We start from the raw sequence: 144179 nt of genomic DNA, 5'->3' as shown, positions 1-144179 counted from the left end.
ATAATACCTTGCACAACAGTCAGTGCTTCCTAAACTTTAATGTGCCTAAAAGTCGCCTGGGGATTAGGTAAAGGGTAGCTCTGAAGTGTAGGCCTGGAGCAGGGCCTGAGATGCTGCATGTAACAAGGTCCCACGTGATGATCAAGCTGCAGGGCCGTGGACAGCACTTAGCGAGTACAAGGTTATATATAATGGCAGCATCAGAGATCAGACCCTTCAAACGTGAAGGAGCCAGGACACCTCCACAAAACCTGACCACCCGCAACCTTACTCCAAGCGATGTCTGCTTCAGTCGTGCCGGGTTGGCCTCTGAGTATCCTTTGCAGGATCCGCGAGAACCCGCCCCTGTCCCTTCTTTCACCGCCCCAGCGCCCACTGGCCTCAGAGTTAGAGGCAGAGCGCAGACACCGCTGAGGTGGGACGTCCCCGGTGTTCCCCCTGCAGACCGGGAAGACCGGTTTTACCTGTCCTGGTCCGGAGGAGACTAGGGACCCAACTCCAGACGGTCGGAGGCGGCAGGTGCCCTTGGGTCTCTTCCCTCCCACTATTCTAGCTCCTCTCTTTAATTTTTCTACCTGACATTCTCGAAGCCGCAGAAACAAGTACCCGGCACAGCAGCTGGTGGAGCACCGTCTCCAGCGACGTGTGTGAAACTGTTCAGCTCAAAACACAAACACCAGCCACTGACATGTTTTAAGAAACGCTACAGTTGGATGACTGCAGAACCAAAACAGACCAAATGGGAGGCAAGAAGGGAAAGCAATTGGCCCAATTCGGTTGGAGCAGCGGCTCGTGTTACACTCCCTTTGCCAGTTAGCGTCGTGGGCGTTTGTTGCTGTGTTAATTACAGTTCTTCCCCGAGTCGGAGGCGAGAACAGCCCTTGTGGAACCGTTTCAAGTGGAACGTTCCACCAGGAAGAAAACAACTGCCTTCCTCCCCAGCTGGGGAGGGATTCCACCAGGCAGCGCTCGGGCTGCAGGCGACCGCGGGGAGACCGCCTTCCGGGGCGTGCACTGCGCCACAGCACACCTGGCTTCTGCAGCAGCTGGAAAGCGACACCCGCTGAGGTCCGAGCCTGACCAAGCGCAGATCTGTTGTCCTTTTCTCCCTAGGGCATGCTGGCGCGGGAGGAAGCGGGCTCTTTTCAGTTTTCCTGTTTGTTTTGAGTTCCTGGGAGTTCCCGGAGTGGAGGTGGGGCGCGGGAGATAACCTCTTTTATCTTTGGATGGGCCGGATGAAAACAAGTGCCTGAGGTTCAGCAGGAATCAGGGATGAACGTGAGATAGCGCAGCGCAGTGGGGGAAGTACATGGCTTTACAGACCCAATGACTTGACTCCAAACCTTGTCTCTGCCCCTCATCCAGCATATGACTTTGGACAAAGTTGTTCCACTTTTCTGAGCTCCAGGGGTCTCATGTACTTACATGACAAGAGGCAACACAGTTTGTGGTATTGACTATATTGTATTCTAAGTCTCAGTTTATAAAGAAGTACATTTCGCAGATAAGAAAGCTGAGTTCTAGAACTGTTAGGAGGGCTCGAGGTCTCAGAGCTGATGAGTGGTGGAACCGGGATTGGAAACAAGGTAGCCTAGCTCCAAAGTCCATGGTGTCAAGACAGCCCTAAGCTGCATGTTCAATGGTAATGTGTGTGTGTATGAAGCACTTTGGAAAGAGAAGGCTGGTTGGTAGCTATTTTTGTTTCCATTTTTGAAAGGATATAAACATCAAACTGATCTTAGCCAAGAAGAGGCTAAGATTTGAGAGGAAAGTGACAGAGCTGTGAGGGTCTAGGTGACAGTTAGACAGGGAAAATAAGAATGTGGGTCCCAGCACCAAGGCCATCTCCTTGCAAGCTGTGTCCAAGGTGTATACATAGTTAAAGAGCCTAAAAAATCACTTAAGCAAAGCTACAGGGTGAGGATGGCTCAGCAAGAGGCAGGACGGGAGTTGGGGGGGTGGGGGTGGGGGTGGGGGTGGTGGCTGTGAATCTATATTAGAATCTCCTGTCACCTACCTGCTCCGTGTCACTTACTTACTACAAAAATACTGAGCTGTTGGTTTTCTTACCATTCCAAGAATACGTTTTTCTCTGGTGCTATTTGGGCTTCTTGAGAATAAAATTCTTGGAATTGACTCAAATACTGCAATCCAAAAACCACCGTGTGCACTTGCAACTGCATAAGTATGCACACTTAAGGCTGGCACCAATGCCTAAAATAATATATGGGAAGTGCTTTGAAATAAAAACACTAGGTAATGATATTTTAAAAGGATACGGTACATGTTTTGATTGTAATAACAATCTTCCTGACTGAATTCTGTCACTAAAACATGTGACTTTCACGTCCTTCTTGGTAAAGCCACTCTTAGAATAGTGCAGAGACAGGGTGGGACAGGGTCAGCCCAGGAAACAGGTGTTACTGGGGGCGGTGTGATCTTGCCCATGAAGAATTGTCATGGAGGTGGGAGGTAGATATTTGGGGTCCAAAGAACAGCCTACTTATTTTCCACTGGGGCAATGCCCATTCCTCAGGATAATTCAGGAGAAGCTGGGAATCTATGCACTCTGAATAAGTTTCCTATGGTTGCTGTAACAGATTAACACAAGTTGGGTGCCTTAAAATAACCAAATTTACCATTTTACAATTCTGCAGGGTTAGAACTCTGACTCAAGTTTGTCTTATTGGGTGAAAATCAACGTGTCCGCAGGATTGTGCCCTTCCTGGAGGCAATCAGGGCAAACTCCTTGCCTTTTCTTTCCAGCTTCCAGAGGCTGCCATCCTCAAAGCCAGCAGCACTGGCAGGTCAGATTCCTCTTACATGCTGATTCTCTCCTGACTTCCCTCATCCACTTGGAAGGACCCCTGTGATGACACTGGGCCTCCCCAGTGTGTCCAGGATAATCTCCCTATTTTAAAGTCATCTGATTAACAGATTTAACCATTTGCATACTTAATCACCCTTTGCAATATAATGTAACATATTCACAGGTGCCTAGGATTAGGGTGGGTATATCTTTGGGGGTCCCTATTCTGTCTGCCACATACCCCATTGCATTTGTAGCAGGAGTAGCTATAATTAATTCCTAAACATAGGCTTAGCTCTGACTCTGTGAAAAGCACTATTAGCAGGGACTTCTGGGCTACACAGATCTTGGAATCTCAGCTCTGCCACTTACTAGTTATGTTAATTTGGGCCAGTTACTTAACCTTTCTAATCCTCCATCATCTGTAAAACCGAGGATAATAATAGTTCTTACCTTACTTGATGGCTATTTTAATTAAATGAGATAATGTTGGAAAACACTTAGCATTAGTGCCCTGCACATGGTAAACACTCAATGAATGCTCTTGGTGGTTATAATAATAATAACATTATTATTATTATTAATTAGTATTATAATAATAATTTATCATTAATTATTATTATGTGTCATGGGGATTGTATGGTGTCTGCCTTGTGGAGTTTGGGGAGGAAGGCATACACGAAAATATGTTTGGTTGGGGAGTAAGACAACACAGTGAAAGCAGTGTTTACAAGGATTAATCCAAGAGGCACATGCGTCGTAGATGGATTGGTGGAAGGAGAGCCTGGAGGCAGGAGAACTACTGGAAATATTTTCAGTGGTCCAGATAATACCAACCAGAGGAGATGTAACAGCAATCGGCCTGAGAAATGGGACTATATGCTGAGACACAAGCAATCAAGAACAAAGGGACTGGATGATAGTTTAGATTTGGAGGGAGTGGGAAAGGATCAAAAACTCCTGGAAGGTTGATGATGGCAATAATAGAATTCAGAAGCGAGTTCAGTGTGTATTTTTCTGTTCTGCAAGGTGCTGGCAGGTCATCAAGTGGCAGATGTCCAGCATGCCATTGGGAATGTGGAACTAGAACGTCAGAGAGAGGTCATCGCTGGACAATTAGGTTTGAAAGTCATCAGCAGAAAGATGGTGGCCAAAACCCTTCACCCTTTGGTGCCTACCACACAGACTCACAGCTTCACTCCCTTCCTGTCCCCTCCCGCTGCTTTCCTTATCTCATGGTTTCCTTTTCTCTCCTTGTTCTGGGCTGGATTGGGTCCTCCTCAATGCCTCTGTGAGGCTTATCCCCCACACCTCAGAATGTGACTACATTCAAAGACAGCAGTATTTAAGTTCAAGTGAGATAATCAGGGCAAGCTCTCATCCAAAACCATTGGTGTCCTTACAAAAAGAGGAGAAGAGGGCTGGGGTTGTGGATGAGCAGTAGAGCACTTGCCTAGCACACGTGAGGCGCTGGGATCGATCCTCAGAGCCACATAAAAATAAATAAATAAAATAAAGGTATTGTGTCCAACTACAAATAAAAAATAAATAAAAATAAATAAATAAATAAAAAATTTAAAAAAAAGAAGAGGAGAAGAGGACAAAGACACACCCAGAGGTGCCCATGTGAACACACAGAGGACAGACATTCACCTGCCTACACCTACCTGTTGCAGAAGACACCCAGTCTATGGCACTTTGTTGTAACAGCCCTAGCAAACCAATTCATCCTCCAGGGACCAGGCCTTTGGGCCACCTCCCATCAGAGCTAAAGTCACTCTGTATTGCCAACTTCTTCCTCTGTGTACATTTTACCAGGTCTGCTTCCCAGCCCTAATGCCTGGATATGTTCTGGGTGGTATTCAGTAGCTTTCAGAAATGTCATCCCTGTGATGAACTCGGTGCTCTGCATGTGAGGAGGCTCCACGTGGGGGACTCTGGTGTCCGGAGCTGAGCTCGTGGGAGAAGGAGTTGGTTAGAGATGCCTTTTTAAGCACAGGGCTCACAGCTGTTAGAGGACTGCTGTGCCACCTGTTCTCAGGGCTGTCTCTGGCAGTGGATTCCTCCATGTGCCTATCTCTGAAAGCACACTCAGAACAGAAAGAAATGGGTTCCTACTCAGTAGTAAGCAGAAAAATGGTATTTTATTGCACTTATAATTCATACAATTTCTTCTTCCATTAAATAATGATTTTGAATATTAGCTGGGCTCTGTTTTTCAAGAAACAAAGTATCTTAAGAGTTGAAAACCAAGTCGGTGCTTACAGTAGCCTCCTAGAAACCAAATGGAGTGATGTATTCTCACAACCACCCACAAGGGTAGAATAGCTAGTACTTAGAAATCCTTTGTTAGTTCAACTGGGCAGATTCCAAGTCCCTATCTCAAAGACTTCTGTGACAGTGAGATATTCAGACAAGGACTGTGTCCTTGGTGACTTCTGTATTCATTAGAGCCTGGTCTTTATGACGGATCGAGGCAGCGATTAAGAGGAAGATGCTTTTGAACTGTTCTCCATCTTCCCAGAGGACAGAACGAGAGCAACTGGGCAAGAAGTCTTGTTCAAAACTGCCTGCTTGCAAGGGCCATTGGAAGGTCTTGTTCTCCTAGCTCCCTCTTCTGGGAGGCTATGGTATTACCCTGAATTTTCACTTATCTATATTGTGAAATGATTTGTTAGTGTGCCTGTTCCTACCAAAAGCTGGGAACTCCTAAAGTACTTGGCTCATGCCTCATCTATCTTTGTTTCTCTGGGTGAGCCTCTTGCTGGCACCCGGTGAGTCCTCAGTAGATGGCAACTTAATGATTAGCCAACTCTTTGTCCCGTGAAAACTTTTTGGTGTCTTATAGACACTGGTGTGTGTGTGTGTGTGTGTGTGTGTGTGTGTATTTGTGTGTATCTGTCTGTTGGTCAAAGAGAACAGAGAGAGCTAGAGAAAGAGACAGGAAGGGAGGGAGAGAAAACCATGAATATGTGTAAAATTTTGTTATTGTTATTTTGGATATCAAAAGAAGTATATAAATAGTGTATTTGAATAGTGTATTTGAATGTATTTAGTATATGTTTATGATGGAGACATAATTATCAACTAATTGACTAATAAGGGCTGGGAAAAACAGATATTTGCCAGAGGGAGAGGTGTGACTTCCTCTCTGAAGATTTTTAAGGAAATAGACAGTTATTTCTTAAATGGGGTGTAGGTAACCTGCTGAATGCAGGGTCGTTAGGACTTAAGGGGTGATTGGAACCATGGACATATGCTGAATGGACAGTGTAGTTGCCAATCATTGGTTTCTACTCTGTGTCAGGTGCTCTGTAATGCTCTCTCATTTAATTCCCACAGATATTTATTTTTTACTAGTGCATTACAGTTACACATAATATTAGGGTTCTTATTGATATAATTATACAAGCATGGAATATAATTTGCTCCAATTCAGTCCCCAGCACTTTCTCTTTCTCTCCCCTCCTCCTTGTCCCTGTTCCTTTCCTCTACTCTACTGATCTTTATTTATTTATAAGTTTGAAAATTAGTGCATTATGGATATACATAAAGTTGAATATATGTACATAGGAAAGTTTTGTCAGATTCATATTCCACTGTTCCTCCCTTTTCCTGTCCCTCCTCCCACCCCCACAATCCTTTTCCTCTACTCCACTGATCTGTCTTCTATTTCCATCACATATATATTTATTTAAATTAATATTGTTTGCCCAATTTTATAGAAGGGGCAACTGAGGTGCAGAGAGGCTTATTCATTTGGCCAACCTAAAGTTCATGTTATGTGCTAGGCTCTGTGATACAACAGTGGCAAGATATATGGAGCCCTTGCTTTCATGGAACTTGTAATCTAGTAGGAATGAGAAACCTAAGAGGTAAGAGAGATGGTGTAATGGGGTGCTGGTGAAGTTAGGGCAGGGAAGTGGGCCTCTTCCCATTAGGAGCTCACAGTTCTGTGATACACTGAGGAACAAACAGCCCATCACAACGGGCTGGTTTTAAGTGCTGCTTTGCAGCCAGGTTAAATGCAGGGTTATAAATGCTCTATGGGAGTAACCACTGGGTGCTGTAGGAGCATGCAGAAGATAACCAGGGGGGCTTCTTGGAGGAAGTGACATCCTTTAAGATCTGAAAGGTGAGTAAGAGTTGGCTAGGTTAAAAATAAAGGGAGGAAGAAGGAAAGTGTTTCCGGCAGAGGGAATAGAATGTGCAAAGGCCCAGAGGTGAGAACTAGTTTGATCCCTAAAAGTTAGTACTGGCTGGTAGAGAGAGTGTGAGTGTGAAATCAGGCTGGAGAGGTAAGCAGGGGCTGGATCCCATGATTGTCATAAAAAGCTCAAACTTGATCTCAAGGCAATCAGGAAAAGGACAGAGGTAGTGTAGGGAGGTTCAGTCTCATGTCTCATGCTGAAAGAAGAAAAGCTGGAGACTCACTTCTGTTTTCCTACCACTCCCTCCTCACCATGGGACTTTCCATTTTCTATTTCCCCAGCAGCCGCAGAAGAGGGTGTTCCCCAGCTGCTCCTTCCTCCCCAGGAGGAGATGCTGGTGCCAAAGAGCAGTTCTGCGGGAGCACTCTTGCCTCCTGACCACTCCCCACCCTTTTTCTGTCTATTGCAGATCTCCACCACACCTCCTGGGGGTGGAGAAAATGCAGGCTCCACCTGCACCTGGGAACCCTTTCCTGCCTTCCTCTAGCAAAAGCACCAGGCTCCCACCTGGGGAGAGGAGCAGGTGTTGGGTGGGGAGGAGAAGAGCTCTGTTCTCTTCCCTACCATTTGTGTTCTTGCTGGGTGGATTCGAGGTGCATATGCCTGGGTTTTGTTTTGCATTGTTTTCCCTTATACCTCCTGGCTGGAGAATCACCATAGTGCCAATATTTAACTAAATCTATACACCATTATTTCGTATTTTGGAACCCCAAAATGTTAAAACGCCTTCGTGGTAAACAAAACATTTCCAATAATTGCTCAAGAGAATTTGGAAAAACATGCTTGTTCCCTCCATCTTGGTATTTTCAGGGAGATGCTGTCTTTTGCTCATCCTATTCTTTTCATAGTATGTGGTGGCTCAGGGTAGAGACTATCCCAGACTTCTGAGTTTAAATCTTGACCCTAATGCTTCCCAATCATGTGACATTGGGCAGATTATTTGACATTTTGTACCTTTATTCCCTTATCTGTAAGAAAGATAATAGCGATATGACCTATCTCATAGTTAGAGGATTAAATGAGTTAATTCAGGTAATGCACTCAGGGTGTTGGCTTGTCTGTAATAGGTTCTTCGTAAGTATCAAGCTACTGAAGGTTCTCATGAATTAGCACCAGTAACTTTTTATTTTTATTTTTTGAGATCCTGGTTGTCAGCTCCAAATAGATGTTTAGGAAAGGCTTTGGATGGATAAGGAGCTGCCCTTCATCCTGAGCATTCCCTCCAGAGAAAATTTGTCACCATACAAAGAGATGGCAATAGGGCCCAGACTCTCCTGAGGATCAAAGAAGGAAGGTACAACTCTGCTTTGCTAAAGTTTTGGGGTTTTCAGAAGCATTTGCAAAGAACAGAATAATCTTCTACATGCTAGCACATGTCACATCAATCATCCACAACACCTTCTGGGCAGCACAATAGCATACAGCCAGTGATAAATTGCAGAACCACATATGATTTTTTAAAATGTAGATAATGTACATTACATGATTAAAATTCCAGTTTTTTTTTCCCTAAGTCACAGGGGAATGTATACCGTTGGTGAGCATTTTATTGCCATGTGCCTGGCTTTCTTTTAAATCCAGGTGAACTTCTAGTGTTTTGAAGTAAGTTTTCCCTTCAGGTCAGTTCACTCTTTAGTTCTGAATATGTAGGTGACTTTTATTTTCTTCTGAAACAACTTTAACCATGAAGTTCATGTGCAGGTGGAAGGAAAAGGCTGCTTTTTTGATTCTTCTAGACAGAGGCTGTCATAAGCAAGGTCTCAACAATCTGCACTGCCTGGGAATGTGCAGGTGACTATGGAGACAGCCGTGGAGGGACAAGAATGGGCATATGGTCTGCATTGGCACAGCATAACAAAGTAATTAAAAATGTCTTAAAATGCAGAAACCCCCCAAACTGTAAAGTATATCATGGTAGATGTCAAATTAGCATTTTCTGCCTCTTTTTAACAATGCCATAATCTCATTAATCTACAGAAGGAACTAAATGCATGGACTCAAACCAGTTGGCTGGACATATGTTGTGCATTGGACTGGCCATTTGGCTGGATCAGATTAAAGTAGAGAAATTGCATATTTTTTTGGGCACTGAACACAAAGCTGGGCCTGCTTATTACTTTTTGAGCTCCCTTTTTAAAGTGATAGATTTCTAAGTGCCAAAAATTCAGTACCAACTTGAGTTTAAAAAAAAAAGGCCTATAAAGAAACTCCATAGAGGAAAAGGACAAAGGACTGGAGATGGAGACTCTAGAGAAGGCTGTGGGCTTCAGCATTCTCATGCACATTCTCAGCTTTGCACGCGAGAATCATCAAATCTGCAGGATCCGGCTCTGGCTCACTTATGGGCAGGGTGGCTCAGCTGATTGTTTTATTTTGAATGGTGTCATGTACTATTGAGCCTTTTAGCACATTGCATTGTCTTAAAATCTTTTATTAACAAGTATGAAAATTTAAAAATCTTCCAAATTATCTTGATAGCAGAACAAATGTATATTGTTTGCCTGCAAGGATACACCTACAAACGTTTCTTGAGCACATGACACTGTCCTAAATGTTGTAAGAATACAACTTTGAGTATACTCCTGTAAGTGGCTTGTGGTTAGGGCGAGTTCACAACTAGCTCTCCTACTGGGCAAGGGGGGCATCTTCAGTGAATGCAAATGTGCAGTGTGGATTCAGGGGAGGGTCTGTCTCTTCATATCTGGTATATTATTTGTTGGGAGCCAATGGGTTTGGGTCAGGCAAACCTTGAGGAAGGAGGTAGAATTTGAAAAGATGGGACTAGGATTCTGATAGATAGAGACGGGAAGGGAGGTGATTTGACATTGCTGGAATTAAGAGTGGAAGGTAGAAAAATCACAGAAAGATGTAAAGAGGGGAGTTGGAGGATGAGTTTGGAAAGACAGACGTTGGGCACCGTTTGGTACACAGTATTCAGTGGCAGATCAAGGGGTGATTTGCTAGCTTCTGGTGAATTTAACAAACACGTTTAATTCACATTTACCTACCTCAGATTCACAGTATCAAGCAAGTGCAGAGCAGTGAGGGGCTACTGAAATCTCTTAAGCACAGGAATGACAGAAACTGGACCTGTTCTTTTTTTTTTTTTAATTTTTTTCTTTTTGTAGTTGTAGATGGACAGAATGCCTTTATTTTTTTAGTTTATTTTCATATGGTGCTGAGGATCGAACCCAGTGTCTCACGCATGCTAGGCAAGCGCTCTGCCCTTGAGCCCTAGCCCCAGCCCTGGACCTGTTCTTTAGAGCAAGTAACAGCGGCATGTGAGGCACAGGATGTATTGTCAAGGGCATCGGTGAGGAGAGAGGAAGGCAGAACAGGAGAGGGATGAAGTCCTCACCTGAGGGAGGGCAGTGAAAACCAGAGGGGAGGTACAACTAGAGTTACTGTGAAAACAAGCCTCAAGAAGCCGAGTGGCTGCTGGGTGAGGCAACAGGATCACAGGACCTCAACAATGATCATTTAAAACAATAACCATCAGGCATTTGTAGGCAGGCCAGTTACCATAAAAAACAGTGATCAATAGAACTCTCAGTAAACAAAACTTTGCTCTATAATTTAAGATGACTTTTCAAAACCTAAGTCTTTCAGTTCCTCAGACTAAGGCAAAATATGTTGGAGGCAGTACGGGTGAGGCAAGAGGAGGATGGGGGCCCATGTTCTGTTCTAAACTGTCCAACACTGCACCCCAGAGGTTACAAAATCTTCTGAACTCCTTTGAAAGATGCAGAAACCTGACATGAGGACCAGAGCTGGAAATGTCCCCTAGAGTTGATGCCACACCTATTTCTCCACGAGGAGCCCCAAGAATTTCTTCCAAATCTTGAAATCAATGTTTTCCATTAGTTTTATAAGAATCTTTACCAAGGTGGTAGATGGGATGGAGAAATGTGTTCATAAGGGTTTCAAGCATTGCAGTTCTAATAGCTCTGTAATATCTCTGTACAGAATTTAAACCTTAAAGAATGTTGCTGGTGGTGTGTGCTTAAGGGAGTGGAGGAAGGGGGTTTCCCCGTACACAGGGTGTACTCTTGACCTATGCCCCAAATCTACAGTTCAGGTATGAGCCAGCAGGTCTGATTCTTAAGAAAGAGTAGTCATTTAATTTCATTAATCTCTCTTTTTGTGGCAGTAAAATTTTCTGAACGGAAACGAGACCTCTGAGACTCTTGACATAGAAACGGTAAATTAGAAATCTATCCATGAAGACTTCTCTGCCTTTAATTAAATGACACTCTCCAGGGGTTTAGCAGTGTATGGAGTAATAAACCCATCGTACAGGATGGCTAAATATCTGGGCTTTAGTCCACATTTTTTTATATTCTTAGCAAGATTCTGGTGGTTTGTGAAAATATTCAGAACTGATTGTTTTAGAAGAAATACCTACTAGCATTTTTGCTTGATGTTGTGACTCTGAGGTAGGCAAATGTGAATTAAATGTGTTTCTTAAATTCAATTGAATCTTTTAAGGAGTCCCTGGGAGCTCCCTGATAGTTCAGGGCAAAAAAGCCTGTAGGGGCAGAGGAGTTGCAATGCATATCCTGGAATTTTACTTGACACTATTCAGTCCACACCTGCCCACTTCTTTGCAGGGAGGAATCCCCATTAATTATAGGATAGTGAAAGTGTGTGTGTATGTGTGTGTGTGTGTGTGTGTGTGTGTGTGCGCGTGCGCGTGCACTCTCGTGTATATCTAGCATATTTTCATGCAATGTGATACAATTCCATTTCAGGTTTTGTGGGTTCTACTGATTACAATAAACAACAGAGAAGTATCTTTTTGATGTTGTGACTGCCTTCTTTAAAGGTGTTGCTCCTTTCCTGTGATAGGAGTATTATGAATTTATTGACAGCTTGGAAAACTTTGAAGTCTTTGATATATACTTTTAAGAAATGCCTTAATACATTCCATCTCTATCGCAGAAGAAAGGGACTTATGCACTCACTTTGCAGTTAAAGAAACCTAATTAACTGAGGCATTAAATGGGCTCACTCCTGGTGATGTTAGTGGCAGAAAGAGCCCAGTTTGGGGGCGTTAGATTGAGACATAGTTCCTGGTGCTGTGTTTGACCTTCCTGCTTGAGTCACCTTGGGCAGGTCTTCCAGGCTTCTAAGCCTCTGTTGTCTTGTATGTAAAAAATATAATAGATGAGAGAAGACACGTAGGAGCCTAGAACAGGGTCTCATACATACTTGATGCTCAGTAAATACCAAAAGTCATAGCACCATTATTATTATTAATAAATGAGGGCTTCCCATGTTGGACGGAAACTCACTGCCTCTGTCAGGACGGGATGCTTGGCTGCTAATCTGGGTAATGTGCTTTAACAGTCCTTCCCTTCTCATTCCAGTCTCCTTCCAGTTCCCTGTGATTCCATTCCTTTGAAACCTTGCTTTGACTCCTCTTGGATCAGAGAGACCTATGTGGATATATTTGGACTTAAAGGACCATTGTGGCCTGTTAGTGAAGATCCCAGTTGGGAGAATTGAATAATCTTGAGCTGGAAAGCAGCACAGACTTTAAGACCAGATAGATGGGTTTGAATCTTAGTTTCACACTTTATAATCTCATGAAATACAGCCCAGGCAGCGAGAGTAGCCTAGTGATTTCAGGTTTGAGTCCTGGGATAAGACGGTGAGTCTCAAAATCTTTAATCCTTAGATAAATTACTTAACCTCCTTCAGCCTCAGTTTACTCACAGGGAAAATGGGGTTAAAAATATTTACCTCACAGGATTAGCATGAGGACTAACTTGTATTATATTAAATGCTCAGCTAAAAATTATAGTAGATAGCCCCAAATATTTGCTACAGTTACAGATTCAGTTATTCCTTATCAAAAATGCTTGGGACCGGAAGTATTTCAGATTCTTTTTTAAAAAATTTTTTTAGTTGTAGATGGACACAATACCTTTATTTTATTTATTTATTTTGATGTGGTGCTGAGGATTGAAACCAGTGCCTCACATGTGCTAGGCAAGTGCTCTACCACTGAACTACAACCCCAGGCCTTCAGATTCTTTTTTGAATTTTGAAATATTTGTATATATGTAATGAGGTATTTTGGGGATGGGACCCAAATGTAAACGCAAAATTCATTTATGTTTTATATACACCTATACTTATAGTCTGAAGATAATTTTGTACGATATTTTTACTGTGTCCCGGTAGGAATCTCTTCCACTGAGCTATATCTCCCGTCCTTTTTATTTTTATTTTGAGACAGGGTCTTGCTGAATTGTCCAGGTTGGCCTCAATCTTGCTATCCTCCTGCCTCAGCCTCCCTAGTTGTTGGGATTATAGGTGTATGCTGTCTTGCCTGATAGTGTACCTGTGTTTTCACTGTGACTTGTTATATGAGGAAAGGTATGGAATTTTCCACTTCTGATGTCATGTCAGGGCTCAAAAAATTTCAAAATATAGTGCATTTGGAATTTCAGATTTTGGAATTAGGGATGTTTAACCTGCATTACTATGACAATATAATATGATCAGGGGAAAATTATTTAACCTTGGAGACTTAATTTTTTTTAAATTTGTATAATCGAAACAATTTGTCTCATAAGCATGGGCAGAATAGATGCAATAATGTGCATCAAGGACATGGTACAAAGTAGGTTCTTGGTGAAGGGAGTTGTCATTATTCCTGCAAATTACCTTCTTGCTGGAGAGCCCTCATTGGCCAAGGACATTCCCGTGGCCAGCTTCACGCCTTTCATTCTGTGCCCAAGTTGAACCACATTCCCCACAGAATTGACATCTTTCCAGAGTGGATTCCATCCAGGTATCACCATGCAACCCAACCCCTGCCAGATTCAGGCCTGTGTAATTGCTCTGCACACAGACATTGCTCCCAGGGTTCCGGTGGAGGCTCGGCCTGTGAGACCGCTATATTTTCTGATTTCTGTAGGTCAACAAACAAACATTTGAAATTAAATAAGCATGTCAGTCATGGCAGGTTCAGATTGCTGCAATTAGCTTCTGTCTGGCCTGCTGTAGCAGCAGCAGGTCTGTGCTTCTTATTGCCTGTGTAGCAAGAAAACACAGGTCCTGGAGCTCTGAGGGTGCTGCCGCTGAAAGCACTTGACATTGATGCGTCAGGACAGATGCTGGCAGAGCCTTTTCCCGTGCTGCTGGCGGGGAGTGTGGGGCTTTTTATTTTTCAGGCTGCATAGGGTTTCAGAGCAAGCTATTAGGTGCAGCACTATGGATACGAAGATGGGCTAGGCAGTCCCTGATTGCAAGGAACTCTGATGGGGACAGGGGCATGGATGGCAGCCTGAGGCCAGGCAAACAATGATTACATCTTTCAGAATTGAGGCCACTTCAAGTTCAGACTTTTCACGGGGGCTTGCTAGGGTAATGCGTTGCCCTTTGGAAATGGTACATTGTTAGCAGAATCTGCTTCCAGTGCCCCGTGTCACTCTGCCTGCCCTTCTTCATCCAGGTTGGCTACCTGCTTGATCCTCCACCAGCTGCTCTGTGAATGTGTCCCAGGGCCATCTTTGGTCTTTCTCCCTGCACAGTCTCAGCTCTCCTCCCAGTTCAGAAACTGAGCTACCTGGGCCCCTGCTCAGCTCCCCTTTCTTTCTGTTTCCTGGAAGTTTATCACCTTTTAGACTGAATTACAGTCTCTGTGTGTCATTACCCTGCAATCTGCCAAAACGGTGCTGCATTTAATCATAGTGATAATGATAATAATAATAATAATGATAATAATACCTTGCTTTGGCCAAACCCTTTTCATCTTTCAGAGTAAATTGTATTTATCTCACTTTTCCCCCCAGAAACTGCTACATTGCATATTCATCAACCCCACCATGCATTTCTTGAGAATCTACCATGTTTGTCAGTCTTGGAGGTGCAAAGCAGCTTAATATATCCTATCCTTCTGCCCTCCAGGGGGACACAGTATAGGAGATAAAAATAACTGGAACTTTGTACCCCTCCCTGCTATTTGATAATTCTGTGACTTTTGATATTTATTTAACCTCAGTTTTCATTTTGTGATATTTCTATATCACAACATGAAAAACATAATTCAGGAAATATAGAAAATAAAATATAGAAATATTTTAAACCTGCGATTACATATAGCACTTATTTGCATCTTTATGTACATGAATTGCCACATGTAATCCCCATAAATGTCACTATTGAATGACAACCACACCAGAATGTGCTGTGGTTGTCATCCGCATAACCTCCTACACCTTACCACAGCTCTGCAAGCTCTTCCTGTTTCTATTTTACAGGTGAGGAAACTGAAGCCTTAGAGTCTTTCTGGAGAACACAAAACTATTATTTAGAGAAGCTGGGGTTCAAATCCAGCTTCTGCTGTCCAGATACCCTGCTCTTTGCAGTACAGCCTCATTGGAGCATATTGAACACTAAACCCAGAGGAGCGGTTCAAACAGAAAAAAAACAGAGGATGCAGAGAAGTGAACCCAAGAGATAAGTCATGGTTGTTTGAACATGTTCTTGGTTCCACTCTATTTAAAATTTTATGCTAATTTTAATGAGACAACATGTATGCTAATCTGGAATAAGATGCTTTTAAACCTGCGATTACATATAGTAAGATATTTTGCTGCTTTCAGCCAATGCTAGAGTGAGATATTTGTATTCAAAGTTTTGCTGGAGAAAAAGGGGAACATTTTATTTAAGGAGGAGTATTTTGATGCCAGTAAGGTTAAATATCTCATTTTGTGACTCAGTTTGCATTAGGGCCCTCTGGTGGTCGATCTTGGAATGATTATTCACTTAGTTAAGTAGAATTGAAGAGGAAAAAAAAATCTGAATTTACCCATAATCTTTCTGACATCTGTTGCTAAAATTTTAACTTTTCAACCCTCAAATCCCCCCCGTGAGATATCTTTATAAATATCCAAAAGTTTAAAAAGAGGTGACTCTTACATAAACATTGGTTCCATTTTCCTCTAATGGTTTGGGTGAACAGTATTTTAAAATCAAGTGTTTTATGTTATGCAAAATTGATGTCAAGGAAGAGAAATGGTGCCTAAAGATTTTCCTTTGTGTCTTTTCCACAGAGTAATTTTAGAGAACGGGAATGGGAATCTAAGGGTGGTATTGAAAGTAAATCGTGTTTCTGAGGTGAGTGTCATTGAATTTTTCATATTTCCCTTTATTTTCCCAAGTGTGTCATCTAATTCTGCAGCCCAGGGGATTATCATGAATTATGTTTTTCTGAAAGAGTTTATATGAGCAGGTGTCTCAGGACAGCCCTTCTGTCAGATGCTTTTCAGCCTGTTTAAATTTCATGACAAACCTTTGAGGAATGATTTTAACCACATTTTCTACCAGAAAAGACTCTAAGAACTTAACTTGCCACACAGCTGTTGAGTGGCAGTACTGGGATTCAACCACAGGCTCTGACTTCACGGTCAATGACTCTGTTCATGTTCAGCTCAAATCTCAAGCAGAAACAAGTGAATTTGGCTCTGCATTATGTTCCCCCAGGTAAGAGTAGCCGTGGGGGTTGATGTGCTTGTGTAAATAGAGCCGCCATAAACCCATGGGGATGTCACCTCTACAAAACCATAGAAACAGCAAGCTCTGCTTTGCCCCCTACCAATAAATTAAGATTAAAAATTCTGGAGATCTGTACTCATGGCAGTGAGATTTACATAGTGTTATACCCGTCCAGCCTGGCACAGCCTCTTTCAACAACAGGAGCCATTGCTTATGGCACAGGTTGGAATTCCTAAGGAGAGATTGCCCTCAAGCTACTAGATACAGACCAGCAACCGACTCGCTATCACTCTTGGGTCCTGACTTTGTTACTCATTTGCTTATCATATGATAACCAGTCCTGGAGACTTGATACATTTCAGGGCTTTCTGATGAATAATGTTGGCTCCCTAAGGCAATTCTGCCTCCCTTTCTTGCAAAAAGTACTTTGTAGGAAGATTTGCAAAACTAATCTTTTTCCTCACTGATACATTGTTGATCCGAGGGCAATTAGACTCTTTGGAGGGCAATTTTGCAGTGGCTCTCCTGCAATCTCACCTCCTGGAATTTAGTCTATATAATTATTCATGCATATGTTCAAAGATATATGTACAAGAGTGATCATTGCAGCACTGTTTGCAATAGTACAAAAATGGAAAAAAACCCTCCTACTACTCATCAATAGCATACTGATTAAACAAATTAGAGCTTCTTTATGTGCTTGTGTAAACAGATGTTTATATTATAGAATCAAGCAGTTATTTTAAAAAATGAGATAGTGCTATGGCTTGGACATGGCATGTCCCGCTCAGGTGTTGAAGGTTTGATTCCCAGGGCAACAGTGTTCAGAAGAGAGGCTTTTGGGAATTGACTGGCTCATGAGGGCTCTAACCTCCTAGGGGGATTAAACCATTGATGGACTCACAACTGATGGATTCACACCTTCCCAGGTGATGGAAACTATAGAAAGTAGGGAGCTAATTGAAGGGAGTGGGGTCCTTAAGGGCATGCCCTTGGGGAATACCTTGACTTTAGCCCCTTCCTCTCTCTTTGTTTCCTGGATGCCTTGAGGTGAGCAGCTCTGCTCTGCTGTCACACCCTCTCCATCTTTGGGCTCCACCTTGCCCCAGTGCTATAGGCAATGGAGCAAGCCAACCATGGACTGAGATCTCTGAACCCATAAGCCAAAATAAACCTTTTCTTCTTTGAGTTGGTTTTCTCAGGTATTTGGTCACAGTGATGGAAAGCTAACACACATATATGTATATATACATATATATTTGTTTCATAAATATATATGCATATATATGTTAATGTTCCCAGAGGATAGGCTACAATAGACTGTTCAATTAAAAAACAAGTTGCAGGGCTGTAGTTGTAGCTCTGCAGTAGAGTGCTTGCCTTGGACATGTGAGGCACTGGGTTTGATTCTCAGCACCACATATAAATAAGCAAATAGAATAAAGGTCCATCAACAACTTATATATATACAAGCTGCCGAGAAGTCTACACAGTAAAAAATATATAAGTTTGTATATTCATAGGGAAAATATCTGAAATGATAAACACCCACCTAGTAACTGTTTGGGGAGTGGGATTGGGCAGGAGAAAGGAGTAGGATAGGGTGACAGGAGCTTCACCTATTTTTTACTTATGAAATTCAGGATTATTTGGATTTTAAAAAAAGAATAAGTGTGTGTGAATTTTGGAATTAGAAATAATGTTATGTATGTATGCTTTGTAAAAATATTTGAAACAGAGTCTGCCAATAATGCAGATGGCATGTGGCATTTCAGATCCATTTTATCAACTCCTCCCAGGACTCTCTGTCCCAGACGTAAGTCCCACATCTGCCTTGGCTCATGCCTTTCAAGCTTCCCTCGGATGGATCTGAACACCAAAGCGTGTGAAAGTTGGACAGCCATCAGTATTGGCATATAGCCTCTTTCGCTGCAATACTTCATTTTCCCATCCCAAGTTTTGCATAGGTCTTAACGGATATCATGAATAGAAATTCATGGTGGAGAAGAAAAGTGATACGACCAGTGAAGTATGGCAATAAATTAGGAAGCATAGTGGAAGAAAGTCCAGTTCAACAAATCAGAAGGGGCCCTTGGAATGTTTTCAAGTGGGAATCCCAGTCCTAGAGAAAGACTGGTCCTCAGAGGTGGACAGAGGGCTGTCATTTCTAAGACTGGCAGGGGGCGTCAGGGACATGTTGAGTAGAGTCTGGGGTACCAGGTTAATAGACGAACTTCAGATAGAAGGAATAAAATTACACAGGTGAGGCTTCAGGGAGGGGATGTAGAAGCTCTCCAAAGGTCTTTCTGCAGAAGGTCAGAAATGGAAAGGCCCAGGCTTGGTGCTGGTCCTGATCAGATAGGGGAAGCATGAGGGGCTTAGGCTCTGCAGGAGAACAACTCACGCAGAGGCCGCAGCTGTAGATGACTCGAGAGGTGGGGAATTTTGCTGATTCTGGTTTCTAATCACCCAAGTTTCTTGAAGAACTGAGTGTGGGTGTTGGGTGGGGTGGTATGGTACAGGAATAGCTTCATAAGCTGCCCAACGGCTGCCATCAGGACTGCCTTAGTTAAGGGTATGGGTTTGGAGTGAGACCCAGGTTCAAATCTATACCTTTCCACTTACTAGCTATGAGACTTTGGGGAAATTATCCTCTTTAAGCCTAAGGATGAAATGTATGAGGGAAGCCTGCTTATTAATGACACATAGTGCCATTAATAAGCACTAGTGCATATTATCATTGGTGGAGATGAAGGAAAGAAATGCAGCAATGAATGAATTTTCAAAAGGCAGATTACCTTTGGTAGTCATTTAAGATGTTAGATGAAGATATTGAGGGAATACTCCAAAATTTCTAGTTAATTAAAAAATAAGGGGCTGGGGATGTGGCTCAAGTGGTAGAGTGCTTGCCTGCCATGCGTGAGGCACTGGGTTCGATTCTCAGCACCACATAAAAATAAAGATATTGTGTCCACCTAAAAAACTAAAAAATAAAAATATTTAAAAAAAGAATAAGGAGGTTTTTGTAACTTCCAGATTTTTCCTTCATTGAGATGAGTTATTAAATAAAAAGTCCAAATAAACATAGATTTGGACTGGACAATGCCTCTGAGCCTCTGATCTTCCTCCCAACCAGGCACCCTGTGTCAGGGAAGGGGCTAAGTGGTGTTTCTGCGGTCTGTATGAACTGGAATGTCTGCAATTGCTGCCCCAACATCTGGAGCCAGGTTACCCAGTACAAATGGAAAATAGCAAAATGCAAATTCTGTGGGTCCAGCTGAGGAAAACCAAGGCAGAAAATCTGAGAAGGTAGATGGAAAGTGAGCTAGAACTAAACCCTGGACAGGGGGCTGCAGCGGCTTTTTATCTAGAGTTCCTGGTCACAGGTAGAGACAAGGAGATGGGAGAAGGCACTTTTGGGACTTATGGGCCAGTCTTCATGTTGATCAGCCTAACCCTTCCTTTTTTTTAAAAAATTTTTTTTTAGTTGTTGATGGACCTTTATTTTATTTCTTTATATGCAGTGCTGAGATTGAACCCAGGGTCTCACATATGCCAGGCAAGCACTCTACCATTGAGCCACAACCCCAGCCCGAACACTTTCTTTTCAAGAACCCAGAAGGGTGCCTGCTGCGACCATGGAGCCTCCTTATGCCTCTGCTGGATCCCATGCCCACTTCACTGGCTTCTTCCCTGTTCGGCTTGGGTCTCTCCCTCACTGATTCCTTCTCAGAACCTTCAATTAAGCACTTGCACCTGAATCGTTGACTCAGGACCTTTTTTTTTTTTTTTTTTTTGAGAGAACCAACCCCAGACAGAAAGCTTCACACAGCCTCAGTTAGCTGCAACTCAGGAGAAGATTGGCAGCTGTGTTTCACTCCTACTTCCTCTCACACACCCTTGAGCTTCTGATTAGATAGTACCACCTGGCACTCGGGATGTCCTGGTGAGCATGGGGCAAGGGAAGAGAGCCATTAGTCAAAATTCCACACAGATATGTACAAACTGTGGACAGTGCTAAGGAAAAGCTCAGGGCACAGTAATGAAAGGGGACCCGGAAAGGGAAGTGCCATCCTTCTGGCTGCTGTGTGCAGAGCAGGCTAAAAGGAGGGCAAGAGAGAGCCACAGCACGGGAGCTGGGCAGAGGTGAGGGTGGCCTGATGGGAGGGGTGGTCCTGGAGTTGGAGAGAGGTGGAAAAATTCAAGAATCCTGTTAAGGACCGTGCCTGTACTTGCTGAACATGGTCTTCATCCTTGTTAGGTTCCTGTCACTGCTGTAGGCTTAACAACCCCCCCAGAACAAAACCACAGTGCAATTGCATTGCTATGCTTGGAAAGTTCAGAGGAGCAAAAGAAACCTGAGCAGGGCTCTCTGGTCTAAAGACACGTGCCATCATTCACCAACCTCCTCCTCCCCCTTTTTAACTAATGCATCCATCTCCATCCATCCATCCATTTCAAATTCATGCCTATTTAAAAGTTTCAAACTTCCTCAGCTTTTGAAAAATATTGCTTAAAATAAATGTGCACTTGGTTGTTTCCCCTGTCTCCAAGGTTTTCTGTTCCTCCTGTGGGGTTACCTCAAGGATAATCTGACCAGTGAACCTGATCCTTATTCTTGACTCTGTAGGTGAAAAAGAAAGCTATTTGCACGTGTGTATTTCATGACGTTATTCACAAATGAGGAAAAGACGAAGTGTATCAGATGCTGCCGCGGCCTCTGTGCAGGCAAAAAATTGGGAGTTGCTGGGCCTCTGCCCTTTTCTGCTAACCTTGGGCCCAACCAGCACTGATTCGCACTTCCTCTGAATAACACCACGGATTTGTCTGGGCTGCCAAGCATATTGAACAAGTTTGTGTTTCCAAGTAGTAGAAGGAACTAGAGCATTGGGGGAAGTCCCAGGTAACTCTAGCCTCAAGACACCTGCCATGGCTAAAGAATCCAACGGACTGGTAGACGTTGTTCTAATCTGCCAGATCATTCTTCCCTTTAGCAGTTCACTGAACTTATTAACAACAAGTATTTACAAATGACATTGCTTAGAATACAGAGGGGTGTCCTTGTGGCCTGTTGTAAGTCTTTCTTATTTGTCTTGCCTATTGAAGTCTTTGGGATCCGTGTAGCTCGCAGGCCTTTTGGCTGTTTTAGTTCTTTCCTCCAGACGTGCATGCCTCTGTCCTCCAGTACTCAGTCCTTTTTATTTCTACTCTTTGTTTTTCTTTCTCCCTCCCTCCTTCCCTCCCACCCTGCCTGCCTTCTTCCTTCCTTTCTCATCTTCCCCACTCCTTTATTCCTATTCCACCTGTATGATTGTTTTTCCTTTACTATGCTGTTCTTTTGCCCTTCTTTTTTCTCTTCTCCCTTTCATTTTTCCCATGTCGTAGTTTGCTGCTCCAGCAGATTTGCCCTCCAAATACCATGCATATGACCATCTATTCAGTGGCAAAGGCGGCTCCTGTTCTGGCTTGGAAGATGACAGTACCCAGGGTATTCCCCGTGGAGGCTGAACCGTCTGACCCAGATAGCACTCCCAGTTAAAATAATCCTGGCTTGGGCCCTCGAGACTCACCAATCATTATGTTGTATTGGAAAGTAAAACTGATTTGGCAACCTCATTAGATTATAATCAGCTCAAATCTTCCCTTCTGGCTGCTTAGAGCATACCATGTGTCCCCAGGAGCAGCAGAGGGAAGAAAACCACCTCCCTTCCCTAGCTTTCTATATTTCTTCTAGGCTTTTGGCTCAAATTAAATCTTTACTCTGTTAGAGCAGAGAATGACTCACTGGCCACCATGCCTATTACTTTAAATGGGGTTCTAATTAGTTTCAGAAGCTACTAGGGAGCCCCAGGATGGCATCTGCAGTCCCTAGAGTGCAGTTCCAGGCTAAACACAGTACAGGCACGTACAGGCGAGTGTAGGCTGGGGGAAGTTTGGACCACAGTCAGTAATAGTAATAATAGCTACCACTTACCAGGTGCTTGGTAAGTGCCCGACTGTTCTGTATTAACTCATTGAATTCTCAGATCAATCCTATGGGGTGTGTTCTATATTATCTGATTTTAGGATCAGGACACTGAGGCACAGAGAGTTTCAGTAACTTGCCTAAAATAATAGGTTGATGAGGGTCAGAGTCTGGTTTGAGCTCGGACAGACTGACTCTAGAGTCTGTGCTCTGATCCTTGGCTATAGCACAGGCTGTTGGCTCTGCGGAAATGCAGGAATTTGGTAAAGAAGCCTGACCAAGATGATGAAGCTTAGGAGGAGTCATTTTGAAACAGAGAGAGCAGCTGATGGGTAAATTAAGGAATCCAGTAACAATCTCTTGGACTAATGTATGTGAATATGAAAGTCCAAATCAGGGTGGAAAACATGGAAACATGTAACATGGAAAGCTATCTGTAGATGTGAGAGTTGGTGTGAAGCACATATTTGAAGTAATTTGGGACACTGGAGTACTCCTCCTGAGAGCATGGTGGGACCATTGTCAGAAGTAGGGATAGCAGAGGTATCTTTGATTTGGTTGTAACCCTGAGATGTTGGCCTGATAAAGTTTCAAAGACACAAAGTAGATGACTCCTTGACCCCCAAATGCTCTATCTACAAAAAAAGAGATGCTGCTATAACTTACACTAGATGGGGCAGCATGCTGGAGGTTGGGGCTCTTGCTAGGAGAAGTGAAGAGACGGTAAAGAAACCACCCTGCCTCTCTTTCCTTCCAGAGGTGCACTCCTTCAGTGTCTACCTTCCCATGTACTAATGATGGGAAGTCTGGCACATGGCCCCTTGGGGCCTGAGAATCCCACAGTTCCCTTGGAAGTCCTTGTGGGTGGGGCCAGAAAATAGAAGCATGGAAAGATGTGCTCACATTTTCACACATCTGTATATTTCCTCCTCTAGAGGGAAAATAGCAAAGTATGCATCAGGGATGAGGTGAAGGTAAGTAACAGGACTTTCCACCTGCCTTTACTCTAGGTCTGGTGCTGGAGGGCATCGGGCCTCAGAGCTCAGCTTCCTGGGGTAAGGCTGGGAGTTTGGGACTGAAACTCAGGCCTTGGGACTCTGCATTTTCCCTTGAGCAGCGTCCTCCTCTGTACCACAGCAGAAGTCACTGGTGAGGTGGGATTCAAGGATTCAGGAACTACCTTTATCAACTATGACTATGAAGTTTCTTTTGTCTACCCAGACTTCAATTTCTTTCTCTAGTTTTGTAGAGTTCTAATCTGCCTCTTTTCCCATCTCAATAAGAGAACGGTGATAAATACCTTTTAGGTATTTGATGCGAAGAATCAATAGGAGCTAGAAAAACAAAGGCACTCTCCTTTGCCCTTCCAAGTATTCAGCACCTGATAAAATGATGATGCCTGATGTCCTGTTCATAAAAAGCTTTCACCGTCAACATGCATATAAAAACCAAGGGCCATGTGAATATTAATAGTTTGGAGATGTAGGTGGAGGTATCTATATTCTTGAATAACATATGTTACCACTTCATCATCTTAATTAACAAAGTTCTTGTAATTTTAGCAGGAGGTATTGCAGGGTATGAGAACAAGACCTGGGTTTATGTGACTAGGATTTTTTATTTCATCACTGAATCCAAATAGCATTTTCCCAGCGTGAAAACAGATGGTAGAGACTTCATTTGTGGTCAAAGGCATTATGTCTGAAAGTGAACCTTTCTTTGGCAGGCTGATTTGAATACATTCAGGAAGTGATTCAAGATATGATATATCTCCTAGAACCTAATCTATGGCAGGTACTTTTATTAACAAAATTTATGTACTCAAACATACTGACTCAGAGGAGCTAATTTTCATTCTGGCAAATCATGATTTTTTTTCTTTTTTTAGCCATTGGCAATATATGTGAAGATTAGGATTGTTTTGGACACTCAGTCTGTGAGTCAGAGTTAGCCTGTTTCTCACATCCTAGCAATCAGAAGTTTGTCTTCTGATCTGGTTTTCGAGACTTTGGTGTATTGAAAATAAATTATTTGAGGGAAAGAAGCAAATTCTGGCTTCCTGCTTAACTTATTAGTCTAAAAACTATAATTTTAGTATTTCCAACAACGCAAAGTTTCAATAAGATATTGTCCTTAAAGAATGTCTGGAACCGTAAATTACGTTGCAAACATAAGGAAGTATTATTATCTCCTATATTTTCAATGGAAATTAGATGGTGAGGTTAACTCTTCCATGTTTCCAAAGTTAAATTGGATAACTATAGTTTTGGAACCCAAATGAGGTATTCACAGGGGAGTTTCTGAGGGCTATACACAGATGTGGGAAATAACTGAAAGGCATAATATATTTATCGTGACTTCTACTGTAGTCTACTTTTGGGTCAATTTTCTTCTCTTAGTTCATTGGTGAACTTCTTCTTTTCTCAGTTTCTTTTTCACCTTCACCAATGTATTGACTCAAAAATTCATATAATAAAGGAGGACTGGGTGACCCATGCCAACACTGGGCTGAGAGCTCTGAACTGGACATGGCAGAGGTGATGTGTACCGGTGACATCTTTGCTTAGTTATTTAAGGTCTTGCAGGTCTCCATAGGTCTAGGGGGCCTCAAACTCTATTGCAATGAGACTCTCCTAGTTAACGTCCAATGGCCTTGTAAAAAACCAACACAGAAACCAGGTTCTGATCCAGCATTCTAGGAATGGACCTCAGGAATCTATTATCTTACCAACCTTCCAGGGAATTCTGATGCAGCTGGTTGAAAGATCACAATTTGAGAAACACTGTGTAGAGTCCAAATTCCAGGTACCTGAGGGTTCAAGAAAATCAATTACAGTTGTTAAAGCAACTACTTTTCTTTGTGTTGAAATAAAGCAGTTCTGTTTCAATAAATATGAACAAATGAATGAAGGTAGCGTGTCTTCTCTTCAAGGCTTTAGTAACTTCTGATTCCTCCTTCACCAGGGTTGGGGGATGTTAGGTGAGAGTAGCTCTGAGAGGGACATAGTTCATAGTGACCAAAGAAAACAATTAAGTGTGGATCCAAGCTTTCAGTAGCCTGCACTTGAACCCCTTTAGTTGTGTTGACTTGTCAATCCAGAAGAAACAACTAAAGTCAGTCAATCAGCAAATAAACACAAAATCAGTATCCCCCCAGAGGATATAAATGATGACTTAAAGCAGTAGGGATCTAGGAACGAGACAGAGTGACAACTTTGAGAGCTGTGGGTTATCATGCCCCAGGAGCTATATGAACACAAGGAATTGTCCATCTCATAATGTTATTGTGTGACTTTAATAATCATTTTAGATCCTTATTATTCTGAGGCTTCACTTGTAAAAGGTACAAGTGGGACACAATATAGATAACAGAACTGTGTTGTGGAGCCTATAGTGGTTTGCCTTTGGCAAGCATTTAGAGGAACGTGGAGCTCCACAGAGGTTCTAAGTGATTTGGCCAACATTTCTTGTGCACCTACTGTGTGCTCAGTCTAGGGCTGCTGTGGGCCTGACTCATGTACTGTGTTGACTACCAGCCAGACAGCTGCCTTGTATTTCTCAGAGCCAGACCGAGGCTGGCTTTGATTTGGGTGTAGCAGACAGATACAAGTGACTTTCTAGTGTCTGGGATTTCATTCTTTTAAGGGGCCAGCTCAATCTCTCAACCTGGAGAGATTAACACACCAACTAATTTTGTAGATCACTGATTTATAGTTCAACATCTGAAAAACATTAACTAAAGTTCTATTGACACACTTGAGAGAATCACCTAATTCCATGAGTTAGATGGTGGGAGAGAGCATCTGTAAATGAGCAAGATATGGGTTCTGGGAGCCCTAGGTTTGATATCAAGTCCCAGTTCTGTTATTTTTGCTCTCTCTGAGCCAAGTCTTGTTATCTCCAAAAAAGGGATAATTCTAACTATCTCCTCAGGTTAATGTAACAATCAAGAATCTACAAACACATAGCACAGTGCTGGCCCCTAGGAAACAGAAAGTGTTTTCTTCTGCTACTTGTCCTCACATCCGGGGCCTTCATGAAAGATAATCTCCATTTTGACAAACCTCCACATCAAGCAGATAGATAGTACATTTTGTTTTTCACTTTCCTGAGATGACAAACTGCTTAGGGAAAACTCTATATCTGAGTTTACTGTAAACTAAGCACAAAATATTCAATTTTTAAAAAACAGGGCCTTGCTGAGTTGCCCAGGCTGACCTTGACCTCATGGACTCGAGTGATCCTCCTGCCTTAGATTCTCAAGTAGCTGGGACTATAAGTTGGTCCCACTGCATCTGGCTCTCAAGTTCTAAAAAACAGGAATCACCACCTTTCTGAGAGCTTGTCTTAGCTTCTGCGTTTCTTCTGAAAGCAGAGCTTGAGACAAGGGTCTGTGTGCAAGTAGATTATTGTAGGAAGTAATCTCAGGGAACTGGAGGACAGAGAAAGAAGGGAAGTTAACACTTACAAAATTGTATTATCAGGTTTGGTCACAGTTGTAGGAAACTGAGGCCTGAGCCTTCTGGGAATCCTGGAGGGCCACCAAAAAAATATCTCATAATTGTGCACTCAGGGTCACAATGGGGACAGGCATGCACAGCTCCCACTCTTGAGTGGTCAAGGATCACCCTAAGATGTTAGCTCCCTCACACTGACAGGTTTGAACAAGTTTGGGGTGGTTCCCACAGGTGTCTCAGGCCAGGTATCTGAGAAGCCCCAGGCAACATGTAGCAGAAGTGAGATTTTGCTTGGGGGGTGGGGGGAAGGAGTAAAATGTTAGGTTCAGAGAATGCGAAGTGGACACAAGCCAAGGCTAGCACAACACAATTGGCAGAAAACTGAGCAAACCCTTCAGACCTTTTGTGAAAGTAGCCTTTGGGAATATTCTTGAATTTCCTCCACATGGTGTCAGGCAGCCACACTGTTCTCTGGGGTTTCTGAACTCTAATTACATATAACTTAGAACCTGGTGCCATACTCTCTTCTCTGTCCTTTAATGTCTTTACATGTTTCAGTGGTGTCCTCCTTTTCCATGAGAGATACCAGTCTCCTTGGGTAGCTTGAGATTGACTCTTCCAATTGCCTTTCGTCTAATCAGCATCTAACTATGCTCAGCAAAAAAACCTGTTGACTTGAGCTTGCTTGGCAGATGATAAATCCTTTCTCTGTAAGCAACATTGTGTTTTCAGGGGTCTGTGGAGTCCTCCTACTCCCTAACTATTGAGACCTTCATCAATTATTGGAGCTGGGAAAACAGCATTTTTAAAGAGGGGTAGGGAGCTAGGAGCATAATGCCGGAGCCTCAGGGCCTTGTGAAGCAATTTCATCAACAACTAATTCCAACTCTGTATTTGCTTCCATTCTGATTGCTTCATAGCCAGTAGCACTCAGAAGGGACACATTTAGACTAAACTCCCAGCCCTTCATTGAACCTTTCTGTATATAATGAAACACGAATGGTCTAGTTCTTTCTCTGGCTAACCTTTTCCATCTCTGTGGCAGCCCTGTAGACATCATTAAGGTATGTGTAGTGACTAGGATGTGTATTGGGTCAGGAAGAAATTGGCATTTTCTGGATTCTTTTTTAGATGGCAAAATATCCGAGTTATTTTCAGTGTTTAATAGTATAAACCTTGAGCCTCTTATGTGAGAATTACTCAAGGCTGCCACATTCGGTTGGGTGGCTTGTGTCCTGCACAACTTTAAGGAGGTATTCACATCCTGGTCAATATGAATGTACCCTTGGAAGATGGCAGTCAACATTATTGTGGTCCTGTCTGAGGACTCACTCCAATTCCACTGGATCGGAATCTCTTTGGAGGGAACCTAAGAATCTACATTTTAACAAATTTCATGGATCCCTACTAAATTTTGAAAAATCAGTGCTTAGGAGATAGGTTTTAAGAGAAAGATATACCAGAAGGAAAGAAATGTGGGAAATTATGTCAGCATTGATGCCATCCCCTCTGTTTCCCAGGCTTAAGGCTGCTTCATGGGTAACTCGGTGAATCATTGTCATTTAGAATATATTGCCCCAATGGTAGTCTACTCTTCTTTTCACTGCCCCAAGCAGGCCTCTCTTCCTTTCTTTTTGTGGGCTTTTATATTCAGATTTTCCAAGGTGAAGTTCTGAGGTTGGGGTGTCCCCATCCAGTGTGGAGTTCTCCAATTGCATAGCATCTTGGCAGGTCTTCTCCTTGGCGTGTGCTTACTTACAGACGGCTGCCTTTGTCTAGGGCTTTTTCCATCTTAGATTCAGTGACCATCAGCTATGGCATCTAAAAAAAAAAAAAAACTACCTATGACCTTTTTCCTCCAAGGGCATCCTGGGCATGGACAGTACTCAGTATTTTATTCCTTGATAGGACAGGTAAAGGATGTAGTTGCTCAATACACCATCTAGATGTCACATCCTGTAATTATAACAGCTCACATGCACTGGATATTGCCTTGTGCCAGACATTTTTTTCTAAGTAATTCATTAGCATTTGTACATTTAATACTCACAAACAACTATTTAAACTAGATGTGTCATTATCCTCATTTTACAGGTTAAGAAACTGGGGCATAGAACTTGCCCAGAGGTTTGCAAGTGTCTTCACAACTGGAACCCACATAACTTGGCTCCAAAATGAAACTGTTATTCTTTATGACTATTGGGGTCATGGCAGAAGATCAAAGTGAGTTTATGTATGTGTGTATGGTTATTGTTGTTATAGAACAATAACAAGAGGGATAATGCAAGACACAAACTGGATCAGAAAGGCAAGAAGAATTCACAGAAATCCCCAATAGTGTGTACTGGGGGAAGGAGTTGGAAGATAAGGACAGATGCCACAAAGCAGCAGGATAAGCAGGATTCTAGCAGGAAATCATGGGGGACTTCTCTTATCCCTTCATTGACTTCTTTTTTAAAATTAATTTTTAATTATAGGTGGACACAATATCTTTATTTTATTTTCATGTGGTGCCTCATGTATGCTAGGCAAGCACTCTACCTCTGAGCCACAACCCCAGCCCTCACAGACTTCTTATAAAGCAGTAGAAATGGAATGTAATTTTCTATGGGTCCTTTTTAAAACAATGCCACAGTAAAAGCCTTCCTTTGGAGCCATAAACCTCCATCCTAGCCAATACCCTTGGGGGCCTGGCTCTACTTGATAGACAAGGCTTGAGAATTTAGGATTAGAGAAGAAAGCTGGGATTTGAGTGTGTTTAAGGAAAGAAGAAAAAGGGGTTACATATACATTACTAAAGAGCATGAAATTTTCACTAGGAATATAGGAATAGAAGACTACTGTACCCTTAAGATAACTCTTAGGGTCCAAGCCCAGAACAGCTACTAAGTCTGTAATCCAGGCTCCACTAAGGACTGAGGCAGTTATTGCACTAATTCAGGAGGAGAGGGGCTCTCGAATTACTAGAATGATTATCTCCATTTCCTTTTTTTTTTTTTTTTTTTTTGCTGAGAGTGATCTGGTTTGCTCATGTCAATGTATGCTACACTGCTGGGCTGGTGCTGCCTCCTGAATCCTTAACTTTTTGAGTAAATATAATTTATTCGGAGCCAACTGGGCCTTGGCAAGATCTCCTTGATGCTCCTGAAACTCAACCTTTTCACCCTCATTAGCTACTTTTCTCTTTCAATCGATGTCTTGGGAATTAACAAGGGAAACTTGATTTGGAAAGAGAATGGTACTTAGTGTCTCATGTTATTTGCAAATCACAATCAGTTTCTTACAGATTGAGAGTGATTTTGCAAAGTCCTGACTGAAGACAGGGGAATGAGTAGGATGACCTTTGATCTCCCAAACTCTGAGCTGACAGGTGGACTGTCCAGGGGTGGGTTCTGCCCAATACTTGGCACCCTGTGTGAATTGGATATTTATACACCCCCATAGGTCTTGGTGCTGAGAGCAGACTTTGAAGGAGGGGGCTGTAGAGACACAAAGATGTTCTCTGTTTCAGGCAGAATGATTACTCTAGAGATCTTAGGCATTTCAAGACAACTGAAAGGAAGACAAGAAAGGGGATATCTTGAAGAAGACAGACTGGTCATCCCAATGGAATTCTTCTGTGTGGCATATTATTGACTTCAAGGCAAAAGGCCACAAAACTGCTTTTTCTTAAGACAGTAAACTCTCTGTTTTTGGAAGTGAATGGAAAGAAAGGGTGTTTTGGTTCCCCATATCAGTTTCCAGAAATGAGTATATTGTACAATGTGCTTCAAACTACAATACTACTGAGTGTCATTTACTGTTACTTGGATGATTCAGAAGCCCCTCTGGGATATCATCAAGATAAACAGCAAATATCTTGTGCTGCAGCTGGGTGGAGGATCCATTTCTAGTGAATTCTAGTAAAGCATCAGAAAAACTTCTTCCTCTGTTATAATATATTTTAAATCAATCAATCAATCAATGAGAACCTATCATTTACCGGTAACTGTCAAGCGATTATACTAGGTGTGTGGGGAATATAAAAAAATGTAAGTTGTGGTCTCATTGGTTGTGAACAGAGATAGACTGACATAGGTTCTTTGTCAGAACTGAAGACTAGAACTCAGTATTTGGGGTTTTTATAGGTTTAGTAGATCTGCCCCAGATGTCCACTCCCTCTACCTTGTAATACACCTTTCTGTATCTGCACAGCCTGGAGAACTAAACACCACATTTCACTGATTCCCTGCCCTCGGGTTCTGGATGTGGTTTAAACATCAGTCATTATGTTGCCCTGGTGCAAGGTTGGGAAGGCAGAAATGAGATGGAAGCCATGCTTTTTCTCTTTCTGTTTTGTTTTTTGTTTGCATGGCTGGGGCTGGAGCCCAGGGCCTCACATACACAAAGCAAACACCACTGAGCTTCAACTGGCCCTGGCTTTTGTTTCTACTGCAGCACTAGGGTAAGTGTGTGGTATCCACAGGTGGGTCATGGGGACCTCATTCTGCTGATAAGAGTCGAGGCACATCTGGTCTGGTGGAGCCAGCTCCCTCTCCATGACAGCTCCCACATTGTAGTGGCTTTCTGACTTTGGTAGCCATATTGTGGTTTAGGAGGTGGCCATTTCTTAATCTTGGGTGAGCCAAGAGCTCACTTGGTGACCCAAATCTCCATGTGGCTTTGGAAGCCATTTCTGAAACCTCCACCTTAGTCTATATAGCCTTGGCTGTACCAATGATTCAGTGAGCTGTTTAGTACCTGATAATAAACCTCTTTACGCTCAAACTTGCTAGACCAGCTTATGCTCTCTTCAGCCAAACCCCGACTTTGACTGTTATTGGCGCCAGAAGGGTTACACGCAACAGACTTTAAAGAAGTTGGAAATCTGGATTTGTTTTTTTCTGACTTGATTGGGTTTGAAGGGAGAATTGATTAGGTCAGTGTTAGAATATGGAATACTGGCAGCTGCATGACAGGCAGTGGCAAAATAGTTACTTACGATATCATCCACAGGTTGTGTGGAATGAAGTGCCCAGTGAAGGCCAGGCTTGCCTGAGTGCCTGTTGACCACAGTGGCGAGAATAAGGAGTATCAGCCTTGTGGAGTTGGAGGGCTGTTTCTATCTCTGTTGGGGAATTTAAGAAAAAAAAAAAGTTGTGCTAAGGATTTTGGATTTGTTGTTATGAGACCCAGTCAGAGGACCAGAGAGTGTCTATAACTTTCTAGACGAATCATTTCTTTCATGTACTGTAATACTGATGCATTCTAATTTCAAAGGCAATTTGATCCTGTGGGTTGATGCTTAACATTAATGGCCTGAACTCAAAGAATGTAAATGTTTGGATATTAATTGGGAAAGAGTGGGACTCTGATAAATGAAATGGGGCCATTTGGGTGAGTTCAATTAAACTCCAATACACAAAACCCCTAAGTCCCCATTGTAACTCCCTGGCCAGGAGAAGTATCTTCTCTTCCCCAGTTGGAGGAAGCTGGTTCATCAGTAACTTAGAGACTTTGTAATGATCTTGTCAAGAAGATCCTTGCAAGGGGATGCCAGTTGCCTTCCTGCTCCTCTCTCCCACCGTTCATCATTCTAGACCTATAACTACAGTCCATCCCCAGCATGCTCCAGAAGGGTAAGCTTCAGGCAAAAGTTGAAGAACAGAGTTTGCTCATTTAAATCAACAAAAAGCTAGAGAGTAGGTGTGGGGATGGATTGTTAAAATCTAGGCCATAGAGGAAGAAGCAAAAATTTAAATCTATGTTGATTTATTGGTGTGGAATGTATTTCCTAAAGACACTGGACTCATTTTTCAAGTTGGTGTAGCTGGGAATGGTTGTAACTCAGCCTGATTGACTGAAACAGACCAAATGATGGCATACTTGGAAGGAACTTGAGGTGTCAAAAATTATTTTGTATGACATAGCGAGAGGAATCCAGATACCTAGGAAAAATAACTATTTGAACAGATATTTCAGTATGATTCAGTTACCCACCAAAAACGAACTTTTCATTAGGGCGGGAGAACACAGCTGTGAGCATCACATTCTTAAACAGTGTTGCTATGGAACCCTCTGTAGGTTGGCGGTGGGGGAGGTAGGAGATGCTAGAGTGGTAGAAGACAAGCAGCAATTCTTAAATTTCAGAAGCAAGGTAGAATTGGCTTCTGGTAGCAGGACAGAGTGGCACTCTGATCTTGGCTAGTGGTTTATTGATCATTGAGTTTCTAGAAACGAATAGATGGCCAGTCCACCAGGATTGCACTTGAGATAAAAAATACTGTAAATCTAGAAATCCTAGGCCTAATTTGTGTTGCAAGGATGAAGAGTCTGAAGGGTCAGGTGGAGCTGGGACTACTACTACTTATCAAAATAGCAAAACAAACTAAAATACTACAACCCTAAGGAAAATCATAGAGATTAGTGTGGGAGATCAACCTTGCATGTGACTGAGTCACACTCCCCTGCTGGGTGCTGAGGCGTCAGGCAGCATTCTGCTAGACTTTCCCCACCCTTCTTGGGTTCCAGAGATGGTGTCTCGTGCATGGGTGTGTCTTGCTACAGCCCTAAGGGTGAAGCTATGCTCACCTGTTCCTTTGTAATATAACCCCTTGCCCTGTTTAGGATAGAATCTTCCATGGAAGTGCCTTGTGTGTGTCCCCTTCTCTTACTGTGCCCTTGGGTGTGGCCTACCCAGATGTCAGTCAACCTGCTGACAGTGGACATCACGAAGATAGACTCAGCCCCTTGAAACCTGACCCTTTGCCTCATTTGAATAGCTTCTCCTTAATAAAAGGGATCAGCACGTGCTCTAGCTCTCTCTTTCTGCGGACCCTTAAGGTCAGAGGAGCTGTCACAGCGACCCCAAAGAAAAAGGCATTTGTGTCTCTTGTGTGGTTATTTGGCGCAGCCCAATTAGCCCAGTTTCCCTGGAGTGACCCCTGAGCGTTTTAGTCACGAACGAAACCTGGCAGATTAGCATTATCATAGAAGGATTTTTATTTTTTTTTTGTACTGGGGATTGAACTCAGGGGCACTTAACCACTGAGCCACATCCCCAATTCAATATATATATATATATATATATATATATATATATATATATATATATATATTTTTTTTTTTTTTTTTTCTTCTTTAGAAACAAGGTCTCACTGAGATACTTAGGGCCTTGCTGAGTTGCTGAGGCTGGCTTTGAATCATGATGCTCCTGCCTCAGCTTCCTAAACTGCTGGGATTACAGGTGTGTGCCACTGTGCCTGGCCATAGAAGGTTTCATTAAGTGCCCGGATGGTGATTTCTCTTATATATGTATTCAACTAATGTATTTGGCCTTTAAGAAAAACTATGGGTCTTGGAGATTGACAGTGGATTACTGTAAACTTAATCAGATGATGACTTCAATTGTATTGGCTATTGCAGATATCAAATCAGTTTAGCTTCTGACCTAGTATGGAACTATAAAATTGGCAATTCTCTTTTTCCCTGTTCTAGTTGGTACTGAATACAAGAATCTTTTACCTCACAGAGATGGTAGTCCATTTTCCCTATCATCCTTATCTCTGGATTATGTCAACTGCCAGGATCTTGGTCCAATTTTAGTTTGCAGGGACACTGATAATCACCCCATGCCATAGAGCATCACACTGGTTCATTCTATTAATGACATTATTCCAATGATAAAATAAGTATGTGCTCCTGGTACATGATAGAGGACATTTTCAAAAAGTCATAAAAATATAAGAGTTTGTCACCTCAGTAAAGTTTATGGAAGGCCAATGGTCTGAGGCATTTTGAGATATTCCATCAAAGTTAAAGAAGCACAAGTTTGGCAGATATCTTTATTATGTTTATATATGCTATTCAGACTCATTTATTGAGTGAAGTGTAAGGCTGATATGCTGTTCAGACTCATTTATTGAGTGAACCGTAAGGCTGAATAAAGTATTAAAAGGCTTTTCAGATGGTCCAGACTTCAGATCAAGAAGCGCTTTCACTCAGCCCTAAAAACTCAGCAAATCTAATGGCTGAAATGTCTATATTAGATAAGTGCATGAAGCCTGTAGCAGCCTCTCTAGGAGAATTACAATGCAGTTCCCTAGGACTATAGAGTAAAGTCATATTTTATTGTCAGTTGATTATTCTCCCTTTGAGAAACGGGTCTGGTTTGCATTTCAAGAGCTGTCCTTGTGAGTTCAGTGTTACCTTATGATCCACACTATAAGAACAGCACTTCATTGTTGGGTGGTCTTGAAGGTATAGTGCAATGCCTGGCAGCGGGTTCACACTCCCAGGGCATCACCTATTGCTGGATCAATACCTACAGTTCTCAGGGAGAGTCCAAGGAGCAAGTAACCTGGGAAAGAAAGAAAATCAAGTCTGGTTTAAGGACCCACTCACATGACATGTTTGCATCAGGCAGATGTCAAGTGACATGGCATTCTAGCCTTGAAGTACAATGGGGCAAGGAAAACTTTCCACAGACTGACGTATCTACTGTCAGTAGAAAATCAAGTGTTCAGAGCTGCAGGCCAACACAGATTTATTGATAAAGGCTAATGGGCACGGATTAGCTGGATGCTTAGGGATTTGGAAGGAAAAATATTGGAAGACTAGTATCAAAAAAGAATGAGGAAAAAGTATGCAGGTGGAACTTGTAGGATAGGCACAGAATGTGAGGGGTAGGTGTGGCCTGTGTTTTTTCACAGTAGGGCATGTATTGAAGAGAAACTGATGAAAGATAAATTGGACACATTGTCTTGTTTTGTCTGTATGTCTCTTTCCCCATTATGACAGATTGTTTCATCACAATCAGATCCGAGTTGTGCATTTTTGTCAGGAATGTCATCTAACCAATGTTGTGTCTTTCTCAGTGCAAGGTATCAGGAAGCACACATCGTCAGTTTGTCCCATTGAGTTGGAATTTGAGATTGCCACTGATCATTTTTGGCAATTTGTGCTAATGAACCAAAGGCAAAAGAGGGGTCACTACTATGTCAGCTAGGTGATTAATCCCAATTAATGAGAAATAGGATAACTGTATTTTGATGGCATAGGGAAGAACATTTATTTTTTTGCAGTGCTAGGGATTGAACCTGAGATCCCACACATGCTAGGCAAGTACTCTACCACTGAGCTATATCCCCATCCCCTTAGGAAGGAGTGTTTGGGGGACCTAAGGGGTCTTCTGAAGCAACTTGAAGTAGCGCCATATTCAATTGTAAAGGTTATCTTATATTAGCCTTATGCATTTAATAGGTATATATAGATAATTTATATATTTAACATGAACTTGTAATGGAAGACTACAGAAATCTCGTACAATCAGGATCACCAAGGGCTTAGATCATTGGCCAACTCCACTAGCTAAGTAACCTGGCCCAGCTGTGATGCTGACCAAGGGTGAAAGTAACATATCATGAGTTATGGAAGAAAGAGTTATAAATGCTAACTATAGCCTGGTGACTGAAACAAGAACTATCACAACTACCAATATTTTCTTCCTTACTTTGCTATGTATATTTTATATGTATTAACGATTTTCCTCATTTCCTTTCTATTTTCCTCACAGTTTTATAAGTGGTCTACTGATGGTGGTAAATGTTATAAGGTAATTTGCACATTACAGAATATGATGAAATTGTGACTGAACTAGGGAAGTGATCAGTAACATCCAGAGTTAGGTACAGAGACTTAGGGGACATTAGCTCTCTCCTTTTGAGGAGAGGTAAGTGTATTTTTTTTTTTTTTTGTACAGGGACAGTTATATTGATATTGCTTGGAAGTTTAAATATGTGGAGAAGGTAACTTTGGATATTGAATAACTTGAGGAACAGTCTATGGAATTTATGGTAGATTGGCACTCAAGATCCATTCAAGTTTTCTTCTGGAGAACTTTCCACAACTGAAGAAGTTAGAAAGTAGAGAATTACTTTTCCTGGACTCTCTGGTAGCTAAGGTTTTGGATCCACGTAATTGGAGACAATTAGACTCATTTGGGCAAGGAGGTCTCAAAAGCAGAAGTGAGATGTTCTTGTCTTGCTTTTTCTAGGAATCATAGTCATGAAGCTTTTTCTTTTCCTCCTTTCCTTTTTTCCTCCAGTAGCAGCATTAACATAGACAGTACTGTCTGGTAACTAAGTTGGTGGGCACTAAGCAGCTTACCCAGGCATCCCTCCTGCTGGTGTCCATCACAGTTTGTCTGTGCAACTTCCTAATGGGCAGCTTCTCCACTGTAGCATCTTCCTGATCAGAGAAAGGTGAGTTTGCCACTGATCACTGAATCTGGAGCCAGCTGCTTGATGATCGCATAAGAAGCAGAAGCATCTTTGGTAACCATCCCTACGTTGTGGCTTTATGTTCCTGAAAACTTGACCTGAAGACCATTTCTTCAGCTTTTCCAGTGATTACACTATTAAGACACCAAGGGGTTAATGACAGTGGCTCTCAAACCCACCTGTCCATTAGAATTGTTTTGGGGAAGTTTTCCAATTCCTCATTCCTGGGCTGTCCTTGGATCAATTAAATTAGACTCTCTGGGTTTGGAGTCCAGGATTCAGTATTTTGAAAGTCCCCCCCACCCCCGCCCAGGATTCCAATGTGAGCCGAGGTTGGGAACCACTATCATCAGGAGGAGAGAAGGGTGAATTAATTATAAAGTTGTATGAATTAGAGTTGGGAAGAGATAAATAGTAAATTTATTATCTTACAATCAGAAATAAGGTGTCACTGGCTGAAATCAAGATATCGGCAGGGCTGTCTTCCTTTTTGGAGATTCCAGGGGAAAATTGTTTTCTTGTCTGTTCCCAGTTTCTGAAAGTGCCTGCATGTCCTCCTTCTTGGCTCCCTCCCATCTTCAAAGCTACTGAAGGCTGGTTCAGTCCTCACAGTGCGCTCTCTCTCTCTCTCTGTGGTTCTTTCTTTTCTGCTTTCATCTTTCACATTTCAGGACCCTCTTATTACATTGTGCCCACTGGGATAATCCCAGATAATCTCCCCATTTCAAGGTCAGTTGATTAACTTAATTCCCCCTTTAACCTTAATTCCCCTTTGCCATGTAACCTAACATATTCACAGATTCCGGGGGATTAGGATGTGGATGTCTTTGAGGGGCATTATTTTGCATACCCTGAGGAAATAAGGGACAAAATCATGGGGGAAAACACCCTAGGGATTCCTGCTCTGTATTTTCCAAATCAGAAGAGATAATTGGAGGGCTCACAGCTCTCAGAAACTATTATGCTATTAATTCAGACATGATGTGAATTCTGGTACACTGTATATTCATACTTCTACCAGAAGCATACTTAGCCAGAACGAATTACCATGAAAACAGATAATTATTTTTTTATATTTATATATTTATTTGCAGTACTGGGAATTGAACTCAGGGGTGCACTACTACTAAGCTACATCCCCAGACATTTTTAATTTTAATTTTATTTATTTATTTTTTAAATTTATTTTTAAAAAACTAAATGACAGCAGAATGCATTACAATTCTTGTTACACATATAGAGCACAATTTTTTATATCTCTGGTTGTATATAAAGTATGTTCACATCAATTCGTGTCTTCATGTATGTACTTTGGATAATGATGTCCATTATATTACACCATCCTTGCTAACCCCCTGACCCTCCCTTCCCCTCCCACCCATCTGCCCTATCTAGAGTTCATCTATTCCTCCCATGCTCCCCCTCCCTACCCCACTATGAGTCAGTCACCTTATATCAGAGAAAATATTTGGCATTTTTTGGGGGGGATTGGCTAACTTCACTTAGCATGATATTCTCCAACTCCATCCATTTACCTGCAAATGCCATGATTTCATTCTCTTTTATTGCTGAGTAATATTCCATTGTGTATATATGCCACATTTTTTTAATCCATTCATCTACTGAAGGGCATCTAGGTTGGTTCCACAGTTTAGCTATAGTGAATTGTGCTGCTATAAACATTGATGTGGCTGTGACCCTATAGTATGCTGTTTTTAAGTTCTTTGGGTATAGACAGAGGAGAGGGATAGTTGGGTCAAATGGTGGTTCCATTCCCAGTTTTCCAAGGAATCTCCATACTGCTTTCCATATTGGCTGCACCAATTTGTAGTCCCACTAGCAGTGTATGAGTGTATCTTTTCCCCCACATCCTCGCCAACACTTATTGTTGTTTGTATTCATAATGCTGCCATTCTGACTGGAGTGAGATGATATCTTAGAGTAGTTTTGATTTGTATTTCTCTAATTGCTAGAGATGATGAACACTTTTTTCATATATTTGTTGATTGATTGTATATCTTCTTCTGAGAAGTGTCTGTTCAGTTCCTTGGCCCATTTATTGATTGTTATATTATTTGTTATTTTGGTTGTTTAGCTTTTTGAGTTCTTTATATACCCTAGAGATTAGTGCTCTATCTAATGTGTGAGGGGTAAAGTTTTGCTCCCAAGATGTAGGCTCTATATTCACCTCACTGATTTTTTTTCTTTTGCTGAGAAGCTTTTTAGTTTGAATTCATCCCATTTATTGATTCTTGGTTTTAATTCTTGCACTATAGAAGTCTTATTAAGAAAGTTGGGGCCTAATCCCACATGATGAAGATTAGAGCCTACTTTTTCTTCTATTAGATGCAGAGTCTCTGGTTTAATTCCTAGGTCCTTGATCCACTTTGAGTTGAGTTTTGTGCATGGTAAGAGATAGAGGTTTAATTTCATTTTGCTGCATATGGATTTCCAGTTTTCCCAGCACCATTTGTTGAAGAGGCTATCTTTTCTCCAATGCATGTTTTTGGCTCCTTTGTCTAATATAAGATAATTATAATTTTATGGGTTAGTGTTTATGTCCTCTATTCTGTACCATTAGTCTACCAGTCTGTTTTGGTGCCAATATCATGCTGTTTTTGTTACTATTGCTCTGTAGTATAATTTAAGGTCTGGTATAGTGATGCCTCCTGCTTCATTCTTCCTGCTAAGGATTGCTTGAGCTATTCTGGGTCTCTTATTTTTTCAGATGAATTTCATGATTGCTTTTTCTATTTCTATGAGGAGGAATGTCAGTGGTATTTTGATTGTAATTGCATTAAATCTGTATAGTGCTTGCCGCAGGCTGGCTGCAGCAAAATAACTGGGGGGTGATGAACAACTTGTGTAGATTGATACAGCAGGAGTGGGAGCCCTTTATTGTAGGACAGGAGGGGTATATATACATTCCACACAGCTTATCTTAATTAACATAAACTAGATACAGCAGTCAACCAATCAGGAATCTCCACACTTAATGGCTTGCTGGCGTTACTTCTCAAACCATTCCCTCTGGCAAAATGCCAGGCGCCATCTTGACTTGTTTACAGACTCTAACAAGTGCTTTTGGAAGTATGGTCATATTTGATAATATTAATGCTCAGGCTGATCTTGAACTTGTGATCTTCCTGCCTCTGCCTCTTGAGTTGCTGGGATTACAGATTTGTGCTACCACACCCAGCAAAATAGATAATAATTTTATGTTATTTTTCCTCACCACTTTCACCTGTTTGCAAAATTACATTTCTATAATTTGAAATTTCTTTTCTGTTGCTTGGATACCTGTCTATATAGATGGTAGGAAACAGGCAAACCTTCCAGTTTGCTGATCTATGGCTTCTTGTTAGGGATCAGCTGATCATAGGGAAAGCTGATTGAATCCTGCATGTCTTCCTTCTTTCCTTCCTTCCTTTTTCCTTTCTTCCTTCCAAGAACCGTTCAATATTAACCAATTTAAAGTGAAAATTACTCTTTTGGCAGATGTCTTCTTCATATCTGGTAACTGCTTACTAATGTGAGCAGTAAATGCACTGCTTCATATCTTGTAAATGCTCACGGCAGGCTAACTCACCTAGTTTCTCTGGGGGCATGTGCACAGTTAATTTATCCAAGCAGGTCCACTGGGAAGCTGTTGCTCATAAGAATAGTTCTGAAAAAAATATTTTTTTTAAAAAAAACTTGCTGAATGACTGGTAATACCTGCTTTAAGTATTTTCCATGCCAAGAGCAAGAGAGTCTTGATCTGTAGTACAGAATGCCACAAGCTTAGCACTTAACTGTTGGCATGCTACAGGGGACTGTTTCTCTAGGAAATCCTGGGTTTTACCCACAGGTACCCTGCCATTTGTTCATCTGATCCCCAAAGCATCTGGACCCACCCTTAAACAGCACCTCTTAACTACCTGCACAGAGTCCTTGGCTACAAATCATTCTCTGTGTTTCCCTGGGGCCACAAGAAAGGGGGTTGTTTAGGCTGCAACCACCAGAATGAAGCTGGTACCTCTGCCTGTCCCTTTTTGGCCCCACCCTCTTGTGCGCAGGGCCCTGCATTCCTCCTGGTGACACCAGTGGCTCTTGCTGTTCCCTCTCTCCAGTCTTGAGTTGGCTTCCTGGGCCTGGCTCCTGGGTTGCTGCTTTGGCTACTAAAAATTTCTTTGGCTAAATTCGAGGCACAGTTATATCCCCTATGGCGGTCCGAGTCTTAGGCAAGTCTTGATTTTCTGTTTTTATTTATATTGTTCCTGCTGCTGTTGATTCTCTATTCTAATTCATATTCTGTCATAATATTGTACATGTTGTTGTTGAAAAGCTTTTCAAATCCTCCATGGACCAATACAGGACACAAATAGGTAAAAGAATATTAATGGTTGCTATCTCACTCCCCAGGGAAAGGCTGGCAGTGAACGTCAGCTGTTTATTTCACTCCAACACACTGAAAGGCAGAAAGGTGGCACAAATGTCACCCATTTCACTATGGCATTCAAAGGAGGTCTTGGTTGCCTGGCTAGGAGGGGGAAGCTTCACCCAGTCAGGCACACGTTCCAGATACTGCAGATAGGCAAATGGCCCATGAAGCCATAACACAGGGATTGACTCCCAGGGGCACGTAGGGAAAATAAATCAGCACCCGGGTCTTTCAGTTTTTGTAAAGAAGAGAAAACGAATAGAGTTAACTGCATTTCCAAGCATGGAATATGTTTTCTGACATTAATGAAAACTACGATAATTTTAGCTCAATTGGCAGCATCTAACAACCAGATAAGAATGGTGCTTTTGGATTGTGAGTCTAGGGCATAAGCTTATCCTGAGGGAAACTTGTAAATCTTATCAGTCTGATTGTTGGTCCCTCCTTCTCTTCCCTTTCTCTCCTTCCTACCTCTTACCATGCATTCCCCCTCACTCCTTCTCCCTTTCCTACTACTGGATGGAGTTTCCACAGGGCCCCACTGTTGTGCTAATAATAGCGTCGCTGCTATGTATCAAGCTCTTGCCACTTGCCAGGCGCTGCACAGAGCACCCTGGATACATTCCTCCCAACAACCCTCCACGAGGATGGGCATATTTGTGGAATGAGCTTGGTCTGACATAGTGTTTAACTGCCCTATTATATCCTTTGTCAGCCCTTTAAATGATAAAGCTATTGGCATTGTCAACTTTTTTTTATGCTTGACTTAAAATATATTGGTAAATATGATGCTGGTTACTGGGGAAAAAATGTAGCAGGCAGACTGTGGGGAATTGGAGTTATGCTTTCTTCTCCTTCTCCTTCTCCTTCTTCTTTTTATTCCTGAGCAGCAATTACTAGAGGTGAATGAAAGTTCTGGAACTTTCACAATTATTTCACATTGAAATTTAACTCTTCCTTCCCTGTAGTAAAACAGATACTGGTGAGGTGGAGCGAGGATGAGTAAGAGCTAAGATGTGATAAGGTGATAAGTTTTGAGCTCAACTTCTCCTGGAAGCTCTAGATTAATCATCATTTTCAATGCTTAATCACGCAAGAAAATGGAAGCACCAAGTCTCTGCACTGTGTGTTCCCTAGGCAAGACCTTCCAGACTGTCTCTGGAAGATCCAGCTTTTGAGCTGGAATAAACCAGGATAAATCAGGATCGGAAAGCAGGTCAGTGGAAGCTGGGATTTCAGTTCTGTTTTTCCTTCCTCCTCCATCGTCCATTACCTCTACTTTGCTGTCTATCCTAGTGATCCCACCTGTGTGCAGAGTTCTTCTGCTTCACACAGGTGAAGCCCTGAAGGCTCCTTCAAAGTCAGTATCTCAGGTGCTCCAGGGACCGGTGACTGTTCCTCAGTTAGGCAGCCTGGTTGTCACACGGGGGCAGAGAGCCAACTTGCTCAGGCATGAGGGTACCCAGGGAGCAGAGTCTTGCATCAGATGCGGAAGCTCTTTCATCATGTTGCTCTGACAAGGAGGCTGGAACAAGCAGGGTGGTAAACTGATGCAACAGGATGGAAGGGGCTGGTAGCACTGGGAGTTAAGTTATCCTTGCTGAAGGGAGAACCGAGGGGAAGATTAAAAACAGTATCTTGAGGCAATGAATTTAAATTACCAGCTGCACATTACCTTAGGACATCCCACTTCTTTTAAGATGACCCCAAAGAATTGTTAAGTTGGCTAAAGGAAAAATGAGGAGGGATATTAGAGAAGGGAGATTCATCAGAATGTTAGCCTTTTGTAGTTTAATGAACACGATTAAGGTGGGGACAGCTGTTTCATTGTTGCTATTGTCATTAACTTGTAAATAAAAGCTTATAATTTGTCATAGTGGACTGAATCATAATAAAATAAATAAATATGTAATATTTAAACAACAACACTAAAGAATATACTAATATATTACATACTAATGTAATATAATAATATAATAATATGCCAAGTTCTAATCCTTGGAACCTATAAATGTTACTATGCATTGAGAATGTATCTTTTTGATGTGATATAATTAAAGATCTCATGATGGAAAGATTAGTGGCCCTAATTTGAACTACAATGCAATTTAATTTTTTTTATTTGTTCCTTTTAGTTATACATGATAACAGAGTTTATTTTGACTTATTTACATGAACACAGAGTATATCTTATTCTAATTAGGATCCCAGTCTTATGGATGTGTGCAATATTGAGCTTCACTGTGGTGTATTCATATATGTACATAAGAAAGTTATGTCAGATTCATTCCACTGTCTTTCCTATTCCCATTCCCCTTCCCTTCACTTTATTCCCCTTTGTCTAATCCACTGAACTCCTATTCCCCCGCCACCTGTTGTGTGTAGCATCCACGTATCAGAGAGAACATTCGACCTTTGTTTTTTTGGGACTGGTTTATTTCACTTAGCATGATAGTGTCTGGATCCTTCCATTTACCAGCAAATGTCATAAAGTCATTCTTCACTATGACTGAGGAATGTTCCACACAATGCAATTTTTGTAAGAGGAAAGCAGAGGGAGATTTGATATACAGAGAAGAGAAGGTGATGGCACTTTGGAGGCAGAGATTGGAATGACGTGGCAACAAGTCAAGGAATGCCAGCAGCCCCTCACTAGAAGCTGAAAGGGGCAAGGAACAGACTCTCCCCCAGAGTTTCTGGAGGGAGCATGACCCTGCTGGCACCTTGATTTTGGTCCTGTGATACTGATTTTGGACTTCTGATCTCTAGAATAGTGAGAGAATACATTTCTGTTGTTTCATGCCTCTAAGCTTGTGGTAATTTGTTACAGCAGTCAGAGGAAACTAATACACACACATAACCTGAACATAATGAGTTAGATTGTTTCAGGGAAACACAACAAATAGTTAACAGGGCTTGCCAGAGGGTTGGGAAGGGAGAGAAGTGGATGTAGGCAATTTCTATGATTTATTTTGTGTATTTCCTTATCATTCAAATCTTTTATAAGGGAATACATTTAAGTACTATTTTAAAAACATGTGGGAAAAATAATTTAATATACCTCTCTAAAGAAATTGAGAACAAATAATAGCTGCAGGACCTTAAAGGATTTTTCTAGCATGTTTCTAAGATGCAGCCTTGATTACTTAGGATTGATATGAAGAAGAACCCTGTTCTTTCACATGCTGTCATAATATGACACCCAGCATGGCCATTTTATTGTGAAATACCTGTTTATTTCAGAGTTTTAACATGCACACAAACTCTTCCCATCTTTCTTTTTCTCCTATAACTAGAACAGGACTGTGCTACATATCATGTAGGATATAAAGAGCATATACTCAGCTCTTGCTTTCAAGAAGATTACCCATTAGCTAGTCAAGCTAAATGAAAAGGAAGCGGATGATGTACTATAGAAGAGATATCACCATAGGCCCAACATGTATGTGATTAGGTTCTAAAACTGTCAAGCATAGGAAGTGTTCTAAGATATCACTGCTGATGCTGATTGCAACAGGGCTGGCCGTGCAAGTGTAAATAAAATGGAATTCTACCTGATTCTTCCACACCCAATTGTTCTGAGTGGTTGCTTCAGTATCAGCTCCCCCATTTTCTAATTGTTAACTCTGAGATGAACTGGCAAACATTTACCCTTAACATAAGACATGCAAATGGATTCTTACCAAGTGATTTTGCCGCTGGCTCCCATTCCTGCTGCAAACACTGGTGTGCTCAGCTTGAGCTGTAATATGTCCACACTCACCTGTCACTTGGGAATGCAATGTACCCAATATCATGTAGTCAGAGAGAGGCAGTCAGGAGTTCAGCCAAGCAGCCTGCTCCCCAAACACGCGGGCTCTGGGACAGAGAGCAGAAACTAATACCTGTTGAATATTTACCATCTGCCAGGCACTCTGTTAAGAACTTTCACACACATTTTTTCATTTAATCTTCACAATATGCCTATGACAACCCCCAGTTATGTAGATGGGCTTTTCTCCATCCACATATTCTTGAACTGAGCTCAGAGAACTGGATAAATAATACTTTCTGCCAGGACAGCAACATTCCGTCCAGTACCTGCGCTGTCCAAGGTGGCAGCCACTAGCCATACATGGCCACTGAGCACTTGAAACATGGCTAGTGTGACTGAAGAAGCCAGTCTGAAATTTGATTTTATTCTAAATAAAATCAACTAATTAACTTAAATAATTGATTTAAACAACTTTTTGCATTAACTGAAATCTAAATAGTTACTGCCATATTGGACAGCACAGCTATGCGCACATGGAACAAACAGGTTCCTCAATCTGAAGCCCCAGATGGAGAACAGGCTCTTGCAAAAATCCTGCAGGAGTGTATTGTTGAGTTGACAAGAGCAAGGTCTGATGGAAACCTGTACAATTCATTCCCAGGCAGGTTGTGACTCAGCTTTGTTCTCAAGTTGTCTCAAGCAAGTTATCATGCAATCAATCCAGGGACTAAACACTTGGGTACCACCTATTGTATACAGGTGGCAGCTCCATTAAGATAACATTCACATCTATAAGGGAATGTGGGGGACATACCTAAGTGCTCTGTTATTGAATTGCACGAAAATAAACCATTCAAGGACATTGAGGTGCTAACTGGGAAGAAAAAAAAATATCTTTTTTTCTTCCCTTCATTTCTGTTAAATTTAATTTTCTTATTTTTTTTCCTGAAACTATAGTAGCTGTCAAGAATGTATTGCTGGAAGCCAAATTTGTCATTTATCTTCAGCAGTTGAAGAACTTTGATTTTTCTTTTGAGGAGTAGCGCATCTCCACTTTGAGGGCAGCTAAGTGAAAATGCACTCCTGAAACAAGATTTGTTCTCTGGCTGCCTTCAATATGTCAAAGAGACAAAATCGCACCAGCTTCACTTTGTAATAATTCCCTGAAATTACTTAGAATCCTCTTCCACCTACTTTTCTTGTCTCTATTATTTTAACATGTAGAAGTCACGAAGAAAATGAACACACTTACAATTTAATGTTCTGCTTATACATACATTGTCAAAGCTTAATTGTTCTAAGCAAAGTGCTTTATTTTTTTACTACAGTGATCAGGGCTTATGAACATGAAAGAAATTATGAAATTATGGCATAGTTCTACAAGTCTTTTAAAAACATTTTTTTGTTACTGGGGATTGAAACAAGGTGTTCTCTACCACTGAGCTACATCCCCAGCCCTTTTAATTTTATATTTTGAGACAGGGTCTCCCTAAGTTGCAGAGGCTGGCCTTGAACTTGTGATGCTTCTGTCTAAGCCTCCTAGTTGCTGGGATTACATATGTACACCATCATCAGGCCAAACTCCCATAGTTAGCTCTTTCATGTGCTGACAAATAATGAAAATACAGTCCTCACATGGACAATGAATATTCTTCAAAATAGAAAATTGAGCCAGGTGCGGTGGCACATGTCTTATGATCCCAGCAACTTGGGAGGATGAGGCAGGAGAATGAGGCAAGAGAATGAGGCAGGAGGATTCCAAGTTTGAGGCCAGCCTGGGAAATTTAATGGGACACTATCTTAAGATTTTTTTTTTTTTTAAAGGGCTAGGGATGTAGCTCAGTGGTAGAGTACTACTGAGTTCAATCCCCAGTTACTACACACACACAAACATGCACCCACAAAAGTGAATGGTACCTTCAAGAAATTCCTTGAGGTTCCTTCTTGTTCCATCCAGTTAAAAAAAAAAAAAAGAAAAAAGAAAAAAAAAAAAAAAGAAAGAAACAAAACCAGATCTCCATTTGCAGAGAAGGAAATAATTTAATCACCAATCATATAATGACTTTTGCTTTCCCAACACAACTGGAAATCAGCAATGTTGAATAGTCAAATAGTCAACACGTCTTGTAGACCTTCTAAATTCCAGAGCCATCTTAAAGCACATGAGGCATCTCTCCAGGACAGCCATTTGTTCCTGTCATAGACCTGATAGCTACAGCGTGTATACTTGATGTTAACAATGGATAATGAGAAAACAGAAAAATAATTTTATTACCTTCACAAAGTTGGTATAAAAATAAAAGAGTGAATACTATAGCACCACATTGCTCTGTCCACGTGACAAACATTTTGTCTCTTAGGATTCCTCCTGCCCTCCTCTGCCTTCACTCCCATTATGGGTGGATTTATCATGACAACAGTATTGCAGAACAGCTCAAGTTCACTGCCACCCAAGAGGGTCTCGGAGCTGATATACAACAGGTAACTGAGAGGGAAACCGTGTTAGAAATATGAACGTTCCATAAACATTGCCTGATTCAAAGAAAGTATTTTCCAGCCGGGCCTGGTGGTGCTCACCTGTAATCCCAGCTACCTGGGAGGCTTAGGCAAGAGAATCACAAGTTTGAGGCCAACTTTAGCAATTCCATGAGACCCTATCTCAAAAAAAAAAAAAAAAACAGATAAAAAGGATACAACTCAGTGGTAAAGTACCCCTGGGCTCAGTCTCTAGTACTGGGGGCAGAGGTGGGGTGGGAAGGAAAGTATATTCTGTCTGAATCAGAACCACCTTAGCAACAGTGGTTCTTGACTTGGGGAAGATATTTTCCAGAGGACGTTTAAAAAGGCGTAAGTGTGGTTTGGGTTGCAACAGCAATAGGGAATAAAGGAGAAGGTGGGAAATGGAGAGAGGTGGTAAGGAGGGTTAGAGGTGTGGAGACCTACCAATGTTTGGGGTCTATGGTTTTCCATGCAGTCTGACTGGATGAACTGTCCCGTCCAGATGTCAGTAATACCTGTACTGAAGAGCACTGCCAGGGGAAGGGCACAGTGTAGTGCCCAAATAGATGCTGACACTGGCCATTTGGCCATATGTGACTCATCATATTTACCTAGAACCATATTCACGTCTACATTAATGTCTACACGTCTATCCGTCTTTATGTCTATCTATATCTAAACTCTGCTAGGCACTGGGGTACAACGGTGAAAAAGTAAAGGGCACTTTTTGCCTTATGGAAGTGTAGCTAGTAGGGGACAGAGTGCATTCTGCTTTGTCCACGGGGTGTAAAGGGAGTCCACCGGGTGTGAAGAGGGGTGCGGAAAGAAATCCTGAGGCAGATGCTGCTTCCATTGAAGTTGGAGTTGGAGTCAGCAAGTTGAAGGTGGGCAGAGTGTTTGGAGTGAGGGGACAATTGGGGTAGGGAGGTGAGGTTTCCAGGCAAGAAGTGCCCTGTGTAACTGAGGCCCGGGGTTAAGAGAACACAGTGTCTTGGGTATCAAGCAAGAAGTTCAGTGTGCTCTCACTTCTGTTCTGATAAGGTGAAAATTGAGAATATGGGTGGGGAGGGAAGGAATCTTCTATACAGATGGAAAATGCATGTAAAGAGCCTGGCACTTAATAAGCATTCCAGTAAGTGCTAGCTACTATTACAATAGGAGGCAAAGAGTCAAATTCAGTTCAAAGGCTAACAACGTGCTCTCACAGTTGAGTTTAAAAATTTAGTACCAAGTTTTGTGATCTTGGGCATCACACTTAAATCTCACCTCCAATAAAAGGGGGCAAGATGACAGCTGTTCTTAAGAGGGCCCACATGACTTTATTTTGACCATATGAATTTTCAGAACAACACCTGCGTCATAGTGAGCTCCCCACAAACACTAACTATTATTTCAGTGGAGCAAGCCAGGCAAGCAATGATGGGGGTGGGCTGAGCAGTAAGGCTCCAGACTTTGAAGGATGAGGCAGTGCCTTGGATAAAGAGAAGGAAACCATTATCTTTTGAATGCTGAAGTGTCTGAAAAATCAACATTGAAGGAGTTGTTTTGAGGGTCAATAAAATAAGATGCCCCAGTTCCCACTGTAGATTGTTATTTCCTTATTTTTGATTTTGTAGCAGTTTTAGTTAACCCAGGACCATGTGACAGGTGATGGAGCTAGGTGTGACTAGACTAAATCCTCTTTATTTGCCTCCATCCTGCTTAGTCCAGCTGCATGGAGAAGGGAGGTCCCAGGAGGGATTTGGGGACACAAAGAACCATTTTGGCTGGAGTTGGTTCTGGGACCTGGTTCTGAGGTGGGTGCTTTGCTTTGAATTCAAGATACCGGGGTGCTGACTGCTCCATGACCACCAGATGTCAGTGCTGACGAAGAATTCTCCACTCAGTTTTCCTCCACAGCCTAGTGCCAGCGCTCCCATACATCTTGGTTTGGCAAGCAGTGGCTACAGATATGGTTGTCTGCGAGAAGTTTAGGGTGGTTGTGTGGGGCGATTTGGGGGGGCTGGGTCAGAGAATCATATTAGCAGAACCCTGCACTGAATTTGGAAAATGTGTGGTGGAAGAACAGTTAGCTCCTTAAAAGTCGACAACATCACTTCCTAAGGAACAATTTCTATTTCAGAAATGAACCTTCCTGGAAAGTAGCCAGTTCTGGAAACCGAAAGGCACGTGGACTTTTGAAAAATTACCGATAGGTTACTGGTTATTGATTAGCAAAAGCTTAGAGCTGTAGCTTTAAACTTGTTAATTGTGAAATGGAACTTACTCAAGGTATAAACCTATACACCTATAAACAATTAAAAAAGTTTCCTGAAACAATGTTTTAATACGTGTGATTAATCTCGTCTTTCATTTTAAAAAAATGCTATTTGGACCCCCTAACCTGATAAGCTATAATTTTTTTTAAAGAGAGAGAGAGAGAGAATTTTTTAATATTTATTTTTCAGTTTTTGGCGGACACAACATCTTTGTTTGTATGTGGTGCTGAGGATCGAACCCGGGCTGCACGGATGGCAGGCGAGCGCGCTACAGCTTGAGCCACATCCCCAGCCCCAGATAAGCTATAATTTGAAAAACATTGATTTAGGAGATTATCCCACAGTCTGTTTTAGAATAAGGACTAGGTGTGCTATGCTTGCCCAGAGTTAAAGTAGACTCAGAGGGGAAACACCTGCTTTGAATGTAGATGTCTCAAAGTGCAACTTTACCTGGAGTTACTAATCCACTGAACCTCAAGTTTCTGGTATGTGAAATGGTATGAATCCTGCCTACCTGGGATACAACAGGTTTTCAATATATGGTTTCGCCACCTGTATTCCAAGGTTTATACACTACATGTGCTATAAGAATTCTGCAGTTTAACTAAGTGAGGGGCATTCCTGTTGTGGAAGGGAATTTCAGTATTAAAATCAGCAACTAGAGGAAGCTCTTAAGCATGGGGGACACTGCTCCTAGTTCCAGCACAGTGGTGCTCACAGGCAGAATGTGGGACTAACTGCTTCTCAGAGGTCTGGGGAGAGGAAGACAGATGAGTGAAGGAGTTACTTCTCCAGGAGGCCCCAGCAGCCCTGTGCCCCATCCTCACTCTCACTATTACTCATTTAATTGCTTGTCCTGATAGGATCCATGCTTGGCTCATAAATAGCAGGTGCTGCAAGTATTGGTGAATTAATGCATAATCATGAATAAGCCCAGGATGGTGGTTCAGACCTCCCACCTGGAGAATATGCTCCAGGAGCCTTGTGAGGTGAGGGAGGAGCTGGAAGCCTGACTCCCTAATTTTCAAGGTAATAAATAGCAGTCCCTAGAGAATTGGGATTTGTTTTATAATGGAGCTTTTGTAAGCTTTTTTCCCCCCAGAGTCTGGGAGAGCCTCATAGTTCCCCGAGAAACAGGATAATTTTCCTGCACTCCAGCTCCTCTGGACCCCTAACTGACAATCCAGACATGACTGTCCTTGTTTTCTTGTGATATATTTACACATAATTTTCTTCACGGGGCATGTAAATTCCTTGAACCCATCTTGTGAGATAATGCCTGTTGTACTGTGATTACACACCCCATGTCACTGACCTCGCAGTCACCGCGGCAAGGTAGATAGCATTATTATACCCATTTTGCAGATGAGGTGACTGGGGCTTGGAGGCGGCATAACACCTCTCTAAAGCCACGTGTTCACTGAACACCAGAGCTGGGACTCAAGCCATCCCTCTAAGGCCAGCGCTGGTATGTGCACTCACAGAACTCAGCTCACAGCCTGGCCTCCCTTCTTGGTCCTGCCCCACAGCTAACTCCATGCTGAGTGTGTTTCGCAGCACTCAACAAATATCCGTTGATGGTTAGTTAGTTGATGTGACCTAGGGCTCTCTGATCTGATTCCCTGTAGACAACTAGGAGCCTGAGTTGCTGAGTCCAGGTTGGAATGGACTATTCCAGGATCCTGGGCCTGGCCTGTGGGGAGCATGATGTCAGGAACAGAGGGAGGGGCAGGATGATACTTTAGGGGGAATGATTGACATGCAAACCAGTAAGCTCTCTGAATCCTTGGTCTGGCGGCTGGATGGCTGGGGAGAGAGCCATGCAATCGAGGGAGGGCAGTTGATTAGAGAAGGAAGAGAAAATGGAGTGAAGAAATCCCCTGAGGCTCACCAGCCCCCGTAGAGGACACTGCAGATACCTGCCTGGATGAGAAGGAACAGGTAAGGTTGCTCCTCCTGGCTCCCATTACTGACATGGGTTAGAATTCAACCCTCTGCAGACTGACTTCATTTGTATTAAGTAGATCATTTCAACAGCCTGATGGGACTTCAGAGCTGGGAGGCACAATGGAAATGATTTGCTGCCATCCTGTGGCAAGAACTCTCCCCCTCTCTTTCTAGTCACATGAGAAAAACAGTGTGAAAGGAAAAGTAATAATGATACTAGTAATAACAAGAGCCAGGGGTGAGACTAAAAAGCCTTACAGCTGCTGACCAATCTGAAGTGACACGACAGTAAAGAGCCAGGGTGGTGGATTTTCAGCTGACTTTCAGCCCCAGGAAGAGCTATAGTTTATTGACTACTTGAACGTGCTGGGCATGAGCTAAGTATGACCCAATTCTGTCTCCACACAGCTCTGATGCCATTTCCCCAGAGCAGGTTTAGAGAAGTGGTTAGTGTCCCAGGATGCATAAGAGAAGGGGTCTAATTTGGACCAGGAGCCTCTGACCTGCAAAGCCAGTGCACGGGCTCATCCACCTGGAGACTGGCTGTCTCAGGAGTCCACAGCAGAACCAAGGAAGTGCCTGGTCTGCATGGAGTCTGAGAGCCTGAGACGGGGAATGAGGAAGTCTTTTGCATTCTGCTCATGTGGATTCCTTGATTTCTTCCTGCCCAAATGGGAATCAGAGAGGAGATGCTATTGCCTTCCTGGTCTCTGCCTCCCATTGGGGCAGGAAATAATTGGTAAATGGTGAGCTCTTCCCTTATAAGATTTTCCTTGATCTTTTTGGGGATTTTGAAAGATTCCCATTATTTTTACTTTAAGCCTTTTCTTTTCTTCAGTTATTTTATTTTTTTTTAGGAAATGACCAGACTTGACCCAGGGCATGACCCTTCAGGGGCTAGAAGACTGTACTGAGGCTCCATTAGTGTCTGGCCTCTGACATACCCTGTCTCCTTCTCCATCCATAGTCTTTTCCCTCATGGGCCTCTAAAGCACAGTGAAGAAGACCTGGGTGACCTGGGGTGAGTCACAATCTCAAGGGAGGAAGAAGCTGAAGAAATTATGGGATAAAAAGTAGGCCACACATAAAAGTCCAAAGTTGTTTGAATTTCATAAATGAATAAATCTCAAAGGGAGAGATAGAAAGTGGAAAATCAGTCTTTTAAAACTCTGTTGTGTGAAAAAAGAACCCGAATGAAGATTTCTTTGCCATCAGGCTATATATATATATATATTTTGTAATAACAACATAATATTTCATGACGGAGAGTTGGTGTGTTTTTTGTCTTTTGCTTGCCAGATGTATTTTCTGCCAAGCCAGCCAAGGCCACTCATTTGCCTCAAGAAATTAGTATAACGACAGCAGAAAGAAATTGATAGTGTTCAGATTCTGATTCTGAAAATTGAATCTCTCCCCTTTCCTACCACCAGTGCTGGGGAGAGGACCCCTGGCCTCACTCGTGCTAGGCAAGTGCTCTGCCACTGAGCTACACCCCAGCCCTCAAAATAGGATCTTGATTCAAGGCAGTGGGTTTGAGAGCAGGTATTGTAGAGGGAGATTTTTCTAAATTCCCACATTTTCTTCCTTAGTTATCCAAAGTTGGGCCTGTTGGGTCAGACTATGGGGTTTTTACTGGGAGGTTTATGCAGAAAGAAAAGCAGGCATAGAAAACCCAACCCTTCCATTGTAAGGGTGGCCAGAAGAAGAGGGAAAGTTTCTGGCTCAAGAGGAAAGTGTTACAGAAGCCGAGAAGGACTCTGTTTGTGGGGACCTTGGAGCCCAGTCCTTGACTGTGCTGGCTGCCAGAGCCAACTTGGAACGTGGCTTCCACATCTGAGACACACTTCTGTGAGGTGGGGGTGTCAGATTGAAAGCCAGGTATTCTGATGGGGGTCCTACCTTGGTGGGAGCAAATTCCAAGGCTGGATAAAGAATGTGGAGAAGAGGGGCTCGAGTTGTAGCTCAGCGGTAGAGCGTTTGCCTTGTACACGTGAGACATTACATTTGATTCCCAGCACCACATATAAATAAGCAATAAAATAAAGGACCATCAACAACTAAAAACACATTTAAAAAAAGAATGTGGAGGAGAAAGAGGGAAGAGAAAGACGAGGGTATTGTACTAAAAGAGACTAAGCATTTAAATAGAAAGTGTCTGAGTTACCCAAAGGAGGCTACTTCTTTGGGCAACAGCTGGGATGTTGACTGAAGGACAAGCAATTAAGTTAGATATTGTCTTAGTCTGTGTTGTGATGCTATAGCAAAATATCTGGGACTGGGTAACTTACAAAGAAGAGAAACTTATTTTCTCACAGTTATGGAGGATGGAAAATCTAACATCAAAGCTCTAGCAGGTTTAGTTGTAGGGTAAGGGCTGGGTCCTCTGGAGGAGACAAACACTCTGGCCTCACATAGCAGAAGGCTGGAGGGCAAGGGACTCAATGCTCTATGAAGGCTTTTAAATAAGGGCATTGATCACATTGATGACGGAGGAGCACTTATGGCTTAATCACCTTTTGGAGTCTCAGGTCTTAATGCCATCACACTGGCAATGCCTGGATTTTGCAGGAGCCATTCAAGACAATTAAAGGATCTCTTTAGCTCTCAGTCCTCCAGTGGCATCCCATCCCATGTACAATAGAGTCCTCAGCCTCACTGTGTCCGGAAGACCTCACCAGATGGGCCCTTGGTCCCTCTCCGACTCTCCCCTTCTTCCAGCCACAAGGGCCTCCTCCCAGGCACTCCCACGCAGCTCACACCTGTGCACCTGAGTTGGCACTTGCTTTTTCTTCCCGCTCAATCCACAAGCAGGTGTCTCACTCTTTTCAGATCTTTCCTCACACAGCACCTACTCAGGAAGCCTTCCCTGACCACCCGACCTGAACAGTGCTCCAGTTCCTCTAGGCCTCAGCTGGACTCAGTATTATCATAACATTACACTTGACCTTTGTCTTAGTCAGCTTGGGCCACCATACCAAAATGCCACCCACTGTGTAGCTTATACCAACAGACATTGGTTTCTCATGGTTTGGGAAGTCCAAGATCAGAGCCAGTGTGATTGATTTCTGGTGAGGGCCCTCATTCTGTCTTGTAGAGAGCTGTCTTCCCAAGATGTCCTCACATGGCTTTTCCTTGGTATATGCTCACAGCAAGATCGATCTCTCTCTCTCTCTCTCTCTCTCTCCTTATAAAGCCACCAATCCTATTGGATTAGGACCCTACTTTTATGATCTCACTTAAACTTAATTGCCTCCCCAAATCCCGATCTACAAATACAGTTGCATACAGCACCCTAGATCACACCTGTATTAAAATGTAGCTCCATGAATGGAGAGACTTCATCTATATTGCCATCATTATGCTTGGCACATAGTAGGCACTCTATAAATATCTGTTAAATACATGAGGGAAGGAACTGCATTTTCTCTGTATATTCTAGAAGTACCGTGAGCAAATTTATGAGTTCATTATGATAATACCTCAAACAAGCACCCTTTATCAGGCCCATATTCATGCCAGTGACTTTGCTTTTGTTTTTGATATAATCCTCAACGATCCTAGAAAATAGGAAGGATTACCACAACAGGGATGAGCAAATTGAGGCATGGGGAGGTTAAGTAACTTGTGCAAGGTCCACTGCTCATAGGCAAAGCCAGGATTAGGATCCTGTTCTCTCAACTTCAAAGTGCATTTCTTTTTATATTCTAGACCCGGGGTTCTCAAACGTTAAGGTGCCTCAAAACTTCCTAAAGTGCTTGTCAAACCAGTTTGCTGGGCTCTACCTTTCATTTTCTGCTTTTGTAGGTCTAGAGTGGAATCTGAGAATTTATATTTCTAGTAGATTCCTAGAGATGCTGATACTGGTCCAGGGATCACACTTTGAGAATTGCTGACACAGGCAACAGATTGCTTCAAGTTCTTTCTGGCTCTATAACCCTCCTTGAGTCCACAGTAGTGAAATTTCCAGAAAATGCTTTGAGTTTCCACATAGTTGGGTCTGCTCTGCTCTGGGTCATTAGCCCTTTGCCACAGGGTGGCAGCAGCAGCCCAGGCACAGAGGGTTTGGCCTTGAGTGCTCTGGACAGCTCATTAGCACCCTATCCCCTGGGTTCCCACTATGTGAGCAAGGCCCTGACTGGCTCCCCATTTCCCTTGGCTGGGCGGAGGAGGGCAGTGGGAGGGGGCCGGGCAGAGGGGGAGGTCGCTGGCACACAGAAGGACAGTTTTGTTCTCTTGGAGACTCTGGGAGAGGAAGCTGGGTGGTCTCCTCAGAGCGTCGAATTGTACCCTTCACAAAACCACCACGCAGCGCGGAGCTGCTGGGAGAGCCAGGCTTCACAAAAGCCTTGGAGGAGAGTGGCAGGGGCTGCTGGCCGCCCCAGCGCACAGGCTGGGCCCCTCGGCAAAGAGGCTGGCAGACTCTCCATGCCAGCTTCCAGGGGCCCTCGAGGGCCTGGGCAAAGCCTCCCTCCATAAGTTGTAGGTCTGTGGCTTCTCAGGAGTCCCTCCAGGGCACCGTGGGCCCCTTCTCCAGCGTCACCCAGGCCTCTTCCTCTTTTGTGAAGTTGGTTTTGTTCTAAACGTATTAAGAAACTTCCTGAGTGCCAGGAACGATGCTGAGAAATTAAATCTATATCCATATATTTAAGATTAGCCAGCTGAAGTTTGACCTGTCATTTGCTAAGCTTAGTCGAACCATTTAGCTAAGTCCACTTTAACGTAACATCTTCTCCAAAGCAAGGTACCTGATGTGAAAGTTGGTTTGGAGATGATGGACTTCAACCCCTGGGCAGACAGATGAGGACTCTGGGTTTCAGGGAGGCTACTGTTCAGGGATCATTTTTTAGCTTGGCTATGTGAGTTTTCTAACAAATGTCTGACTTTCTCAAGTTTATTTTCTACTTCTTTGGCTAATAGATTCTCATGGCTTCAAGGAAAGAGTGCCTCCCTGAGCCACCTCAGTTGCAAGGCAGGGGACTTTGGTGACAGTTTTCAGACTTGAGTTGTTGGCAAGAATCTTTGTGGGTTACATTCTCCCCAGGACATACCAATAATCCATTCAGTGTGCTGGGCTGAGCTGACTCCTGAATGATCTTTATTTTCTCTTGTGACAGCTGTCACCAGAAGCTCCTGGCTGGCAGCTTTCAGGACTTATTATGATCCCCTGAACCTACAGAGTTGAGAAAGAAATTCCAAAGTTGTCATGGGACACCATCTTCTAGTAGGTTCAGTGCTGTCTTTATCGTGGCTGAGCATATGTCTTATTGGGAAAGAGTTTATGATTTTACTTTGTTTCCTTCTGTAGAACCAGTCACCTCTGCTTCTCATATCCCCCAGCCATGGCTGTCAGAAGGGACTTTTGTGGGAATGATTCTCATACATGGAGTCTGGAGTTCCCTGAAAACCTTTGAAAAATGCCTCATTCTTAATTTTACAGTGATGGAAAAATGATCATTTTTGAATAGCACAATATGAAAAAAATATGAGTGCATTTCTAAAAGGTGCCCCCAAATGAAAAGAATGTGTCTCTCCTTGCAAAATGGTAGGTGTGTGCCAATTTTTTCAGCCCTGTAATGGTAGAGAAAATATTTTATTTTGGGTGAGGGGTGGAGAGGCAGAAGGAGTAAGAACGGGAAAGGAGAAAATAGGAAAGGGAAGAAAAGAAAAACAGATGTGAATCTTAAAATATTTCAAGCATAGATAACTGAAACATTGCTTAATTTATTTAAGACAGTTCTGTGAAGTCTTGGAGGTGATTCATCAGGCTTTTTAACTGTGGCCACAAGATTTACAAGCACAAAATAAGTGCTAATGCACCCAGAACAAATACATAGGAAATGTCAGAGAGGAACTTTTTAAAGCATGTTTTTGCCTTTAGAGAGAAATTCAAAATAGGAACGTTTATATTATAATGAAGACAACTTCCTAACACACAAGCTCTTGTATTATCTCCTTTTCACTTTATTTTCAGTTCATTTCACTTATTCATGAGGTTTTTCTGATTTGCAAATTAAAATACAGGACGCCCTGCACAGTATTTTGCATACTTACACTAACACATTATTTGTTATTTAACACTTAAGATTTATTATTTATCTGAAATTCAAATTTAACGGGGTGTCCTATATTTTACCTGACTACTTACAGGTGAGGAATTCAGTAAGCCATGAATATTTCAAAACTGAAGATTGAGATAGATAGCAGGTTTGTGGGCAGGATGAGGCGTGACCGCTGGGCCGGGGAATGTTACCGTCCCACCTTCTGAGTCAGTGACTGGGAGACAGAAGGGAAAGACCAGAATCTGGAATAAGATGCTGAAAGGTGGTGGGGGGAGAGCATTCCCAGAAAAAAAGGGGACCCCTTTGAAGAGACTGTTGCATAAGCAGAGAGAAATGTGAAATGGAGGCACTGAGGAATTTTAAACCTCCTGTTGATTTTCTCAGATTACTCCCTCTCTGCCCGCAGAATTTGGAATCCCAGGTTACTCGGGGCTCCCTGAGCAATCAGCCCAGCACGAGCGCCGGGCTCCCTCTGGTGGCCACTGTGAGCACCACTCTCCCGGACTCTGCTTAGATTAACCCACAGTTTTTTATCTTCGCTGTCCCCCTTAGGACACTACCCACCAGTCCCCTTCGCTCTTCTTCCTAATTTTTCTGTCCGTTTATTCATTAGGAAGCGTGACACCTTTCAAATGCTCTGGCCCCAGGACGAGGCTACACAGAGCTGGGCATTGTTGCCCCAGTTCTGGGACCACCCGGGTCGGAAAAGGGGAAGCTCTGGGGGCTCTGAGGCCGGATGAGTGACAGGAGCCTTGGGTCAAGTGCCCAGCGGGCTGCCCGGAAAGAGGCAGTGTGCTTCCGACCCCCAAGCAGATTGTCCCCACAGGGCGCCCCCTCCAGCAGGCAGCGAGCCCTTCCTCCAAGCTTCCTTCAGAACCACGCAATTAACGGCACTAAAATTTCTATTTTCAACGTTATGTGTAGAATAAAGGCATATATAAAAAAAGGATTTAACTAGTAAAATAACATTTTTTTTTTTAAATTGAAATAGGGACCGTGATGCTGACAGGATGAATATAGGAAGGGAAGGATACAGACCCTAACTTCTGAGAGTCTAGGATTTAAAAATTTTGTTAATTGTACTTAGAAACATTAAAAAAAAAAAAAGTTAACCTGAACATTTTTCATAGTTCCATTTGTGAACAAATCTGTGACTACTGTAGGGATCGGGAAATCTAACTTGAGCTGCGGAAGGAAATCCCTCACCACAAGAGAAAGCACTTCCTAGCTGTGGGTTGATCTTTTGTGGCACTTCCCTGAATGCTTCTCAGTGTCCAGAAGGTCCCACAGGCACACAGATGTTGATCCCTTGGGGGCGGGGGGGGGGTGGGGTGGGGGGTGGGTGTGGGTGTGGGTGTGGCAGGTTTGGTTCCCTCAGGCCAAGTAGCCTCCTTCCTATACCCAAATCGACTATGTGAATATCTTCTATGCCTTGGAAGAAGGTAGGAATATATTGATCAAATACAATCATTTGCCATTTCCCTACCATAAGATCCTATAAGGGAAACTGATGGAAATTAGAAGTTTTTCCCTAAAAAAAAAAAAAAAAAAAAAAAAGGCAAATGCATAAAACTTTCTTCACAATTTTAAGGACTATAAACTCATAAAGTCTTCACCATGGATGACCTAGGAGTCCATGAATCCTATTTTAGAGACTTTCCTCTAGGTAGCTGCCCCTGCAGAGGGGGTCAGATTTAAGAGTGTCTATACCCAACTTCAGTCTGGAAATCTCATGATATTGCCTGTCCTTCCTTCCTTCCTCCCTCCCTCCCTCCCTTCCTCTGGGGATTGAACCCAGGGGCACTAAACCGCTGAGCCACATCTCCAGGTCTTTTTAAACGTTTCTTTTTAGAGAGAGGGTTTTGTTACATTGCTTTGGCCTTGATAAATTGCTGAAGCTGGCCTTGAACTTGCGATACCCACTCTCCTGAGCTGCCGGGATTACAGGCGTGTGCCACTGTGCCCCATGGCCTGTCAGTTCTTTACTAAAAAGCATGGAAACGTAGTTGTCCAGAAGTTGTTCTGAATGAATATCACAGCTCACTAGTATCCTGGCTGTTTCAAACACCCCTTCAGATTTTACTTAGTTCTTTTCACAAATGGTACTAGAAATCAGAGAGATGGATCTCCCTAATTTGAAGGCTGAGCAGGATGTCACTTTTTGGGAAGAGCTCCACGGTGGCATTGCACTTTTCTAATCCTAACATGGAAATAATTCCATTTATCTGAGAAATCTGAATCTGACCTGGACAAGTAAGTGCAGGATGTTACAGCACAGAGTTCCCTTCACCTCCTCTTGTTTCCACCTCCCGCCTTTAGGAGGCGAGCAGGAGAACCTGTTCTTGCTCATTTCCTTGTGGTTGTCTCCTTGGCTGTTTCCATCAAGATTTCACCATGTGGCATCCATACCCAGCACCCCCTGAGCTCACAACAAGTTTCATGAGTGGAAAATTAATTTTCCTTTGGGGAAAAGAATGACAACAACATGCAAAGATATTAATGTAAAACTATTTTTTTCTTTATTGAAAATACTCCTACAAAGTAATGCTTCCCATTCCATACCGGGTGCATGGATATGCAGAGCCTGTGATGGGCTGGCAAGAGAATCACTCTAGGGGACCTGCTTTCATAAGAAAAGGTTAGTATAAAAAACATCACACGGTATAACAGAATTAATCTGACATGATTAATTTTTGCTCTACTGGTGTCATAAGATGACAGCCGTGTACATTAACTTTTGTAGTGTATTTTTCAAATAGAACCTTGACATTAAATGCTTTACTCCACCACAGCCTAATGTTAACTTTTATATGTGCAGAATGTTTGGGATCTCTATAAAAATCTCTAATTGTATATCAGAGGATGTATGTCTAGATTTTCAGTTGGTTAGCGTAATTAAGTCCATTCTTCATCATTTTCTGTCGGAAACTCAAACACAGCTGGTACTGTCTGACAGCTCCCACTGAGTGTCTTTGACTGGATATTCCTTAGGGGGTAAAAATTAATCTCCTCTAAACCTGGGAGCTGCCTTGCCAGAAACTAAAGCTCCTGCTCCCTTTTCTTGCGACCTCATTGACATTATTCACACCGATTCATCTTCTACCATCTCTCCTAGGGACACAAACAAAACTAAAGCAATCCCCACTCCAAGGGGAAAGCTTTGAATGATTTGGCAAGTGCAATCCCAACACAAAGAAGTATCTTGCTTACCTACTTCTAAGAACTTCTGATTAAAATTTTCAGATGAGAGACCACCCAGCTCATGGACCCACACTAATGAGCTCATTTGACTTCTTTAATATTTGTAAGAAGTCACTTTATTTTTTTTTTGTGTGTATACCCTTCTTTGGGAAATGATTTGGAACTGAAGAGAAAAAAATGTTTCAGGCAAAAAACAAAACAAAAAAAAAACATCAAAATGAAGCTCTTCTTTTTTATTCTTCCGAAAAGGAAACTACACTCTTGGTGAGTTAAAAATCCTCTTTGTAGTGTCAACCATGCTCCGTCCTTTCCTAGCTCTTTAGTGTTCTTTAGTAAGACCACAAGAACACTGTTGCTAGTAACTACTCTTCTGTTTATGTTCTAAGAGTCTGTTCTGTGGTGGGAGATATCCTTTCCAGTGGAGTCCCTTCTGTTTGGGAAGAGTAGAAGAGAAGGGATACTTCCTCTGTTGGAAAGAACTAAGCAAACGGTTTCATGAATAATCCTACTCCTGGAATGGCCTCCTACCTGGTGACTTGTGTAACTGACATCTTGGACAAAGGACTGGGTGAACCACACGCCATCCTGACCCTACATAGAAATGTTCTCTCCCATGAAGTGTCCTTTCTGAGAGTTCCATGCTCCATGGAATGGAACCTGGTGCAGGATATTCCAAGGGGAAATAGAAGTCAGGTTCTTCCATGATGTCACAGGAGGTGTGGGCTGGAGGAACTGTAAAGGCATCCAGGGGAGTCACCTATTTTATAGGTGAGGACACTTGGCCTTAGAGATGAGCTGTGACTTGCTCAAGGCCACACAGCAACTTCACTTTCTGTTCCTCCTCACAGCTGTGCTCTGTGTGATATAAGTTGTCCTGCTACTACTAAAGTGAGGATGCAAGTCAGAAGAGAAAGGGGAAAAGCCCTTCCACTGTCCAAGCCACAACTGATTGCTGCTCCTCAAGTTGTTAACACTTTGAGACTAAAAGTCAAAACGTTTTTTAAAATTTGCAAGTTGACTTAAAATGATTTTAGCTCACTATTTGTTTGATCCCAGTACCTTATTAGGGTACTTCTAGGACAATCACATTTATAGGACGATGTGCCACATTCCTTGGTAAGATCTGATCAAGACTGTTTTTGATCCCAGTACCTTTTTAGGGAAGACAAAGATGAAATGATTTTAAATTTTCAAGTATGGGATGAAAATGAAAATTATTCATTTGGGCCACTGCAAAATCCTCCCTTATTTTTGGATGAATAGTTTCCAATCCTAGCAGAGTAGGGAGGAGAAAGGAGGGAAAGCGCTCACCGGAGACAGTGAGCTATGATGAGATGGACATGGTTCTTAACAGTTTGCAAACACCTGATGCTCAAGACAGCATTTCTCGGTGTTAGTCTACATCTTGCTTTCACTGTCGATGGGTTTCTCAGTGTCATTGTCCTGGGCAATCAGCTGGTATGGTTTCTTCATTTCATTCTCTTCGATCACTGAGTTACCCATTTCAACATCTTGGTTCTTCAGCTCATGTCTTGACAAGTGCTCAACAATTCCAGCTCCCAGGGAGTCACCCAGCACGTTGGTGGTGGTCCGGAGGCGGTCCCTGTGGGTGGAGTGGGAAGGAAGGAGAGGAGGCTCCTGTGAGCACCACGAGAGCTCAACTTCTACTGGGAAATCTCCTGGGAAGTCTACAGAAAGCCTCTCTTAAAATCCAGGGGGCGTGTCTACCAACTGCAAGGTCACATTCTGGACATAGTAGCTATAAAAGTTGTAAAAACACATAGACCATCAGTGTCCAGTGACTAGCTGGCTATGGCTACAGTCTCAGCAGTGGGGAAGAACCCCTGTCTTTCTCCTTTTTAAAAATAACTTTTTATTTGTTTCTTCTTCTTTTTTTTAATGTGGTGCTGAAGATCGAACCCAGGTCCTCACTCATGCTAGGCAAGTGCTCTACCACTGAGCCACACAATACCAGCCTCTCTCTTTCTCCTTTTATTTAAAATTTATCTTTCCTCTGATTTACCTTCCATTATGCCAGCAGTTCTCAAAATGTGGCCCTGAGACCCCTGGGGGTCCCCAAGGTCAAAAGTATTCTATAACAACACCAGAATGTGACTTGTCCCTTTCACCAGAATGTGACTTGTCCCTTTCACTCTCACATTCTCATGAATGCGTAGTGGAGTTTTATAGACTACCTGCCATAATGTCAAAACACGCTGGGGGCAGAAGCAGTTGGGATGACTCCAGCTGTCTCATAATAAGATGTTAAGGAGACTTACAAGATGTAAAAATAGGCCCTTCTTCCCACTAAGTTTTTGGGTTGCAAATAGTTGTTTCTCACAAAGAAATGTTATTTATGTTAGTACGTAGTATCATAACTTTCAAATGAATTTAAAAATTTTTAAGTTGTTCTAATATGATAAGAGAGAGCCCACTTAGATAAAAAGGTTGTGTTTTTTTTTTTAACGCAAAAAGTTTTAAGTGTAAAGTTAAGAAACTCTGAGCACAGTAGCCTCATGCTACAAAAGTGCTGGAGTGACTGAGTGCTGACCAAAAGCCAGAGTGAGGCTGCAGGCTTCCTATGCACCAGTGCATTCAGTCCTCCCAGTACCAGCAGGAGGTGGAGGACATGAGCACCATGTTTTACAGAGGTGGAGACGAGGGGGTTTGGGTAGCCTGCCAGACAGGGCCAGGACATGATCCAAGTGACTAAGGAACTAGTGAATTCAGCATTTTTCACTCTAGTACTCCTCTGTGTTCTTATAGGTATTCACTTTGGGTATCCAAAGGACAAATTTTTCAAAAATGGAAGGGGACTTATGAGCAACAAGGGGCCGAGAAGTAAGCGGGAATGGTAAGGAAGAGGGCACAGGGATGGGCCCTGGTGGTTAGGGTCTGAGGGTTATGGAGGGTACATTGCTTGGAACTTTCCCCAGAAACCAAAATCAATCCCATGAAGTGACACTAGTTCCATTTCCCACTATCTTCATGGCCACCCCTTGTTTTGGGGGACTCAGATGCGGACAGCTGCATTATATTACACCATTGGAATGGAAAGCACAAGGAGGAAGGGCCTGAACCAGTGTGTGGGGCCTGCAGTTTTGTTCCAGTCACTGTGAGGACGTGTTGTGCAATTCAGAAAGGGCCTTGCTGATTTATGTTGGCTTTGCAAACAGCAGGTTTCCCAACTCTGAATGACTTTATGGAGTGAGAAGCACAGCAGCCAGATGCGCCCCACAGTCTGATAGGGGAGTCAGTGCACATGGCATCTTGGCTGGGTGTCCAGATCACAGCCAGGGATCAGGCAATGAGGACAGTTTGATTCCAGGCCAAACTGCCCCCTTCCTCCGAGTTCTTTTGACAGGTGTGCCAAGCTACTTAGCACCCTCAAAGAATGGTGGTGGTGGTGGTGGTGGTGGGGGCCCTGCAACATGACCTGGAACTCAGTGGACAGGTACTCACAGGAACCAGTCCACTGCGATGATGAGTGTGATGTCGTCAGTGGGCAGGCCCACAGATGTCAGTACAATGACCATCGTGACCAGGCCAGCCTGAGGAATCCCAGCCGCCCCGATGCTCGCAGCTGTGGCTGTGATGCTGTAGAAAGAAAAATTGAAACAGAAAACATTTTTTTTTCTTTTCTTTTTTTTTTACAAATCTCTCTCAGTTGAGAGTACCCTGCAAAACTCATGGTGCCGGTGCACGATTTGTCATGTTAAAAGCCGAGGATATGCTTCAGAAAAATGGAAATGTGTCTAAAAAAGAGTCAATAAGCTAATGATTGTACCGACATTTATCATGTGTTTGCCATGTGTCGCCATATGGTAAGATGGCTTATCTCATTTGGTCCTCACAACAACCCCCCTGAAGTTGGTCCTACTATTACAGCCATTTTCAAATGGAGATACTAGTGGCTATGTTCTTTTCATGTCCTTACAAGAGTTTGTAAGGTATAAAATGCTATAGAATTATAGTACTAATTTGGTACTAATAAGTCCCCAACCCAAGTGGAGGGGCGTTCAAAGAGTGAACTTGAATGATTAGTGTGGTCAGAAAGAAGATGAAATTTACCAATTCAAAAGCAAAGTGGGTGGTGAACTAAGTTCTGTAGCACTGTACTTTTATTGTGTGTGGTGTCAGTGTGAACCTGCCAAGTGTGTTACCCGTCTGAGACTCAGTCTGTCAAATGTCTATTTGAAGAGTGATGTGAGAATGTGATAACATAGTAAACATTACCTTATATCTAAAATGGTAGTAATAAAGTAATAAGACTGTGGCAGAAAATAATCACGGTTCCCTGTACTGTCTCCTTTCTATGGTTCTAGATGTTTTGGCTGGTTTATGGACAACCAGAATGAAGACTACGCTTCCAGCCTCCCATGGACCTGAGGCCAAGTGGAAATGATGGATCAACTTAGAGGCTGGGCTACTTCTCCACTTCCCATTGGTTAAAGTTTGGAGGTGGAGATGAGCCTTCCTAGACCACCTAGACAAGGGTAACACCCTAAGTACTTTGGCACCAAGCCTTGGTCCCTTACTCTGTAGAACACCTACCAGCCATAAGGGTTTTGTGGAGCACAGCTGAAAGAGAAATGCATTTCTGTCTTGTTTAAGTCACAGGTACTGTTGTCATTATTTTTAACTCTCACACATGCACTGAACCTTTTTTCCTAACTTGGAACCATTTAACCAACATGCCAAGGTATATTCAAGAATAGGTATTATGGTTTGGATCTAGAATTCAAGAATAAGTGTTATGGTTTGGATCCATGGTTAGTCCCCAAAGGCTCATGTGCTGAAGGCCTGGTCCCTAGTGCTGCAATGTTTAGAAACGGGGCCTTCAGGAGGTGATAGGATCACAGGCTCTGACCTCATCAGTGTGTTCATCCATTAATGGATTCCTAAGCTGAAGTCATTATTGGGAGGTGGTGGAAACCCACAGGGTAGGGTCTAGTGGGTGGAAGCAAGTCACTGGGGACATGTCCTGGAAGGGTGTATTTTTTCCCCAGCCACTTTCTCTCTCTGCTCTCCTGCTGCCATAAGGTGAACAGCTTTCCTATTCCACACCCTCCCCACCATAATGTTCTGCCTCAGCAGGACCAGAAATAATGGAGCCAGTGACCGTGAACTGAAACCCTGAAACCCTGAGCCAGAATAAATCTTTCCTCCCTGAGGTTGATTTTCTTAGCTATTTTGTCACAGTGATGAAATACTGACTAACACAGTGGGTTAAGGTACGTTGAGATGCTGATCTGCCACCCTCAGTGTAGCTAGACTGGGCCTGGAGCTCCCAGAACCCCAAGGTCAGTCAATGACCTCTGGTTGCCTCCTTTTATTTCCAATTCACCTTACAACAATTCTTCTCTAATGGCATAAACATTTATACAGAGTCTAACATAACATTTTTAAATAAACATAACACTAATGTGGGGTTACTGATAATAGATTAAAAGAGAACATAAAACCAAATGCAGGGCATAAATCTGTATTTAATCTTGGTCTGGGAGAAAAAAGCTATAAAAGGTAATTGGGGAAATCTGAAGCTAGACTGGGTATTCAGGAAGTACTTTTAAGATTCTTACTACTGTGGTGACGTAGAAGAATATCCTTATTTTTAGTTCAATAGTTCCAAGTTAGGAGATACATGACAAATGATATACAGGTGAAATGTTATCATGATAGAGAGAGAGAAGCAGCAAAATGTTACAAAATGTCACAAAACTCTTACAAGCAGCAAAGTGTCTAAAAACAATTTTTAGATCTAAGTAAAGGATGCTTGTCTTGACTTTTCTATACGTAGGGAAACTTTCATAATAAAAAGCTATGAAAGGAAAAGCAAAAAGCTGACCTATTTTGATTTTCAAACATATCGTTAATAATAATTAAAGCCAAACTCCGTAACAATGAAAAGCAGAAGCCAACTTGGATTAGGAGGCTTAAAGCCCCCTGTTGCCATTAGATTTATAAATCCCTTCTGCCTAGTAACTTCCAGTAGGCCAAAGGGGGAGAGAGTAGTATTTGCATATATACACAGAGAAGCATGGGCTGTCTTTGGAAGGGTGCAGGGGAAACTGGCAAGTTATAGTGGTTGCCTCTGTGGAAGGAAACCAAGATTGGGGGAAGGTATGGAAAGAAAATTACCTTTCATGAGACAACTCAAATATAATAGTTAAAAATATTCTCCACAAAAATAAAATTCTCAAATCTTACGTGTCAGCATGATCTGTCATCTATTTTATACGACCTGAAAACTAACCCCAGAGAAAAAACACAATCCAGTTTTACTGGTGTATTTTTCATTTTCTAATATTGTCTATAATAACCAAAACATTAATGCTTTTTAAAGCTGAAGTAAAATTTGAGACTTTTAAAAAAGAGAAATATCCATACTATGTCTTCCATAGACATTAAAAAGAATGAGCTAGATACATTTATAAATGGCATATTGATAAGCAAACCAATCAAGGGGCACACAGTATATGTGATATGATTAATTACAAAAAAGAAGTGTGAGTGTGTCTATGCAAAGAAAAAGTTCTTTTCAAACTGAACATGAATAATGGTTACTTACAGAAAGATGTGGAATGATATGGTGGTGGGTATATGCTTTACTTTTTAGTTTCTATACTTCTATACTATTTACTTTGTTATTAATGAGGGCACATATCTGTAATAAAAAGCTAATAAGATATCTAAATCTAAAAACAAAGCTAGTCTTCCAATCTCCAACCTCCGGTACATGTGGGATCTTCTTCCCAACCGGTTTCCTCAACCAACCTTCATCACCTTGTCATCTGCTAAAGTCCTTCTTTTTGTTTGTTTTGGTTTTGCTTTTTGGTACAGGGGATTTATTCAGTGGTGTTTACAGGGAGTGGAGGGGTGCTTTACCACTGAGTTACATCCCCAGCCCTTTTGTAATATTTCTCATTTTGAGATAGGGTCTTAGTTCCCAGGCTGGCCTTGAACTTGTGATCTTCCTGCCTTAGCTTTCAGAGTAGTTGGAATTACAGGGATGTGTCACCACATCTGGCTTAGTGTTATGACTTGCATATGAAGTGTACTCCCCAAATTCCTGTGTTAATGTAGGAATGTCTGGAGATGAAATGATTGGATTGTGAGAGTTGGAACTTCATCAGTTCATCTCAGTTTGAAGAGAGGAGGTGGTAACTGCAGGCAGGTGAGGTGTGGCTAGAGGAGATGGGTCACTGGGGGTGTGCCCTGGAATGGTTCATCTGTCCTGTAGCCCCTACCTCCTGCTCTGTCTCTCTGCTTCCCAGCTGCCATAAGGTGAGCAGCAGCCCTCCACCATACATTTACATCATAATGTTGCACCTCATCTTGAGCCCAGACCAATGGATTTGGATGACCATGGACTAAACCTCTGAAACTGTGAGCCAAAATAAACTTTTTCCTCCCTAAGTTGTTCTCATCAGGTGTTTGCTCATAGCAACACAAAGTCAACACACTTGGTAAAGTCATTCTCAAAGAACATGTTGTGTAGAACTCTCCCTGTACCTGATTGTAATAATCTGTCCAAAGTTCAGGTCAAAGTTGTTAACTTGAGCGATGAAAATAGCAGCCAAAGCTTCATAGAGGGCGGTCCCGTCCATGTTAATGGTGGCCCCCACAGGGAGCACGAATCTGGTGATGCGTTTGTCCACACCATTGTTCTCTTCCAGGCACTTGAAGGTGATGGGCAGGGTGGCAGAACTGAGAACAGGACAAAGAGCATGTCAGCTGAGGGTTCTGGTACTTCTGAGTAAGTCTGTGTTTGGTCTTTTGGACAGACAGTTCCTTCCTCTCCCATGTCCTAACTTAAAGGGAACTAAGTCAGCACTTGTGTAAATAAGGGAGAGAGGTTAGGAACAGTGTGGCCCCTCATGGGATCACTTGGCAGCTCTCCTGCTTCTGGGTTCCTCTGCGATATCACTTCTGATTATCCCCCATCCCAGCAGCCTGGGCCAGGTCATTCTGCCATTTCTCTCTTAGGCAGATGTCAGCTGGAGAAGGGGATGACTATAAAGAGGAAAGGAAAGTTGACTTCCATTTTGTCCCCCCCAAAGTATATATAGCTAGCTAGTCCCTGAATCCCAAATGGATACGATCAGCATCGGAGGTGAAAGGGCCTATTTCTTGTTCCTGAAGTTTAAAACTCAGAACAAAATGCCTCCACCTGCCTGCGACCCGAGGGGCCCAGGTTCAAGGTAAAGTTTCAGACACATTTTCTCAGAGGGGTAAGCCATGCACCTTGAAGAGGTTCCCAGAGCTGTGATGAGTGCCTGCAGCAACCCTCCAATGAAAACCCAAGGGTTCTTCCGGGTGACCAGGAAGTAGAGGAGAGGCAGGACGATGACGGCATGAATGAGCAGGCCGACGATGACGGTCACCGTATACATGGCCAGCTGCCCCCCGATCACCCCCATGTCTTCCATCTCCACAATCTTCCCTGCGATCAGGAAGAGGATACCCAGGGGGGCGTACCTGTGGGGAAGCGACACAAGACACCTGGAAGTCTAGTTTCCAACAAGTGGTGAGACAGAGGGAAAGAGGGTGGATTTCCAAACTTTTCTTCCAGGATGCTATTAGGACTTTGTAGAAAGTGAGTTTCCTTCTTTTCTTTTTTAGTTATAAATTCCCCCGAATATTGCTGAATCAGTCTTTCCTCTCACTTAGAATTGTTCAACATTTCTCCTTATACTGTACCTGGTCTTCAGATGCCACCCCCTCCCCTTGCCCCCAACCTCTGCTAAGTGCCAGGACTGCCACAACCCACTGTACTTAGATCCAGACTTTGAAGCATTTTTCACATCATAATCCGCACCCCAAAGTAAGGCAAGAGTCACACAATACCATGCTGGTGTTTCAGATTTGCCTTCAGCCCTTTATTCCAGGGCATTGATGATTTTTTTTTTCCAAATTTACATGCTACTTAGAATATTACTTAAGATTTTTCTTCAAATCATCTTTTTACTTAAGTAAACTTAAGAGAAAATTTTGTGTTATAGTGCAAATGGCAAAAAACTAGTACCATAAATAGGAGATCATTAAATAATTTCAGAACTATTAAAATTAATAAGGTGTATGTATGTACCACCACAATCAGCTTATAGGTGTTCTGAGTAAGTAACTATTACCCACAGGCTGTTACTGCCATTTGTGAGCTTTCCGCTGCAGACGATGAGAGAAAAAAACAACTGACCACAAAATGACTTGTGGCACTGAAATAACCCTGGTTGCTCAAAGGCCCCACTGCCTGGTTTCCAACTCCCTTTGTATGATGTAAACTCACGTTACTAAAAACAGAGACGCCAATCACCCTTAAGGAGAAAGGTCTGCTGGGAACTGCGGAAGACTTATTGCAAACTGAAAAGCACAATGCTTCTTTCAAATGTCCTTTAAAAATACAGGCCAGGAAATCACAAGAGTACCTGTTTTCAGAAATGCAATAACTCAATGTTGAATGTGTAGTCAAACATACAGCTAGAAAAACTGCATGTGAGGTTCATTCAGTGACCTTGAAAGGGCTTCTTTCATACAAGAGGTGAAAGGTGGAGGCATTTTAATAATATGAAGATAAATGTCCACTTTCAGCCCTGCCAGGATTTCAAAGGAGCCTTCCAATCGGAGGCTCCTGTGGAGACCACATTCTGATCCCTCTTTGTGCACAAGTTCATATCTATCTTGTGCAAACTTCTAAAAAGTGGATTTCTCTGAGCATTGGTGGTATTAAAGACAAAGGACATTTTTAATCATGTTGGTGAGCGAGTGCTTTTCTTAGCAAATAGATGCCTTCCTGCCTCAGGTGCTAAGGAGGAGTCTAGATGTTAAAAATACAGGATAAAAGATAAGCAGCCTCCACATGAGGCCTAAACCAAGCAAAGATTCCCTCCCTGCTGGGCAAAGTTTACTTCCCGAGGTCAATGTTCCATTTTGGAATCAGTCTTTCCTTTTGTCTTCTGCTCTTGGATTCATTAAAGGAAGTCTTGTTATTGTGTCCTAGTGTCCCATGATTCTTCCCGAGTCCTTCTACACATTGCGGCAGAGCTGACGTGTATGTTTCTTGAGGCTCAAATAGAGAGAGAAGTCCTCAATTTTTCTGATGTTCTGGGGCCTCTGTGTGCCCTTCCCTCTACTGGGACTGCTCTTCTCCTGCCACCGTGTGACTGTTTTCTCCAGGTCATCCATGTCTTAGAAAACAGTGCCACCTCAGAAGCCTTTCTATACCCTCCAAGGCAATTTCATGCCTTCTCCCGGTCACCTGCTGTCTTATGTAAGTTTTTCACAGCACTTGTGACTAAAGCATATGGTTAATTTATTTGCATATTTGTTGTTTGTCTCTCTTAAAAGCATGACAAGATCCAGGCAATCCTCCTAGGTTCTCTTCATTGCTGTATCCACAATGCCTGGCATTCCATGCTTGTAATATATAGATACTCAATAAATATGTCTGAAATGAATGAATGAGTAGATGGAAAGTGAGGAATGAGGAATTGGATTCCATAAGCACTAGGATACAAAGAAATTAACACCTTTTGAAAACAAGGAAGTAAACTTATTAAGAGAGACTTGCAGATAGGTTTTAGGCCTCTATGGGCCCAGAAATGCATTACTTTTCTTGTGCTTATCAGAGTGAGATCAATTGCAATTGGCCATCTGGCCTGGTAGCATCTTCTGCAGTACAGAACACATGTTGATGGCAATAAGCATCTTGTATATAGCTTTACAGCAAAGGGAAATACATACCACATTATCACTGCTACCAATCTCATGATGGCTTCGTTAAGAGAATCAAAGAAGTCTCTCAGGGCTTGCCCCTGTTCCTTCATGTTTCCAATCACAAAACCGAAACACATGGAGAAGACAACTAGCCCCAGGGCATTGACCCCATTCACAGATCCTGGAACTGGGACCATCTCCTCTGTGATCCGGGAAAGGGTCTCCATGGCCTCTGACACATTGTTTATCACGGCACTCACAAGGCTTTCGTTGGACGGAATGGGCACTTTAAAGCTTCTCTTCTCATAGTTGGTTTTAAACTTAAAAAATAAAAAAAAACACAACACGAATTAAAAGAGATTTTCATTTTTTAATGATTTGCTGTTGTTCAAATTTTCTATGATGATATAAATTGCTTTATTTTAAGAACATAATGTTATAGAAAGTATCTGATTATCTATCCATCTATTTATTCATCCATCCATCTATCACCTCTATGTGGCAAACCCCTATTCCTCAACACACATGGCACATGTGCACACAAACAAATACACATAAATCACAACACACACTCAAATACATAAAAAATCATGACAGAGAAGAGATAACTGGGTAAATAAATAGTTGAACCAAACACACACATGTGCTTTTGCTTTCTTCTGACACCCTAATAAAAAGACAATAATGGGATTTTTTAAAAGCCATAAAACTCAAATATTCACAATAGTCCTTTTACTTCCTGTGGGGATCGTGCTATGGGACCATGAACAAATCACCTAACACCTTTTCTCTCCTATTCCATAGCTGTCAAACAGGGATAACTGTGCTGGTTCTACCTCACAGGGCTGTTGCAATGGTCAAATGAATCATAACATGAGAACATTTTGTAAATTTTAAAGAACTAGGCTAAGGTTGGCTCAGTGACAAAGCCTTTCAGGAATTAGACTCAGCTGGGGATTTCAGTGGACATTAAAAATGAAAAATCTAAAAACACCACTGTTTAAATAATTCCTGATATTATCAGTTCTTAAGAAGAGGTGCCTGGTGAATAGTTGGTGTCGTAATCTTCCAGTCTGGGTCTCCAAGTTCATGGTGGTATTTCTCTTCTAACTCAAGCGATGGCCTTTCCTGATAGCTTCAACATAAATGTGCCAAGCGGGAGATGCTGACAACTTTGCGGTGGCCACATGAAACAATGAAGCCCAACCTTCTATGGTATTAATGAGAGTGAGATTCCTGGCCTTGACAGTGATGGTAGCAAAGCATCAGTAAGAGTAATAACACATGAATGTTGACTGGATCTAGAGCCTAGGGGAAGCGTGGCCAGACAGGAAGTGCTTGGCCATTTCTTTGTCAAAAGTACGTGGGAGACTTTCTGGTCCATTGGGAAACCATTATTCCCCAAAAAGGACATGGCTGCTGTCAATTCTGGGGATGCATCCCTGAACAACCAGTGGTACTGCTGGGAGTTTCAAGCAACAAAGGACATCCTGTTCTAGCCAACTCTCAAATATCTTCACACTGTTGGGTGCTTATGCATTTTACAGATTGTCCATGGTAGATTTTCAATTCTGATCAGCTTTTTCTATGATTCCAACTCTTTCTCCTTAGACACAGTTTGCAGCCTACTCAGAAACTGTGACCTCATTTGCATTCTGGTCTAAGCCAAATAGATCTGGGGAGATATATTTGCTTCCCCTTCAAAATCCTGTAAATGCAATTCCAAACCAAATACAATAAATGTTCATGAATCAGCACTTTTCCCATCTGAAAGATCTGGAAATCAGCATTTTGATATCACCCAGTGCCAGCTGACTAACTAGAATAGTCAGCTCCGTGGTGCTAGGGTTGGCTGGTTGTATTGAAAGGGGTTTGTTATTTATGGTTATAGTTGCTTTTGAACAAAGAAAGTTGGATTTTTGGCCTCTCTCTATTTTTTTTTTTAAAGGAAGGATTCTGTTGAAAATTTGCAAGTGTGTGCATGCATGACCTATTAAAAATAGTCTCGATAAAAATTTTAAAAGGGAAAAAACAAAGGGGAACTTAAATGTGTAAAACTTAGTTCTCCCTGAGGTCAGGGTTTTGTTTTGCTGGTTTTATAGATCCCAAGCAGAAAGGTTAGGGAATTACAACAGAGGTGAATCGACACCATCTGGAGAAGTGTTTGCAACTATTATTTAATCCAGAATGTCTGTTTCCCTTTTCATATTTTGAGCAACAAAGCTTTTATACTCAAGTGAGCTTAAAATGAGCTTTTCTGATTTTCATTCCCTAGTAGTAAAATGTATCAATATCTACAATGCAGAAGACTAAGAGTTGCTTGGATGTGAGGCTAGAAGGAACAGAATCTCACTACAGCCTTCAGGTAGGTGTCTGATCACCTTAAATACTGCTTTTTTAGGAAACAGAATGGAATATCAGGAAGATAAGATAATTGTTGTCACCACAATGGATCTGAATTCTGTGTCTGCCGTTTATTACCTGTGGGAACTGGTGAATGTTATACAACCCCCCCTCCCCTCCGTTGTTATAAATGAGTGGCCTCTTCAGTAAAAGGAAGACAGAGATGCTCACCATATTTTCGTGAGGGCTAAATATAACATTAGTACTTGGCATACAGCAGGCATTCAAAAAATGATACCAGTCCTTTCTGATATGGTTCTGTTTTAGAATCCCTAAGGCCTTTAGTAGTGATAAACAGTCCAATGATTTTCAAATCAAACCCAGAAACTACAGTAGTCTCTTTAATCTTTAAAGCAAGTTATTAATGCAGTTTATATTGGAGTTTGCTTGCTTCATGGACTTTCACATATGGGAGATGTGGGACAGGGAAAGGAAAGGGGCCACTTGATTAGCCCTCTTAACAATAATAAGGACTCAAAGTGCTATCTGTGTGTAGACACACAGTGCTCGGTAAATGGCAAGACTTCAAATACAAGGTAAGAACCATTTCTTGGCCCAGATTTTCTAGAAAACACTGGTGCTTTCCATCTGGTTGGCAAGAGAAATTTTCTTATTATGGAGAAATGAGGTTTGGGGAATAGAGGGTCCCACTTGGTATGGTATGACAAAGAGGAATTTCAAGGGTGAATTAGTGGCTATAGAGTGTTTACCTGTTTAAAGCAGGCTTCCACCAGATTTGGAGGGAACATATTCCTGCAAAGAAAATAGCAAGCAATTGAAAAATTTCCCATAGTAAGTTTGCTCCTTAGATAGTTTCATTGTGTTGAAAGTAGAGATTTCATTGAACCATGCAGCAAATGAAGAAAGAGAAATTTTGGTGAATTTTATGACTTGAAATGAAGCATATGGTTATCCCTAAGAGTGGCCCATGTAATTCATATTTTTCAGAAAGTACCACATTCACCTTGACTGTCAGCTATTGGGGTTCTTTGTTCAGCCACTATGCCATCAAAACCCTGCTCCAAGGGAGAATCAAAATGAGAATGGAAAACCTTTAATCATTAGCAGCATCACTGACTGAGGTATTATTTAGTAGTGGTTATTTGGGTTATTGTTCCATGTGTCTAGCTCTGAATCCAAAGTTCATGGTTGGACTGTGAAATTTTGTTCTCCAAAAAATCCTCTCAAAGGCTATTGGGGGATGGAACATTGGCAATGAATCCCTGGAGGCTCTTTGGTGGTCAATGGAAGATGGTGCACAAAATTCGAACTTGAGGCTTATGTGGCAGGGTTTGTCACTTTCTCAGAGACTGTCAGAGCAGTTGTTTGAGTTCACTGTCAGGGAGGGGCAACATTCTGGATACCCAGTGTGACACTGGACAAGGCATGGCACCCATTTGTGTCCTAGCTGACTCATCTGTTAAAGAGAAGATTAGATTAGACCCTCATTGGCAGGAAACATGACCTAGGCAGTTAGATGGGCTCAAAATTCCAAAACTTGGGGCTGGGGTTGTAGCTCAGTGGTAGAGTACTTGCCTAGCATGTGTGAGGCACTGGGTTCAATTCTCAGCACCACATATAAATAAATAAATAAATAAATAAAGGTCCATTGACAACTTAAAAAAAAAAGGATCCAGAAGTTGTATGTATCACAGCCCTACATTGGGTTATAAACTTGTTTCCTTTTCCTTCATATCTATGCTCCTTGTATTTGCTTCTATAACCTTGATAGAAGTTTGTGTAGAGGAGATGCCATGATAAAGGCTCAAGCCAAGTGACTGGGTGGAGGCTGGATATTCATACACTTGTCACTAAGGCAAAAGGGGCCAGGAATTCACAGTGCTCTGATGGACCAACCATATTGGGGATTGCAAGAGCCAACTCTTCAAATCAGGGTAGAAATTACAGGAAAAGAGAGTGTGATGAAATACCTCTGATCCAAACTACCTGAGGTCAAGTTCATGGAAACACAGTGAAAAGCTTTAATTAACTTTATGAACTAAATAAAAACATAGTTACTGGTTTGAAATAATATTATAGGGTGGCTTGTTAATTTCTGATCATTGTGATTAACTCCCTGAAAAGGGCTTTCAAGAATGGGCCTCAAGGGCTGGCAGGGCTTACATATAGATGGTGCCAAGTTACCCACAGTGGGAATTGGGGGGTGCTGCTTAGGAGACCCTCATTCCCCAAATCTCTTTTGGACTCTAGCTGCCATAGACCTGCTCCTTGAGATGACATACAAAATCAATCCCTTGGGGGAGCTTCCTTCAGATGATCAAAGGGAGTCCTTCAGAGTGTGTATCTAGGACAGGCAACCTAGCCACTGCGCAGGTGAGTTGTGAAGAAGGGAAGAGAAGGTTAGGTTTGGGGAACAGAGTTTGGATGAGGCTACTTGGTGGGGGAATGCAAAGCAGATGGGGGATGTCGAGGCCTCTGCTGGGAAGTCATCCATCTGCCCTTCCAGACCCATTCTCTATTCTTCTCTGTGCCACTGGGCCGTGGCATAATGATTCTTTAGCCTTCTGGTTGCCCACTGGGTGTGTCTAGTGGAATCACTGGTAGGTCACAGGGTAGAGAGAGAAAGTGGCCCATGTATATGTTCTCCCAGCTCTCTCTTTGATGGGTTTGGTGGCAGCTCCTTTCCTTCAAATAAGCTAGAGCTTCGATCCGAGGCCCCTGTCCCAGGGCTACAGCCTTTTCTGGGTTCCAGTAACAGCTCCCTTCCTTTGTCTATTCATAGCCAGGATGGTAACAAAGCAGCTTCCTACTATCAGTCCTCTGGTGCCCAGCATCCCTTGGAGGTTCCCTTAACCCTGCTTGTACTTTGCAAACCCTCTTTAATGGTCCTTTTGAGTATAGTGTATGCTTCTTGCTAGGACCTGACTGATCACAGGGCAGGTGTACATGAGAGAAAGCAGGAATGCACTAGGATCAACCTCTGGCTTTTACCTTTCTGTGAAAGGTGAACTATTACCAAGTCTGCTTTGAGTATTAGCTAAGACTTGCTTGTAATCAGCTACCCTTTAATGTTTTATTATTGATCTGCCAAATTCTTTCTTCATAAATAGTACAAGAGGAAAAACTTGGGAAGGCAGTGACCAGACAATCTCTAAAGTCCCTTCTGGAACTATATTGTAATGTATAATAAACAATGAAACAGATCACTAGTTCTAAGTTAGAAGTCCAATGATTAGCCTAAAAACCAGCCTGAAAGAATAAGACTTCTGGAAAGTAAATTACTAACATTCCAAGGTGAACTTCACAGTGGAGAGAACTTAGTGATAAGATTCTGAATCCTAAAAGCAGGACTCTCAAAATCTATCCCTTCTCCCTACTCATCTTACATCTTTTATATGAGCTCAAAAATTAGATTCTTAGTTCAGTTTCTGTTAAAAAAAGAAGTAAAGACGTGTGTTTTGTTCCAGGCTTGGTAAGGCTGGTTCAGTAAGACACCTCTCTCAGGGTTTGATTCTCTTCCCCAAATAAGGGAGGCTAGTGGTCAGCATATACCCCAAAGGATGGGCCTGCAAGGACGTACCTGATTAGATCCAGGAAGGCATCTGCAGCGGTCACTTGTACAATTTTGCCTTCTCTGTGCATGTTTTCCTTTGTGCCCTTCCCAGGGTGGATGATGATGACAATGATTATGCCAATCACCACAGCAATGATGGTGGTCGTCATGTAATAGACTACAGCTCGCATGCCCATCTTCCCTGATGCCTTACTATCTAGGGCCGCCATTCCTGGGGAAGGCAAACAGAAGGAGAATTTCAGGAGTCAGATGAAGGAATTCTGCAGTGGAAGACAATGGAAACCGCATTTCCTTCTGTACTCCCCTTCACTCGTCCCACCCGGCAGTGTGTGATAGGAGAACTTGGCCCCACATTGAATCAGAGGATCCCAAAAAGGGAAGGGAAAAGCCGTACGATGGCTGAATATCAGTGAACATGTGATCACCCATTTTCTGCCCCAAGAGTTGATTCCACTTGGCCAAATAAGACCTGCTCTGATGGTTTGAAAGTGCAAGTCATTTCTTCCCCTGGTTACTACTGGTTGAGGAGCCTACAGGAGGAGTTGTGAGTAGTGTGTGTGTACGTATACAGAAATAATAATAAAAAAATTTCCAGTAGGATAATCTAAATTTACTTCAATTTCAAGTATGTGGTGATTTACAGTGACTAACTGCCATTAGATTCTTTCCAAAGAGTGACTATTTTATTAATGCTTTGGGGGAGTATATATTTTATATGGTGTATTTTATGTAACACTGAAGTTATTATTCCCATCACCTGTAGATCTATCTTCAATTTGCATTTTAGGTAAACACTTGTCCTAAAGTCAAAATTCTCATCCAGTTTCTCTCCTGGTTCATCTCATCTCATCAAATCAAAAAAAAAATTATTTTGGTGGCATTCTTCACATTCCTGCCCTGTTTTCCTCTCCTTGCCCCAGAAGGTCTAGGATACGTCATTGTGAGTTAAAATACCCCTTCCCCTCATTTTCAAGACATCTTCAGAGTCAACTTGAGAGAAATTTTCATCTTGCTAAAAAAGAGGCATGACTTTGAAGGTGGCCGGGTAGCACTAGCTAGTAGGACACAAATCAGTGCTTTTTGGGCTGGAAAATAGTTGGAAAGGACACAAAATTCTCAAAAGACTAAATCATCTCTAATATGGGCTCTTCCATATCATTTGCTGCTTCCTTACTTTTCTTCTTTCTTTATCCTCCCCGATTCCTCTGTAACACTAAAATCCTATTATATCCTATTCCAATTAGAATTCATCAGACTCTAGGAAATAAAATGTGTAGGTTTAAATTTTTTTTTAAAAAAAGACTATTTTCTTTACTATTTATAATGATGTTTCCATAATATATTCAAGATTATTTTAAATGCATTTAAATGACAGATATCAGATTCTAATGTTGGTTCAATATTTAGGTAGTGACCATGTCCACATAAACATACTTAGAACAATGTGAAGCATTAAAACAAACAAACAAACGAACAAACAAAAAAATATCCACGATGGCCAGGTAACTGGTTGGGTTTGTCAAAAAATGATACTGAAGATATAAAGGTAAAAAAAAATGAAGCCATGACTTTCAATTTACAATTCCATTTGTATTCAAGTCATACAATCTGTAATCTTCATAATAAGCATATACTTAGTATCTGGTATGTTCTTATTTTTAACAACAACCTATATAGCAGATTTTTTTTTTTTTAAAAATTAAGCCTAAGACTAAGGTTTTAGAATCAAGTTTAATGGAGTAGAAACTTGAACTCAGAGTTTATGTAACTAAATTTACTGAATGTTCTGCTTCTGAGAAAACCAATTACAGCTCCCACAAATGAGGAGGCCAACTTGGCTTTAGTGTATGAACATAACCTCCTTTGTCCTTGCCCACTTTCTTGAAACCCAGGGCTAAGTGTCTAGTTATTGAGATGGCACCACTTCAGTAATGAACTACATTATAAATGGGCTAATCTGTTCTCAGCTGAGGTGTCCCCTCCCATCACTTCCATTCTCAGATCTGAATCCTTTGAAAAGATCTTGACTTTCTGTGCTTATGATGATTTATCCTTCCCATGATTGCCTGAACCAGTCACCACTGAAGCCTGCAATTCTTCTGGCTCTTTCCCTCCTGACCCAGGAGTGGTGGAAGCACATTAGGCCGGATATCTCTGCTAGGAGGTACTGGGCCACAGTTTTCTTCCTCTGAGATGCTTTCCTTCCCTCCTCCCATTCTGTGACACTGCTCCGTACTCATGCCAGCTCTTCTCTGACGCTCCTGTCACTAGTTTTGACCTATAGCTATCAGAGACAATGCTAAATGATCAAGAGGGCACTGGGGAACAAAGTGGGAGACAAAGAGGTTCCATCTCCCCCCAACTCCCTGGGGAGACAGACAGGGAAAGTTATCCCAGTATCCACAGCTGTTGGGCTATCAACTCTAGGAAATAAAATGTGTAGGCTTTACATTTTTTAAAAAATGAAAACCAATACTGAAGTATTTTCTCCATACTTTCTATCCTGAAAAAGCTGAAGACAACCAGCACAAGACATTCTCTTAGCCATGAGCACAGAAGGAGAACCAAGAGTAACTTGAGAGGCCTCATCTACTTCAGCATGTTTGTCTTTTCTTTCTGAAAGAGAATAAGACCACAGTGGCTATTGTTTTAGCTAAGGAAGAGCAGCGGTGGGTATCTCCATGAAGGTCTTTGTCCTAAAGGGGGCTGAGTCCCACACAGGATACTTGCACACCTTTGCTCCTGGGGTACTCCAGCTTGTAAAACTAAAAAGACCATCAGGAACAGGGCCATACATCATCAGCAGGGATGCAAGGGCCTTAATACTGGGGAACCAGGAAAGTGGAGAAAAAACTCTGGAAGAGGAAACCCCAAGTGAGCTTCCTTTCCCTTACCTGAACTCCCTTTCCCCCAACCTTGTGAAATATGAGAGACTAAGCTTAGTGCCAGAAACTAAGCACATGTCAGAGGGTCTGGAGGCAAGGTTAAAGTACTAAATCACTTTGTAGAAAAGGGAATTTGGGAAAGAATGCCCTAAATGTTTGCAAAGGAGAAAGTTTGCATTGAGCCTTGTCACTTACTTTAAAATATATGGGAGAAAAGGGCACTGGGGCGATGGGGAGACAGGAAACCACTTGGGTATGGGGTATTTGTGGGAGTGTGTTACAACAACCATGCATTCATACATTCATCTAAGTGTGTATTTGAGAAACACATTCCAGAGAGAGCAGTAAAGATAGGGATCTTGACTTGTCTCTCTCTCTCTTTTTTTTTTTTTTTCATTGGGTTTGGGCTTAGCCCCATTCAAGACATCATGGCATCTTTATTATGAAAACAACCTGCCATTGGAATCAAGACCTTCGTGAGACCCAAGAAATTCTATATTGTGCGATTGCCACAAGTACCATGATGGCTCTTGCAGTCACTACAATGTGTTTGCATGTTTTGTGTTAACCAAAAGTTAATTCAAAATACACAAAACATACAAACACATTGTATATTTTTGTATACTTGCTGGTCCACTGACTCACCAAGTTTTGTGTGTGATGGTACATGTTCATTCGATTCAATGACAATTCTATAATGCAGATGTTATTGTTATTATTTTACAGGTGAAGAAACAAGAGGTGATAGAAGCTAAGTAAACTTCCCAGTGCTGCACAGTTAATAAACAACAGTGGCAGGATCCAAACCCAATGTCCAAGAGTATCCTTACCACTTTAATTCTTAAGGATAAGCAAGGAGCCACCATATTGTACTTGCTTGTTATCCATGCTGACTCTCTTAGCCTTCTGACACTGCATTCAATGTTGAGATGAGCCACTTGGCTTGAGGAAAATTTTACGGAAGGTTGTCATTGTGGAAAGCCTCTGTCCAGTTCTTCCGCATTCCCTAAACATACCTGAAGGCTGAGCTGAGGAATGCTGGCCACTAGAAGGACTAGCTAGAGATCTGAAATATTAGCACAAACTCTTCACCATTCCAGAACATGCATGTTGTAATAGAGGGTGGAGGGCCATGGATTCTTGCTGGCTGTGAGCACTTGAGTCTTATTTTCCTTTTTTGGAAATCTGCCCATCGATAACCAGTCATCAAGCAAGGAACCAATTCTGCAAACCTATGATATGTTCACCAATGAGTTAAGCCTTGAAAGGAGACTGAACAGGCTTTCTAGAATGTACAAGATCAAAACTTTGCTTCAAAGACTTAAATAGTTTAGGCAGCAGTCACTTGGAAGATACAGAAAAGAAAGAGAATTCTTTGAAACGATGATGCAATTATGTTTTTGTCTTTGAAGACAGTCTTTGGGTGATCAGTTTAGCACAACAAATATGCACCGAATTCATGGGATTTTGTTTTCTTTTTTGAGGGGAAGGGAATGAATATGTATGTGGAGCTCTGTAAATCTGTATTGTAAATTAGATTCCTTTTGGTATAATATTTGATATGACTTCTTGGATAAGTGAAATATGTATTCAGCCAAATATTAAAGGGTAAAGTAAATAATTCCAAGTTACTAAGGTTCTGCCATTTGCATGGATTTCATTCTCTCATCTGTTGAAATATTTATGTCTTATAAATTAACGTGTTTCAGTCTGCCTCCTCCTATCCCAACCCCAACACCGTCAGCACCAATTCCTGTCTCTGGTTTGGAAACGTGGAATCTAAAGCGGCAGACTTCTGTTTTGAATTGTCTTTCCACTGATCCTCATGACATTCCATTGTTCTTCCAAGGCCCCTGGATAAGGCCCAGAAAAGAACAGAAAGGGATAATGGCAACTGCTGATGCAAGAAGATTGTTCTGCTTCAGTTTTTATTTTATTTTAGATGTACTCCTCCTCCACAATGCAGTTCTCAAACATCATCTAATGAAAGCCGCCTGTTCTCAGCCCTCCTAGAATTTCAAGATGGGCACACTTACAACCCGGATGAGCTCTAACATGTACCGTATTCATGTGAATACAAGGTGATTTTTTAAATAGGAAAATGAAACTCTAAATCTACAATATACTTCATAATGACAGATTTACAAATAGGTCCCTAAGTCCTACGCAGCTGCCTCCTGCTGGATTTTGGGCACATTGTCACCCCAGAAGGGGAGGGAGCTAGGGGCTAGAAAACTCCCAGAGGAAAGGCAAGAGAGTGAGAACTTTACTTCTTAAGGACAAGCAAGGAGACACCGCAAGCGTTTTTTGTTAATATATATAGTTTTTCTGAACTACAATATTTTCTTCAACCCCTCTGTAGAATAACCAGTAAGAAATTAAAAAGTTCTGTGATTCCATGGGTTCCAGAACCAAAGGCGAATACTTAAAAGTGAAATTCCTTATTGTTGGTAAAGAATAACTGTACAGAATCACTGTACTACAACTTTGAATTACAGTTCCTGAGCAGGTAACAGCCTCAGAACTTAATTAATGTATTTATTTTTAAAATATATTTTTTTTAGTTGTCAATAGACCTTTATTTTATTTATTTATAAGTGGTGCTGAGAATAGAACCCAGTGCCTCACACATGTTAGGTAAGCACTCTGCCACTGAGCCACAACCCTCAGAACTTATTTAAAAGACAATATTCTAAAGACTTAAGGCCAATCTAAGGCTAAGAAAATGAAGATGCTGATCTCTGTACCTGGACAGAAATCACATCTGGACAGAAATTGTATGAACACTGTAACAAGGGGGAAAGTTTTAGAAAAGTTTCACTTTTTGGGATTTTGAGAATTTTTAGAAGCACATTCCTTTAACTTAATTAATTTTTTTTTTAAATAGCTCAGGGATTAAGAGTGTAGGCTGTGGCGTTAGAATACCTGGATTCCACTTTTGGCTTTGGTACCGTATGGCCTCTCTAAGCCTCAGTTCTCATCTGTGCTATGGGAATAATAAAAGCTCCCTCATAGGCATTAAAAAGGGGCTTCTGTATGGTGCTTGGACCATGGTAAGCTTTTGGCAAATCTTAGCTATTATTACTAATTAAGCAGATAAATAATAACCATGCTGCTCACCAAGTATTATTTCACCTCTCTCAGCCTCTGTTTATCATCTAGAAAGAAGCTAATCATACCTAGGTGGCAAGATTAAACATAACTAAACACTGTACAAAGGAGACCCTGGATAATGACAGTCACAGTAAGTCTATGTTTTCCTCTACTAGAACTTAGTGCCAAGAGAGCAGAACCATCTGTTTTCTTCATTGCTGTACCTCAGAGAACAAAACCAAGGAAGCATTAGAACAGCGCTGGCACCCAGGAAGCGCCTCTAGTTATTTGTTGATGAAACAGTTGTTGTTGTGCTGGGTAGAGGCCACACACACTTATTTTTTTTAAACACTTAGATTGGGTTACTATACAGATTATAAGAACTAAAGCTGCTTTTGCTAAAATACTCTGAAATTTAGATTCTTCCATTTTGATTCATCTTCCCTCAATGAATCTAAAATAATGAGGTTCATTCTATCTGGAACAATGAGAGATATACCTTGTGGGGAAAAATAGACCAAGTACACATGGCCTCATCTGGAACTTCATTTCTGGACCTGGGAGGTCATTACTGCAAGGTGTCCCCAGGCAGGCCAGGAGGGTCAGGATGCTGGCAGACCTCTACTCTGCAACACCCAGACCCCCGTCCAACTGGCCCTTTGTCTTCCCTCTCCCACTCTTAAATTTTCTAACATATTTGATAACATATTTCTGATATCCTCTGCTAACAAATTTCACTCTTTCAAATGAACCTATGGAAGTAATTGCTATTATTCCATCTGTCCATATGTTCAGAAGAATGAGTGAATAAACAAAAAAGTAAAAAGGAAAGAAGGGAATGGCACAGAGGAGTTAGGGCTATATAAGTGCTTACTGTGCATGTCATGAAATCAGTTTAGTGAATCATGACTAGTATTTTTATTCACTAATGAAAAGGTTATAATAGAAAATACCAGAGTGTGTCACATTTGATAAAGTACTATTTTATTAAAACATTTTTTCAGCCCTCTGGTATATGCATATATGTACCAGGTCACAGTGCAAAATGTTTTTATTATTGTAGGTGCAGGTTTGCAACACTGGTATATACTCCCATTCTGATAATAGCTCAGGCTTTAAAAAGAAGCTATGAGCTATGGTCTTCCCTTCTCATCATTTTCACGTCCTGTGTCCTTGGGCTGTCCACCAGACCCAAGAACTCATTTCATCTCACTGGGGAAGGCCAAGAAAATGAAGGTGCTTAGCACTGGTACCTGGTCAATTCATCTGGACAGAAATCTTAGAGGGGAAACAAGGGGGAAAGCTTTAGAAAAGTTTTACTTCATGGAATTTTGAGAAAAGAAGGCAATTTACTTTTATCAGTGTTTCCTAGTGAAGAATTAAATCATCTTCACAAAGAGCTGAGAAAGATCTTCTAGCATTCACAGTCAATTAAATCACACGTATTTTCACATGGGTATTCACGTGGGCCAAAGTTTTTCTGACATATGTTCATAATATCATAGAACTTGCCATTTCATTTACCTAGAACACCACTCAGCTTTATAAGATTGAATGCCACGAAAATGACAAGGGAAAGTCTGTCATGAACTTGCCACTTGTGACGGCGTATGATTTGTCAGGCAAACGGATTTTTAAAATTTGACCCTTAAAACTTGTCAACAAGTCTTTTTCTTCGAGCTCCAGTGTTCCCTAGGAAAATGAAGTGCAGAAAAGCAAAAAGAGAAACATTCTCCTTTTTGAAAGATTGTATAAATGGAAAAAAAAATCAGTGGAGCAGACAATATTATTAGTGGCAGAAAAAGTCAAATAAATCACTTTTACCCTCAGTCTGGTAGGGCTAAGCAGACAATTCCTTTTCTCTGGCTACAGCTGTCCTTTGAGAATGAACTCCCACATAAGGAAGCACCGAGGGGAAACTGAGGCCCAACTTCCATCACTGCTACCTCTAATGTCCAAGAGTGTCCAACGCCCTTTGGCTTAACCTTTGGAGAGGAGACTGCCTGTCCTGGCCATCCAGCAGTGGTGGCCTCTGAGTCTGAGGTTTTGCTTCCCTCTGCACTAGTCTGGAACATTCAGTGGACTTTCAGGCTCACACAGCCCTGTGATGGTCTTGTCATTTGGCTCGCCAGGGAGCCCACCGCAGGGACTTCCTCTCAGTCTCAAGCAAGGTCGCCAGAAACTCTCAGAAGGGGCAACCCTGAAATTCTCTCCTCAGAGGCCCACAGCTGCCGGCGCGAGACCCACGGGGAGTGATTTAGATACCCATTTACCCTTCACATTAGCCCATCCTTCGCTCACAGTATTGGAATGTGCGGCACAATATGCTTTTTTGAAGAGGAACCAGAGAGTAATTCATCTTCTTTATGTGTGCTAAGCAGAGCAAGAGGGAGAGGCGAGCGGGACCCACGATGAGCTGGGGAGTAATGATTAGTAACAGCTGACAGCCTCAGACCAAGACCCTTTCTTTGGTTACCTCATTGTAACAGCCGAGCACAAAGGAATGACTGTCCTCTTGCCAAGACTTAGAAACCCAGGACCACAGAAAACAGCAGCAAAAAGAAAAGTGTGTGTTGGGCAGTGGGGACAATGGGCTGGCCAAAGCGACTCTTGGTCGTACCTGTAAAGCTGGCTTTGCAAAGAAACCTCTGTCCTGCAGGAACAGGCACCTCCCTGCCAGGGTGGGCCATCCACGGGCACCATTAACTAGGAGTGTTAGCATTAGTGGGGAAAAGTAGGTGAATTCACTAACAGAAAGAGCCCGCAGAGAGCAGTGAATTACTCTGGTTTAATGAGAGGAAGTTCTGTGAGGCAAGAGCCCCAGCCCCCCCTGCCTTTTTACCCCAAAAGAATCAACCAACCACTGGATGAATAGTTTGCAATTTCCAAAAAAGCCGTCTTTACTTTGGATTGTGTTTCCCGCAATGCGAAAGGCCTCCCTGGGTGACTTTCTTAGGAAGATGGTCAAGACAGCACGTTTCCTAGCTGGCAGGGTGCGGAGTGGCCACGACAGATTCCACAACTGGGCTCCGCTTGTCGAAAGTCAACCAAAGGGCGTCTGGAGCTGACTGTAGAGCATGTCCGGCTCCCAGGGGGGCCCTTTCTTCCCACGAAGGGCCTGTCCCTCACAGAAGAATAGGGATTGGAACGAAAGCCTCAGAGAAGTTGAAAGCAACATATGGATGCTGAAGACCAATTGGACCTGGCCCCGCTTCCAAAAGAACAGCTGAAGCGAGTGTGACTCCAGGCCCAGCACTGAGGCCGGGAGGCAGTGGACTCCTGGGCCAAAGGAACTGAACACCCCTGGTGAATGGTTTTCTGCCACCCCTCCTCTCCCCCATCCCCATGCCTCGACATGGACAGAGCCTGGAACCAGAACCCAACCTGAGCACTCTGAACTGGACTGAGGCTAAGGGTGTGACTCAAGACTGAAGTCTTGATTTTTCAAAAAGAAGTATTTTTTATAAAAAAAAAAAATAAAAGAAACAACTAGAGAACACAACATGTTCACCTTATCTATTTTCTAAATTAAATCCAGAGATGTGAATCTTATCTACTTTATAAAGAATATATTTTTAATAAAATTCAGGTCCACGTTTTGGCCAGCTAGGATATAGTTTGTGCCAAATTAAATCTTTAGGGATAGAGTTGAGGGATGAGGAGAGGACAAAGAGAAGACTGTGGAGATAAGAGAGTAGAGAATGACGGGAGGAGAAAGAGAAAGAGAGACTGAAAAGCAGAGAAATTTGGGTGGAAGAAAAGTTCAGTCGGGGCTTTCCTTGTAGTATATTTCTTGGGCTGTGGCCTACAAACATCTCCTTTTAGCTCTGATTAGTTTTCTCAGCATTTAAAAAGCGCATCAATTGTTCTTATCTAATCTATAAAGGAATAGTCACACCCAGGGAGTCAGAGATTATATTCTCCCAGCTACCTGAGCCAAACAATAGAGCAGTATCATTTCACAGAGTGGGAAAAAAAAAATTGCCCTAAACTATGGAACTGATTGGCTTGCCTCATCTCTGCCTTGTGTGTAGTAGAACATTTTCTCCTTGGAACAGGAAAAGCTACATTTTTGCCCCCTGGTCCAAGGGCAACAATGGAATTAAATTATTCCTGATAATCCACAGGTAGTGGCCGATACTTTGAAAACATTCTTCCATCTATATAAGGGAGCTGTTTTTGCATATTCTACTTAAAAAAAATTAAACAAACAATGTGCCTGATTTCTTTTGCTTCTCAGATTTATATTTAATCTTTTTTCAAAGGGGTATTTAGGAATTCCCAAAAATTCTACAAAAAAAAAAAAAATTGTGTATAGTCACTTACATCCAATTTCACATATCTTGAATAGACTTCAGGGATCTAGGAGTGTGTCCAAAGAAAAGATGTGGAAGTGACATTTGATGGATTTGAGACTGTGATATTGCATGGGATGGGTTGGTAAAATGGTTCTTTAACATGGGATCCAGGAGTAGGCAGTCAATGTTTGGATGATGAGGTAGTCACCAATGTTTGGAATAAGCACAACTAGTGGACGGGTATACTTGAATAAAATATGCTCACACTAAATGATTTTAAAAGAGGAAAGAGAGAACTGGGGCCATCACTGTTAAAAGGAATATTGATAAGATATTTATAAACAAGGTAAATGGAAACAGGGTGCAAAACATGAATTTTAAATGAACGATTCAAAGGGCTATAATGAAGTGAGTTAGTGAGGTGTTGAAGTTATATGAAGGATAACTTCTTCTAAATGTGACTATTAATTGCTTCTACAACTAAAAATTTTCACTTATTCATGCATTTGTTCAACATTTATTAAGGCCCTCTGAGTGGTCTGGCAAAAGGACATGATAATTAACACATACAAGATACAGCCATCCTTCCATATTTTCAGGGAATACAGATCTGCAGATCTCAAGGCCCTCATATAAAAGGACACAGTATTTGCATGTAACTTATGCACATTTTCCTGCATATTTTGTTTTCTATAGATTATGTACAATATGCAATACAATGTAAGTACAGTGTAATTAGTTGTTATATTGTAGTGTTTAGGGAATAGCAACAAGGAGAAAAAGGTCTGCACATATTCAGTACAGACTAAATTCATTTTGTTCCCTGAATATTTTGGGTCTGTAGTTGGTTGAATCTGAAAATATGGAATCTGCAGTTACAGAGGGCTATTTATTACAACCAATAAGACTTAAAAAGTATAGTTGTGAAACTGTCCTGAGCAAATACAACACATAAAATTTTCTAGCTGAGAGGTTTGGGATGAAATTGGGAAACAAACTGGGAAATCTGTTGGTATGTACTGCAAAGAAATGGTTATAATCACAGTGAACTCCAGAGATTGCTTGGTTTGAACCCTGGCTTACTGGCTTATTAGCTGTGACTGGTCAAGATATGTAACCTCTCAGTGTATTGGTAAATAGGGTTGTTCTCAAAATTAAATAAATTGATATATGTGATGCCTTAGAATAATAGCTGGCACATGATGTCAGTGATGTTTTATTTTTTTTTAAAAAAACGTCTTTAGCTCTGAAGGCTCCTTGGAACAACACTGTAAAATGTGAGAACTTAGTAAAATTAGAGTCTATCGCCAGGCACTATACTAAGTGCATTATCTCTTTTGATCTTCCCAAATAACTTCCCAAGGTGGGGACTAACAATGGTCAACTTTCCTTCACAAACTAGGAGACAAGGAGGTTCAATCCTTCCTTCATGATTACACAGCTAGTAAGTGGCACTGTTGACATCTAAACTCTTTTATCTTTTATCTTTCTGATTCTAGAAACTGCAAATCACTACACTATTGCTTTGGAGATTCTTTGCAAAATAAATAATTTCCACTGGGCTTGTATCAACCTTTGGTCTGCATTTGATCCACCCTAATGGGAAACTGTGACAAAAATCTATTTAAATTCATATTTGAAAGGATATCATGATATCACACATATCATAGTAAAAAGGATGACATATGTAGTAAAACAAGGCAATGATGATAAGTGGCTATTGTCACAGCATGGGGACCTCTGCACTGGAGTCAGCCTGACATCACAACATGGTGGCTTTATTCAGAAGGTGATACACTAATGGATCTCCTCAATGGAAGAAGAGGAAAGAGAGCAAACTCGACCATGTGTAATTACATATTGCAAAGACCTTGGTAATTCCTAGACCTCCCTGGCCGCTTGGTGAACCTGCAGCATCTCCTTCTTTCCCCAATCTGCGTGAAGTCTCAGTTACCAAATTTTCTCTAAGTCCATCCATGATGGTGCTCACAAACTGCTAGGTTAGCTCTTCATCACTGGGCAGCTATCATTAAAACAAACAAACAAACAAACAAACAAAGAACAACAACAAAACAAAACCCAAACTAAAAAGTGCTTAGAAAAACCCTGTAATCTCGTTCCTTATAGCCCATTTCCCTTGAGATAAATTTTTGTTTCTGGAGAAAACCAAGGAAAGCCTGGTCCACATTCCCAGGTAGACTTTGGTCCTCTTTTCCTCTGACTACATGCACATTCTTTCTCCAACAGGTCCTTATGTGTCATCACTTCCAGACGCTCCTTGATCTGTCATGCCTCCACTGCCTCCCACATGCCCTCCTGCTCTGGCCCAGACCTTCTTTTGCTCAGCTTCATTTCCTGCTCAGGCTTACCCTATTCTTCCAAGCAACTCAGACTACTCAGTATTCCCTAGATGTGCCTCTAGTTTTCCTGTCTCTGCATCTTTGTTTCCAAGGCTTCCTCTGCGCTTGTCCTCATTTCCTGTAGAAACCCTACTGCTGGTCCAGCCCCTGAATTCCCACAGCACATTCTTTGTGGTTCTTGGCTTCAGAGTCTGCTTTGTTTCATAGTCATGTGCGTACCTGTCGGACTCTCTCGGTTTTAAATTTCAACTCCTTGAGGCTAGAGACCCGCAAGGTCCCTTTGTGTCTTTATTGCCAGCCCTGGTTAGCACATTGCCTGCCCCAAACAGGAGTCCAATAAATGTATCTTGGATTAGAGTCAACACCCTCTTAGTAGCTACTCTGCCTTGTCAAAGTCTCTCCTGAATAGGCTCGGAACTAAACAAATTATTCCCAACACAGCGTGACTGGTGCAGACTACAGTGAACTATTAATATTTCTAGCGAGGAAGCATACGGCTATATTCATTCTTTTTCAGCCTGCAGTTCCTACTGTTGGTTCATATTAAGCTTTTAGTCCCATGAACTGCTGCCAAGCTCCGTTGCTCTCCATCCTGTAGTTGCGCAACTGCCTTTTGAATCTAAAAGCAGACATGTACATTTATTCCCTGCTCAACTTTGTCTTGTTGGTTTCCATCCAGCATTGCAGCCTATTGGAGTCATTTTGATTGTAATCACAGGCACATGTAGTGAAAACCATCCTTTTTGGGGCTTATGTCATCTGAAAACACTCATAGATGCTTTCTGTGCCACTGAGTTGTTGATAAAAATATGGAACAGGACAGGTTTGTTTTTTTTTTTTAAAAGTACACCCAGGGTACTTCCCCAATAGTCATAGAACCTTAAATACTTTCTAGGTCTGAACGTTCAGCCTCTTTTAAATCTACTTTACTATTTTTATGAGACCCTATTTTATTGTCCAAGGTATTAGGAAGGCTCAAACATTTTCAGAATAACCAAAACAAATTGTATCAGGAATTCCTTAGCCAAAAAGTTATTATAGGAAGAGTATTTTTGAAATCCAAAAAAAGATTCCTTATAGTACATGGAGCTATTACAAGAATGATTCTGTAGAATACCACAGAACTGACTTTGCAACTCCAGGAAATAAAGTCTCTTTTCCCAAAAGAACCAGTAATATAACAAAAATACGTGTTCTACAACTGACATTTTAGAAATATTCAATAATTGCTAGCAGGTAAAATAAAAATTGTCACCGATCATAGAATGAATCTGCAGTCAGGATGATTATTTTGTCATTTTAAGATGGAAGAGTACACGTGATCTGAGTTGCAGTACCAATCTTCTCAAACATTTACAGCTTCAGATGTAAACCTCACATTACTGTAGTTAGCTAATAACTGAGGAGTGACCATGTGCCATGTGCCAGGTTCTGCTCCAGGCTAGTAAACCACGCAGCATTGCCTTTAACTGGCACTCAATTATTTTTATTTTTTTATGGTGCTGAGGATCAAGCCCAGGACTTTGTGCATGCTAGGCAAGTGTTCTACCACTGAGCCCTAGCCCCAGCACTGCATGCTTTTTAATGATGGGAAACTGGATTGGAGAGAACATAATCCCCCAGGAAATCTGCAAACACCCTTGGAAACCAAGTCTGTCATCAAAAAACCAAAAGTGAATGCCTTAAACAAGGGGCTGATTCGTGGCTGAAGCCCTTCAGGTTTGGGGAGTGAGGCCAAGGAACCCAAGAAGCTCAATGATGTATAAAATGACTCCTCAGGTTAGTGGTGAGGCCAGGATGGAATTAAGCTTCAAGACTTTTTGTCAACACAAGGCAGTTCCAAGTTCTGCTTTAGTGGACCAGCTTAAAACTGGTTGCATTATGACAGATGAAGAAATGGAATATTCTCACCTTGGAAAGTCAGGTGCTTTCTTGTAGTCTTTTTTTTTAACATAGAAAATACAGTGACTTCATTTGTTTACTTGGGGTCACCAGAAGTGGTTTCTCATTCAGAAACACCTATGAGTGAGAAGGACTCAGTAGACAACAACCAGCTGAAAGTGGGTGAAGTAACTCACAACACCTCTGAGACTGGCCACCAATGAGTGACAAAGCCAGGAGTGGTCAATGACAATGCCAACATTGGACCTGAGCCATGACCCAGGAAATGATCTTCTCTGGGCAGACCCAGATGCAAGTGTGGCGAGGAGCCTTACACCAGATTCTCTCTAGCAAAGTAGCCAAAGGAGCCTCTGAAGCTGATGTTTTAGTGCTGACCACTGACACCAGTCCAGTGCCTGCAGATGCATGTAAGGCGTGCCCTCAGCATGGTCTCCACCAAGTTCACCTCCAGGTGCTCCCAACCCCAGGCTTCTACAACAAATATTTTTATCACTATCGCTATTACTTCCACTCCATGAATGAGCCCTGAATGCCAGTGATTTCTCCCACAGCTAGTCAGAGCTGTCACTGGCTCAGAACCTTCTGGTAGCTCCTACATTTGTGTTCCAGGAATTACCACAAATATGTGCAGCTAACAGGAGTGTTCTCTGCACCCCTGGGCAGGGGACTGTTCAGGTTTTCAGATGTCAACATCTCATCTTTCTGCACAGTGGGGAGATCCAGGACCTGGAGTCCAGGATTACCAGCCCTGGGACTTCCTTCCTCAGCACCTAGCACAGCTAACTGAAGGAGCTCAATATTAAATGAAGTCACAACCTTGGCTAGACAATAGCAGCTGAGCATGACTCACAAGGTGATGGGGACAAGGAAGGGGATGGAACAAGCACCCACAGGGCAGATGCTGTCAGGTATTTTTGGCAAACCCAGTGAGAGCACAGATCCACATGAGGGTTGACAGGGGAAATAAAGGAAGCGGAGGTGTTCGTGCCTCTGAGAAACGTATGGACAGCCTTATGGAGGCCACAGCAAATGTGAAATGCTTCACAGATACTTGGGGGGATAGATTTCAAAGGAACAGGAGTGTAAAGTATTTCAAATAAGGACATAAAAAGGGTAAAGAAGCAGGGTGAATGGGCTATCCATCCATGGGGAATCGGTGTGCAAGGTACACAAAGCGCCTTCATCTACCACTGAGTGTTTTGAAGCCTGAAAGATTCCAACTGGCTCAGCCACTCACACTGCATTTTCTGTGCATCCAAACAATTTTTGGTATGTTTCTTCACATCCCCTGGAAAACATGAGCTCCTCTCAGAGATGTACTCTGAGTCTTCTGAAGTTTAGAGGATGAAGAAGATAGAATTAATATTTTCTTTATTCTTAGTTGACTATCCTTGGCTCATTCGAGGTACACATACTGCACACTTATTGCATGCCAGGAGCAGGAGCTATAGGCAGAAATACAACTTAATGTTTGCTCTCAGAGCTCAGGAGCCCAGGGGACCACAGCATTCCATCAGACAGAGCAGTGTCTGGGATGGAGAAAAAAGGGATTCGCATGGGGTAGAAGAAAAGAGGGGCAGTGGAAAAAGGGACTTGGGAAATTAATAAACTATAAGTTGGAGTTTTGGCAACATTGTTGGGGGACAACTGGAAAAACTCAATCCAAAAAGGAGGAGGGATTTTAGTGCCAAATCAGATCTGCTCGTGCATGTTTACCAGATTCGACTTGGAGAGCCAAGAATTCAGTAGTGGTGTTGTCAGAACCAATAAATAGGTCAGAAGAACTGGTGAGAGGTAGGTAAATGTGGAGCCAGAAGTTAAGTATTTATGTGAACATAGGAACACACTGGAAGCTTAAAGGCTGTTGAAACTCTAATCATGAGACACCAAAGAACCCAAATCTTGAAACCTAGTAGCCTTCACAATGCTGCCAAACACCTAGCTAGCATCTGTTCACATCTATTATGAACCATTTCCTCGGAGGGAACGTGAAGGAATTGCAAGCAGCTGTGTGTATGAGCAGGGGATGCTGCTTCTACACTGCAGATTTATGTGTGAACAGATTCATTAAGTAATACCATTCCTGACCATGCATATTGCAAAGTGGGTGAGGAATTTAATCACAAAGCAAATGTGAAGTCAAGAGGTCATAAAACAATGTAAGAAGCGCATCTTTAAATATGCATTTAAAAGCAAACTAGCAAATGAAACTGAAGTTACACATGAGGTTTTCAAAGCTGTCCCTGTGCTCTCTGGTGAAAGCATTTCAGTTTTCTGACCCCTCACCCAAACCATTTCACAGCCTGCAATTTACAGTAGTCATGTCAGTTTCTCCAATTCAACTTTTTAGAGGCATTAACTTTATTTTGTGGTCTGGAAAACATGTGCATGTTAAGTTTCCTAAGAATTGTTCTTGGTAAAAATTTCTTCTGTGGTGCATTTACATCCTAGAATCACTGTGGGAGAAGAATAATAGAACCATGTGATACAGCAACATTAGTAGTACATAGCTGTATTGGGTTACTTTCTTTTTACAAAATTAGGCTCAGTTCTTGCTCTGTGGGTAACTATGGGAATTCTCTGGAGGCCTACGGAAGATGTGAATCTAGCTCTTTGTGTCTGTAACTGTACACCTGTTATTGATGCAGAGGATGAAAAGAATACACCAAACACACACATTGTGCTATTTTTAAGCTGTTGTACTCAGCTGTACGGGAGGGAAAGATGCCCTTTCCCCCTTGAAAGTTACCAAGAGCCAGCTCTTCTGCTGGAGTGTTAACTCAGTTTCAAACTTTGGAGACAGATGATCCTAAGAACCATGGGAGAGCTAGTGTGTGTGTGTGCCTGCGTACTTGCCCATGCCAGTTGGAGCTGGGGGTGCCAAAATAAATCTTTCCACACATCCGGAAATGCCTGTCAGGGAAGCAAACTAGCTGGCAAGCAGAGAACTTCCATGTCATGCTCACTGTTTTCATCGGCAGGCACACACACTTTCCTGTCCCAGGGCCGAACTGCATGCCATGACTTTAGTGTGCATTCCACCAAATATTAACTGAAAGACTGAATCAGTGAATCTTTCCAGGAAAAGCACGGTAAAGCTCTCTTTGCCTGTTTAAAAAGAAGTAGCGTGGGTGTCTGGAGAGCCAATAATGAAGACTGGCAGTAAGGCACAATCTTTCTGTAAATCAAGGCCCAGATATATATATTTTTTTATACTGCTCAAGGAAGCAGTATAACAGTTTCAGACCTTGAAACTTTGATCCTTTATTCCTCCTGCAATAATCTCTCCAAATAATGTTGCACAGTATAATAATACTCTTAAAAATGAAAGTGGAAACATGCACATCTTATAAAATGACTTAAGACTCTCTGGAATCTCAAAGAATGACTGTTGATAGCCCTCGGAATGGAATGCTAATGAAACGGTCCTTGCTTTCATGACACTTCCATTTGGCTGGTGGAGGAGAAGAAGATTGACTATGGGGCCATCTCAGTACACTGCAAGGGCAGGGAAGGTTTCCAGAGGAAGTGGCATGCAAGGGAAGAGCTGAGGGTAAGGAAGGGTTTCAGATGCAAAGTCCAGGAATGCAAGGGGTGGGAGAGCAGGAGTGAGAAGTATGGTGAAAATACATAAATGAGAGCCATGCCAAACATGCTCAGATGTTTGGCCTTTATTCCAAAAGCAACGAGGGGAATAAACTCAAAGCTGAGTTTTAGAAACACCATATGTCATTGTTGTCATTGTCATCTTCATTTTCTTTCTCCTCCTCCTCCTCCTCCTCCCACTCCTCCTCCTCCTCCTCCTCCCACTCCTCCTCCTCCTGGTACTGGGGATTGAACTCAGGGGTGCTTAACTACTGAGCTACATCTCCAGCCCTTTTTTGTATTTTATTTAGAGACAGGGTCTTGCTAAGTCACTGAGGCTGGCTTTGAACTCACAATCCTCCTTCCTCAGCCTCCTGAGCTGAGCTATTGGATATAAGCATGTGCCATTCATACTGTCTTCTTATAACAAACAGACAAAATCCAACCAACCAACCAAACAAACAAAAAAATAAAATAAAAGAGCAAGATCCTGAAGAGTGGGGTGAGGGGAAGGCAGGGAAAAAAAGTAGATTAGGATCAATATGGTGTTGCCTGGACCAAGGTGGAGGGGTGGCCACAATCAGAGTCTATATAAGGACAGTCCAGGAGCCAAAGTGGGGGGAGGGGGGAAGGAATTGAAGGAGGAGTCCAAGTGTTTGACTTAGCCTCTAGTTTCTCTATTTCCTTTGATCTTTAAAATAAACTTTTCAATAGTTTTCCTTATTCTTTTCTTCTAAATCTAAAATAGCTAAATTCTTCCATGTTTATATTTTTACCAGGTTATATTTATTTCACATGCACTCAAAGACTTCAGAATGATGAATTGGCTCCAAAAAAATCTGAGTAGCCTGAAAAATTACTTTTAAGCAGAATTTTGCAGTCTTTATTGTGTCTATGAGCACCTTATGACTTATTTTGTAGCTCTCTGCTGTTCTGAAACAAAAGAAAGAATTTTTGTAGGCGTCAGTATCTATGGCATTGTTAAAGGCTGGCCCTGCCTAACTCAGTATTCTTTGGCCAACTGATTTCACCAGCTCCTGAAACCTGTGGTTCCTGGGGACTCTTCAAGGCCTTTTTCAACTGCAGAATTCTGCTGCTTCTCTGTCTGTGGATCTCATGACCATGAAACACTGGTGTAGAGAACAAGGAAAAAAATGTTAAATAGCACCAGAGAGATACCTCATCACAATCCAGATTATGGAGAAAGGAGATGGGGCTCAAACTAGCACCTACAGACTGAAAAATGTTGACAAAGAAATTCAGATAAAGGGATGTGCCTTGATTCATATCAACAAACCATTTAATATAGTTCTTGAAACTCTAGCCAGAGCAATTAGACAGATGAAAGAAATTAAAGTGATACGGATAGGAAAAGAAGAACTCAAACTATCATTATTTGCCAAAGACATGATTCTATACCGAGGGGATCTAAAAAATTCCACCAGAAAACTTCTAGAACTAATAAATGAATTCAGCAAAGTAGCAGGATATAAAATCAACACCCATAAATCAAAAGCATTTCTGTATATGAGTGACAAATCCTCTGAAAGAGAAACTAGGAAAACCACCCAGTTTACAATAGCCTCAACAAACAAACAAACAAACAAACAACAACAAAAAACAAAAACTTGGAAATCAACTTAATGAAAAAGGTAAAAGACTTCTACAATGAAAACTACAGAATGCTAAAGAAAGAAATTAAAGAAGACCTTAGAAGATGGAAAGATCTCCCTTGTTCTTGGATAGGCAGAATTAATATTGACAAAATGACCATACTACCAAAAGCACTATAGAAGATTTAATGCAATTCCAACCAAAATACCAATGACATTCCTCATAGAAATAGAAAAAGCAGTCATGAAATTCATCTGGAAAAATAAGAGACCCAGAATAAATAAAGCAATCCTTTGCAAGAAGAGTGAGGCAGATGGCATCACTATTCCAGACCTTAAACTATACTACAGAGCTATAGTCACAAAAACAGCACAGTATTGGCATCAACAAACTATTAAAAGAGAGGAAAGGAATGGAGATTTAAAAAATGGGTTGGCTGATAATAATAAAGGACTATCACTTGATTTTAAAAAGGGAAGAATGATTCTAGACTATGAAAGGCCTTATCCTGTATTCAGGAAAGGAGAAATTCCACCCTCATCTCAGAGTTACAGGTCAAGGTAGATAGTGGACAAATTCACTCATCATTTATTCTGGTTTTCCCCAGTTTCTACTCTAGGAGGCGGATGCCTCTCAAATAGTAAGGTAGACTGACATTCCTGAGCCCAACCTTCACATTTGCTCAGCAAAATATTCCTGAAAGTGAAATCAATGTTCCAAAAAACTTTGAATAAAATTTAAATAAGTGATCCATGGCAGAGCATTTAAAAATTCATTTTTTTCCCTTGGAAAACTCAAGGTGGTTTTCAACTGGGAAGGCACATCTCACTCAAGTGTTAAGGAGTGGGGGGAAATGAGCATCAGGGTGTCAGAATAGTCTCTAGAATTTTTCTAAAAAGCATACAGGTTTACACAGCCCTGTCTGCTCCCTTCATACCAACAGTGAAAATCAAACAGGAGGTTACATTCAGTACTATTAATCACTGCAAAGAGTGATTTTTTTTTTTTTTTTATTCCTCAAATAAGCTGGGACTGGAGAATTTTTGAGACCAATTGATAGGATTTTTCTTTAGGTTATTTTCTCAAAGTGAACCATATCTTCTTTTTCTCCTTTTAATGCAGCCAGGATTTGTTTTACAGCAAATCTGTTGGAATGAAGCTCCAAAAAAAAAAAGAAAGAAAGAAACATCTTTCTAACAGACAAATTCCAAGTTACAGAATGGCCACAGCCCACTCCTCATGTGGCTCTTCCAGATTGGATTTGTTAACCAACAGAAGACAGAATTGTTTTTTTCTTTGGGAATCCTTAGAGTAGGAATTTACGCCAACTTTCCTATTTTTTTTTCTTTAGTGATAGAGATAACAAAATTCTCAGAGAATCTTTCACTGATGAGTCAATCAGATAAATTCATTCATCCAGGATGGAGTAGTGACTTTTACAGTTAAACATACATAAAGTTTATAACAACTGCCCCACACAGTCAGGAATGTTCATTACACATTGTACAAAAGTATATATCTGTGGTGATTTTCTTGAATGCTTTTTTGTTCTCATACTTTTTTCTTCTATTGAAATCTTAAGTAACCCTAGAATCAAGGTCATTACTTCAGAGAGATCAAAAGTCCTACACTTTGTTGAAAAAGTCCTACTTTGATGAGAGATCAAAGTCCTACACTTTTCCCCATGAAGTCTTTTCAGTGTATATGATTGAAGGGGAAAATAGTGAGAATTACTCTCTTAAGGCCACTTACACATGGGGCCTGCTAATGCCTCAAGAGATTGTTTTCAAGTCTCACTCCCAATGAGTCTGCACTTTTTGAATGCGGACAATCTGTACATGTAGAAATTGATATCAGCAGTTCAGTGTCACAAGAGGGCCAGGGGTTAGCCTGAAAGAACATTGTGATTATGAACTAAGCCCACTAAACTTATAAATACCAAGGGCAGCCAAAGGATGTAAGAGCCAAACTCTCCAACCTTTCTGTGGAGTATGAGGTGTTGTACAGATTTGTGCGGAGGTTGTACAAAAGTCTGCCTGATTATGGGGCAGAAATGGTAGACCCTGAAGATCTGAATGGAGGACTGTATTCCACATTCTATTAATCATCAATAAAAAGTTTTCTTGGGGCTGGGGTTGTGGCTCAGTGGTAGAGTGCTAGCCTAGCATGCATGAGGCTCTGGGTTCGATCCTCATAAATATAAACAATAAAGATATTATGTCCACCTAAAACTGAAAAATAAATATTTTTAAAAAAGTTTTCTTGGAACAAACCTCAAATTTCCTTGAAAAGTTTCTAATCCAAACACTTGAAAATTGAGTGGCATAGTCCTGTCTGTAATTTTTTAAAATTTCCTTTCAACATTGAGACAGTAATTAAAAAAAAAAACTTAACAGAAAGGTATTTAGAAGAATAAAACACTATTTCCTATGCATCTATGTACTGTGCCCTCAAAAAAGAAGCACAAACTAAATGGTGAGTTTAATGTTAATTAATGCCTTGATTACAAGAAATATCTTTTAATCACAACATCTTTTAATTGTAAGAGGCATTTCGAACTCTCCAATTCTATACAAAATAATGGATGCTTCAAATAATAAGACTCTAAAATGCTCATTACAACTTGCAGCTGATTTTAGCCTCCTCCAAGTAAGTACTGAGACAAATTAAAAACAAGAAACAAAAATGTCATGAAGTTACTGCAATCAATGGTGACAAAAGAAACTATGGAAAGTCTAACAATTGTGGCAACTGCTTCCTTTTCTCAAAAACAGATTTTATTTGATAAAATAAAATAAAATGAATACCAGAGTCGGGATATTTGTTAAGGAACTGTTTGTCAGTAAAAATCTGGCCTGCCTTTTCAGGTGCTGAAAATCTTTAACTGTGGATGAATCATGGAACCTATCTTAATTTCTATAAGTGCCTTTCAGTGTAATGTGACTGAGAGGTAGAAAGGCAGAAATAACATGCCAAAGTAACACTGATTAAAGTTTCATTGAGGTATTTGTTCTCCCTTCCTCCATCTCTCTTGTGAGAAATGCTTGGGAGCATTTCAATTGTCAAAGGAAATACTCTCTTTAACAACAACAACAAATATAGATAAACTCAAATTCAAATACATGTATATGAAATGAAAACATTTGTTTGGAAGAATCAAAGATGTTTTACTCCACAGAAATTCATGGCAGCTAATTTTGCCTTTGTATGTTGAAAATAGTTAAATGATTTCACTGGACTCCTCTTAAAAGAAAAGTTGCATTCTGAATTGTGTGTGGCTGAAAATAGAAATTGGTCAACTGTGAGTGTTTGTTGAGAACTAGCAGGGCTAGAAGAGTATTTTAAGAGGAAAATGATAAAATTAGATTCATACTTAAAAATGCAAAAATAAACAACTCCCTCAAACCAACAGCCAAAATCCCAAAAGCCAACACCTCCCCACCATACACATTTACAATAAGATAATTAAAGAAAAATAAACGGAAAGGTATTTTCTAATGTGATGTCATATGAGACATATTTTACTAGAATAATAGATACAACTTGACAATGGACAGGAGGGATTTGGAATAGAGATGGTTTCTTTCTTTCTTTTTCTTTTTTCTTTTGGTACTGGGGATTGAACCTAGGAGTGCTTCACCACTGAATCACATCCCCAGTACTTTTATTTTAAATTTTGAGACAGGGACTTACTAAGTTGCTTAGGGCCTTGCTAAGTTGCTGAGGTTGGCTTTAAAATTGCAATCCTCCTGCCTCAGCCTCCCTAGTTCCTGGGATTACAGGTATGCACCTCCCTCCCTCCCTCCCTCCCTTCCTCCCTTCCTTCCTTCCTTCCACCTGGGGATTGAACCCAGAGGTGCTTTACCACTGAGCTACATCCCTGGTTCTTTTATTTTGAAATAAGGTCTTGCTAAGTGGCTGAGTCTTGCTAATTTGCTGAGGCTGGCCTCAAATTTGTGATTCTCCTGCCTCAACCACCCAATTTGCTCGAATACAGGCTTGCACTACCAGGCTAGAATAATAGAGATGACTTAAAAATCAGAAACATTCAAAGAAACCGACTCTACCTCTGACCTTTATACCCTGCTAGCACAATTAACAGCAGGTAAACAAAGTGTGCTTTTCAATTCTACCAGCAGCTCTGCTTCCCTCACACCACACTGTACTTCATGGAATCAGGAATGACTTAAACCTGCAAGATTCCCAGTTATCTTTTTCTTAGGTATATCTCTTTAAGCATTATTTGCAGGAACTATTGAAACAGAAAGTTTTCAAAGACTTGAACCACATGGTGGAATTTCCTCCTTCCAGAGACCACATATATGCCACTACAAGGAGTTTTCCCTGGGAACAATCCCATCTTCCGCTATGGGGGTAAGTCATCTGTATTTACATGAACAAAGGCTGACAGACCAGGGTGCCTGGGCAGCACGTGTCGAGGAGTTTTACTGCAAAGCTTAATTAAAGCAGAGTAGGGCTCTCTGCCTTCATGCAGCTTGTGTTCCAAAAGAAACTCTTTTGGAACTGAAACACCAAAAGCAAGTCACAGGGTCAAAGAACAAAGTAGACAGATATACCAGGGTGTGGTTGAACAAAATTTTTGGAATATTTTGCTTACTTTCTTTGAGGGTTTGTATTTTATTATGCTCCTTGTGTGACTTTTTTTTTACACAGAAAAGATAATTTGAAAAAGCAAAATAAACAGAGGAAATCAATTGTTACTTATAAAGCGAAACAAAACAACCAGCCCTTGTTATGAAGGATAGTCTATGCAATATTCGATCAGTATTCTTTAGCATTCCAATGTATCCTTGGTACTGAAGTAGGGTAAAAGCAATAATAGGAAAAAGGAGACATAGAAGGAGGACAAGGAAATAAGATTTCAATTCAGAAATTCCACATACTTTTTCCAGTCTGTCACTCCCCAAGTCAGTCTCTCCTGCAATCCTGTTACTCCCCAAATTCCTGGGAAATCTGTAAACCTACCTGTGCACTATTAATTAACCCCTCAATGAATAGATTAAGCAAAGAGAGATATGATATCTTGAGGAACCTATAATTGGGGGGGGGGACTTTTCAGCACTATCTATTGATCAGATAATGATGGCCACATCAGCCTGAGGATCTTGAGGCTGACCAGACCCCCAGAAACTGTCTTGAGATCCCTGGACTAATATTGTTCTTATATACCTCTCCATACCCACCCCTCCAACCAGGTGTCCTTTCAAAGAAGAACCTGGAACCCCCAAACTGAATCTGTCATTCTTGAGATGGTCCACATTCTGTTTCAACATGTACTCACTTCCCTAAATAAACCTCTATGTCTCTGACTGGCGTGTGTCGAAATTCTTTCCCTGTCACATATGACAAGAGGCAAGTTGAGCTTCCCCTTTTCTCCCAGAACTCCATGAATCCTTATTAGGAGACACCTCTTCTTCTGTGACAATATGACTGATAGTCCATCCTGTCTCTGGCAGGTGCACCGATGGAGATTTTGAAGGAAGACAACCTGTCCTCCTTGTCATCAACTTCAAAAGACTCAACCATCTTCAGTTTTCCCTTACCAACAGAGCTTTGTTTCTTGAAAGATTATTCAGTAGCTTAAATTTAGTTTGCACCAAAGAGTCTTTTGGGGGATTTCTTTAATGAACACAGAGGAATCACCTATAGTCACCACATAGATTATAGTCAGCCCTCTGTTTCTGCAAGTTCTGAATCCACCAATTCAAACAACAGCAGAGAGAATATACTCTGAAAAACTTTTATCTTTACTGAACATGTGCAAACTGTTTTTGGGTAATTATTCCCTAAGCAATACAGTATAATGATTATTTACATAGCACTTACATTCTATTAATTTTTTAAAAAGTTATCTAGAAATGATTTAAAGCACTTGTGAGAATGTGCGTAGAATATATGCAAATACTATACCATTTCATATAGGGGACTTTGAGAATCTGTGCATTTTGGTATAAAGGGGTTCCTTGAGCCAGATCCCCTAAAATACAGATGGATGACTGTGTTCATATATCTGAAAAAGGATGTCAATGCCTGTGCAAGAAGATGCTTGGGCTAGATCAGGAATAAAAATTAGCCATAACCTGCACCACAATAAATAGACTCATCAAATAAAAGTAAAATTTTAGCCTCTGCTAAAAACTCAAGACATCAGAGAGAAGTGGAATGAAACAACTGTGCAAATTACTGACAACGATCATCTTTGTAAGCCTTTATGGCCAGCTTCACTTTGGCTTTTCCTTATTGATGTTCAAAAGGCAGTAGAAGTCTTTCCTTAAAACGCAGAGTTTTAAGACTTGGGTTTGAGGTCTTTACTAATGCTTTCAAAAGGGAAGGTCCTCAAAGAATACAACCACAAGGGTCTCTCCTCACAGACACTCAAGGTCAAATAGCTATGAAAAGTAAACATTTACTTCCTTTTGGAATTGAAAATAACTGGTTTGGGATTACAACACACAATAAAAAGCAATATAATGAATATACAATTCAACACTAAGGTAAAGACCTAAATAACTTTCAGCAAGACAGATGCTCTGGAACTGGAGCTGAACCAGGAGACCAGGCATCCCAGTGAGATTTGTATCAGCAGGCCAGTCTTTGCATCCACATTCCTTGGAAGAAACTGGAATCCAGAGGTCCTCTTGCTGTTGTGTCTTCCCCGGCCCAACCCTGGCCCCCAACCATCTCCTTAGGGCAATTGAGGGGTGGCTGAGGAATGTCTCAACTTAGATATCTGATCACTGCCCCCAGGAATGCATGTTCTGGATAATTCAAGTATCTAAATGACTCACTTCAGAAAGTAAATTCCAGGATGGAGAGAAAGCTATCCGACTCAAAGCAGTGAATGTGCTTTGAAAGCTTTGTGTAAAAACTCTTAACTGTGGTAGGCTAGACTGATAAGCAAATAACCATTCAGAATCCCCATTTTAAAAGACTTGACGTTAAAATATTACTCCTGCCTTGTTTTTTTTTAAAGTTTTAATTGTGTTAAAGAACATAATAAAATTCACCCCTTTAACTATTTTTAAGTGTATAGTAAAGTATATTCAAATTGTTGTATTACTTGCCTTGTTTTTAAAGTTAACTACATTTTTATTCACTAAAATTGAGGAAATTAACACATATTGCACTTTAATATAATAAAAGGTTATAACTGAAGAGTTTAGCATCTATGTTTTAATTTAAAGGATTTCAGCAATTATTTTGGTGTAGCAAAAGACTAATAGTTTGAATTTTACCATTTTTTGAAGTTTAAAATACACAATTAGAAAACCTAGACTACTTATATTGGGACTTCTAAGTTTTTGCTAAAACACAAATCTCTTCAGATAAAAGCAAAAATGTTCTTGCTTTTTGCAGCAATGGGAACTGAACCCAGGTGTGCTCTATCACTGAAGTACATCCTTTTAAATTTTTTAAATTTTGAGGCAGTCTTGCTAAACTGCAGAGGTTGGCCATGAACTTGTGATCCTCCTGCATTAGCCTCTCAAGTAGCTGGGATTACAGGCAGGTGCTAATGCACCTGGCTACTGTATATATATACTACCAGGAGGATTGAATCCAGGGGCACTTAATCACTGATTCACATCCCCAGCCCTTTTATTTTATTTAGAGACAGGGTCTCACTAAGTTGCTTAGGACCTTGCTAAGTTGCTGAGGCTGACTTTGAACTTGTAATCCTCCTGCCTTAGCCTCCTAAGCCACTGAGATCACAGGCATACACCACCACTCCTGGCCAAAATATATTTTTGATGAAGTGCTATTGTACTGAACACTGTCATTCAATTATTTTCTTTTTTTGAGGGAGGGGAGAAGGTTTATTCCAATAGTTCATATTAGGATAGAACAGCATTTTTCACTAGTGTTTTACTGCTTACACTATACTTTGTAACAAGAATTTAAGAATGCTTATTTATAGTATTAACTATAGCAAAGAATCCTATTTAAGAAGGACCATTATGTGTGTGTATGAATATGGTATAATGAATCTCACTATTATATGTAACTATAATGCACCAATAAAAAAGAATGATCATAACTATGATTTATGACAAGCTACACAGAAGTTGCTGAATAATCTAGTGTTCAGAGTTGTTTAAAAAGTGCAATTTTAATATGGGAAGAAATACTATAATTCAACAATAAAAAGACAACCCAGCTGGGCTGGGGTTGTGGCTCAGTGGTAGAGTGCTCGTCTAGCATTCATGAGGCACTGGGTTCGCTCCTCAGCACCACATAAAGTAAAATAAAGATATTGTGTCCACCAAAAAAATAAATAAATAAAATAAAAAAGACAATCCAACTAAAAATGGGCAAAGGATCTAAAAAGACATTTTCCCAAGAAGACAGACAAAAGACCAAGAGCACATAAAAAGATACTCAGCATTATTAGCCATCAGACTAGTGCAAATTAAGTCAGGAGATAGCACTTCTGACAAAATACCCATCCTGACAAAAACATATATAATAATATAATTATAGGTAATGACAAGTATTGACAAGAAAGTGAAGAACTTAAAACTCTCTTATGCTTGTAGGGATGCAAATAGTGCAGCCACTTTGAAAAACATTTGAAATTCTTCAAAAGACTAAGCAAAGTTACCATATATGACCTAGTAATTCTATTCTGTGCCCAAGAGAAATAAACACATATGTCTATAAATATTCATAGAAGCATTGTTTAGAATAGCAAATAACAAAACAAACATGATAACAATTCAAATATCCACCAACTAATGAATGAATTAATAAAATGTATGTCCATACAATGGGATATTATCCAGCCATAAAAGGGAATGAATACAGATACATGCAACAATAGGGATGAACTTTGAAAACATTATGCTGAGTGAAAGAAGCCAGCCACAAAAGGTCATATTAGAGGCTACTTACATGATGTTCAGAATAGAGATATCTACAGGGGAAAAAAAGTAGATTGGTATGGGCTTAGTGCTAGGGGAATGGAGGAATTGGGTGATGATAACCAAGGAATGCAGGGTTTCTTTGAAGGGTGATGAAAATCTAAAATCTATTATGATGATGGCTGTATATTTCTGTAAATATACTAAAAGCCATTACACTGTACACTTTAAATGGTAAACTGTAAGTGAAGGATTTCTCAATAAGCATGTTAAGAAATAAGTGCAATTTTGAAATAAGATAAATCTAGGTCTACCAAAACCAAGAAATGACTTTAGGGACTTCATATAGATAAAAGACCCTTTTTTAGAACTGTGAAATAAGTTTCCGCCTTATAAGGAACAAGGGAAAGCTCGTGGTAGTGGCAAAATTGGCAAAAAGAAGGTTTCTAGCAATTGAAAGTCTGATGAGCATTGCTAGAAATGCACCTTTCACATAAGGGAAATGTGCTCAGCTGGCATATATAGCACTTTTCAGGTGCTTGACCTCACTGGGAGTTAAGTTAAAGTTCTGGGGTTTATTTAATGGGAAATTATATAGTGACTTCAAGTCATGTTCCCATAGGACATCTGTGTTCTGAAAGCTGATTTAAACATTTTCTGGTAAAATAAAATAATGATGCCTTGTGCCCAATCCAGAGAAAAAAATTAATAGATTAAAAACGAACAAATTGATTTTTTCCCAATTGAAAGATTTTTCATTATGAATTGTTACTGAGCCTTTTTTGCCCTCCACTTTGTCTGAATGCTAACTGAAAAAGGGCTTGAAAGTTATGAAGTGTTATGAGTAAAAGATTTCAGAAAATTTGAAATTGCCAATCATGCTTAGATTCAGTAGCTTCTACTATTTATGGAAACACTCTTAAAGTTTTGTTCTTAAACTACATGAAAGCCATATTTTGTCATGAAGAATATACCTATATATAGAATCCAATATGTAAACATTTTTAATAGTACTTGTAAGAATGTTTAAAAAGTTTATTTGAGAATTATTACATTGATGTCTGACTCTTTGGGGTCCTTGCCAAGTGAATGCTTTTAGATGTGTTGAGCATAGGGTTCCAAGATAAGAATCAGGATTCCAGAAGCTATTAGCGTTTCCATCTTTTTCTTAAATTTTCAATGTGTAGTTCAGATATGTTGGTATTAAAGATTTTTTGGGGGTGTATGTGTGTGTGAATCCCTATACTTCAATTAGGGAACATTTTGTGATACACTTTCAAGAAATTAGCTTAAGAATCATGAAGCTTCAGCTCTTAATACAAACGCTGTTGAGAGTATTAAATTCAAATTATAACCAGTTAGAAATAATCTAATATTATTAAATATTCTATCTAAAGCATAGTTTATGCTCTAATAATTCTACTTTTAGTAACCCATCATTCAAAAGTAGAACATGAAGATATGTATATAATGAACTTAATTACAGATTTTTTGAAAGAGCAAAATATTGGAGGGAACCCGAGCATACAGTGGTAAGGCATATTTGTATAGATTAATACAGTAGAACAGCCACAAGTTATTTTTGATCAACTAAAGCATACTGCAGAAAAACACACTTGATTCTGTCGTTTTTAACAAAATTATATACTTGTATGTAAGCTTTTAAAGAAGTTGTGAAAGATTAACAAGTCACATTTTCTAGTAGATATTAAGTGTCAGGAAATGTTCTCAATACTTTAGAGATATCACTTGGATCATCCTAACAATCCAATGAGGTAGGTATTGATTGCATTTATCCCCATTTTGTAGATGAAAAAATGGAGGCAGAGAAAAGTAGTTTGTCCAAGGCTGAAGAACAATTCATAGTGAAAAATCTTACAACTGGGAAAAAAATCAATGAGCTGGGAAGTGGCCACGTTGGGATTTGAACTCTTCCCCACTCCCACCCATGGCTTCTCTGTCAGCTTCCACCCTGGGAAAGGTAGCTCCCTCTGCGCAGGAGCATTTCACTCTTCACTTTATGCACATCAATATTTACGTGTCATTTTAAAATACACTGTTTATGGCTTTTGTAACTACAGGTAGCCATTAGCGTGGTCTGCTGTCAGGCAGGATGGACTGTGCTCTAGTGGATAAAACATGGCCCTAGTGGAAGCATCCAATGTAGGGCAAGACACCGGCAGTGTGTGCTGGTGACACACAAATAATGGCAACAGGCACTCCACGGAGGGGATCCTTATGTTCAGAAAATTTGAACAACTTTGTGGAGGATTGAAAGTGAAGCTGGACTTCAAAGGAGTTGGGGAAAAGGTCGTTTGATTCAAGAGGGGAACACACCAGGGGGAAGAATGAAGTGCTGAGGGCATTAGGACATTGAAAGAGGAAGTGGGGTTTCTGTCAGCCAAGCATCAGGCAAGGATGCTGGTAAAGCGGCTTGTGAAGGCTGTGATGACAAGAATTCATACTCTGTTCTTTAGGCCATGCACAAAATATGCCAGATAAAGACACAGAACCTTCCAGAAGCTTTTCTGAAGACTAAAATGACTTAACAACTAATCACATTGTGGTGCAGAAACAAAGAGATGGAAATGAACCCAGGCCTCTGGAAACATGCATCAGCAGGGGGTCAGGAAAGAGGTTATTACACTGATAATCAAGGGGAGAAGAGACTCCTATTTTTTTTTCTAAAGGAAGCTTTTAAATTTTCTCTCTTAAAAAAAAAATTCAAAAATTTCTTCCAAACCAGAATTGACCCAAAGTACAGGCTATCTTGAAAGTGAAGAAATTCACAGATGAGACTTTCCTACTCACCAAGCCCTTTGGAAAAGCAGCAGCTCACACTGAGCCTGGAGCCCAAGGCTCTGCTCTTTCAATGGAAGAACTGCTTCGTTTTTTAGTACAAGACTTCCCAAGAGCACCCAACTCTCTGCGATTTCACTGAGTTGCTGCAGTTGGTACCAAACTGTGTTAAGAAGCACTGGGTGCAGATCACTGTCCCTCCCCAGTCACATGGCAGCTGGAGCACCGGGGTCAGTCCTGGGACCACAGTGGGTGTGGGAGGTGAACAGGATGGTGGAGCACCTAGAGACAGGCACATAAGAAGTACCAGGAACCCAGCTGGGGCTCAGGTGTGCAAAGAGATACCAGGCACTCTCCTGAAACTGTCTGAAAAAGTGTCCTCCTCTGTTGCTCCTATAGCACAATTAGGACCAAGAGGTGGATCTCACAGAAGATAGCCTTTGGGTTCAGTAGTTGAGACCTTCTAAAATGGAACCACTGGGTGGTAACCCTCTAGGGGTACTGGAGAGGGGAGGGGAATAAGGCAGCCCATGCTACTTCCACATCTCTTTTAACTCAGGAGCCATAAATCTCCTGGGCCCTCTTGAAAGAGACAGATTTTTTTTTGTGTGTGTGTGTGTGTGTAGTTTTTTTTTTAAATTTTTTTATTGTTGGTTGTTCAAAACATTACATAGTTCTTGATATATCATATTTCACACTTTGATTCAAGTGGGTTATGAACTCCCATTTTTACCCCGTATACAAATTGCAGAATCGAAATCCTGTCAAGCATGTCTTCTCTCTGACTGCCCATCTGCAAAACCACATTGCTTGTGGTGACTTCTGCTGGGGACTTCACACAGGTCTCCAGCTCTGGTTCTTACTGCATTTAATGGTGAAATACTCACGTGTCAGGAAAAAAAAAGTCCCTTTTTTCCCTGCTCAGAGTCATTTGATGGCAAGACGGCCTGAGTACTGGGAGCCAGGGGAAGAGGGAAGGTTACAGTGTGCCTTCCCCTTTGGTTCCCTCACTAGGCTCCTACTGCCTTTCACCCTTGCAACTTTCAGTTGCAATCACAGAACCATGAACCAGACTGTGAACCCTGGAAGACATTTGGGTATCCTTAGGTCCTAGAAATTACTTGGCACATAGGAAGCCTCCCAAATTGTTTACCGAATGAAGTTGTCTGTAACAAAGAGTAGACTTTGTCTGCATCTCACCAAAATCCAAATCCATGGAGGGAAAGCAGCATTTGATTTTCCAGATTTCCTTTCTCCATGATACAAAGAAGTTGGGGGATTGCCTTACCGCAGAGATGGATTCTTCCACTATATCCTACAACCTTTCCCAGTATATAGGCATGGCTCAGCCTCCATGCCCACAGTGTGATCAGTCCTGCAGACACCATCATGCAAGACCAGCCTACAGGCTTCCAATGTCCTGGACTGGAGCTTCTCTACAGCTGACGTGTTTCCAAGTGGCCATGAGGTGTGTTCCAGTGTGGAGACAGAGACACAGTTTGCCTTAAGTGTTGGTGAGCTGTAAAGTCTCAGCTCGCGGCGTGTGAGCTGCATGTGGAATTCGCTGCCTGGCAGAATGCAGGGTGCCACACACTGGGGCTGAGCTTCTCAGGGAAAACTGGGCAGTTGTATAACCAATGATAATATTTGGAATTATGCAGCTGCGATAAGGAAGTCAAGTCCCATGCTGCAGGGCAGAAACCAATCCCCTCCAGTGGTGAGCAAGGAATTTTCTCCGTTTCCCATGTTGTTACTGGGTTAACTTTATGGTTTCTTTAATTTACCTTAATAGGGAAGTGGTTGCCGCAAGGATCATAGACAAATGAGACTCCTGGAATCTGCAGCCTTCATTATGTGCTCCTGAACTGAAGCTCTCTCTTCTTGCTCTTGAATTTTCATTTGCACAGTGAGAACGGCCAGAGGCCAGCTGACAGCTCTTAGTGCCAGGGGTTACCACTGCTTGAGCACATACTATGTGCCAGGCATAAATCCTCACACCTATGGGACCATCTTCACCCCTATTCTTCAGAGAAAGAAAGGGAAGCCTAAAGAAACACTTCCCCATCCAAGATACACAGTTTTTATTCCAATACAGTATGTGTGTGTAACTTATAGCCTCTTTCTTGACTGTGACTGCTCAGATTATCCAAACTGGCTTGAGCTACACACCAGAGCCTTGGCATGTATTGTCTAAAATATTAAATTTCTCCTAAGTGATTTTGGCTCTCATTTTTGCAAGCCTTAAACAAACGCTCACCAGCTCAAGAACAAATTATTTTTTAAGCTCATTTTTTTTTTTGGCCTGTTGTGATCAATGAAATGACAAACTTCAGCCCACTCTTATTGTCGTTTCTCTAAAGCCAAACAGCCATACTTTGAGGTACAACACTTATTGCTTTTACTTTCATTATTTTCTCAGGTAAGAGATTCCAGCTTGTTGGCTTTAACTATTGTCAAGTCACACATTCCATTGAGTTCACCGGTTTATAGATTTAAAGGGACACTGCCTTTTAATTTGACACATTATAGAACTTGTCACACAGAGAGGTGGTCACAGGCAAGCAGGTGTGTTGTTTGGTTTTTCTTTAAGAAAGAATTGTTTGTTTTACTTTGGATACAAAGATACATGGTTAGTTGTATAAGAATAAATGGGTTTTAAAGAGGTCACGTCTTTGGACATGTTCAGGTGGAAGTTGGATAATCTTTTGGACAGAATGGCTGGATCACATCAGTGTTTCCCTGAGTGGAGGAGATACGATGGCTCTGGTGGCACGGAAACCTTTTCTTAATTAAAATTAAATCATAGAGTAAGATAGTAATTCTTTTCATCTCTCCTTCAATTCTTCAGATTGTAGGAAAGACAGTCTTAGCTACTTGTCACCCTTGAACACATTTGCTTACACCTCCCTCTTTTTTCCTTTTTTTAAATTATGAGAGTGGCGGCGGGTGTTTGAGTTTCTCAGAGTCTTTGTCAGGCAACTCTATCAATTCAAAATTTCATAACACTGCTATTTACTATCTGCTTCACAAGAAAAGGAACAAGAAGTTCCCATTTTTGGTAATGATTTGAAGCACTGTTAAAAAAAAAAGTATGTTAAAGTAGAATTAAAGTAAGTGAGAACAGGAATGGTGCCTAGGCTGGAAAATGTTGGACTAGTTGGCTTTGGGGTGAAGATGCCATGACTATGAAAATCAGATTTGGGATCATGTTCTTAAGACAGTCAATGCAATTGCCTCGTCCTTCTTGTGGGGAGTTCAGAGAACCAGTGTCATTAATGTAGAAATTTGCTTACATAGATTGCATCAGTTAAGCGATTTGGGAAGTTTTCTTTCTTTACGGGACTTCTTTTGTATTCAGGAATCCCCAGTGACCAGCCCAGGTCTCACACAGTAAAACAGCTGTGAATGGACGTTTCAGGATAAACTTCATCTATTTTACCATCCCACTCCAACGTGCCCTCCTGAAGGCCCCCACATGGCTACTGTAGATACTATTGATGCCCCCCTGTCATCCCCTTTCACTTATAATATGTCCCACTCCACAGAGACGGTCTGCCAAAAGCTCCCCACTTCCAGACATGAACCTTCTTTTGCGATGAGTGATTGAGGGGAGATGCACACTTTGAATGGAAGAGAAGAACACACTAGCTTTCTAAAAAAATTCAAAAGTAAAGAGGGGGTGATGGCCATGTCTACACTGTACAACCAGATATGTTGTCTAATTGTTATCCAGTGAATTTCAATCAGGTGAAGTCAGCCAAGCCAACTCATATTTCTGGCATGAAATATCTAGTTTGGCTGCTTATCCTGACCAAATCAATAGAAATTGGTGCCAAATCCCTATTTTATTGTGTGGTGTGTTGGCACAGACATATTCTTCTTGTTCAAAAAAATAGGTACTTGAGTACAAATGTAGCCATTAGGCTTTCTCCCAGCTTCTCCCTGGCAGCTTCTGGAATGCTAATACACACCAGGGATGTTTGGAAAGATTTGAATTTCAATTCAGGACAAGGAAATCGTGGCTTACAGGGGTCTAGGAGCCATAACTCACAAACACAGATGTTTCAAGTACAAAACTCTAGCTTAGATTTCATGGTTTCAGGGCTGGTTATGTAGCTCAGTGGTAGAGTGCTTGCTTAGTATGCACGAGGTTCTGGGTTTGATTCCCAGGACTGCAAAACTCCACTCAGTGAAACTAAACATGATTTCATTCAATTAAATATATAACCTGTTTTCTAGAATCTTCCAAAACAGAATGCTTAGTCCAAGAAATGCAATAACAAATTAATGGAATTTCATTTCCATCTGTGCAGACCCTCAGGCATTGAACTTAAAATCATTAAGTTTTTCTGCTAGGAAATACTTTCTATGGGAGTGTGACCTCTGAGTTCTTACTATGATGTTCTTGTCTTGTGCAAAATAGACTAAAACAGCTTCTAAACAATGTGGTCATACCCAGAAGATGGAGGGGAGAGGCTTTGCAATAGCTATGTTAAGCCAGCAATAAACATGGCGGTCAGTAGCTAATTTCACTGTTGCAAATCAATCTTTAGCATGGAACTGCCATTGGTTGTGTCAGGCAAAATATGAAACCCAGTGACAGCCTTATGGGTGAATGAATTGAGCAGTGCATTTCTCATTATTACCACCGACATCCAGACCTGAGTTTTGATGCTGGACTGGCCCAATAGATACACTTTGCTTGTCTTGCAGTGTTTTGTTTAGTGAATTATATCAACATTTAAAAATGCATTAACATTGATAAAGAGCTTTTAAAAATTTGGATCACAACATTCTCTAGAAAACCAGGAAGATTTGGCCCTTGTTGATATGTGGCAATGATTGGCAGGAGGTGATTAGTCTTACTTTTCAAGTCCCAACAGTGTCCTTGCCTCTCTTTTGTCCGCTTGTTCTGCAGTGTAATCACTTCTTACTTATCATTACACTTGTCCATGATCCTTCTCCCATTGAGGAGAAATATTTCTCTGTATCCATGACTCAATCAAAGTAAGAAAACAAAAAGCAGTCTGAAAGGGCAGCTTCATATATATATATATTACCAGCTTGAAGATTGGAAACATTTGAGATTGTTTTTCCATCCTAACAGAATGGAGCCTTCCTTTGTTCTTTCCCTAGGCAACAGGTTCCCCAGTAACATTTCTCAACACACACAGGGATCCTCAGGGGTTGGCTTAATTTGCAAAAAATTCCCCCCTGCCATTCCCAATAGATCACACCCTTTGGTTTAGAATGATTTTACTCAAAGACATGAAGGAAATTCTTATTAAACCAATCATGCATTTTAATTGATCGTAAGTATCTAAATTACTGTGTAGCTTGGAAATTACTCCTTTGAGACTAGCACCTTAGAAAGATCTTTGGCAAAGCTAAATTATGGTCCTCAGGCTCCTTGTCTTAACACAGTCCTGGGTAAGAGCTAAGACTCTCTTAATGGTCCCATGTGGCAACACTCCCAAAACGCAATTAGATTACATTATAAAAACCATTTAATATTGGTTGTTTGAAGCTTATAATTCCTTTCTGTTTAATAACAATATTGTAAATATTGATAATTTCTTCAAGGTTTGAACAAAATTTCTTTTTAACCAAGCAAAGGGACTGCATCATAGATTTTTTTTCTTTCTGCAAAATGATGCAACAAATTCCTTCTATAAAGTTGATTACTAATTATTAAAAACACCAAGGAATCCTACTTCAAGGTAAATGTGGATTGAGTCTGCTACAAAAGTAGCACATTAAAAACTGTATCATTTAAAGGCTTTTCTCTTCTTAACAGCAACACTGTGGGTTTCCAGCACAATTACGTAAAAGCAGAAACCTCTTGATACTGGTTCCACTCTGGAAGAGCCAGGATAAGGAACCCAAGACCCTTTGGTTTGTGTCCAGGAAAATTATGTGTTCTCAGTTTGGATGACTCGCAAGTAGGGGGATGAAGAGGGACTCATTGTTCTACTAAATAAAAACTTGGATGTGGGTTCTGACCCATGTTTTATGTAAATAATTTGTTTCCCTAGAAAAATGGATAACAAAATGAAAATATGCCCTCAGGTCAGCGTTGAATATAGTTTCTGTGATAAGAATTGAAGCTGCTACGATTACCCCTCCTTAGCAATGGATTAGACCAGTTTCACAAACAAGTACCCCAAAGGTCTACAGGACTGGTTTGTGTGCAATCCATCCTCTAATACAAGCTGGTATACATGAAATTACTTGTTTAGGGCTCTGGACATGTGGGAGCCAGCTGAGATCTACAAGGCATTGAGGAAAAAATCTAACTCAGTTCCTGTCCAAGTAATGGTCAGCCCTCCAAGGCATGTGATAGAATGTTGCCTCATGACTTTCGAGTTGCACTATGAAATTTTCATTGCACAGAGATCTTGAAAGGAGATTATAAGTATCTTTGAGAACTCCCTGGGAAGAAGGGGAAAGATGCTCAGAGATAGCTCACACAGAGGTGAAGTGGTCTGCCTAAGGGGGAAAAGAGAACAGGGTCAGTAATACCTGAGTTCTGGGCTTTAGCTACAAACCCAGAAACCATCCTGCTGGGGCAGTGTCTATGGAAATTCCTTCTCTGAGTCAGAGATGTGCTATGGGGAGACAGAAGAGTGGGCAGGGAGGAATTCACAGGAATGTTTCTCTACCACTTCTTGGCTCAGTCTGTATTCGTCAATCAATATGCCAGTGACTCTAGCCTTTTTCCATGCAGGGGTGAACTACTGTCTCACTGTCATGGAAAATCGAAAGGTATCCTGCAAAGCTTCCACTGGTTAAAAATTCAAGTGGCAACTAACAAAATATCCAACAGGGAAATCTCCCACCCCCTCCCCACTCTCCCCCCAGAATAAAAGGTAATGGGGGTGAGGGGTAACTGGAGAAGGAAATGAAATCATGCGGGTATACCAGGAAAAGACAAAGTGTTGGTGGCAGCAGAATTGGTGAGTGTGTTGTGGGCATTACCTCTTGATGAGGCTTCCAAGAAGGCTCCCGCTCAAGTCCTGGTGGCTCTGAGAACAAGCATTCTTGCATCAATAGCTAATAGGCTGTCCAACCAGATGTTATCTGGGTGGGATAAGAGGGTGAGAAAACAGACCTGTTGTACGCTGTTGTCAACTACATCACTGTGGTCAGAGAAAGCTGGACGTGTGGTGTCTAGCAGGGCACCTCTTCCATGGTGAGGCAGACCAGATTACATGGCTGTTTGAATCCATTTTTCTCTTGTGATTGGTAAAATATGAGAGTTATAATCATTCATGCATTACTAAAGCCTCCTTTCCATCATTTTGAAGGGACTTTATTTTTCTAGAGCAGAGCATGCATCCAGTAGAAACCAAACCGTTTGCTTTTCTAAGTGATCTTTTGCAACAAGCACACTTAAAACAACAACAACAACAAACCAATATCAAAATCTGCAAATGGTACCTGTGACAAGACTGGAGACAATGAGCGGTAAGACCAACATCTGTAACATCCTCATCAGAAGCTCCCCAGGAAAGGAGAAGTACTTAATTTCCCGGTAGCTCATTTTGTATGGTCGGAGGGTAAATCCAAGGATTGTACCTGAAGGAAGGAGGAAAAAGAAAAAAGAAAGAAAGAGAAATTGAGTGTTTTGAAAACTAAAGCAACAGTCCTAGAAAAATGAGCAAGTATTTGGCTGGTGGTTACTCATGCCTGACAAGAGTAAATTTATTCAATCAGCAAATATTTGTACAGATTTGGGAGCATCTATCTTTGCAATCATTATTTGGAAGGGTTTGGCTGAATCCATGGCTTCAAGAAGAACTTACAAAAAAATGTTTTGGTTTGGGCAAATGAAAAATTTCTTTGTCTAACTTGAATGCAGTAGAATTCATTTTGACATGGCTTGGTATAGAGGAACAATAATCAAGAAACAAATCATGTCCTCATGAACAAGGTGATCTGGAAAAAAGAACTTATTATAATGAAGTTCATTTACAATAACAGATGTTAGAACTGCTGGTATAACCACTTATAAAGGATAACGTGATTTTATTTTTTTTCCAATTTAAAAAAAAAAAAAACCCTTCCTGCTCATACTGCTAATCCGTTTTACCATCTCCTGTCTGCACACCACATTTTCTTCCTCTGTCTACATGGTCTTGACATTGCCTTGGCAACTGTATTATACAGACTTGTTAGTTGCTGGCAAGAGAAGACTTCAAAGTGAGCCAACTTTTCCCAAAAATTTCCCCTGAAAACTTGAGGGCAAATAGGGAAAAGAGAAAGCAAGTTCCTCCTTAGTTTCCCTTCTGTTCCTGGAACCTCAAAAATATTCTTAGAATGATAACTTCATATGTAAATCAAATGATGCATGATACTTATTGACATTTTCAGAAATTAATGAAGGCACAGAACAAATTGATTCATTCTCTCTCCCCTCTCCCTAACTTACTTTCCTTGCTAAAGAAAATTTCCTTACACCCTGAGGCAGGAGGATTGCAAGTTCAAGGTCAGCATCAGCAACTTAGCATGATCCTATCTCAAAATAAAAATAAAAATGGCTGGAAATGTAGCTCAGTTTAAGGCACCCCTAGGTTAAATCCCTAGCACCTCCTAAAAAATTACTTATATAAATATAGTAAAATTTGGTTTTTATTAAAACGTGATTTTATATTTCATATATTTAAAGTCCATGTCAATTATAGAGAAAAGAAACTACTCAGTAGAGAGTTACCTAAAAGCTAGAGATTGGGGGTGGGAATGGGGGAGGAGGAAAGAAAACTGGGGAGACACACAAGAATTTCCAAAAGATGCAAGCAGCCCTTTACAGAAATTGAGCTTTCCTAACTTATTATGAAATGGGCTATTTCTCTTATGAAATGGGACACAAAGTTCCCCACAATTGTCACTGCAACTCGAGTTTCAATTCTTGAGCCTCAGCAACCATGAAGTTATCCATTCTCCAACTACAGCCTGTGATAATCTAATAAGGGTCTGAATGTGTGTGACTAGAAAATACAGCTGACCCAGTTTTCAGAGCCTTCAGGAAAATAGTGATTGTTTTTTCACCCACAGTGTAACAGTAATATACGCAAGAGGGCAAAGCTGCTTTGTAAAATGCAGGAAGATGGGGCAAAAGGCTGTATTGGGTCTACCACTAATATAAAAAGGAAATGGCTAATGCCTACCGAGTTCTCACTATACTCTAGGCACTGTCTAGGCTTTGTCTGCTTTAGTAATTTAATCCCTGAATACAACGCCAGGAGGTAGGTACTATTTTACCACCAATCTACTGATGAAAAAACATAATCATAGTGAGCTTAAAAATTGTCCAAAGTCAAATATTCTCAAGTGGCAGAGCTAGTGTTCAAACCAAGGCAGTTTCCACTCTAATCCAACACTCTTAACACCTTGCATCCTTGTACCTCTCCTACAGAGCAAAGACAAACATCATTAGTGCTTTAGCAAATTTCTTTCTAGAATGTTCTGAAATATAGCTACATATATGGGAATCACAGAGACTGTACTTTCCCATATATAGTCACCATAACAGCACCTTTAGCTGTCATGATGTCAGATCCAAGAACTGTCTCAGGATTTACCGAATCCTTCCTCTGTCATTTAATACTTGGGTGGTTTAGACTGAAGAACATCATGGGGAATATGTGAAGGCTACTTTCCAACTAGGAGTAGATTTTTAGTGCAATGTTAGAGAAAGGGGACCAGTACCTTAAAGGATACAACTGTTTCAATCCATGTTATCAAACTGTCTTCCTATCAGTTTAATGTTCCTATAGTCAATGAGAATTTACTTCCTATTCTCCCTGGAGGAGAGTACTATTGTAGAAAGATTGTTAGGACAAGTCTACATGATCTTTTGCTAATGGGATGTGTAACATTATGTGATGTTTTCTTCTGGGTTTACTTAATATTTAATGATGTTGACCATATCTTCTGATTGTATTTTCTATAAGCATCCAATTAATCTGAATAGATTGAGTTTATGTATATGTGCATACATGTTTGGTATAGACTCTTTATTTAGTAAAGATAATTACTGTTTACCTATGTATCAAATATTTAACGATTTTTCTAATTTCTTTATATTTATTATTACTTTAAAATACGCAGGTATTTTTCATTTTTGCAAACTAATGTGTGCATTCCTTTTTTAGTAGGTGATTTCTTCAAGAGTTATAAGTTTAGGGCTGGGGATATAGCTCAGTTGGTAGAGTGCCTACCTCAAATGCACAAGGCCCTGGGTTCAATCCTCAGCAAAAGTTATAACTTTAATTTCCTTCTCCTCTCAAGTTTGATAAATCTTTAACTCATTTTTTATTTCTTTGCTTGTTTGTTTGCTTTGTTTTAAAGTACCTAAACTTTAATCATCCTGGAACTCAATTTGGGGTAAAGCATTTTAATCTGATTTTCAAAGTCCATTATGTAACACAGCAGCATCCACAACACATAAGAATTAACGAAAGGCTTTGGTTGAATCTTTCCTGCTTGTTCACGTAAAAGCCAAGTCACACAGAGATAAGTTCTTTGTCTTTTAATAAAATCATGAACAAATATTTTGCTTTATTTCTAATCAAATGTGATTTTACTGGAATTGATGTTTATTTATATTCAAGCATTTGTCATTCAATGACAACAAAAAATGTGCTCAATATCTACTAGAAACTCATTTTGGTCGCCTAGAATTGCTACATATAAAGCTATTAGGAATTTCAGACATCCCTCAAATGTCAATTTAAAGTCAGACTTGCTTTTACAAATTCATATCTATGTTTGTTATTAGAAATGCATTTATTCACGTATGATAATATTTCCAAGAGCAGGTAGTATCCTGGTTGGTCTAGATAACCTAGTTAATTTATAATCTAGTAATAATTGATAGAATGCTGCTCTTCTAGTGATGTACATTGTGCAAACAAGAGACAAATCAGTGTGGATGAAGGAAATAATGATTCCTTCTAAATAGTAGATGTGCTTGATTCCACCTCCCAAAGTCTGACTCGTGTCAATGCTGACTCTGCTTCCTCTGTGGGGCTGGCTCAGTCCAGCCTCTTTCTTCCTGGGGTGTTCCACTGCCTTCTCTCCTCTTCCCCCCCAAACCACATTTACTCAGGATGACCAATTTTCACTTGACTGAGAGGAGGGAAAGAAAGCCAGCACAGTGAATGCATTCTAGCAATGTGTCTGACAATGCCTTAGCTCTCCAACCTGCTAAACAAATATCTAACAGAACAAAGGCCAAACAGACAGGGAGGCAAAGTCTCCAAAGGTAGTGATTTTTACGAGTGTCTCCTTATAGTCAACAAGCTGGTCTTGCCTGGAAGTGCCGTTCTGCCATCAATCCCTCTATTACGTGTCTGTTTCTTGATATTATCCAGTACAGAACACACAGTTTTTAAAAGCTCTTCTTTATAGTAGGAATAGTAGAGAGGGTTACATCCCTAATTTCAAAGGCACAGTTTTAGGTCAAAGGTTTTGAAGAGTGAAGTGGTTTAGAGTGACAGCAAGTTCAGATATAGTCTGAATCAGTTTTGTTCCTGTGTATGCTTTGGTCTTTTTGCAGTCGGTGGGTTTGCCAAATGAGTCAGTTATCTTCTTGGGAAAGAGGAGATTATGTTGGGGAGCCTTTATTGTGTGTTAATGGTGGTGTTTAACCCTCATCCCAACTTTATGAGGTAGATATTATCATATCTATTTTAAATATGAATAAATTGATGCTCCGAGGTCAGTTACTCAGCTCAAACTTACCAAGATAGTAAATGGATGACCTGAGGGATTCTAAATAAAACCAAGCGCTCTTTCTATTACTCTTTTAATACCTCTCAAACACAAACACACCCTTGTAGACAGGGCCTGAGGTTAGTTTTCAAAGGAGCCTGGTCCCCAGGTCTTCAGTATCTTTAACCGTTAACTATGTTGTACACACCCTTGAGTAATGATCTTGGGTCCTCCAGAGGCACTTGGCACTATAAGTTTGGAACACATAATAGGTCTTCTTATTTATGAAGGTGCTATGCCAAATCCCTTTTTAATGGAATGATTTAATTACGCTCATATAAAGTTTGTTAACTAAAATAGCCTGCCTTTCCCCTCCTCTGCCCACATTTTACTCATTGGAAACCATGTGTAATAGAAGTGGAAAAGACATGAAATAAAAGCCTATTTCAGGGTTCACCTTCTTTTTTTTTGGTATCAGGGATTTAACTCAGGGGCAGCTGACCACTAAGTGACATCCCCAGGCTTATTTTATTTTATTTTGAGACAGGGTCTCACTGAGTTGCTTAGCGCCTTTGCAAATTTTGTTGAGTCTGACTATGAACTCTCGATCCTCCTGCCTCAGCCTCTAAGCAGGGTTCGCAGACTTTTTTTTAAAAAAAAAATATATTTTAGTTGTAGGTGAACACAATACATCTATCTTATTTTCATGTGGTGCTGAGGATTGAACCCAGTGCCTCACGTGTGCTAGGCGAGCGCCTACCATTGAGACCAGGACTATTATCCACATCTCACAAAGAACCAGAGTCACTGAGAGGGCAGGTGAATCACCAAAACCACACAGCTGGTGCAGAGCGGAGCGTGGAAGGCTTAGAGGGGTCAAGCTGGTTGCTCAAGGTCACAGTGAGCAGTCAAAGTGAGCTCTGTCCAGCCCCAGAGCTCAGACTTGTCAAACCCTATACTGTACTCACAGTCTTGTGATAGCCATCTACTAATTTAAGGAGCCGAAGTTAGTACACAATATTTTGCTACTTTAAAAATTCTCTTTTGGGGAGGGGAGGGGGGATAGTAGAGGATAGGAAAGGCAGCAGAACACAACAGACACTAGTATGGCAATATGTAAATCAATGGATGTGTAACTGATGTGATTCTGCAATCTGTATATGGGGTAAAAATGGGAGCTCATAACCCACTTGAATCAAAGTGTGAAATATGATATATCAAGAACTATGTAATGTTTTGAACAACCAACAATCAAAAATTAAAAAAAATATAAAAATAAAGGTAATTAGAAAAAAAAATAAAAATTCTCTTTTGCCTTAAGTTAACTAAACCTAGAGCTTAAGTTGGGGAAAGGTTTTGTTGCTTTTACTTAATGAAGTAACATCTAGCTCTTTTCAACCCATTTGTTGAACAAATAAACAAAAGACATTTTTCTTCAGCTCTCTGTGCCAAACCAGTGGTAGGGTCAGCCAGCTATCAGCATCAAATCAAGAGGAAATTCTCTGAATGCAAAGGACTGCTGTTTTGGGTAAGCAGTGCAGTTTTCTGATTACATTCTAGCCCAGCAATACAAAAAAGGCTTCCCTGAAATGTATTCTCACAGCCCAGTCACAGACTTCTGAGAGTGCTCTTCACTCTGCCCTCCCTACCAATGAGAGGCAGCAGGATGAGGTCTTAGCAGTTCTGTTTCCCATTGGTAAAGGAGCTCAGTCTCTGAAAAACTGAACTCGATCAGTGGGCAATTATTTGAAACATATTGATAGATGGCCCAAGAGCTCATAAAAAGCTCTATAGCCACAACATCCTCAATGCGAAAGGACAGATCTTCATTATTGATTACTCTGCAAAAATAAATGTGTAGGAAGTGTTAGAGCTGAAACAAACTTTCCCAAATTTGCATCTTTGTGACATTATACAACACATGGGTGTCATTAGCGATCATTAGATTGCCTACTTTGGGTTCACATTCTTTTAGCATTGTTTTTTATTTTTAAAAATATTTTGTTTAGTTGTCAATGGACTTTATTTTATTTTTTTTTTAATATGAGGTGCTGAGAATTGAACCGGTGCCTCATGCATGCTAGGCAAGTGCTCTACCACTGAGCCACAACCCCAGCCCTCTTATAGCATTCTTGCCGAAGTATTTTAACAAGATTTCCAGAGTCTAGAAAATATCTTAATTAGGATGTTTAAGGTCATCAAAATCAACTGTGCTAGTTGAGTGCTATAAACAAAGATGCATTTTTAAATTTAAAATGTATTTAAGTTTTAAATACTTTTTCTTGCCTATGAAAAACTCAAGAAGGTATTCCATCAGGGGTTCAGTGTTTCCCCTAGGGAATCTACATATCAAATACTTCTTTGGAAGATTAAATGTCATCTCACTTTCTAAACTAAGACAAAATATGCTCCTTGGAGCCTCAGGAAGAATACACATTGGGCTTGTTTATAAGGCTATCCACACACACCAAATTAAAACTTAAACATCTATTTTAAGAATTTGATACAGATTTCATCCAATAAAGCTATTGGAAATATTAAGATCCATGAAAATATTTTAAGAGTGAAAGAATGAGACACAGTTGGTAGTGAAATTTAGATCAAATCAACCCATTTAACTTTTACTAAGTGTCGAAGTTTCAAATAGTAAAATCTTGTTCGTTTTTTCCTCCATCCACAACTTTTGTCCTGAGCATACTGGCAGACCAAAGACTTCTAGAGTTATTACTCACAATGCAAAATGCTCCAAAAAGAAAAACAAAAAAAAAGAAAAAGTGGTGCCCCAAAGGAGCTCAGATGCGAAAAGAAACTTAGTTTGCCACAGTCTGTTGTTTGGAGTGAGCCTTATGTCCCAGGCTCACACATACATACGGTGGTTAGTGTCTGTCTAACCTGAAAAGTCTCTGGGCCTCCTCACCAGGCTTCTAGTGTGGAGTAGACATACTTCAAAGAGATGCTCTTTAGATGTTTGACGAATAAAAGATGTTGGGATTCTAGGCCTATCCCTGCCTTTAACTCTCTGTGACCCTGCATAAGTCCTTTGCCTCCTATGCCTCGGGTATTTTTTTTCTTTTAATTTAGAAACGAGGGCTCCAAGGTTTGAATATCACCATCTTCCAGCTTGTGACTGGTTTCCCTGTTTCCACTTCGCCTTTCTGCAGCCTGTTCCCAACACAACACCCTGAGGGTCCCTTTTAACACCCAAGTCAGCATGTTACTCCTCTGCTTCCTCCATTGGCTCTCCAACTCAGATGGCACGGACACGTCATGCCATGCTCCTGGCCTACTCCCTATGGGCTCCACCATACCAAGGGCTCCCCTCCCCCTCTGTTCCCACTTTGCCTCCTTGTTGTTCCTCCATTAATTCAGATACAATTCCACTGAATGTTCCTTGCACTAGCTCTTCCTCTGGCCTAGAACTCTCTTTCCAGGTATTCACAGGGTTTACTTTCTTTAACACTTAGTCAACATGTCACATTCTTAATAAGGCCTACCCCAAATTTCCTTCTGCCTTAGGTGGCTCTATTTGGTTCAAAAGTTCTTATCACTTTCCAAAATACAACATAAGTTTCTAACTTATTATTCATTGTTATTTCTGCCTATTAAAATGTAAGCTCCCTGAAATAAGAGCTTTTTTTTTTTTTGGTCAGTTTTGTTCACTGATGTATATTAAGCCCTTAAAATATTTCTTGACACATGATAGGTATTTAAGGTATTGTTGAATGCATGAGCAAAGAGCATGACTTATTCTCTTTTAGATGACCAGCATCTGCCAGTGCCTGGCCCCCAGCTGCTGTGGAACACACTTCCTGGATGCAGAAATGTTTGCTCTGTGCTCCCAGGTAAGTTCCCATTGTGCTTTGTGAGCATAGTAGCCTATTCTAAGGAACATCCCCTCTAATCAGAACTGTGTGACTTCCTTCTCTTTCTCATTACCTATGTAAATGCATCTTGAATGAACTACACTTTCTTATAAGCTTAGGTCTCTCGATTCTCAAGGGTAGCTTCTCATGAGACACATTTTTTGAGTAGAGGGGAAAGCAAGCGGAATGTTCTTGACAGATCATGAACTGAGTCAGAGATGAGGATACTGAGCCGGATTCTGCCAGTAAATTAGGCTAGTCGGTACTTTATGCAAATAACTTAATCTCCATAACAAATCTATAGAATTCAATATCACTATATCATTGACAAAGAGCTGAAGCCTAGAAAGAATGAGCCATCTGCACTGATGTGTCAAAATGCATTGTCCAACTTAGATCTGCTAGTTTCCACATCTTCAAATCATATCATCTCTTTGGGCTTCTTTCATTTTTTTTTTTTTTTAATCTGCAAAGTGGGAGGGATAGAGTGGAACAAATGGTATTTAAAACCCTAATGAGCTTGCCTAGCATGCACAAGGCCTTGGGTTCTCTACACATGCTGTCTGTGCATGTTAGAGGTGGGGGATAAGGTCCTCTTGAACTTTCACGTTCTCAGCTAAAAGTTCTGAGTTTAAAAGAATCATGTAAATCAAAAGCATTATAGAGTTTAGTTGCTTTAAATGAATTCATCTTGTTTCTTCTAATGAATTCTAAACCCCTTGATAATGCCTAGGAGGAATACCTCATAAATTTGACCATTACAGTGATTATGGCAAGTATGCAATAAATAATTATTTGACAAAGCAAATAAAAGCTTCTATTTCAGGATTTGGTCCAATTTGGAGAAGTCGTAAGTCTGTCTCATGCCAGCCTGATTGCCATGAACTTGGTAGACCTAAAGTTCGATTGGCTGTTTTACAAACGGGAAAAAGGCATAAATGGTGAGTTTACCTGCAAGAGTTCTGCTGGTCCCTGGTCTTTCCCTTGAGCCCAAACTTCCAAGCATTTTCTGGTGAGAAGCTGCTCTGTGGTGGAGGCAACCTCTCAAAGCTCCCCCACCTTTCTGTTCCCACATCCTTGAGAGATTTGGGTCCTGGCCAGGCTTAATCTTTTGTCCTTTGGTATTTCCTGTTGCTGGAGGTGGAAAATACCTGCTCCATCCTTGCTCCACCAGAAGTTCCCAGAGGAACCAGTTCTGGTGACTGGTGACCAGGCAGGGTGCAGACACAAGTCCACACATGTGACTCGGAGGGACAACTATGAGAAGAACCTTGGAGTTCTGAGAAAAACCAGGTGTTCTTGTCCTAAAACTGTGAGGCTGAGGATGTAGCTCAGTGGTAAGCTTAGCACGAGCAAGGTGCAATCCCTAGCACAAAGTAAAACAAAAACAAACAAACAGAATCTATGTGACATGACAGTTTAATTCACAAATAATCCTACAAGTCTTTTATGTGTCTAATTCCCTGTTATTAAAAAAAAACCTTTCTAAAAATAGCAACTGAAATAATCATAACCTGTTGTCTTTCTTTTCTAGAGAAAAAATTATTGTTATGAAGGAGTAGAGACTGGAAATGAAATATATTAAAAGATTTCCAAGTTCTCTGCTGCATCTTTGGCTCCTATGTTGCATGCTTGGGTGCAGCAAGGGTGTCCCATCTCCATCTATTCCCTCTTGTTCCTTCAAAGCCTCTGTTTTGCTCACTTCTATGTCACTCTATGAGATACAATAATTAAGCTTGCTCCAATTTCCTGATTTCATCTTGCCCTGGCATCCAGTGGAGACCCTTTTGTGCTCAGATGCTCGGGTTATCAGCTCAAGGATTCTGGGGAATTATCTGTGGTTAGGATGGATCCCCTAAGCTGTTCCCCGAAGAACAAGGGCTGGCCTAGATGGCAGTGATCCTGGCTGCTGGAGTTTGATTTCTCTCTGTATCTCTTACACTTCAATACCCTTGATAAGTTACTCCATGTTTCAGCTTCTAAATTTCTGATAAATTAGGGGTGAGGTTTTGGAAAAAACCTGTTCCATCTCTTGGTTCGGTACGAAGATGGTAGATGATAAAATATGTGAAAGTGCTTCAAACGTTGGATATATCATACTAATGAAAGCTGTAGGTGTCTCTTCTGAGTTAAATCTGGGCTCTGGAAGCAGACAGGTAGATTACTGGCATCTGCTTAATTCTATCCTGAAACTGCATTTTTTCCACTGTATAGATTTCCTTAATCATCTATCTAGCCATCCTGCACAAACCACAAAGTCCACTCATCCTTGTTTCTGACAGTGGCAGCAGCAAGTTTCTTTTTTAAAACTCTCAATTGAGGGAACCAAGTTGCTACAACCTCTTTGGGGTATAAATTAGTAATACTTATGAAAACTATAACATTTCAGAGCTGGCAATTTCACCTGTAGGAATGTATCTTACAGATATTATTTACCTGGGTGAAATAACTTTTGTACAAGATTATTGATTATGCCACTCTGTATAATAATATTTAATGATTAGAAGCCGTCTAAGTGTCCACTGATTGGGCATTGCTTAAATAACTTATGGCACACCCATATAATGCAGTTGGAGAGACGATTAGAAACCTTTTTATGGGCTAATAAAGAATAATATACAAGAAAATATTGCATAGAGGGAAATAGCAAGGTGAAAAGCAAACTTTGTATACCTTGATATCATTTGTTACAAAATGGCAAGAAAATAATAAACCTATACTTATTTTTATACTGATAAAATTCCTCTAACAGCACATAAGAAGTAGATTCTGGAGTACTTTTGAGGTTTTGTTTTCTCATGGGTGGTGTATTTTCTTTTTATGCCCTTTTGTACTTTTTGACCTTGGACTATGGGAATATATTTAATGCATAAGTGAAATATCAGAATGTATAATCAAAATAAATGTTCTCAGCTTTAAAAAATATTATACTAAATTATATTCATCTTATTCATTTCTGGGAGATTCCTGGATCCCTCTAAAAAGTCACTTCCACGGGGTTGGTTTCTCCTCATTTGCTTCAATGACAGCATTACTTCGTTTGAGCCATGGAGAGGAAATCCCTGATTGTGCTCAATTTACAGTGAGAGGGTCACTTGGTGACCAACAGCTCTCTTTTTCAGGAGACAAGGAAGTGAATCTGAAAAACCTTTAAATGCAGTTGTTATAGGCTCAAATTCTGCTTCCACCAAGTAGCCCTTGAAGTTATAACAACTGCATTCCCAACCTGAAATCTCCCATTATACACCATCTGGCAAAGGGGGCATGCTCTTTCTTCATCTCTCATCCTGTGTAAAGCATTGCAAAGGCCTGGGGAGTTTGCTTACTGGCTTTCAGCTTTGCTCATAGGACTATTCCATTTGCCTTAAAAAAGCAAATATAAGAAAATAAAGATAAATAAATACAAACTACCATGGCTTTGGTCTTAGGAGTCTCTTAACAAACTCACAATTTCCTTCTTGATGCCTTTACCTCCATATTTATCAATAAAGTAAAGACACCAGGAAGAGTCCAGTCCAGCTCATGTATTCCTGGGGTTTTGACTTACTTGCTTTGATTTTGGAATTTCCGGCAGTGCAATATGTCTAACAGCAGATGCCATCTTTTCAGGGTAAGAAGGGCAGGAACTGCCCATCTCTACTCTCATTAGGAATAAATGAGCCTCCTCTTACAAGTTCTCTCACTAATAGCCCACTGTCTCCTTTCTGGGAAGCAGTTGCAGTGGGTGGCCTTGACTCATTGTTGGGAGAACTGGAGAAGTCTCTTCGGGGACAAGAAGAATGGAGTTACCCTCGCTGGAGATAGGAACTCAGTCCTGAAATTCAAAACTTGATTGTGCCTTTCAACTGGTGGCTCCTATTGACCTTCAAATCTTTGATATGATACACAAAGGGAGATGGGGAGTGCCTTCCCCTATTCCCTATTCTAATTCATCCAGGCTGTCTCTCCCTTTATCTGAACCTCTCTGGGGCTTTTATCTTTTCTTTTTGGTTTCAAAACATCTTGAGGACATTTTGCTCTCTCTCTCTCTCCGTTTAATATACGAAAAAAGTTATGATATTTTAGATTTTTGGGGACTATATAAATTTAGAAATTACATTTTAAATACACACAGTTGTCTCACTTTGCTGTTGGCATTCTAGTCTGGAACAGCTTACAAATACAAAGCAAAGGTATCTTTATACTATATAACTATACCAGGTGACTTCATATACTTCTCTGGATGAAGCCATCATCTCTGATGAGCCATTTCTTGAATAGGCACAGGGATGTAAATACTCTTGACCAGAGGAATAAGCTCTGGACAATTTTGATAGCACTGAAGCTTAACATGAAACTCATAATTACTTTTTATAACAACATGTATTATTTTATTTTGCAGTTGCAAAATTACCGTATATACACAGCTGATTTTTAAAATACAGAAGAGTGTGACACAAATATAAGAATCAACGACAGTCTCATATCTAAATAACGAACTTTCTCATTAGTACCCAAAGTGCTTTTCTTTCCAGGGATCCCAAAACTCATAATTCTTATACTTGATGAGTATAATGGCTAAACTGGGTGCCCCAGAGTTCTCTGTGTCTTTCCGTATCTCATGGCAGTGAAACAACTCACCCAGCTGCCAGACCAAATACCTGACCATTGTCATACTCCAGTGTTCCATAAACATAGAGTACTCTAACACCTGGAACGTACCAGTCGGAAGAGATGGTGCTTAACTCTGATTGCCTTCTCCCCATGGTGTCCACTCTTCACAATCTCATTCACAGGAGTGTAAAAACAAAGGTGCACAATGTTCTCTCTCTGATTGATGAAAGATGGGCAGAAGTGACTTCTGCAGAGAAATGCTCCTCCTATGTCTTCAAACACTGGCTAAGAAATTCCCATCATCAATCCCAGAACCAGGGACACGATGGCCTTCAAGTGGTCAAGGGGAGAGAAGGTGGCTGCTTGTTAGATTGCAGAAGCCATCTTGAGTGAGTTGGGAGATCATCAGACCAAGAGAAAAGTTCTCCCAGCGTCATGGATTGGAAAGAAAACACTGTATCTTATTCCACATGTTCTGAGGCTTTATGGGATGGCAAATGATACTTAAAAATAGTATAATTTTGGAGTTGGCAGCAGATATGAGTCCAAACTTCCTTCACTGATAAGGAAATATGAGGCTCAGAGATTTGTCTTAAATCATTGATGGCAGAGCCAGGCCTGCAACCAGGACCGCTGGGCTCTCAATGCTTCTCAACTGCGTTCCACACACTTGCGGATAAGAACCAGAAAGTGGGTGGACTGGCTGTGGGCTTACATTGCTACAGGGAATGCAATGGAAAAGTGTTCTGTGAACTGTAGCACCACAAAATGGAAGGTTCTGTAAACACACCCGCTTGTTTGATTGTCTACTTGAAAAAGAAATTGGAAATTTCTTGGTATCTGAATTATCAGGAAGAAAAATAGAGCAAAATAAAAGCCAGAGATAATCTTAGAACAACACCAAGTTTTCTGCTCCCTACTCCAAAATAACCGTCTTTACCAACTCTCTTGGAAACAGCAAACTTCCTCTCAATGTTCAAGCACTCCTCCTCTTGCTGGGCCCCAATGCTGATCAGCAGTAGACACAAAAATGCCAGAGAAAAGGAAGAAAGGGGACATGGTGAGCCCCTTGATGGGCCTCCAGTGGCATGAACAAATAATGAATTGGAGTATATTGGGATATTTATTGTAACCGTCTTCTTGGCAGCTCCCCATTTTCCTGAGAGAGGCATCTACAGCCGTGTGCTCCCTCCGTGGGGCAGTCTGTGTTGTGATAACAGCTCCCTGGGGATTACTTGCTGGCTCTACTCAAGAGGCTAAGAAGGTAGGGGACAAGTAGTGACCGTATCACTCTGAGGCTTTTATTTCTGCCTCCCAAAGCCCTTTACAACTATTAAGTCTCTTCCTACAACTCTCTTGGCTTTCTTCTCTGGCCAGGGAAATACAAGCTTTTCTTCTAAACTTGAACCAGGTAAATAAATATCTTCTCCCATTCCTGCCCCCATTCTATTCAAATCCCTGAGACTTGCAGTTCTCTGGAGGGCCAGTTTCACTGACTTAGTGCACTTTGTATGGAGCACCTGCATTTGCATGGAAAAGATGAAGCAAAAGGCAAGGGGTTCACATTGTCTCTGTGCAGGTCACCTGTCAAGCATTAAAGAAAATCATTTAAGGCTAAATGGCTTGAACATGGCAGAAGTGGGGTATACATTCTGGCAGAGTTTTTAAATTATTCTATTTTATGCTGGAAGAAAACAGAGGTTCAGCTCCAAAACTGAATCTGTGGGTTGTCTGATTCCAGAGCCCAGAATTTTGATCTCAATATACAGCCCCACTATACCCATGCAGTAGGAGACAGTTCCCTGGAATGCATTCTGAGAAGGTGGGAGAGAGGGCTGGGTTCAGTGTACAATGGCTACCCCTGACAATTTTTCTGTATTTCTGCTTCATGAAGGAGAAGATGAAGCAGAGAGAAATCACACTCTAGTCTATGCTCCCTATCCCTGTGTTGCTTCTCCAGAGCAAGGATGGCAAACCCACAGCTTCCTTTCTTCCCAGTCCTCTGCTCCAGGAGCTTCTGATGAGTGGCAGCCCAGCCAAGGTCTGCTAATGCCTGTGCAGGGCCTGTCTCAGGGCCACCATCCCCCCACCCCCCAGCTTCCTGAAATGATGCTCTTCCTTCTCATTTCCCAGAAGTGTTGACGAAACCATTAATCTGAACCCACAACCTGTCCACCATTCTTTGGATTCCCGTGGTTCAACCTGTGTGAGATGCCCCTCTGTCAGGGGCTTCAGGAGCAGAGTCCGTGTCAGCATGGGTACCAAAATGTGCCTGCTCCACTTGCTCAGGCAGGTGGCCAGTGTGGTCCCACTACCAGTTGGTTCAGCCCAGCTGCTGACAGTAACTGCCCTGTTTACTTTGATTGGCTGAACTAAATTGTCTAAGGCACAGAATATGCTGTGGCATTTCTGAAAGATGACTGCTCTCGGGCATGAAGGAGATTATGCAGTAGGATAACCTGAGTCGCTGACCATAAGTCACTTAACTCCAAAGACAGTATTACCCTCGTTCAGTCCTGAGAATGGTGGGGACACCATTGTGTAGTGAGCCCTCCTCCAAACTCAACAGATCCCTAACAGAACTCATTATCTGCATGCACCCTGGCCTTCTTACCTTCATAGGTGGCACCATCAACCACTTGGTCACCCAAGGCAGAAATCAGAACATCAGCCTGTACTTCACCCTCTCTCATTCAATCACCAAGTCTCACGTGTGACACTTCTAAAATTTTCCAATTCAACATCTCCTCCTTATCTTTCCTGTAGAGGATTCACTGCAGACATTTAGCTAACTGCTGTAATAAAACTAGGGTACTCCCTGTAAGCAGGGACCAGCACCCAGAACAGTGTGGTGGGTAAGAATGAGAAATTTGTGCTCTAACAGATTTGAATGGACTCTAGGATAAATGTCTGAGATTTAGCTTTCTCATCTGTGAAATGAGAGTAATAAAAATTCCTCCCCACCTGGGTTTTTGGAATGTCTAAATAAAGTTAAAACACAACAGAGTTTGACACATCAGAGAGTGTTAGCTATTATTTGTAGCAGTCAATATTATAGTTGTAATGACATATGAGGAAACCAAGGCTCAGAGAGGTAAAATGCCTTCTTTAGGACCACATGGCTATTAAAAAATAGAACTAGTATATGAATCCAAGTCCATCCTTCCTCAAAAGCCACACTATTTTTTTTTTAAACATGGCACATCTGGGGTTCCTAATGCAGGTGTTAACGAGAAAATAGAACCTCAAAAGTACTAACACAAGAAGACACCATATATTCTGTAGAACAGTATGCATAACATTAGCTCATTTAAAAAGTTCAGAGTTAATTATAACCTTCTCTATTTACCACCTCTGATCCTTGTAAATTCCCTTTTCACCTTATTTTTCATCCTTTGCTCCCACTAAACTACCAGAGAGTAGGGACTCTCCATTGCATAGCACAGGGCCAGATACGCAACATGAAATATTTGTTAAACTGGTGAATAGCACTGAATTTATAAAAATAAATAATTTAACATTTATTTAGCACAGAATAGATAACAGTAGATGATATAAATGAGCTGAAAATACATTCAAACTATACAAACTTATTCAGAGGAAATTCTCCATTTACCCATTCCTAAGACACTCAGCTCCTGTCCTACCAGGCATACTCAGTAACCAGTCTCTTGAGTGAGATATTATATAGAATTGTACTGAATTTAAGTGCAATTTAAATTTCCTACCAAAGAAAAATTAGAGAGTTGGGGAAAATGTTTTATAAAAATTTAGTCTGTATGTTTTCTTTTCTGAGAAGTCATCAGTTTCTCTTAAACCCCTATAAAGGGCAAGCCACATGTCAACTTTTTTGTTGTGTAAAAGGCAAGACCAATAATGGAACGAGATGATAGTTACTCTGTCTGTGAATGCCGTCAGGTAAAGCCACCATCCGATTCTATGCAATTCTACTTACAGATTCCCACCCTTTGATCTCATGACCCATTTCTTCATATTTCTTTGACATGAGATTTTATTTTCATTGTGCCATCATTTCCTGGACATGGAAAAGAGTCATCCCTCTGTGACTTAAACATGACAAAGGACCAAAAGACTTTCCTTTCTTTCACCAAGATGTTTGAGGTCAACTCTAAACCGTAACACAACTTACCATGGTTTGAAACCAGAATGTGCTTTCTAGAGGAAGAAAAATAGTGACTACTTTTCTCAGTATTTTTTTGTGGGGGGGCAAGGAGGTGTCAGACAGATGTCTGCAACATTATTTAATACTTTCCCAACAAATTCTCTTAAAGGAAGTTGGCCTTACCTCTATAAGGTTTCTAATCTGCTCTTTTGTGAGCCATAGTCATAGCAAGGCACACTCAGACTTTGTCACTGAATGCAATGTCATTGTGCAATGACATCAAATTACACAAGCAGTTCTATTTTTATAGGGAAGTGATATCAAAATAACTACGGTTCTCTGTTTTATTCTGAATATATAGATTCACATGCCTCTGCACGTCCTCCCTCATATTTTTCTAGTTTCCTTTTCTATACATTAAGTGTGCATACATTTTGTTTGAAAAAGATAAAACAGAGTGAATGAAAAATTCACCCCAACACATAAGTTTTACTAGTACTTTTTACTAAAAATTATGAAAATTTAAGAATTTGAAAATGAAGTTATAGCTTTATTTCTTCTCGTACTGTATTTTGGGAAAGTAACTACTTCCTTCTTCCTTGCTAGCATCTCTCCTGCTTTTCTTTCCTATGCTGTAGCTAATAAACTAAGGAGTTGGTGTTCAGACACCTTTTTTTCTCTACTATGTTGCCTAGGGCTGATGAAGACATGGAAGCCAGTGACCAGCTAAATGGAGTCTTTGTTTCCACTGGACCCTCATGGAAGACACACCAACAGATAACGGAAGGGCTCTTCCTTCTTTCCTAAATGTGTTTGCTACTAAGTTGTCTGTTTGCTATTCCAAGTCCTTGGTGTAGACTCGGTGGTCTCTCTGACTGTCAATGAGCTCTTTTTATGTGTTTCTTTGTTAGTGCCTTCTTCTTGTTGCTTCTAACTCCTCAGTTTCCATTAGTGAAGCCAACCATGAGGGCGCCCAGCCAACGGGTCTACCCCGGCTCAAGCCAACTCGTACTGCTGTTCTCACAAATCGGAGGAAAGGCCTCACTGGGCTAGGAGGTGATCCCAGACCTCCTAGAGAAACTGGACTCAAGTCCTGGCATTTTCTTCCTTTACGAGGGGTGTTATTCACCTGTATTTAGGAACTTCCTCTTCCATCAATTTACCTTCCATGTTCAGGTTTTATTACTTTCTCTTCCTCTGTTCTTTAATGAAAGTGTTTCTATCTTAGAGACTGAATCTTCTGCTGTTTATGTCTTTATTTAGTTTATTTATATTTTGCATGGCTGTGATTGAACCCAGGCCCTTGAGCATTCTAGGTAAGAGCTCTGCCACGTTCTAGGTAAGAGATCTCCTGGAGCTACATCCCTGGCCTTCTTCTGGTGTTTGGAACACCATTTTGAATAAGTGTTTCTGCAGATTTTCCAAACATACTCTGGTACTTCTGAGCTCTATTATTACACACATAGGATTGAAAAATAAATGAAAGTTTATTAAATGAATGAAGGATATGGCTTAATTGTAGAAGAATCGTAAGCTTTCTGCTGAGTTGAACTGGGTAAATCAGATCCTAAAATGACGCTGCTACGTGAGTGCATCTAGCAATGCTTGCTAATTGGCTTCCACCTACACCCGTGGCAGCATCGTCTTTATAGCATCTTTCACAAGATGTCAGCTCGTCAGTTGATCAGAAAGGCAAGCAGGGAATGGCCTCTGGCACTAGACTGAGTTCGACTTCCTTCTCTATCATTTAGTAGCCCTTGACTTTGGGTGAGCTACTTGAACTCTCCATGACTGGTTTCATCAGTAACATGAGGAAGATTGTGAGACTCATACCTACCCATTCACTTCATGGGCTCTTTTGAGGATCAAGTGAACTAACATTTGCAAAACACCCAAAAAGGAGCTAGAATAGTAGGAAATAAATGTTTGCAATGAGTACTCTGCAGCTATTGCCTGGCTTGACAATGACTGTAACTCAGAGTGAAAAATGAGGGGGGCTGCTGCATTTTGCACTGGCTTCCAGGACAAGGACACAATCCTCAAAGGTCTGTTCCAGGAATACATTCAAATTTGGGAGCCTACTAAAGAAACCCATTACTTCTCTGGGTGAATCAGGACATGTTCTCTTTGAACATCATTACAATTAATTGAGCACTTATTAATCAACATTTACTGAAAGAAGCCAAAGATATTGAAATGGGATGTAGCTAAAGTCTTGTGACAAACTATACTTTCCTGTTGTATTTCTGTTTGTCTATGATTTATAAATCCATTTCTTTTTCTTATATAAATTCCATATCTTAGACAAAGCTATATCGTCTACATGCTACAGCATTTTCTTAATTTTTTATTGTCATCATCTTTTAATAGTTGATGGCAATCTTTGCAAGCTTCAAGGTGGAGATTAAAACTATACATGAACACCCTTTTGTGGTGGTAAACTGGTAGAATTTTATGTTAGAGCAGTTTTTACAACCTGGTGTTGGCTTAAGTTTGCCAACCTAAGGATTACTATATTAGTTTGGTTAAAAAGTTCGAATAAGTATTTTTTCAGCTATGTTTTAAGGTAAGTCAATGTCACCTATAAATAATAACTGAAAATTTCAGATACAAATAAACCAAACCAAACAACATTTTATTAGTACTGATTGCTGTCAATCAGGCTAAATTAGTAGGAAACTGCAGTGTTTCAAAAAAGATGTAGCTGGTTATGGCAGGCTGTCTGAGGCAATGGATGAAAGAGGTCTGTGTTAACATTTTCTCCAATTTGCCTTTCCCAGTTGCTGGGTGAAAGAGTGCAAACATGTAAAATATTGGGCCTCTATGTTTAAGTGTTGATATTCAGCTCCAAGTCAATACCAGCTAGAATATAATTACCATCAGAGACCTGTATCTCATTTTGGGTGTACTAATTGTATAAATTAATTTTAAGCAAAGGTGACATTGTATAATGATTACATTTTGACCACATCTAATGTGCTTACTTGCTTTGTTATTATTTAACTGCTCATGTCTAATGATTAAATTGTCCCTCCTTAACTTCTACATGAAATGGGAAGACGTTGGAGTTTTTTTCTCCTCTCCATACAATTAGCTGATTTGCATAATTCTAAAGGATGCTTCTCTCAGATTCCCACGTGTTTACCATGTATTGCTTCAAAGATGCCAACAAACTAATTTGTGTGGAAAAAAAATCTTCAAGTTCAGAGGAAAGCTGGGCTATTCTTTTGAATAGCTACAATCAATCCATCTGATAGTGTTCCCAGGCAGCCAGATGCCCCAGAGAAACAAGATACAGGTTTTTGTTTGTTTTGTTTTATCAAATGACTTACCCACAATGACAGCAGTGACTGTGAGCAGCACAAAAGCATTCCGAAACAGGTAATTTTTGACATCCTCCTTTGTGATGTTCTGCACTTTCTTCTTGGCCAAAAGTGTGCGCTTGCGGACTCCTTGCTGGAATCTCTCCATCCTGCCCCCAATCCTGGGCTCTTCTCCATTGCTTTTCGTCATATTTTACTTTTCTAGGAGAGTCTCTTCTTTCTATTTCAGGGTCTCCAAATTGCCTCCAGAAAGCCAAACCTCTTTGGTCTTAGAGAACACAACTACAATGGGAAAAAAAGAGACAAGCATTATAGCCTTCAGGGGTGGAGATATCAGTGCTGCCCACATGGTAGGTTACAAGCAAACTGCATAATCTCGGTAGAAATCAAAACCTGGAAAGCTACAACCCAGGCTTCCTTTCCAAATGTATGTATTTTACTGGACTAAACCATATGTGAAGAATGGGCATAAATTCAGAATATAGGGGCAGAAAATTGTGTTTTATTTTTTCAGTTTGTTCTTCTCCTTCAGTGAGGCAAAATATTATTCTTCAGAACTGGATGTGACACCCTACTCCTCAGAACCTAGCCAAGTGCCTCACAATATATACACCTGATAAATGTCCAATTGAACTGAACGCACACAAAATGCCCAATAATTACTTAGTGATACTCATGTTGTATACACAGTTGAAGAAAGTTGAGGTTGCTGTTCTAAGTAGTAAAATAACAGGCTATTTTCTTCATTAAGGATAAAAACATCTAGTAAATATGCTCACAGAAAGGATGCCAGTGCCCAGAAGACATGACAAATACGTTTCACTAGTTTACAGGATAAAGTTTAGACTTTTTTTCTCCATGAAATAAACAAAGTGCTCCAGTCACTTCTATAAAATTTCTAAAATCATAATCCATTTTCATTTTATTACAAGTAGAAGTACAAAGTCACATTTGTCTTTGGGGCAAACACATTGGAGTCTTCTGAGGAAACTATCACTGACTTCTAAGTGTTTTAAAATTTAGGATTTCTGGAACAGATGGGGAGATGAATCCAATTTTCATTCCAAACATTACAGTGTGTGGTTTCTGGCTTCTTTAAAGCGCTCTTAGGTTATTCAAATACAATGAAGCAAACCTTCTTCCTTCTGGAAATCAGCTGTTCTGAAAAACCGAGGGTTTCCTCCTGCTGCGTAAACCAAGGGTTTCCTCATCTAAGTCATGCCTTCCCCAGGATCAATCTGAGATGAAAACCGGGGTGCAGGGGGACCTGCGTGTCTGGTAGCGCAGGCAGCCAGCGAGTGTGTCTGTGGGGGAGGTGACTGGAAGCCAGGGGACTCCTCTCAAGCTTTTGGCAAATCCAAGGGTTGGGAAAAAAAAAAAAAAAAGACTTAACAGTTTGACTTTTAAATAAAATTGCAGGTTGGGGTCATTGATAATAAGACCTACAGCTTGTTTAAGACTTCACACTAGATTAAAAGCTTAGGGAGAAGTGAAGAAACGGAGAGGGGAGGGTCCAGTTCTTTTTTTTCTTTTTTTGAACTAGCAGCTCTGATTTCCTTTACCAGTCTGTCACTTTTAAGCAGACCAGCTCAATAATCTTGGCTCTTTTTTAGATCTCTGATCACCATCTATCCCCAATCTACCCCGAATGACTCAACTCCAAATTAAGAGAAGGATCCGCCATAAATAGACACCCCACGCTCACACCACGTTCAATCACTAACGTGGACTTTATCTACCAAAATGGCTAGCTTTTCCTCTCGGTACTCCTCCGCTGGTGAACAGAATACATCGGCGGAGAAGTGGATCGAGAAATCGAACCCAGTAGGCCTACAGGACGTCGCACTTACCTTCTCGGATCCTGTAAGCGGTGGAAGGCACCCCAGGCAATGACAAGGTGAATTCCCCAGCAGGTACAACGGAGTGACCGAGCGCAGGGCGCGCGCCAGGCGGGCCAGCCCTGACAATATGCATGTGCTCTGAAACTGCAACTTACTATCAGGCAACTTAAGAAAAGGGGAGGAGCCTGCGCGCGGGAAAGGGGAGAGGGGAAATGAAAACGGCACGGGGACCAAGGGGGAGCCCCGAGGTTTCTGGAATATTGATTAATTTTGGCACACCAGAAGCATGCTTGCTGGCTTTGTTTTGCTCCTTAGCCCACTTTCACGCTTTGTCAGTTCACTTGCATTAGAAATGCAAAATCAGGACCAGGAAGAATTGAAAAATAAATCGCGCATACTCTCGGGAAAACTGGAGTCTTGATTAGTACATTTCAAAGACTTTTTCTAAGGCTAAATTTAATTATCTCACATTATTGCAGGATTCCTACTCTTATGGGAATGGGAGAGTGTGCTCTTTTGCCTGGTAGTAACAACTGTTAGGAAGAAGTGCCTCCTTTTAGAATTAGGTTTATAATTGACGTTTCTTGGGGAGACCTTAAACGCAATCAAATATAGAGAAAAATGCTTACTACAATTCTCTAAACTTGTCTAAAGTTACCGAAAACACAAGATGAGACATGCCTCTATTTTAGCAGTTTAAACTCCATTATAACAAATCTAATTGAACTCAGGCTGCCTGCAATGCAAAGATTGAAAAGGTAAGGAACACAAAGGGACTAGGATGTTTGCCAAACTCTAAAGTAAAAAGCATTTTAAGACCAAGAATGCAAATGCACACTTGAAGTCTCATGATTTCAAAAGATAAGCTGCTATTCAGATGCCTCAATTTTAAAGGATGCTAAACACCCCCACCCACCCAACCCACACACCATTTTTAGGAGTTAAAAATTGGCATTGCCTTCAGAATATAACCGGCACTTCTAGTCCAGTCCATTTTTTTTCTTAAAAGAAAAGTAAATTTTGAAAATAGGATAATCAAAAAACAAAAAATTATTTTTTTGAGACTGATTCATTCCCCAAACTTAAAACTTATTTGGGAGGAAGAAAATAGTTCATTAGAAACCAAAACTCATACCAAAAATCACAGCCAGAGCTTTGTGTTCTTGCTCACTAAATTCTCCATGCAAAATCTCAATTCTCCTGTCTGTTATCCAACACGAAAATACGTGTTTTTGTTCCTCATTAGCAAATCAAGGGAGTTGTAATGAAATGTCTCCTGCCAGCTTCAACTGTTCATGTATGCGGTTTTGAACAGCTACTGGTTGGAAAGGAATGGTGAATCACGTAAATGACTTAAATTGACAAATTAGCAGCAATTATAACAATTTTCTAATTTGGCATCATTTTAAGAGTTTATTGAAAATGCATTCTCTTGACAGTCTCAGCTCTCATGATCTTTCATTTTTTCCTCCTGGATCATTTAGTATCTGCACTCTATTGTTCAACACTTAATAATACAATGTCTTGCCCTGAGTCCTTCTTAAAACTGTGTTAAGTTTTGGCTTCTCAACAAAATTGTAAACTTTTTGAAATTAAGAACCTGTCCTATGGCAAGCAAGCATCAAGCAATTCTTTGGAATGGCTGGCATAATATAAGGATGTGAAATAAAATACTTTTTGACCTTATGTGTTAAAAACTAGTATTTTTGATATTGGTGCTCTTGACTTAGACGCTTAGAGAAGATCTCATGTCTCAATACCATGACAGTTTTTAAAAGCACTTTATTGACTGCATCAGGTCCTACCTGAGCCACTAATTTAGGACCAATTTGTTTTTCCTTTTTGTGGAAATGATTTATATTTCAAGGGAGCTTGAAAGAGAAATCTAGATGATTTTAAGTGGAGTTTCAAGCCCTGGGACATTTTCATTTTTTTATTTTTCATAAGCAAGAAAAAGAGCTGGAACACCACACTTTGGTTAGCACAGAGATGAGATGATATTGGTTTCCCTTCTTTCCCACCTCTAATCCCTAAAGTTTGGTTAAACACCTTTTCATGATTTCAGTTTGTGCAAACATTATGGGAGTCTGGTGTTCATTGAGAGGGGAAGTAACTCACCACTGAAAGTTTTGTTGGCTGTAATAAAACCTAATGAGAAAATGAGATGCAAAGAGTCCCAGTCAGTTCAGAGTTCATCTGAATTACAAGGTTTTAGTCTAGAGAAAATATTGTGAATTATTTCTTTTAAGCACCGCTTTCTTCTTTTGGAAAAATGATAGCAATAATGTCCTGGGAGCAACCTGGGCTTACTCAATGTGTTTCTGTCCACCCCCCCACCCATCCTACTTTATAGGTAAGATTCTTAAGTTTAAAAACATTTATTTTTCTTCATAGAAACACCAAATAAGTGAAAGATCCATAAATTATGAATAAACCTCTATATGCTCTATTTCATTTAAAGCTCCTTGGGGTGGGGGACCCAGAGCCAGGGAATCATTAATGTTGGGATTCCAGAATAAAAAAACCCACAAACAAACAAACACATGGAACAATTGCTGTTCCTTTTGGAAAATCTGCCAAGATTTTTCTCTGAACATTCTATGACTATATTGTAGACATGTCCTTTCCTTTGGTGGAAAAAAAAATGCTGGTATAACAAGAAACAATGGAATCTAAACCATCCAGAAAGGGAGCATCCTCATTATTTGGTTTGAAGTATGAGAGATCATGATGGATAATAAACAATTGCTTTTCCTAATACAGTACAGGAGAGTTAGATTTCAACTTCAGCACTTAAAATGAGAGAATTCTGATAAAATTGAATTTATTGAGCAAGAAAATGGATTATGAAGACATTTTAGCCTTTATTGAATATTTTCTATTTTAATGTCAGGAGGGATTTTTCTCATTCCTTTTTCAAATAGCATGCATTTTACGATCACCTGTAAGGAGTGTCCGTTCTACAATGAGAAATTATAGAATCTTAATATAATGAACAGGACCAGACTTGATCCCAGGGTGTAAGGGTGGACCAGCTAGAGAGAGCAGGAGGTGAAGTACTACTGCTGGTTGTTGGTCTTTCTTTTTGTCTTAAAGTTTTTCCTCCTTAAATATGAACGTGTGAGTGTAAAATTAGCTCACACAGACATGCATACACCCATGAAAAAAACCTCTAGGAATTCTGGTGAGTTGGATTTTTATCTGACTAGGCTTTATTTTAAAATCATATGAAGATGGGTATGGATTATGGCCCAGTGGCAGAGCACTTGCCTCACATGTATGAGGCACTGGGTTCGATCCTGAGCACCACATAAAAATAAATAAAATAAAGGTATTGTGTCCATCTACAACTAAAAATAAAAGTTTTTTTTTAAAAAAATCCTATGAATACAACAAAATCTAACTGTATCCAACTATAGAGATTAATTATAATTAACTCTAATTAATTAGCTATAATTAATCTTTATCATATTCATTCACTCAACAAATTGTGAGCAACCACTGATCTGAATTCCAGTTCCTTTCACAAACACACTTCCTATCATTCTCAGGCCATGGACCATAGGAGGATCTCACAGAGAATTATGGGAACTCTGTGCTGAGGCCTATTTACCAGTCAGTCTACCAATAAGATTGAGGGCAAGCTAAGGAAAAGCTGTGGGCCTGACTCTCTGCTGTGTGTGCAGTGTCTAGCATGGTGCCTGCACACAGCAGACACAGTGCTACGTGGCCGGGCGAAGTAGGGGTACATGCTGGAGAATAGGCAAGGAGAGCCCCCAAACACCCAATTAAAGACCTTGAACTACTTCTGGGAAGTAGGGAGTCACAGAATTTAAGCATGGGTGTGAATCTAATTTTGGAGAGAACTCTCCAGGCCCTTAAGTGAGTGAGATTTGAATTAGAAAGTCAAGGGAGAGGAGAAGCTAAAGAGAATCTGCTTTTTAAAGAAGACTTCACAATTGTTATTGCTATTATTATTATTTACACTGTAAAATAATATTTTCCCCAGATGCCCAACATGAGCCAAACCTGTGTAGGACCACAGTCTTGGTTTGTTTGGGAAAGATCATGGAAAGTCACTGGAGTTAAATCTTTCAGCAGAGTGTTAGCAATGATAGTCACTGTTTTTATAGGACTTTATAGGTTTACTAGTATTTTCACACTCATCACTTAATTTAATCTTGGTGACAATGCTTTGAGGTACTTCTGTCATTACTAGTCCTGAACAACCAGACGTAGAAAGGGAGGTTCATAGAGATTAAGCAGTTTGCCTAGGAGTACAGTCCAACAAGACAAGAGTTCTCTTTAACCCATCTTAGAACTCTGATTTCTCATTTTTTCTCATCTCATAAAAGACGTAGCTTTTATTAAAGGTAGATAGAAAAGAAAGTAAAGAATATTAAAAGGAAGGCCTCCTGTCTGTTATTTCTTCTGGGAAGTCAACTCTAAACTCCTTCCACTTCCCATATCCAGAAGGGCGGTTCCCCCTCCCAGGTGCTCCCAAGGCCCCTGGATGTAAATTTCCAAAGTCATTACCACACTGCCCTTGTAGTTCTCCCTCTTAGTCCATCTGTGATTCTAAGACTTGAGAAAAAGACATCAGTAAACTTCAAACTTAAAAAAGAAAAAAAAAAGTCAATGAGTTATTTTTTCATTCATTCAACATAAAATAGACCCAAGTGGGGCAGCTCTGATTGAATGGGTGACTCCCTTTCCTTTCTCCCAAGAAGCCCCTTAAAACAACTCCTTGGTCCATGGATTCTACACATCACAGTTGAAAACCAGGAATGAATGAGGAAGTCGAGTCAGTCTGTGCGGTAATTCCTTAGTGCCAAGTTCAGGTTTAAAACTTTATATTCCCTTAACTTCTGGTCCCATGATGTTTGCAGTCACCAAACCCATATGCTCCCCCTTCCGATTCTGAATATCATCCATAAAATTGGGTTAGACTAGATGATTTTTCTCAAGTCCCTTTCCCAACTCTAAATCATGTCATGCCAATAATGGGCTTGCCATATCCTCTTTGGTCTATTTAGTTAAGGACACAAATTTTTATATACACTCAATGATTAATAGTTTCTCATTAGGTTTCCCTGCCACAAATTAAACACAAACATAATACAGTCACCAAAGGAAGCTTATTGAAAGGCACGGGTTTTATGAAGCACAGTGATGACATGGGTCTTTTATAACTGTTTGCTGGTATAGAATCATAATTACAGCAATCAAGACAGATACACATCTTTTGTAAGGAAAAAAAGTAATTATAATTTAAAAGCACACAGCTCAAAGTTGCCATC

At 41.0% G+C, this 144179-nt stretch overlaps 1 protein-coding gene across 3 annotated transcripts; it reads right to left on the bottom strand.

Annotated features, from left to right (window-relative positions):
• Positions 1 to 60688: 60688 nt before the first annotated feature.
• Slc1a3 (solute carrier family 1 member 3) lies at positions 60689 to 139032 on the bottom strand. Of its 3 annotated transcripts, none has more exons than XM_027936231.2 (10): positions 138889 to 139032; positions 137048 to 137320; positions 116862 to 116999; positions 78013 to 78217; positions 75182 to 75224; positions 72096 to 72388; positions 69600 to 69833; positions 68868 to 69062; positions 64815 to 64949; positions 60689 to 62955 (listed from the first exon to the last, which is right to left on the bottom strand). In XM_027936231.2, exons 2-10 carry the CDS (start codon positions 137226 to 137228, stop codon positions 62751 to 62753), a joined length of 1629 nt encoding a protein of 542 aa, XP_027792032.1. In that variant the 5' UTR covers positions 137229 to 137320; positions 138889 to 139032; the 3' UTR covers positions 60689 to 62750. The 3 variants fall into 3 exon arrangements, with proteins under 3 accessions (XP_027792032.1, XP_071468768.1, XP_071468769.1); XM_071612667.1 differs by lacking the exon at positions 138889 to 139032 and adding an exon at positions 138174 to 138339; XM_071612668.1 differs by lacking the exons at positions 116862 to 116999; positions 137048 to 137320; positions 138889 to 139032 and adding an exon at positions 116400 to 116486.
• Positions 139033 to 144179: the final 5147 nt, after the last annotated feature.

Source organism: Marmota flaviventris, chromosome 5 (assembly GCF_047511675.1).
Source record: "Marmota flaviventris isolate mMarFla1 chromosome 5, mMarFla1.hap1, whole genome shotgun sequence".
NCBI classification, from domain to species: Eukaryota; Metazoa; Chordata; class Mammalia; order Rodentia; family Sciuridae; genus Marmota; species Marmota flaviventris.
This window is presented reverse-complemented; position numbering and strand designations above follow the sequence as displayed.

What these genes read in the sequence shown, in the direction of transcription:
- Slc1a3 (XM_027936231.2), bottom strand. Translation starts at nt 137,228, where the DNA reads ATGACGAAAAGCAATGGAGAAGAGCCCAGGATTGGGGGCAGGATGGAG. An exon ending in TGGAAGCCTGCTTTAAACAG is followed by an intron (nt 72,389 to 75,181) that starts GTAAACACTCTA and finishes TTATTTTTTAAG; the next exon opens with TTTAAAACCAACTATGAGAA. An exon ending in GCTCTGGGAACCTCTTCAAG is followed by an intron (nt 69,063 to 69,599) that starts GTGCATGGCTTA and finishes TCCTGTTCTCAG; the next exon opens with TTCTGCCACCCTGCCCATCA.